Source organism: Mobula birostris, chromosome 4, assembly GCF_030028105.1.
Source record: "Mobula birostris isolate sMobBir1 chromosome 4, sMobBir1.hap1, whole genome shotgun sequence".
NCBI lineage: Eukaryota > Metazoa > Chordata > Chondrichthyes > Myliobatiformes > Myliobatidae > Mobula > Mobula birostris.
In genome coordinates, this window is record NC_092373.1 from 128558796 (window position 1) to 128702974 (window position 144179).

At 40.2% G+C, this 144179-nt stretch overlaps 1 protein-coding gene across 2 annotated transcripts; it reads right to left on the reverse strand.

Moving 5' to 3' along the window:
• Positions 1 to 2947: 2947 nt before the first annotated feature.
• smad1 (SMAD family member 1) lies at positions 2948 to 106166 on the reverse strand. Of its 2 annotated transcripts, none has more exons than XM_072256026.1 (7): positions 106060 to 106166; positions 62989 to 63614; positions 27888 to 28139; positions 24958 to 25080; positions 23051 to 23272; positions 19852 to 20108; positions 2948 to 3197 (listed from the first exon to the last, which is right to left on the reverse strand). In XM_072256026.1, the coding sequence occupies exons 2-7, from the start codon at positions 63389 to 63391 to the stop codon at positions 3054 to 3056; spliced, it is 1401 nt and encodes a 466-aa protein (XP_072112127.1). In that variant the 5' UTR covers positions 63392 to 63614; positions 106060 to 106166; the 3' UTR covers positions 2948 to 3053. The 2 variants fall into 2 exon arrangements, with proteins under 2 accessions (XP_072112127.1, XP_072112128.1); XM_072256027.1 differs by lacking the exon at positions 106060 to 106166 and adding an exon at positions 103984 to 104088.
• Positions 106167 to 144179: the final 38013 nt, after the last annotated feature.

Sequence of the window (144179 nt, forward strand, 5' to 3'; positions counted from 1 at the left end):
GAAATGAAGATAAATAAATCCATAAATAATGCAAGACTTGCCCTTTTACCATTAGAATCTTGATATATCTTAGACTACCATGAAACTTCAAGTTCTCAATTAGTTTCCAACCAGTTTCTACGTTGATCTAAATTGAAAGGCTAAACCACCTGAGCAAAATAATCAGTATATGACATTTTGTCAGTAAGAGGGTGAATAGACAGGGTGTAAGTGATGGAAAAATCCTAATGTACAGATGACAACACAACCATGTTTCAGCTGACAGTCACTTATTGAGCACCAGGCAGACACAATAAGCCTTGGCTCTCAAGCTGGCTGAAGACTGCATTAGCGCACACATCTTACTGATAAGCACCACAAGCAGGACACTGACCTATTTCATGCGGGCAATCTACTAATACCATTAGTTTCTAGAATGTCATTTTCGCTGACACTCATTAACCCTTCAACGACATACATTTGATGTTTCCTAATGGTACTAACAAGGCCTCAGCAAAAGCCGTAGATCACAGTATGCAAACAGCTTATGTGTGATGATCACAGGGCAAAAGAAACACAAAGTCATACTTATTTAGTGAAGTCTTAACAGGTTCAACCAGAGTTGTCCCTATAAAAGCTAGGGTAAGAAACTTACATCTCTTTAAGTTGGGCTGGCTTCCCATGATCAACGGTATGAAAATCTGAGTTCACAGAATAATCTCATGAACAGTGACCGAGGCACATGGGTATCAAAAAGCTATCCCTAGCTGGAGGAGACTTTTTGAAACCAGTACGTTTAGAAGGAATACTCTTTGTACTGGTTTGTTTACGAGGAAGCTCCAAAACACTAATCTATAGAGGAGTAAGACTTAGAAAAGCAAACTCCATCACAAACTATACAGCACCTATCTCAAATACTCAACAACATTGAGAAGACTACTGTGCTATAACAATGTTCTGGCAACCACCAGAACCTGCAACCCAACACTATTTGTCCCCTTAAGAAATGAAAACAGTTATACAGCCTGCTGAATAACATTCTAAGAAATATATCTAACAATGACAAAAATTCTGCAGTTGACTGACATCAAAGCATATGCAGAGATGACTCCATCCTTGAAACCACATGGGGAATGTAGATATGGATCTCCAAACACAAACAGAAAATTCCTAACAATCTGCAGAATTTGTGCCAATACCTTGTCCAAAATGTTGGAAAGTGGTTGTTTTATTGTGTAAGTACTCTACACATGGATGCTGATTCATTGCAGAGTTTTCAACTATCTTTTAGAATGCTTTCATTTTTTTGCAGCACGCTTGTATTATATCACTAAATAATGGTAAATTCAACCATTACAACATTTGTAGTGCAAAGTTATGTGGTTTATTGTAATATTTTGAGCATGTAATCATGGTGAAATTTCCTATTATGAACCACGCACCAAACATTCATCAAATATGCTTTTGTTTTAAAAACTTCAGACTATGGTCTCTCATTGCTCCTATGTCGTGTTAATTATTTTGCACAGGTCTGGGAACAAGGTGACAATCTATACAATCTTGCTTAGGAAAACCCAATTTTTCCCTTGTATAACTCCCTCAATCCCACCCAGCATGCACACAAAAAGTAGATAGTAAACTAAAGATAGTTAGATAAAATATTTAAACAAATAAGTCAAAGTAATTGCAAATCTGGGTTAGTTGATAAAAGTCAATGTCTTCAAAGATAGAATTTTAGAGATATGTTACCATATAGAATTTGTTGTGGTGCAATTCTCAAATTTGTTACAAAACGTCAAAGGTACTTTAAAAATAATGGCCAAAAAAATTACATGATTTCTAGTAAAGGACTTGTGATCCTCAAAACAAATGTTGATTCCCAATTCCACAGCACAACAGCAAAAGTCTGTGTAAAAGTGCATATACAAGAACTGAAAAGAATTGGGCATTATTTATAAAACAAGCTATTTGGAAAACCACAATGTATTGCAAACATCCAGCCAACTTTAACCAATAAAACTGGAAGATGTACAAGACTATCTTTATCATTGTATAAATAGCTAACTTGTTGGTATCCACTGATCAGCTACTCAGAGGATTTATAGAAATATCTCAATACTTCTCTTCAAAGAGAAATTAGCACATAAAAGGTGACAAAGCCAGAATTAAGGTATACACTACAAATCTTGCTTACCAAAATGGTGTTTTTTTTAAAAAAAAAGTTTAATTAACAACCTCAAAACTAATGCTTAGCTACTAGTAACTGAACAGTAGCTTTATAGACTTGATAAAGTACACATTATACAGTATGTAATCGTTAAAAATACTGAACTCACCAAACAGCACAGGTCACATTGCCCACTTACCTACTTCTTCGATTATCAAATTTGAAGTCCCAAAAAATTGAAATGAGGACAAATGTAACAATTTTAAATCTCAACGTATCTGTGCATCCATACACACCTTGGAAATCCACTGCAAATTAAATTGTAACTTGACACTATTCTGATTTAATTATTGTTTTAAAAAAGTTGACATCAGCACTTAAGACAGAGCTGCACACAAGGCTCCTTTTGTCCACTTCCACATTTGTACTTTAGATGTAAAGTGACCTAATGTATAGAAGATTTGCAAGTCATCCATGCAATATACCTTCAATTTTAACATACTAACTGTGCAGCAATTGTGCTACAATGAATGAAAAAAAGACGTTGCATCTCTTTTTTGTCCACAAACTAGCATTTAAAAACATCAGTTAACATTCAAGTGAATTATCTATGCTTGGTCACCTTTCATCATTTTAGCATTCTAAAATCATAATCTATACAAGCTCTTCAGATTAGGCAGAAGTGGAATACTACAGTGTAAACTGAACACTTTCACAAGAACAGCAGTATACTAAAAAGACTGATCATCTTTCTCCAACAATTGGTCACAAAAGGTCAAGTAACTTCCAGATTCCCATTCATTACAGTCCAGAATGTACCCATTTTATTAGTCCTTCAAGATATTACAAACTCCAGAAAATCAACACAAAAATTTATCAGCACTATGAGGCAGCATAACAAGCACTGTTATGACACAGAGGAGATAGGATTATGTGGGGAACCCATCTGGGTGAGAACTTTATCCAGCCACTGCAGAGGACCATGCAAATGAATCTCAATCCAGCAAGGGGTACTTGTTACATCCTGTCGATGATACTCAGCTCCCCAACCCTAAAAGTGCAACAAAAGCAAAATTCATTTTACTACTAAAATATTCAAATACACATGAAATATTTGTTTAACCAAGAAAGCAAACAATTGTTAGGTTAGATATGTGATAAGATTCATTATCAATATGCTAACACAGTTAAACATTGCAAAAAGCGGTCTGTCGGCCTACTGAGCCTGCCCCAGCTATGGAGCACCCACCTACACTAATCCCGTAACAACCCATTTTCTCCTCACATCTCCATCACCTTCTCTCTCTGTTTTCCTACTACCCAGCTACACCAAGAGCAATTTTGGTAGCCAATTAACTTACACCTTGGTATGTACAAGAAAACCAAAATACTCAGTAAAATGTAGTCACATGGAGAACATGCATAGCACTCAAGGCTAGGTTCAAACCTGGCAATCTAAAGCTGAACAGCAACAGCACTAACTGCTGCTCCACCCAGTTTATCCCAATTTCAGATTAGGTGCCTCAGGTTCTGCATGTCTTCTTGGTCAAACATAACCTCTCAGTATGTAGAGCCTGGAGTAGCTACTGATCTTGATGTCATTTTAACAAGCCAAGTTCTAGTCTACGTTGCAGAGGACAGAAGTGACATTTATGTAGCTACTCAAACACGAGGAAATCTGCAGATGCTGGAATTTCAAGCACCATACATCAAAGTTGCTGGTGAACGCAGCAGGCCAGGCAGCATCTCTAGGAAGAGGTACAGTCGATGCTTCGGGCCAAGACCCTTCGTCAGGACTAACTGAAGGAAGAGCTAATAAGAGATTTGGAAGTGGGAGGGGGAGGGGGAGATCCAAAATGATAGGAGAAGACAGGAGGGGGAGGGAAGAGCTGGACAAGTGATTGGTAAAAAGGATATGAGAGGATCATGGGACAAGAGGCCCAAGGAGAAGGAAAAGGGGGATGGGGGAAAAACCCAGAGGATGGGCAAGGGGTATAGTGAGAGGGACAGAGGGAGAAAAAGGAGAGAGAGAAAAAGAATGTGTGTATATAAATAAATAACAGATGGGGTATATTTATTTATATACACACATTCTTTTTCTCTCTCTCCTTTTTCTCTTGCCCATCCTCTGGGTTCTTCCCTCCCCTCCCCCTTTTCCTTCTCCCTGGGCCTCCTGTCCCATGATCCTCTCATATCCCTTTTGCCAGTCACCTGTCCAGCTCTTGGCTCCATCCTCCCCCTCCTGTCTTCTATCATTTTGGATCTCCCCCTCCCCCTCCCACTTTCAAATCTCTTACTAGCTCTTCCTTCAGTTAGTCCTGACGAAGGGTCTCGGCCCGAAACGTCGACTGTACCTCTTCCTAGAGATGCTGCCTGGCATGCTGCGTTCACCAGCAACTTTGCTTTATGTAGCTACTGCTAGGACTGAGAATTCCCAACATTGCAAAATAAATTGGATAAGCTTGGTTTCTTGTCTTTTTAGCATAGGATGCTTCAGAATTATTTAATACAATCATTCCTACAGTTCTGATTGAAAAGCTCCAGAACCTGGGCCTCTGTAACTGGGTCCTCGACTTCCTAACTGGTAGACCACAATCTGTGCGGATCAGAGACTACATCTACACCTCACTGACAATCAACACTGTTGCATCTCAAAGACGTGTGCTTAGCCCACTGCTCTACTCTCTCTACACACACGACTGTGTGGCTAGGCACAGTTCAAGTACCATCTATAAATCTGCTGATGATACAACCACTGTTGACAGAATTTCAGATAGTGATAAGAGGGTGTAAAAGAATGCGATATATCAGTTGAGTGGTGTCATAGCAACAACCTTGCACTCAACGTCAGTAAACCACAGAACTGATTGTGGACTTCAGAAAGGGTAAGATGAGAGAACGCACACGGGCCCCCATAGAGGGATCAGAAGTAGAAAGAGTGACCAATTTCAAATACTTGGGTGTCAATATCTATGAAGATCTAACCTGGATCCAACATATTGATGCAGCTACAAAGAAGATATGACAGCAGCTATATTTTATTAGGAGTTTAAGGAGATTTGGGTATGTGACCCAAAAACACTCCAAAATTTCTACAGATATACGGTGGAGAGCATTCTAGCTAGCAGCATCATGGTCTGGTATGGGGAGGGCTACTGCAAAGGATTGAGGTAAGCTGCAGAGAGTTGAAAACTTAAGTCAGCTCCATCATGAGAACTAGCCTCTGTAGGGTCCAGGACATCTTCAAGGAGCGATGTCACAAAAAGGTGGCATCCATCATTAAGGACCCTCATCACCCAGGTCATGCCTTGTTCTCACTGCTACCATCAGGAAGGAGGTACAGAAGTGTGAAGGCATACACTGAATGATTCAGGAACAGCTTCTTCCCCTCTGCTGATTTCTGAATGGACATTGAACCAATGAACAAAACCTCACTTTTTAAATTATTTCTGTTTTGCACCATTTTCAATTTAACTAAACATATATTTACTGTAATTCAGTTTTTCCCTCTATTATTATGTATGCATTGCGCTGTCGCTGCAAAGTCAACAAATTTCACGACATATGCCAGTGACAGTAAACCTGATTCTGGCCTTAAATGCCTTCCTTCTATTTCAGTTTGAAGGGGATATAGACAGAGAAATGATAGATGGAATTTAATCCCATCAAGTGTGAGGTGTATACTTTGGAAAGCTTAAGGGGAAAGTATACAGTAAATGATAGGACTCCCAATAACACTGATGTATAGTGGGATCTTGGGGGCCAAGTCCGTAGATCACTGAAAGTATAAGAGTCAGGAAATTATGTTGCAGTTATATAAAACTTTAGTTAGGCTGTACTTGAAGGACTGTTCTGCAATTCTCGTCTCCCCATGACAGGAAAGATGTGGAAGCTTTGGAAAGGGTGCAGGAGAGGTTTACCAGAATGCTGCCTTGTACTGGAGGATATAACTGTAAAGAGAGGTTGGACAAACTTGAGTTTTCTCTGGAGAGCAGGCCAAGGGGAGACTGGATAGAAGTTTATAAGATAAGCAATAATAGGAAAGGTAATCAGAAATATCCCCCACCACCCAGAGTAGAAATGTTAAGGTTTTAATACATGCATTTAAGGTGAGAGGGGGAAATTTTAATGAAGATGTGCGGGCCAAGTTTTTTTTTATACTCGGAGTGGTCAGTGTTTGGAGCAGTTTGCTGAGGGGGGTGGTGGAAGGAGACACAATAGTGGTGTTAAGTTGTTAGACAGACACATGAATACAGACTCAGGGCAAAATGGTACAGATACAGGCCCTTCACTCCAACCATCCACGCTGAGCGCATTCACCATCCAGGTGGTCCCTATTTCCTGTATTTGGCCCATATCTTGCTAAGCCCCACCCTCCATAGAACATACAGCACAGGAACAGGCTATTCAGCCCACAATGTTGTCCCAAACCAGCTAAAAAGCACATTAAAAACACCCAAATACTAATTCCTCCTACCTACACCACATCCATATCCCTTCATCTTCCTTATATCCATGTGCCTATGCAAACGTCTCTTAAAACATAACAGTGCAGGCATCCATGACTTACCCTGCACATCTCCCTTGAGCCTACCCCACTCTCACCGTCAATGTATGCCCTCTGGTATTAGACATTTCAACCCTAGGAAACAGATACTCTCTGTCCACTCTATTTACACCTCTCATAATCTTGTAAACCTCTATCAGATCTCCCCTCAGCCTCCGACGTTCCAGAGAAGAAAACCCAAGTTTACCCAGCCTCTCATGATAGCGCATGGCCTCTAAACCAGGCAGCATCCTGGTAAACCTCTTACCAGGATGCACCCTCTCTAAAGCTTCAATATCCTTCCTATAGTGGGGTGACTAGAAATGTATGCAATACTCCAGATATGGCCCAACCAGAGTTTTTTTTATATAAATGTTGCAACATAACCTCCTGACTTTTGAAGCCAATGCCTTGACTAATAAAAGCAAGCATTCCATAAGGCTTCTCAACTCCCTCAATGACCTCTGTAGTCACTTTCAAGGAGCTATGAGCTTGGATCCCAAGATCTCTCTGCTCAGCAACACTGTTAAACATCTTGCCCTTAACAGTCATCAAAGTTGCTGGTGAACGCAGCAGGCCAGGCAGCATCTCTAGGAAGAGGTGCAGTCGACGTTTCAGGCCGAGACCCTTTGTCAGGACTAACTGAAGGAAGGGTGAGTAAGGGATTTGAAAGTTGGAGGGGGAGGGGGAGATCCAAAATGATAGGAGAAGACAGGAGGGGGAAGGATGGAGCCAAGAGCTGGACAGGTGATTGGCAAAAGGGGATACGAGAGGATCATGGGACAGGAGGTCCGGGAAGAAAGACGGGGGGGGGGGGGGGGGGGAGACCCAGAGGATGGGCAAGAGGTATATTCAGAGGGACAGAGGGAGAAAAAGGAGAGTGAGAGAAAGAATGTGTGCATAAAAATAAGTAACAGATGGGGTACGAGGGGGAGGTGAGGCCTAGCGGAAGTTAGAGAAGTCGATGTTCATGCCATCAGGTTGGAGGCTACCCAGACGAAATATAAGGTGTTGTTCCTCCAACCTGAGTGTGGTTTCATCTTTACAGTAGAGGAGGCCGTGGATAGACATGTCAGAATGGGAATGGTATGTGGAATTAAAATGTGTGGCCACTGGGAGATCCTGCTTTCTCTGGTGGACAGAGCATAGATGTTCAGCAAAGCAGTCTCCCAGTCTGCGTTGGGTCTCGCCAATATATAAAAGACCACATCGGGAGCACCGGACGCAGTATATCACCCCAGTCGACTTACGGGTGAAGTGTTGCCTCACCTGGAAGGACTGTTTGGGGCCCTGAATGGTGGTAAGGGAGGAAGTGTAAGGGCATGTGTAGCACTTGTTCTGCTTACACGGATAAGTGCCAGGAGGGAGATCAGTGGGGAGGGTTGGGGGGGACGAATGGACAAGGGAGTTGTGTAGGGAGCGATCCCTGCGGAATGCAGAGAGAAGGGGGGAGGGAAAGATGTGCTTAGTGGTGGGATCTCGTTGGAGGTGGCGGAAGTTACGGAGAATAATATGTTGGACCCGGAGGCTGGTGGGGTGGTAGGTGAGGACCAGGGGAACCCTATTCCCAGTGGGGTGGCGGGAGGATGGAGTGAGAGCAGATGTACGTGAAATGGGGGAGATGCGTTTAAGAGCAGAGTTGATAGTGGAGGAAGGGAAGCCCCTTTCTTTAAAAAATGAAGACATCTCCCTCGTCCTAGAATGAAAAGCCTCATCCTGAGAGCAGTGTGCTCCCGATGTGGCCTTCTATATATTGGCGAGACCCAACGCAGACTGGGAGTCCTTCCAGGTGAGGCAACACTTCACCTGTGAGTCGACTGAGGTGAACTGTGTCCGGTGCTCCCGATGTGGCCTTCTATATATTGGCGAGACCGACGCAGACTGGGAGACTGCTTTGCTGAACATCTACGCTCTGTCCGCCAGAGAAAGCAGGATCTCCCAGTGGCCACACATTTTAATTCCACATCCCATTCCCATTCTGACATGTCTATCCACGGCCTCCTCTACTGTAAAGATGAAACCACACTCAGGTTGGAGGAACAACACCTTATATTTCGTCTGGGTAGCCTCCAACCCGATGGCATGAACATCGACTTCTCTAACTTCCGCTAGGCCCCACCTCCCCCTCGTACCCCATCTGTTACTTATTTTTATGCACACATTCTTTCTCTCACTCTCCTTTTTCTCCCTCTGTCCCTCTGAATATACCTCTTGCCCATCCTCTGGGTCCCCCCCCCCCCCCACCCCCCGTCTTTCTTTCTTCCCGGACCTCTTGTCCCATGATCCTCTCGTATCCCCTTTTGCCAATCACCTGTCCAGCTCTTGGCTCCATCCCTCCCCCTCCTGTCTTCTCCTATCATTTTGGATCTCCCCCTCCAACTTTCAAATCCCTTACTCACTCTTCCTTCAGTTAGTCCTGACGAAGGGTCTTGGCCTGAAATGTCGACTGCACCTCTTCCTAGAGACGCTGCCTGGCCTGCTGCGTTCACCAGCAACTTTGATGTGTGTTGCTTGAATTTCCAGCATCTGCAGAATTCCTGTTGTTTGCCCTTAACAGTGTACTGTATCTTTGCAATTGCCCTACTGAGGTGCAATATCTCACATTTATTTGGGTTAAACTCCATCTGCCATTTCTACAAATGATTCTCTTATCTTTCTATCCCCGTCCTTCCTCCTAACAGGAATGTACTTTTTCTATACCTCTCCACGTACCTATCCAAGTACTTCTTAAATAACACTATTTTACCAGTCTCAAGCACTTTCTCTGGCAGCTCATCTCATAGACTTGCCACCCTGAGTGGAAAAATTGTCCCTTGGGTCCCTTTTAAATCTTTCCCTTCTCACTCTAAACCTTTGCCCTCTAGTCCTGGACTCTCCTACCCTGGGGAAAAAGCTGTTATTATCCACGTTATCTATGCCTCTCAATTTTAAACACTTCTATAAGGTCACTCTTCATTCTTTAATGTTCCAAAGAATAAAAACCTAGCCAGGCCAACCCCTCTCTATAATTCAGGCTTTCTAGTCCTGACAACATCCTTGGATATACAGTACAGGAATGGAGTGATATGGATCATGCACAGGCAGAAAAGATTAGTTTAATTCAGTATTGTATCTGGGGCAAACAATGCAGCCAAAGAGCCTGTTCGTGTGCTGAACTATTCTGCGTTCCATCTGCTGATTCTAAAATCAAAACAAATAACCCATTGGGCACATACAACCAATAATAGGATAAGGAATGTAAATGAGAATACGAACATTAGTTCCTCCTGCATATAAAATAATGTATAAGATACCAATACTTTAGTTTACCCCAGTGTTCCTTTGGGGTAAAACAGCACTTTATAGAATGCCAAGAACGTAACCAAGATGTTGGAGGGAGATGAGAAGAGAAAGAGAAAGAGATTGGAGAAAAAAGAACGAACCTTGCCTCAAATGAAACACGTTCTGAATGTTAAATTATTCAAGTGCTAAAAAGGTACCTAACAGCTAATTTTATGTAAGGAATAAAACCAAGTGATCAATCTAGCATGTGCAGCCTTCTGCAGTCTTAGCAAGATTACACATCATTTTGGGTATTTTGTTATATATTGACTTACAGAAGACATTCAAAAGATGGAAGAGAATTGTATTCTCTGCTGTCTTAAATTAAAGCTAAAAATGTAAGGCAAATTGTTAAGCTAGAGGATTGGTTAGGAAGCCGAGACAGAAAGTTGAAAGTTGATCAGAAGGAGTAATATCCAACAAGGATAATATATTATTACCATTAATTACTGTAATTAATGAATTAGCTAGCATAACAAAGCCCTTTGTCTGGGTTTGCTAAATGATACAGAAGAGTATAGATAAGAACTTAGCATTAAAATGAGATATTGATATATAAATGAGTAGAGAAAAAATTGGTAGACAACCATTAATAGGTATGAAATTATCAATCTTGGACTGAAAAGATAGATATTTTAAATAGTGAAAAGCTAGAGATAGAGTGAATCCAGAAATTTGCCATAGAAAGGTCACTAAAATGGGAAAATGGCACAAATTTTTAGAAAACTAATGAACTACAGGTTGCAATTCAAAAATCTGGAAACCTCTGAAACCTGAAGCTTTTCGAGCACCTGCATGACATCACAAATGGAAAATTGCACAAGGTGCTGGGAAGGTTCCCAAGGTGCAGATCTCTGTGCACTACAGACACTCCTGAGAAGTGACTTCTCATATGTAATGAACAGAAGTTAAATGAAAAATAGAAAATAACTGCATAAAGCGAGAAATGAAGATCTCGATCGTGCGTTGAAAGAGTGAATTCATCAGCATCAGAGTGAACATATGCCTCTTAAGAGTATGCTGAGAAACAAGCAAAAATCTACCATGACAAACTGAAAATTGAAGGTAACTGTGAATATACAATGTAGCAGACTGGTTGTAGAAAATTAAGAAAAGGTAAGGCATTAATTTTTATAGATTTAAAAATTTTTAAAGATAAAGCATCTGCTGATCACGAAGCAGCAGAGAAATTCATTGATGAATTGGTGAAGATTGTTGTGGATGAAAATCTATCAGAACAAGTCTACAATGCTGATTGTTTTTATAGCTTACATAAAACCTAAAAAAAAACATATACAATGAATTGTAACCTTTTTAATCAAAACATGGCATTGTAGGTGGAGACTGAAAGCCTGCTGTTGTTTGTTGTTTCTCACAGCTCATTCAGGTATTCTCTCAATGCTGCCATGCTGCTTTTGTTACCCTGCAAGCATTATATTTTCATTATGTTGATGGTATGTAATAATTTTTACTGTTAAGTTAATGTGTGCAAGTCAAAATACAGCTTACTGGAAATGATGGTGATCCCATGCTATTTCATTATATTATACCAAAATCCGAAACACTTCTGGCCCAAAGCATTTCAGATAAGGGATACTCAACCCGTATTAACTTCTACAAGTTTGCTACAGTTGTATAAAGCTCTAAGAGGCAAACCCAGAAGGGAAGAAGTGCAGCACAGATTCATGAGGTTACAACAGCATTCATTTTGCAGACTTGGGGAGACAAATATCTTACTAATGCTGAAATGGCTGAATGAATTTTATAACTTCCGTGCTATAACCCATAGAATTCAAAAATACAAAGTGTAATCAGGATAGCCAGAGTCGCAGTAAAGGCAGGAAAAGGAATAATCAGTTAAAGTGTATTTTATTTCAATGCTTAAAGTTTAACAGGTAAGGTGGACAAACTCAGAACATGGATTGATTCTCAGGACTGGGATGTTATAGCCATAACAGAAACATGGCTGAGAGAAAGGCAGTACTGGCAACTCAATATTCTAGGATACAGATGCTACAGGCTTGTGAAATACAGGTAAGATGGGATTACTACCTTTTTGATAAGAGATGACCTATGATTAGTACTTAGAAATGGCATTGTTGAGAGAACATCCAGTGAAATCATATGAGTAGAACTTAGAAACAACAAAGGGAGGGTCACCCTAGTGGGGCTGAATTATAGACACCCCAATAGTCAGCAAAATGAGGTTTGTAGAGAAATTGCTCATAATTGTAAAAATGATAGGGTTATATTAGTGGGATATTTTCATTTCCCCAGTTTTAACTGGACTATCTAAAGTGTTAAGGGCATGTATGAGGTGGAATTTACGATACATGTCCCGGAGTGTTTCCTGAGCCAACAATATTTAGGGCCCTACTCTGGAGGGTACAATACCAGACCTCTTGGGCAGGGCAGATAACTGAAGTGATAGTCAGGGAGCACTTCGACTCTGATGACCATAATTCTATCAGTGATGGAAAAGGTTAGGGTCTAAAACTGAAGCAGGGCTAATTTTAGGGAAATCAGATAAGACCTAACAGGTTGATTGGGTGAACCTTTTCCAAATGAATGGAACAAATGGCTTTTAGAGTGTGATATCAAGTGTCCAGGAGCAGCTGTTTCTGTAAGGGTGACAAACTTAGGGAACTTTGGTTGACAGGGGATATTGAAGCTCTGGTGAAAAAAATGGGAGAAAACATACATCGGGTTTAGGTGGTTGGGGACGAGTGAATCTCTTGATTACTATAAAAGGATTAACGATCTTAAAGATGAATCTCTCAGGTAAGACTACAAAAAGATCGCTCTGACATGTAAGGTTAAGGACAAACCCCAGAGATTCTATAGCTACATTGAGTAAAAGGGTGGCTTGGGAGAGACCAAGTCCCCGTATAGATCAGTAAAGAGGAGAAGGGTGGGATTTTTAATATATCCCTTCTGCTTACTGAGGAGAGTAACAATAGGTAAAAGGAAAAGTGGGGATGTTTTGGAGGACATTTGTATTACCAGGAAGGAGGTATTTGCAGTTTTACAGCACATTAAGTTGGAAAAATCTTCAGAATCTAACCAAATGTGTTACTGGATTTTGTGGGAGACCACGGAGAAACTGCAGAGGCTGTTAGGAGGTACTTGCTTCATCATTAGTCACTGTCTAAGTTCCTGAAGGCTGGAAGGTAGCTACTGTTGCTGTATGGGTAGCAGGAGCTAGCCATAGAACTACAATTGCTGAGTTTGACATCAGCGATGGGGAAGTTACTGGAGGGAATTCTGAGGAACAGGATCTGCTAGCATTTGCAAAAATTAAGGAGTTAGTATGACTATGTGCATGGGAAGCTGTGCTTGATGAATCTTTGAGTTATTTGAAGAGGTAACCAAAAAGTAGAACAGAATAAGGCAGTGGATGTCATTTATTTGGACTTTAGCCCTTGGCAAGGCCCTGTATGGTATAGGCTGTTCTGGAATGTTAAGTCCCATGGAATCTAAGGAGAGGTAGAAAGCACAGGGTACCGGTTGTGGTTATTTCTCAGAATGGAGGCTAGTGACTAGTAGTGTGCCACAGTTATCAGCATTGGAATCTTTGTTAACTATCTAAATTATATTTCGGTGTAGTAAAGGAAATTACAATGGCATGAGACGGGAACTGGCTAAAGTTGACTGGAAAGGGACATTAGCAGGAAGGACAGCAGAGCAACAATGGCTGGTGCTTCTGCAAAAAATGAGGGAACTGCAAGACAGATACATTCCAAATAAGAAGAAATTTTTGAATGGAAAAAGGACACTACCATGGCTGACAAGTGAAGTCAGAGCCAAAGTAAAAGCGAGGGCACACAAGGAAGCCAGAACTAGTGGGAAGATAAAGGATTGGGAAGCTTTTCAAAACTTGCAGAAGGAAACTAAGAAGGGCATTAGGAAGGAAAAGATGAATTATGATAGGAAGCTGGTGACTAATATTAAAGAAGATACTAAAAGCTTTTGTAACTATACGAAGGGTAAAAGGGAGTCAAGGGTAGATATAGGACCAATAGAAAATGATTCTGGAGATATGGCAATGAGAGATACAGAGATGGCAGAGGAACTGAATGCGTATTTTGCATCAGTCTTCACAGTGGAAGACATCTGCACTATACCGGACATTCAAGAGTGTCAGGGAAGTGAAGTTTATGCAGTGAAAATTACGACTGAGAAGGTGCTCAGGAAGCTTAATGGTCTGAAGGTGGATAAATCTCCTGGACCTGATGGAATGCACCCTCGGGTTCTGAAGGAAGTAGCTGGAGAGACTGCGGAGGCATTAACAACTACCTTTCAGGAATCGATAAATTCTGGCATCGTAGCAGATGATTGGAAAATTGCAAATGTTACTCCACTATTTGAGAAGGGTGCGAGGCAGCAGAAAGGAAACTACAGACCTGTTAGCCTGACAAGAGTGGTTGGGAAGTTGTTGGAATCAATGGTTAAGGATGAGATTACAGAGTACCTGGAGACACATGACAAGATAGGCCAAAGCCAGCATGGTTTCCCGAAAGGAAAATCCTTCCTGACAAACCTACTGCAATTTTTTGAGGAAATTACAAGCAAGGTAGACAAAGGAGATGTAGTAGATGTGGTGTATTTGGATTTTCAGAAGGCCTTTGACAAGGTGCTGCACATGAGGCTGCTTAGCAAGATAAGAGCCCATGGAATTACAGGGAAGCTACTAGCATGGGTGGAGCATTGGCTGATTGGTAGAAAACAAGAGAGTGGGAATAAAGGGATCCTATTCTGACTGGCTGCCAGTTACTACAGGGGTTCCACAGGGGTCGGTGTTGGGACTGCTGCTTTTTACAATGTATGTCAATGATTTGGACTATGGGTTTAATGGATTTGTGGCTAAATTTGCTGATGATACAAAGATAGGTGGAGGAGCAGGTAGTGTTGAGGAAACAGAGAGCCTGCACAGAGACTCAGATAATTTAGGGGAATGGGCAAAGAAGTGGCAAATGAAATACAATGTTGGAAAGTGTATGGTCATGCATTTTGGTGGAGGAAATAAATGGGCAGACTATTATTTAGATGGGGAGAGAATTCAATATGCAGAGATGCAAAGGGACTTGGGAGTCCTTGTGCAGGATACCCTAAAGGTTAGCCTCCAGGTTGAGTTGGTGGTGAAGAAGGTGAATGCAATGTTAGCATTCATTTCTAGAGGTACAGAATATAAGAGCAGGGATGTGATGTTGAGGCTCTATAAGGCACTTGTGAGACCACACGGAGTATTGTGTGCAGTTTTGGGATCCTTATTTTAGAAAGGATATACTGACATTGGAGAGGGTTCAGAGAAGATTCACGAGAATCATTCCAGGAATGAAAGGGTTACCACATGAGGAATGTCTGGCAGCTCCTGGGTTGTATTCTCTGGAGTTCAGGAGAATGAGAGAGGATCTCATAGAAACATTCCGAATGTTAAAAGGCCTAAACAGATCAGATATGGCAAAGTTATTTCCCATGATAGGGGAGTCTGCGACAAGAGGGCACAACTTCAGGATTGAAAGACGTCCATTTAGAACAGAGATGCGGAGAAATTAGTTTAGTCAGAGAGTGGTAAATCTGTGGAATTTGTTGCTACGAGAGGCTATGGAGGCCAATTCATCAAAGGGTATGGGGAGAAGGCAGGGGACTGGGGATGACTGGAAAAATTGGATCAGCCTTTGATTGAATGACGGAGCAGACTCGATGGGCTGAATGGCCTACTTCTGCTCCTATATCTTATGGTCTTACATGGATGGCAAATACAAAGGTTTAATCAGTAAACTTGCAGATTACAAAATTAGGAGGAGTTGTTGATAGTGAAGAAAGTTATTGTAGATTACTTCAGTTAGGGAAGTGGGTGGTGGAGTGGCAAATGGATTCCAATACAAACAAGTGTGAGGTGATGCATTTTGGAAAGTCAAACCAGCATAAAACTATACTATAGTAGGCACTAGGGAATGTAATAGAAGATAAGGAACTAGGAGTATAAGCACATAGCTTGTTGAAAGCAACGTTAGAAGTAAACAGCGTGGTGAAAAAGGTGTTTAGGATGCTGGCCTTCATTCATCAGGGCAATGACGAGAGGAAGTGAATTGGGACATAATGTTGCAGATGTACAAGTTGCTGGTGAATGCCACATTTGAAAACTATGTACAGCTTTGGACACCCTGTTGTAGAAAAGATGTTGTATGTTTAAACTGGAAAGAGTGCAGAAAATATTTATGAGATAAGTTGGCAAGTATAGAAAGCCTGAGTAATAGGAAGAGGCTGGCCAGACTAGTTCTTTATTCCTTGGAATGTAGGAGAATGGGTGGTGATCTTATAGAGGTTTATAAGATCATAGGGGGTATATTTAAGGTGGATGACAACAGTCTTTTCCCCAGGGTAGTGGAAAGCAAAACAAGGGTTAAGGAGTCAGTATGCGAGAAGAAAGATTTAAAAAGGTCGAGGAGACTTCCGGTAGAGCTCATGGAGTGAAGTCGTGCTCTCCACGAGATTCTAAGCATATGTGTGACTTTTTAGATAACCTAGATTTCCCTAAGATTTCACACACTATATCTTCTATGTTAGACACTTCCTTTACCACTGATGAGATTAAGAATGTCATTTTTTCTATGAACCAGGGGAAAGCTCCTGGTCCTGATGGGTTTACCGTGGAATTTTATACATTTTTTGCATCCTCATTAATCCCTTGGCTATTCAGGATTCTGGAGGCCTCATTAAAACTTGGTAAACTACCCGAATCCTTTTATAGAGTATCGATCTCTTTAATATTAAAGAAGGATAAAGACTCCGCTCAATGTGCATCTTATAGACCAATATCCTTGTTAAATGTTGACTCTAAAATTTTTCCTAAATTATTAGCAAACAGATTAGAAAAAGCATTTCCTTATGTTATCTCGGAAGACCAAACGGGTTTTATTAAAAATCGTTATTCTTTTTACAATATTCGTACACTTTTAAACATTGTCTATACCCCGTCACAAAATGATCCTGAATGCGTCATTTCCCTAGACGCTGAAAAAGCCTTTGACAGGGTCGAATGGCTTTACTTATTTAAGGTGCTTGAAATGTTTAATTTCAGCCCGAAATTTATATCCTGGATCAAATTGTTATATCATTCTCCTATGGCCTCAGTTCATGCTAACTCTTTAAATTCACCTTTTTTTCCCTCTTTTTCGAGGTACCAGACAAGGTTGTCCTCTCAATCCTTTATTATTTGATATTGCATAGAACCTCTTGCAATTGCTATTCGAGAATCTCCAAACTATTGGTATAACTCGTGGTTTAACGTCTCATAAAGTGTCACTTTATGCTGATGACTTACTTTTATATATTTCTAATCCTCCAAAATCTATTCCTGCAGCTTTAGATTTATTATCACAATTACTAAATTAAAGCTATAAGTTAAAATAGGTTATAAGTTAAATCTCAATAAGAGTGAACTTTTCCCGATTAATAAGCAAGTTCCCTTATATCAGAACCTCCCATTTAAATTGGTTAATAATCATTTTTCATATCTTGGGATTAAAATTACCTGTAAACATAAGGATTTATTTAAGGCTAATTTCCTACCCTTAACTGACCACATTACACAACTTTCATTTAAATGGTCTCCACTTTATTTAACTTTGATTGGTCGTATTAATGCTGTTAAGATGTTTATTCTGCCAAAACTTTTATATATATATTTCAGGCATTACCGATTTTTGTTCTAAAATCCTTTTTTGACAAAGTTGACTCTAAAATTTCTTCATTTACTTGGCAAAATAAAAACCCAAGACTGGGTAGAATACATCTACAGAAACCTAAGAGAGATGGAGGTTTGGCATTACCTAATTTTAGATTCTATTATTGGGCAATTAATATTCACACATGAAATTTTGGTTACTTGACCAAGATACACTAGCCATTCCTAAATGGGTAGTATTGGAATTACAGTCTGCTCAAGGTTATGCACTTGGCTCCATTTTAGGTTCTTCCCTTCCCTTTGATATGAAACACCATAAACAGGTTTGTAACCCGATAGTTAAACATACCTTACGCATTTGGTTTCAATTCCGAATATTTTTTGATCTTAATCAATTTGGGCTAGCGATTCCTATTTTTGGCAACATGTTCTTTCCCCCCTCTTCCACGGACCGTGCCCTTCAAACTTGGAAGACCAATGGTATATCACGGTTTTTGGATTTATTTTTAGATGGCTCCCTTATGAGTTTTGAACAATTATCTAACAAATATAACTTACCAAGAATACATTTTTTTTTAGATATCTCTAAGTTAGAAATTTCCTAAGTACCATACTTTCTTCCTTTCCGGCTTTACCCCCTACATATATTTTAGATACTATAATTAACCTCAACCCATGTCAGAAAGGTGTAACGGCTATTATTTATAATATTATCATGAAACTTAGGAAAGCTCCATTCGACAAGATTAGGTCAGATTGGGAAAAGGAATTGGGTTTCACTATTTTGGTGGATGACTGGGCGCATAAACTAGTCAATATTTCCTCTATCTGTTCCAAACATTCCCTAATTCAATTTAAAGTTGTTCATAGAGCACATATGTCTAAAGATAAATTAGCTTGTTTTTATTCTCATTTTAACCCTCTTTGTGATAGATGTCATGGGGAGATAGCTTCCTTAACTCATATGTTTTGGTCCTGTCCTACTTTGGAAACTTTTTGGAAAGACATTTTTAATATTATCTCAAAGGTATTGAATACAGATATTTCTCCCCATCCTATTATTGCTATCTTTGGATTACCTAAAACTTCCAGTAATCTTTCCCCTTCAGCCCGTAGAATGATTGCATTTCTAACTTTAATGGCGAAAAGATATATTTTACAACATTGGAAGGAGATTAATGCCCCAACTACATTTTTTCGGTTTTCTCAGACAATACTATGTTTAAATTTGGAAAAAATCAGAAGTAATCTTTATGATACTTCAGTTAAATTTGAACAGACCTGGAGATCTTTTATTCAACATTTTCATTTAATCTAACGTTTTTTTCTCTTTGACCATATTTACATTCCCTTCTTGGTTTTTAACTGTTTTTAATGGAGGTCGGGTTTGAGGACGTGATTGTTTAAGTTGGTTAAGTCTACTTGATACCTAGTTAGCCCATTGCTTTGCTTTGCTTTTTAGGTTAGTTGCACGGTGGGTTTTTTTTGGTGGTCTTTTTCTGGTTTTTTTCTTCTCTTTATTGATATATATGGAAAATTAGTATACTATTATATTACCTCGTTATTTTATAACTAAACTGCACTGTTTGTACTACTTTTTTTTATGTATTAATATCTCTTGTAAATTTATATCGCAACAGTGTATTAGTTTCTATATGTTTTACCTTTTGTGTACTAATTCAGTAAAAAGATTTAAAAATAAAAAGGTCCTGGAAGGGCAACATTTTAAAAGTAGAGGATGGTGAGTATAAGAAACAAAGTGCCAGAAGCAGTTGAGGCAGGTACAATAATAGCATATAAACAGCATTTTGGACAGGTCAACGCAGGGGCACAGCTTGAAGGGATATGGGCTGAACTGAGGAAACAGAGACTAGATGGGTGGTATGGATTTGTTAGGCCAAAGGGCCTGCACTCATGCTGTATTATTCTACAAACAGTTCATTCAGTCTAGAGCACGACTCAATGAGCTGAGCCCAATGACCCAAAACGTCCTGGGCCAAGAAGTTTCACTTCAGCATCATGAACTATCCACTACAATGCAAAGATACCAGTGTGAACACAGCCTTGTCTCATTCTATTTATTTAATTTTCCCCATTACTTATAAAACTAGCAATGTATGTTCCTTTTATATTGAATTATTTTATTACCTTTACAAAACTCATTCGTATGGTGCACATCTTAGTTAGTTCATAAACCGCTTCAAAACCATGGTTTACTGACTGGGCCAAAAGCTGGGCAAACTCTTGATTGTTGAAGATCTTCAAACTGCATCCACTGGGGATCTTGCAGACAGTTGTTGGATGGAATCCATGATGATAATTGCAGTTTCGACTTTGTACAAAAATACTACTGTCGCTTAAGCATTCAGCATAGACTTCTCCACCAACATAATAAAGATGAACACCTGAAAGCCAATAGACACAAGTTTGCTTTCTATAAAATACTGCCAATTATGTCTGATAAAAAATATTTCAGTGATTGCAAAATGCTTTGATACATGTTCAATAAAATTTATGATACATTCATACTCCTCTAAGCTATGGCAATATGCAGAAACACATCTTCCAAAATACAAATGTTCGTATATTCAAAAATATTACATGGGCAAAATATGGCACAGAACATACAAGCATTAATAAAAGTACATTATCCAGTTCAATGCTTGGAGACAATCAGTATAATTTTAAGGAAATGCTATTATCTCAGAAGCCATGTGTTGCAAATAATATGGTGGAAGTAAAGATCCTATGGTACCATTTAGAAAGGAGCAGATGATCACCATTTTATTCCTCTTAGTTTTAACATATTTTAGCCCTACTAGCTTGCTAGTAGGAACAATGCTTGCTTTAAGGTCTTTGCCCAAAGTGCTTAATGTAGGCACATGCACTAGGCTTAAAAGTTGACTAAATAAACTAAAAAAAACCCTTAACGTTCTCTGCCAATAATTGAAAATTCATTATATGGCAGTTACCTATATCCCAATTCCCTCTTATGTATTTCCAAAAGGCAACACTAAAAGGTTCTACAATAAAGGCTTATTCTGGCTTATGTGCTCTTTTCTGGCCAATAATTCCCATTTAAATCAAGTGTAGAGATAAAAAATTTCATGGCAGTTTTAGTTCCCTGGCCAACATTATCCTCAGATAACAGTAAATCTTGTCATTGTGTGAACATTTTGTGTAACCTGCCTGCATTACAACACACAGATGTGGCTGCTTTTCAGGTAGGAACATCAGCCACTTGCTATTAGTACACATAATTATTTCAATTACAAATTAAGGCGACAATATTTTAAACATTAATGGCAAATAAAGATATAAAAGTGAAACACTACCCTCACAAGGGCCATTTTCAGCCTGCCACTCTAATTTAAACTCTTCCACCATTCCTGCATGTTGTTACTGCAAGCCATGTAATAGGAAGGCTGAGGGCTAACAAGGGGCAGGTGGGATTGATAGTCAAGAGTGGAGATTAGAATGGGAAGGAACTGGTAAGAGACTGAGCTGGCAGAAGTATACAAAATGTTACCAACGTCCATCTTCACTGTGGCACAGACACCTGCACTTGGTTCTTGTGATTGAAATGGCAGTACTCAGTGAGATCTGATGTCAGCTCTTCAGCTAATGGCTCAAGAATTCACCAGGTTTAAGGCAATCAGCAACCACTGGGACTGAAGAAAATCAGTTTTACTTTAGGTTGCAACTTGGATCCTCAACAATTTGAGTTTGATTTGCATCCTTTATTTCATCCAAAAATGGAAGTTTGCCCTCATTTTAGTCCATTACTAACAAATAATGGTTATTGAGTTCGGTCTCGGCCTGAAACGTCGACTGCACCTCTTCCTACAGATGCTGCCTGGCCTGCTGCGTTCACCAGCAACTTTGATGTGTGTTTATTGAGTTCAGTCAAACTTTTACCAGACTCGGACTGATTTACTTAGGCTCTACATCTTCTTTCCCTGGCAGCGCCTCATCCAGAAAAAAACAACTTTTATAAATGCACAACCAACCAAAGTGATAAAGGACCACAAGGTCACCCAATAGGCAAGGCAAAGGGAATAAGTATGTAAGAGGCTTGTATTGAGGAACACCAAGATCCATGGAATGTAGTACTAGGAAAGGATATACATGATGGAAAGCCCAGAAAAATCTAACAATGAGAACTTCAAAGTATACTGAAAGCTTATATGTTAAAGTGTTTTTCATTAGAGCATTCAAAAATTATAGAGAATCATTACGCTTTTTATATAACTGCCATCAGATCATCTGCAATTCAACATCTTCAACTTGCACCACTGTTTACTATTAGAGCACATCTGACCTTCTCCTCTGCAGCTTGTTTTATGTCTGCCTTTGCTATCATCAAATAGCTCCAGGACGTACTGAACTGATGTGCCAAATGCAACTCATTTCTGAATCCGCAGCTTCTAGTCAGCTTATATGAAGAAGTTAGATGTAGTCTTAAACTTTACTTATTTCACTGCATGGTAATTTTAAAAAATTAATCCTTTCTATAGGGACACTTAAGAAAGAATTCCTTTGATAGCAAATGACTCAACTGCAGGTACAGATGATGGGTCAGATTGAGCACTATTCTTATTTAATATTGCAATTAATTTTTTTTTAAACAGTAATTAACATTTATACAGTGAAAAAACTTTTGATGAGCACAGGCCTTGAAAGTGATATAGAAATCTTTTTTTTAAAAAACAGAATGCTTACTGAACGAAACCAGCTTCTCCTTTCGTTTAAGATACAATTTTACTCAAGGCTTTTGGAAGCTTATGTATGGGCTGCTCCAGGAAGGAACCCCATACTGTTTAGATTTTCACATTGCTTAAAACAAAATTTGAAGCCAAAAGCCTGAACAGAGAATGAAATAAATAGTTACATCCTCAAATCTTGATGGCAACCATGATTTTGTTTTTGGAAAAAAAGTTCAGTGGTTGCCCCAACCTCAATTTGGAAATCAAATGGTCACACTTATTTTGGATTTGAAGATTATGAAGTACATCTACGAATGGGCTTTAGATAACTGTAAAAGGTGTTATACATCAGTCTCTATCTGGGATCAGAATACACTTTCAAACATTTTGAACCTTAATGTGCTCCAGAACTTTTAATCATTAAGAATAACTGAAAAATGCTTTAGCAGTGATCTTTATCAGCAGAATACCTTCAAAGCATTATTTGCTTTTCTTTTTAAAAGTATAGCATCTTCAACAATTCCAACTTTATCTTTACAGTGCAGCATTCAATCCAAAGAAGGGACGTAAAATTGATCTGATGCATCAAATTCAGAGTCAAGTTGCCAAACTTTGCCATAAAATGGGGAGTGTATGATTACCTTTGCCAATGTGTCTCCTGGTGTTCTCAATAGTTGAGTTACGATTCACATTGGAAAGAAGACCGAGACAAAATCTATTCTTGTTATTCGAGGGATCAGTAAAACCATCAACTAAGACACTGGTAGAGGAGGCTTGGAAAGCTTCTCCCACACGATTATTTAGCTCATAATAGACAATGGAGCACCAGTGTTTTGGTTCCTCATATGCAACTGGTTGAACATCTGTAAGGAGGAAAATCTGCATTAATGTTTTTATGTATGGCCTCACGTGCAATGCCCAATTCCCACAAATTAAAGAATTTAACATCAATACTATACCAGCCAACTCGACCTATTGCATCAACAGAACCACTGTCGTCCCTACCATCCCGCTAACTTCTTGAAAGTTACTAAGGTCTACAAATTTTAACTAGACCAGCTATTTTAAAGCTATTAGGACATTCACGGAACTTTGAAATCCTCTCTGCCATCTACAAGATTCCAATCAAGCGGAATGTTTAATATTAGCGAATGGCACTTTAGTTGTGCCCATCCATGAGGCACAACATCTAAGCATACTTCACTTAGCTGTACTCACTCTTATAATTTATCCCAGTGTCCACGAGATGCGTGAACTACTGAATGGCTGTAAAGGACAAAACTTAATTCAATGGTACCCCTACCAGTGCTCTCTACCTGCCAGAAAACCTGGCAGAAAATGACCACTAAAACATCTCAAAATTGCCTATCATACTTACATTGCCATATATGCCTCGACTTCATTGGATCAATTTTGGAATTCCACATATAACCTCCTTATAACATTACTGTCACAACAGGGAATACAATTCAAGGGGTAGGCATTCCATTTCCTTAAACAACAGTAGGTGACACCACATATGGAATATTGTCTTCAATTTTGGGTCACACTTCTACAGGAAGGGTGCTAATAAGCTGGAAAGAGTGTGGAGGAGATTTACGAGGATATTGCCAGGACTTGAGGGACTGGGTTATGGAGAGAAGTTGAGCAGGTAGGGACTTTTTTTTTTCCATTGGAGCATAGGAGAATGAGAAGTAATGTTATAAAGATGTACAAATTGATGGGCATAGACATTAGGAATGTGCACAATACTTTTCTCAAGGTTGGGGAATCAAGAACTTCAAGGCTTAGGTTTAAGGTGAGAGGGGGGAGATTTAATACGAACCTGAAGGGCAACTTTTTCACCTATAGTGATCAGTAAATTGAATAAGCTGCTCGAGAAGTGACTGGAGGAGGTATATTAGCAACATTTAAAAGGTATGTCAGATAGGTACATGAATAGAAAGGCTACAGGGATATGGGCTAAATGAACTAGCTTAGATGGGAATCTTGGTTGGCATGAACTGGTTGGGCTGAAGAGCCTGACTTTCCAAGGTGGCTTCATCCCAAAGAAAACAACGTAAACTTACATGGGACGGAGTAACCAAATCAATGAATTTTCTAGCTCAGTACAAATAAAGAATTTATAATTGACCATACATTTTTTAAAACTTCATTTAAATATTAGTTACCATAAAGCTCAACTGGAATTCATTTCTTGTTCCTGCCCACTATCGTTGAATCAACAGTAGAACCCTAGCTGATATAATCCCTCAGTCTAGCTTAATTAGAGTGCCCTCATGCTTTATCAATTGAGATAAATAGTAGCAATCTGGAATTCTTTTACCTCAGCTCTACACTGAAAAAGGTCTTTATCCCTAATATCAGAATGAAATTAAGATATAGAAAGTATTTAGTGAAAAATATCATTTTAAACCAACTGGCATATACCTACAAACACAAATAGATAGCCCCTATGTGGCTCAAATTTTCCAGTTTACAATTTTAATATACATAAGAAACAAAAGCTGTATTTTTTTTTCATTTCTTTACAATTCACATATTTTACCTGCTCTGTTGGATATATTTGGCGGAACTGTAGATACAAGAACATTTGATGTATCCATGGGTTGTGAGCCATCTTGTGTCATCTGATCATCTGGAGGCATATATGCAGGAGGTGGTGTATCAGCTGTAAACAGGCAAAACAGTAAGAACCAGGTAGTTACAAATCATTATATCAGCATAAACGGGATGTGTGATGTAGATGCACAAGTAGGAGAATTATGAAGACGCTAATTCCTTAAACACTACAGGTACTTAACATCATGACACTCCTTATGAACCTGGGGAAGGAAGCAGTTAACACTTGTTAAGAGATATATCAAATGGGGAAAGAGCCACAAGTGAAGCATTATAGAGTTTAGGGCCAGTACATGAAGTGCCTTAGAGCTCAGCCATGTGACTTCAGTGCATCCTAAGTACAGTTAGATTAGTTTCACTACTAGCCAGTCAGATTTGCATAGGGTGCCTTTCAGATGCCAGATACCTGAACGTGTTAAATTAGATTCTGCCGTAAATGAAATAGTAGGCTGGAGGATAGATTTTAACAACTGTATTACAAAAGTGATTGAAAGAATTATAAAATTATTATAAATCACTAAATCAGCAGCTCTAGCAAAATGAATGAAGGCTAAGGTCAACAGAATACAAACAATTAAATAGATTTCATTTAATTCACTGGAAGAACAGAAACCACACATCACAGAGAAGAGGTCTTCAACCAGCACAATAACTTTATTTCCCCTTCGGTTGGTGTTGCCTGACCTGCTACGTCCAGAATATCTGTTATTTCAAGATTTCCAACATCTGCAGTTTCTGTTATTTTCAATACCATTATATGTTCACTTAAAATTGTGGTCAAGATAACCTTTTCACTTTTAAGGATGTTAAAGGATGATAAAGAGATAATTAACAAAAAATAAATAATGTTTTTTACACACGCATTGTAATAATGTAGATTTTGTTGAGATTAACAAAGCATAGATAAAGCAATGGGTGGAAAGAGGCCCATCAAGTTGGAGAAAATCTATGCACTTAATCACCGATATGACACGGAGGCTTTACAAGACATTGGTCAGACTACACTTTAAGTATTGTGAGCAGTTTTGGGCCCCTTGTGTAAGAAAGGATGTGCTGGCAGAGGTTGTTCACGAGAATGATACAAGGAATGAAAGGGTTAATGTATGAGGACTATTTGATGGCTATGGGCCTGTATTCACTGGAGTTTAGAAGAATGATGGGGATATCTCATTTGAATATTGAAAGCCCTAGGTAGAGAGGAAGTGAAGAGGACGTTTCCTATAGTGGGAGAGTCTAGGACCAGAGGGCACAGTTTCAGAATACAAGGACATCCCTTTAGAACAGAGATGAGGAGGAACTTCTTTAGCCAGAGGGTGGTGAATCTATGGAATTCACTGTCACAGACAGCTTTATTGGCTGATCATCGGGTACATTTAAAGCAGAGGCCGATAGGTTCTTGACTAGGTAAGGGCATCAAAATTTACAAGGCGGCAGGAGAATGGGGTTGAGAGGATAATAAACTAGCCATGATTCTAATAGAACATTGATTTTAAAAAAGGAATACCTTGAATTGAGCATCTTTGCTCTGTCCACTGTAATCCTGGAATTTTTTTTTGTGCTGCACCTTGAAATTTTCATCTTGGAAAAGCGGCGACTGATAGGGCCCAAAGGGCACAAAACACCATATGGAATAAAGTAATTTCTAACACTCTAAGTTAATTTAAGATGGTGGAATGGAATTGAGGAAGTGATCAAGCGATACAAAGGAGGAAATCTATAACTGCTATCTAGAACTTCTTCAAACAAAATTAAGTAACATCTTAGTCAGATAGTGGAGAAAAACAACGGGAAAATAGCTCATGCTGGAAATTGGTTAAGTTCTGTGGGGTTTATACAATCTAAGATGGACATATGGGTATTGTGTATATCCATTTAAGATAATTAATAAATGGATAAAGATTATAGAAATAATAATGATATTTAACTTTAGCCTGTCAAGACTGTGCTTTAATCTACCACAACCTCTATGTATTCAAAGGTGTATTTAACTTTTTAAACAGGTCCATGACAAATGCATAAAATAAACTTTAAGTAAATCCATGATATAAAATAATTGCAAATGTAAAATTAAATAATGGGCTGCACATTAAACACAGACAAGTGTAACATCTTAAGTATTATGATGTTTCTTATGTACTATACTGTCTTAGTGTTCCATGACTGACAGCACAGCATTAGTTTCTTCAGTGAAATGAGAGGCTTGTAACATTGTAGTAATTCAAAATTCTACATTCATTAGTCTGAGTCTGTACTAAATGATCATGGATACTATTTTTACCCTACACATATCCAAATTTTGACTTGGAATATAGTATTTTACCTCTGCAACACATACAAAATGTTGGAGGAACTCAGCAGGCCAGGCAGCATCTAGAAATCCAGCTTGGATTTCCAGCATCTGCAGATTTTCTCTTGTTAGTATTTTACTTGTTTTGTTCTTCCCAAAATCAATTTCAACGATGGAACTAATATGACTGCAACCTTCATCAAATCAGTTTATTTTCATTACAATAGAAAAGTATTCAATTAATTGTACCTGATAAATCTGGTGTAACAATGAAATACCATGTCACATTTACAGAGAACAGACTAGTTTACAACAATGAATTTTAAGCATCCATTTACTGTTCTAAAAATGTTACTATTTGTGTGCTCAGAATCAATCACCATCTTCTTTCCTCTGCATCTTCTAAAAAGGAGAGGAGCTTCAAGACCACTTTTTTAAAATATCATAGTCTGTTTCGGGAGAATTACTCCTAAATCAAAATGTACTGGCTTGGATAAGGTCTAGTTGATTGTTAACACAAATATGAAGGGTAATAACACCGTATTGTAGTTGAATGTTATTGCTCTTACCTGGCATCTGAAATGGGCTGCTTGGCCCAGAACTTGCCGGAGAATGAGGATATGTACTACTTCCAGGGGAGCTTGGATAGCTTCTATTGGGAGAGTTAGGGAATAGGTGGTTGTTTGGTTGCTGAAAGGAAACTGGAAAGGCAGCATTTTGTGGCATAGGAGGATCACTATGTCCCAAATTACGAAACTGTGCAAGTAGGCTATGCTGTGGGTTAAATTCACTGTGCCTCGGAACCAACACTGGAGGAAGAACTAGAAAGAAAATACAAATATTAAATATTTTACAAGAAAATGAAGCAAATACAGATTGAAAGATTGTAAAATACTCAAATAGCTTCTCTAAAACTAAATCAGTTTTAAAACAAGCATGTAGCCAACGCAATAAACTTTATTCCCAGTACCCAAAGTCGAGCAGTTCCATTAAACCAGGAGATCCCAACCATTTTTATGCAACGAACCAATACCCTTAAGCAAGGGCTCTATGGACTCCAGGTTGTGATTTCCTGCATTAAACTGAATTGAACAATGACACCAAGAGCACATTTGTAGGAAGATTAAAATGCCCTCAAGCTCATATAATATTTCTGCTACAGCACAGTTTAAACTCCTACTGTACTATCCCTATCTGTATATCCTCACCACATACAACATTGAATGACCTTGAATTAATTTATTGTGTGGATCAGAGACTGAAGAATCTAGCAAAAAAAACAGTATGAGACAATTGAATTAACCTTTAAAACAAAATTTTGGAACAATGTATCAACATTTCCTGTCACAACATTAAGAGATATCAGCCAACCTAGAAGACCAAGCATGGGCTAATATTCTACTGATAAATGAGGCAGGATATGCCAGTAACACACACCAGTCTTCATCAACGGATCAGCAGTGGAAAGGGTGAGCAGTTTCAAGTTCCCGGGTGTCAACATCACTGAAAAACTATCCCAGGCCCAATATATTGATGCAATTACAAAGAAGGTATGGCAGCTACTATAGTTCATTAGGAGTTTGAGGAGATCTGGTACGTCACCAAAGACTCTTGCAAATTTCTGCAGGTGTACCATGGAGAGCATTCTAGCAGGTTGCATCACCGTCTGCTATGGAAGGGTTTACTGCATAGGATCAGAAAAAGTTGCAGAAAGTTGCAAATTCAGCCAGCTCCACTACGGGCACTAGCCTCCCTAGCATTGCGGGCATCTTCAAAAGGTGATATCCGTTATTAAGGACCCTCATCACTCAGGGTCCTGACGAAGGGTCTCGGCCCGAAACGTTGACTGTACCTCTTCCTATAGATGTTGCCTGGCCTGCTGCGTTCACCAGCAACTTTTGTGTGTTGCTCACTCAGAACATGCTCTCTTAGCATTGCTACCATCAAAGTGGTGGTACAGGAGCCTGAAGACACACACACATTCTAGGAACAGCTTCTTCACCTCTGCCCATTCAGAAATCTGATGGTGATGAACACTAACTCACTATTGTTTGTATTTTTTGCTCTCTTTTTGTACTACTTATTTAATTTATATAGATATATATTTCTTAATGTAACCTAGATTTTTATTATGTATTGCCATGTACTGCTACCACAGAACAACAAATTTCATGACATATGCCAGAGACGTTAAACCTGCTTCTGATTCTGACCTTTTAACTTAAAAATCTGCCAAGGGAAGAGCAATTAGGAAGATGAAAGTAACAGCGTAATCGTATTTCAGATGCTACAGTCTTGGTATTTGGGTGAAGAATGAATTAATCTCAAAGGAAGCTCCTAGTTGATCTCAAAACGTATATTCTGAACACATGACGACAATTAAAATTTGACCATACTCCCAGACAACTTGGCTCCCTAAAAAGTCCCATTTCCTTTTCTTTATTGGGAAATCAAAATTAAAACACATGCAGGTAAGCTACACTAATCTTTGCTTGCAAATTCTCCAGAGGTTATCTTGTGAAGATTTATTTTTAAAAATTACTGTGGCTCATTTGCTGTATGGACTTTATATCATAACATACAAAATATTCCAAAAACAGCATGTCATTCATATGCCATACAACTTGAAAATTATGTTCTCCTCAAGGTTCCATTTCCTAAAGGCCCTCAATGCCATGCCCCTACAGGTTTCAGAAGTGGGCATCTCATTGACAAGTAACTTCCAATAAACATATCCAAAATTCAGGCAAATAGGAGCCTGAAAGATTGCTGTGTCCCGTCCTTCTTTAAACTCTAATATTAAGGATCATATGGATTAAATTTCAGTGTTTAATGACAGATTTTTTTCAACCATTACTTTACAGAATGTACATATTTACAAAATGCCATAATCATTTGAGGAAGGTGCATGTTGCTTTAGAGAAACAGGATGCATTTAATCTTTGACTGCATGAAATTAGCTGTCTACTCACAATTAAAAAAGCCTTTTATCCACTGTTCAACAAGATAAGATCCTTATTACTTACTGTTGATTGCATTACTCAGTGAAACCATGCCACCCTTTGCCTATGAGTTTGTACAGAACGATATTAGCGAACAAAGCTATCTGATGATCATCTCACCTACTGCAATCAATTGGCCATTTCTCTGCCATAGTAAAAGAAATCAATATGGAGTCTGTGTACAAAAAGCAGTTAAAGTAATAAAGCATCAAGAGTAAGTCAGCAATACTGATTAATCACAAACAAGAAAAAATCTGCAGTTGCTGGAAATCCAAGCAACATGCACAAAATGCTGGAGGAACTCAGCAGGCCAGGCAGCATCTGGAAGAAGTACAATCGACATTTTGGCCCAAAATCCTTCAGCAGGATTGGTTAATGATACTACTTTTCACATCCTTCAGAAATAGACCCCCAAATACATTCAATCCCACCGCGACCACATTTCAAATTGCCATAGAAACCACACCATATATCGAGTCTATGTTTCGCATTTTCAAGGGCAAGATAAATTGCTCATTAATTCATCTGGAGTTAATATACATATTCCACTTTTAAAAAGATTACATCTCATGCGACCTTCACTCTTGCAATTCCACTCATGAACATAACTCTTTTGTTTATTTCTGAATTATTGTCTAGATAATACATCATACATGCAGACCTTCAAGTTTCTCACCACTGAAATCATAACATCAATATAAAATTCACTACTGGCAAGAAGAGCTGGGAAAAGTTAATCATTTAGGGTACATTACACAATTTATTCACTATGTTATACCTACAGAAATATTAATTACACATGATTTTAAGAAAATTAAAACTAGCACCAACTACAAGTATTATCAATTGTATAGTTCAACGATAATTTTTTTTAAAACAAGATGCTCTTTATGTGTGACATTCATTTTCTGAATAGCGAAACTTAGGAAATATATATTGGCTTAGATGAGGTTATATCTTAAGAACAAGGGGACATGCCCTGAAATGCTATTACTCATGACTCAAAGTTGATACAAAGATTGCAACCAGCAGCATGCTGGAAGAATACCATTCATTTGCCACTACCACAAAATCAGGTCAGCTATTCTACACGTCTTTTGTTAAACTCTTCCTTCATTTTAATAATACCTCTCCAATTTGGCTGCCTCAATGAAATTATACACTGAACTGATTGAATAATCCAAACCACGTAAAGTAAACAGCAGTGATTCCCATGGAAAATAATTTCTCAGCTCCTGTCAACCTGAGCAAATACTTCTGACTCCTCCTGAATTGTTGTCAGTTTGCTATCCAGTTTGTTTTTGCAAATTCAGATGCTCCAATTTTATGAATCCAATATACCTCAGAAATATGCATTTTAGTCATCTACGTGTAATGCCCTAGTTAAGATTTCTACTGCTATGCTGAGAGATATTTTATTTGAGCAGTCTTCTGTAAAAGCAGTGTGTCCTGCTGGTGAGAGTGTTTTGGCATCGGCTAAAGATAAAGAGCCATGTTGTCCAACTTAGGAATGCTGTATCAGGCAATCAGGAGTGGGATGGGATGGGATGGCATGGAACATTCTCGAGAGCTCAGTGGGAAGAGTTTTCTGAAGGACAGTAGTCTGACTGGGTCTATTGGTGGAAGGTGTGGAGAGAAGAGCACCAGGGAAAATGCCTGGAGGATCCTATCCAAACGGGAGACACAATTGCAAGGAGTGCTTCACAAGGTGGAGGATTCTAAGAAGGGATGTTCTACCTGTGGTTGGCGAGGAGAATTCAGTGCCATGAGTAAAGCTACACCCAGCTTTTACAGAAATGAGCTCCAATGCTTATGTGCACATTTACATTGGTTTAACTGTCTTGAGCTCTTACAGCTTCCTTTTTCTTTCCCTGTTAACTGTTTGATAACGGTGAAAATTGGTAAATATACTTTCTTTATAATTCTATGCTGGTGTATGGTCTCTCATTTCTGGGCTACCATAACTATGTATGAGCAGTATTTAGACAGCATTCACTCAAATGTGGGTCCTGCTGGTAAGAGGTTCCTTTATTCGGAACATCCCAACGATCCTGTGTGGTTGAACCCCACATCATACTGACCCTAGACGTATCTTGCTTAAGAAGGAGAGCCTTCTCACAACCTAGTCATGTAGCTTTTAGCAGAGTCAGCTAATGAGCCAAGTTGGTGTACAGGCCCCAGAGAGAGGACTGTATACAGTTGTAGAAAAAAGTTTGTGGATCCTTTGCAATTACCTGCTTTTCTGCATTAATTACTCACAAAATGTGGTCTGATCTTCAACTAAGGCTATGTTCACGCTACGCCGGATAATTTTGAAAACCAAGCCTTTTCTCTTCGTCCACATTGGAACGGCGCTTTCACTCCCCGAAAACGGAGCTTTTCTAAAACACTCTCCAGAGTGTAAATTTGAAAACGATTGTTGCGCATTGTAAACTGAGGTATTTAAAAATGCTGTCATGACAACACCACAACAACGGTGTTTGTCTCTGCTTCTGCTTGGTACTGCGTAAACACTGCCGGACGGCTGTTATAACGCACAGTCGGTGTGAACGGTGTGAGAGTTAAATTGTAAAGTGAGCTTTTTTGACTATTTAAAAACACTGTCATGAGGTGCCGGAACAGACGGCCGCAGCGCGGCATTTCGTTGTTTTCTTGAATGCAACCCCCCCACACAATCTAATAATTTCAGAACAGACGGCAACGAGACTGCAGCCAGAAGAGTTAGAAATGTACTCACCAAATACTTTGACCCATGGCTTACTGAATAAATAAGTACACTGTACTCACTTTGCCGTATTTTCTGTCCTTGCTTGTATGAAGGTGGTTTACCTATTTATGCAAGTACTTCTCTGACAATAGATTTATAACAGCCTAATGTAACATTGTATGGAAATACAAGATAACGCTGATGCAGATGTTTTATACATTTAATAAGGTGCTTTATTAATGCCACAGAGTTAGTCAGTTTTCCAATGTTCGTTGTCAGCTGGGTCATACTGTCTGTGAACTCCCTCAGTTGTCTCCAATACGCTGCAGTATTTGTTGTCTTTTTTTAGTTTTAAGCCCTCCTGCGCGAGAGCCAACAGCAATTCTTTTGAAGTTTTTCTAGTCTGTAACTGGACAAACATGCACCGTTTCCTCTTTGCTTGTTTTCTGTGTCCTGCGCATGCCCAGTAGAAGGAGATTCGCCCAAATATCTGTTCTAATGTGGACGGAGATATTTTGAAAAACACTTGGTGTGGACGCCTGTCGTTTTTACTTGAAACCGGCGTTTTCCCAAAATTATCTGGTCTAGTGTGGACGTAGCCTAAGTCACAATATTAGACAAACACAATCTGCCTAAACTAATTACACACAAACAATTGTACTTTTTCCCGTCAATACTGAGAGCACCATTCAAACAATCACAGTTTATGTTCAAAAAAATGTGAACCTCCTGGGTAATGCCTTCTACAAAAGGTACTTGGAGTCAGGTGTTCCAATCAATGAGATGAGAATGGAGGTGAGAGTTGTAGAGGTGTCCTGCCCTATAAAAAAAAGACAATGTCAGGTTACTGACAGAGCCTTCTCTTCTCCAGAAAGATCTGTTTATGTGCACCATGCCCCGATCAAAACAACTGTCAGAGGACCTTTAGAAGAATTGTAGAGCTGCACGCTTGTAGAGATGCATGAAACTGGAAACGGCTACAAAAGCATCTCTAAAGACCTGAGTGTTCATCAGTCCATAGTAAAAGAAATTGTCTACAATTGGAGGATATTTAGTACTGTTGCTACTCTCCCTAGGACTGGCAGTCTTGCAAAGATCACACCAAGAGCACAACGTGCAATGCTGAAGGAGGTGAAAAATAACCCAAGGGTAACAGCAAAAGACCTGCATAAATCTCTAGAACTTGCTAAAGTCTCTGTTCATGTGTCCACTATAAGAAAAAACACTGAACAAGGAGGGACATCATGGAGAAAACCACTGTTCTCCAAAATAAAAAAAACATTTTTGCACATCTCAAGATTGCAAAAGACCACCTGGATGTTCTACAATGCTTCTGGGACAATGTTCTATGGACAGATGAGACAAAAGTTGAACTTTTTGGCAGAAATGCACACTGCTATGTTTAGAAGAAAAAGGACACTGCACGCTAGCACCAGAACCTCATCCCAACTGTGAAGGATGATGGAAAGATCATCATGGTTTGGGGCTGCTTTGCTGCCTCAGGGCCTGCACAGCTTGTAATCGTTAAGAGAACAATGAATTCAAAATTACACTTTACAGGAGAACGTCAGAGTAGCGGTCCATCGCCTGAAGCATAATAGAAGTTGGATGATGCAACAAGACAATGATCTGAAACACAAGGGTAAATCAGCAACAGAATGGTGTAACAAAAAAAGAAAATTTGTGTTTTGGAATGGCCAAGTCAAGAGTCTAGACTTTAACCCAATTGAGATGCTGTGGCATGACCTGAAGGCTGTTCATGCAAGGTATCCCAGAAATATTGATGAACTGAAGCAGATTGTGTATGGAGGAATGGTCTAAAATTCCTTCTCATCATTGTGCAAGACTGATCAGTAGCTGCTAGAAACTTTTGGTGGAGGTTATTACTGCTAAAGGACTTTCTACCAGTTATTAAATACTAGGGTTCATGTACTTTCTCCAGCCTGGACTGTGAATGATTAAACAATGTATTCAATAAAGACATGAAAAGGACAATTGTTTGTGTGTTATTAGTTTAGACAGATTGTATTTGCCTATTAGTGCAACTTAGATGAAGATCAGACCACATTTTATGAGTAACTAATGTAGAAAACTAGGTAATTGCAAAGGATTCCAAACTTTTTCTTGCAACTGTATGTCAATGGTTTCTTCCTCAAAAAACCAAAAACAACAGACAAGACTCTCTTTTTGAAATATGTGCTCACTACCAACAGCAATGTTTGATTTTTGGGTAATTATTACATCTTTCTTGGAAAAGATTCCAGTTCTTCCTACCACCAATATTGGGTGGTGGGCTGGAGATACATCTCTACCAAAGAAGGAGTAAAGTGCTTCTTCCCTCCGTTAGCCTGCAGCTCACCCTTGGGCAAGGGGGCACCTGCTTAGCCACCCAATCAAGATCAAATGAAGACATGGGAGCAGGTAGTGGATGGTCGTATGAGGAGCTGGTGCACATCCCAAGTCCTAGTTATGTGAACACTGATGCCAGACAGGAAAACTCTGAAGACTACTGAGAGTGGCTGGGGTCACCCGTCTAGTAAAGACACCGCCCAGAAGGCGGCAATGGCAAGCCACATAGGTAGAAAAATCTGCCCAGTACAATCATGGTCATGGAAAGACCACGATCGCCCACATCATATGACATGGCACTCCACAAATGAACCAATATTAAAATAACTAATAATTAAAATAATCTACACACATAAAAGTTGCTGGTGAACGCAGCAGGCCAGGCAGCATCTCTAATTAAAATAATCTGCCTAATTTACTCCAATCAAACATAAATGGTAGTGTACAGTGGTCATATTGATTCACAAAACAAAGACAGCTGTGAGAACAGATGGTGGAAAGATCATCAAATAGGGCTACATGAGCTAAACTAAAAGACAAAAAAGGGGAAACCACAATGTTGTGAGTATACTATAGACCTTCAGTCTGAGAGAGATTGAAGGCAAGCTCTTCACAAGTGCAACATTATTTGGGTTATAAAAGTGGAAAAATTTTCATCATCAAAATATTGTCAGAAGGTATAGAGGGCACAGAATGACTCATCTGCATTTTAGCCAGTAAGCAGGGAGTTAAACAAGAGGCGGGGGGGGTGGGGTGTGGAGAGACTGCATGTAGGGAGTGCAAGGTGGAATGAATACATCAGTGAAGTAAACACTTGTGGTAGAGATCATGATTTGGTTATATTTAGCACAGTTACGCCAATGGACAAAAATAAAGAAAGAGTAAAGAGTCTAAATTGGGATATGGTCAATTTTGCTTGGCAGATAAGTGATTTAGCAAAAATGGAGTGGAACCACTAACTTGAACAGTCAGAAAGCAGCATCAATGCTACAAACACAAGAGATTCTGCAGATGCTGGAAATCCAGAGTAACACACACAAAATGCTGCAAGTGCTGGAGGAACTCAGCAGGAAGGGCAACATCTATGCAAAGAAATAAAGAGTTGATGTTTCGGCCTGAAACCCTTCATCACAGCTATCTATATTGTCCTGCTTCAAGTGGATCTTCAGGCTGTGTAGCATCATGTTTTTTTTTAAATCTTGCATTCATCATCAATCTTTCTATAGTGTTTACTATCAACATTACTTTGAACAAGGCACTAAATGGTAGGCAGCAGTGTTGGCTCAGTGGCTCCTGCAAACCCCAAATATATGCCAGTACCTTAAATATTACTGGCACAGCAGCAAATGCTTAACAACTAGAGACAATGTAATTGACCGATTTATAAAAATTCATACAGAACTATTATGATTCACAAAAGTGTCATTTTACATGAGAATATTCCACAAATTGAAGCTATGCATTGACCTTGTATTACAGAAAACAAACAGTCTAGAGGTAAAGAATTATCCTCCAGTCTGTCCTCTGGCATTAAGGATGTTTGTCCGTTGCCTACTTGTTTCCTTGTATTCTAGCTAATAAGTCTCACTTTTTACCACTCACCATATTCACACTGATGACATAAATTAATATCCAGACATGAATCTGTTTTTAGAACCTGTAAGGCCCATAGTTTCCTTCAAGACGAAGGGTTGGTAGTTTTGCTCCCATTGTGCAGACCCTTTGTCAAGCCCTCGTTTGAGTAATTACAATTTCTTGTATTCATGTCTTCATTAGATAATACAGCTGTAGATAAGTCATTGACCTCATGGCCTCCTTCAGGCTTGAGAGATTGTGAATTCACTCCCTATATAGTGCACTCAATCAGCTGTGGTGCAGCATCTGTTATGACTATTGAGGCCCCCACCAGAGCAGAAATTCATGTTACAGCTGTTGCATTTGAAGATGAGTTTAATTACATCCTGTGCAGATTTTTTTGTGGGTTCGCCTTCCCTGTGCACAGAAGTTTGTTTCTCTGCTACTTTGGAGGTCTTTGCAGAGCTTGCAGTTCCACTGAATGAAATTCTGTGCAGCTGTCTTCCAGTTGTCTTTGTTAACATCTATGGTGCTTTTTAGAGATGTCTTTGAAGCTCCTAAGAACACTTAAGTTATTCTACCACACCCTCTTCATTAGCCTGAGAAGAGTTATGGCATGTTTTTCCCCCAATGTTCAGCTAGAGAAAATAATATCAATACAAGACTCAATAATCATCAAATCAACCAACAGCCAAGGCATTCTAGTAGGCAAGTAGGGACGAACAACTGTAAGCTAGAATGCTTATAAACACTGTCCTGATATTCCAAAGGATCTTGGCATGAAACATCAAATGGTTATGTCTCTGCATAGATGCTGCCTTACATTCTGAATTTCTCCAGCATCTTGTGTGTGTTACAGCCAGAAAATTTATGTAGTAGTAAAAAGCCGAATGTCATGTTAATGTCATGAAACTAATCCAACTAGGTATCTGCATATCACAAAAATGCCAAAGATCCAAGAATCCTTTTGAGTCTCCTCAGGTGATAGTGGTCAGGCAGATTTTTTTCAAATCAAATATGAAACCAAGTGAAGGGAGGCACAAGCAAAGCACAGGAATGGAACTTTTTATAGATCCAGGCTGACTTATGCTGGTTATAACTTAAATGCTATGTTTGCACAAATTACACGTGACATTGTATATCTAAGTCTGTTTTTTTTTTAAGAGACATGTGTAATGCCCTGGTTAAGATTTTTACTGCCATGCTATAGGTATTTCATTTTAGCACTTACGTAGGAGCAATCTGTTCTGCTTTTAGCATGTTGGGTTTGAGCTGAGATACGGGGCTTTGTTGTTCAGCTTAGGAATATTGTGTCACCAATCAGGATGGTGGAATTGGAAGAAAGTTCTGGAGAACGCTGGGCGGAGACGTTTTTACGACGGACACTGGTGTGGGTCGAAGTCTATTTGGCAGGAGCTGGGAGAAGACAGGAGGGAAGATGGCTGAGGATGCCGCCCCTGTTGCACAAGGGGCTTTCTGCAGGCAAATGGCTTCAAGGACCAATACTCCCGTGGAGGAGTCCATACTCTTGAGATGGATTTTGAGTGACATTCTGAAGGTGGTGTGTGCTTTCAAGCAGACCAAGGGTCCGGCGTGTGAGCTAAAGACAACCTCAAGATGAGCTTCAACTTATGTGCACATTTGACTGTTTAATTACGTTGGGCACTTCTGTTTTTTTGCTTTCTTTAATAACTGTTTGGATAAGCTAACATTTATAAATATACTTTCTTCATAATTGTATGCAGTGTACGGACTGTTACTTTTTGCCGATGGGCAATTGCACGGTATTCATGTAGATCAGGGTTCGGGTGGGTGAGACACCACAACCTCATGGGTTTGGCAGGACCCAAGCCATATCGACCCTAGACACGGAGTCTGAGAAAGGTGGTTTTCTCACCGCAGAGCCCGGTGGCTGCAAGGGGCTAATGAGCCTCATCTCTAGAGACGCTCAGAAAAAAGGAGCTCCATATAGAAATGCAGATTTTCAAATTTATCTTACAGGTTTCTAGATTCTCAGTAAAAGTGAATTACATCACCTCTAAAAGCTGGAACTTGTATATAATCATGTATATTAGAACATTATGGCACAGTGCAGACTCTTCACCCCCAATAGTGTGATGACCTTTTAACTTACTCTAAGATTAACCTAACCCTTCCCTCTTACACAGGCACATGGATTATATGGAGGGCTATCTAAGAATTTCTTAAATGAACATCAGGCCTGGCAGGTGCTCCATGCACTCACTACTCTGTGCAAAAATCCTACCTCTGACAATCACCCCCCGCCCCCATATTTTCTTCCAATCATCTTAAAAATATGCCCCCTCATTAGCCATTTCCACACTGTTAAGAACTATATGACTATCCACTCCATCTATGTCTCAACATCTTGTACACTTCTGTCAAGTCACCTTTCATTCTCCTTCACTCTTATGCTCATAAGGCATGCTCTCTAATCCAGGCAGCATCCTGGTAAATCTCCTCTATACTTTCTCTCAAGCTTCCACATTCTTCCTATAACAAAGCAACCAGAACTAAACACAATGTTCCAAATGTGGCCTAACCAGGGTTTAACAGAGTTGCAACATTACCTTGCAACTCTTGAACCCATTCCCCTGACTAATGAAGGCCAACGCACCCTACATCTTCTTAATAACCCTACCAACTTGTGTAGCAACTTTGAGGGATCTACGGACATGGGCCCCAAGATCCCTCTGTTCCTCCATAATGCTAAGAATCCTTCTGTGAACCTTGTATAACACACACAAAATGCTGGAGAAACTCAACAGGTCAGGCATTGTGACAAAGGATATCCGTCAAAGCATCGGCTCTTTATTCTTCTCCATAGATGCTGCCTGACCTGCTGACTTCCTCCAGATATGTATGTGTTAGTCTGGATTTCCAACATCTCCATAATCACTTGTGTTTATGATTAACCTTACATCCTGCCTTCAAATTCAACCTTCAAAAGTAAATCCTGTCTCTAAGAATCTTAACTGATCTTGCCCAACACTGAAGTAAAACTCACTGGTTTATAACTCCCAGGGTTATCCCAACTCCCTTTCTTGAACAAAGGAACAACATTTGTCACCCTCCACTCCAATCATTTGGCAGCAGCCCAGTGGCAAGTGAGAATGCAAAGATCATCCCCAAAACGCAGCAATCTTTTCCCTCATTTCCCATAGTAGCCTGGAGTATATCCTGTCTGGCCCAGGGGATTTATTAATCCTAATGTTTTTCAAAAGTTCCAGCATATCCCCTTTCTTAATTTCAATACGTTCTGGGATGTCAGCCTAACTTACACTGCCCTCATAAATGTCAAGATCCTTCTCACCGGTGAACACTGAAGCAAAGTATTTATTAAGGACCTCCCCTACTTCCTCCAACTCTAGGCATGATTCCTCTTCTATCCCTGATCATCCTAACTTCACTCTACTCATCCTCACGTTCTTCACATGTGTAGAATGCCCTGGAGTTTTCCTTAATCCTACCTGCAAAGGCCCCTTCATGCCTACTTCTATTGAACTGACCTTATAACTAACATCCTTCATACATGAGGAGTAAACATCTTTGCGTTACGTCTCCGTCTAAATGTGCAAAATATAACAATTTATAATAAATAGTATGTACAACAGGACAGTCAATATAACATAGAAATACAGTTATATCAGTATGAATTAATCAGTCTGATGGCCTGGTGGGAGAAGCTGTCCCAGAGCCTGTTGGTCCTGGTTTTTATGCTGCAGTACCATTTCCCGGATGGTAGCAGATGGAACAGTTTGTGGTTGGGGTGACTTGGGTCCCCAATGATCCTTCGGGCCCTTTTCACACACTTGTCTTTGTAAATGTCCTGAATAGTGGGAAGTTCACATCTACAGATGCGCTGGGCTGTCCACACCACTCTCTGCACAGTCCTGCGATTGAGGGAAGTACAATTCCCATACCAGGCAGTGATGTAGCCAGTCAGGATGCTCTCAACCGTGCCCCTGTAGAAAGTTCTTAGGATTTGGGGGCCTATACCGAACTTCTTCGACCGTCTGAGGTGTAAGAGGTGCTGTTGTCTTTTCCAGCACACAGTTGGTATGTACAGACTATGTGAGATCCTCGGTGATGTGTATGCCGAGGTACTTGAAGTTCTTCACCCTCTCAACCCCAGATCTATTGATGTCAATAGGGGATAGCCTGTCTCCATTCCTCCTGCAGTCCACAACCAGCTCCTTTGTTTTTGCAATATTGAGGGAAGAGGTTGTTTTCCTGACACCACTGTGTCAGGGTGATGACTTCTTCTCTGTAGGCTGCCTCATTATTGTTTGAGATCTAAGTTCTCCTAAGATCATTCTTCAGATTTATCCTGGCTACCTTGCAATTCTCTACAGCCCTGTCTGATCCCTGCTTCCTAAACCTTAATAAAGCTTCTTTCTTCCTCCTGACTAGATGTTCCACATCTCTTGATAAACATCTTCACCCTACCATTCCTTCCCTGCCTCAAGGGGACAAACCTATCCAGAACCCCATACAAATGTTCCCTACACAACCTCCATATTTCTGTTGGTCATTTCCCTGAATACAAATGTTCCCAGTTTACACTCCCAAGTTCCCCCTATTAGTGTCATAATTCCCCCTCCTCCTGATACCAGCTGTGTTAGATCTAACACCGGACCTGGTTCATTACTTAACACCAGATCCAGTCAACAAATTCTGTCCCATCAAACCATTTGCACTAAGGAGGTGCCAATCAATATTAGGGAAGCTGAAGTCATCCATAATAATAAGCCTGTTATTTTTACACCTTTCCAAAATCTGTCTCCCAATCTCAGTGCCTCTATTGCTGTTGCGTGGTCTATAGAATACTCCCTACAGAGTGATTGCTCCATTCATGTTGCTCTCTTCCACTCAACACTGACTCAGTAGATGATTCCTCCAGTGACCTCTCTTTCTGCAACTGTGATACTATCCCTGACTAGCAATGCCACTGACCACCTGTTTTATCTCCCTCCCTGTCCCTTTTGAAGCATCTAAACCCTTGAATGTCCAGCAGCAACTCCTGCCCCTGTGATAGCCCAGACTCTGTAATGGCAATTATCTTCATAGCTTCATGTACTGACCCATGCTACAAGTTCATCGCCCTTCTTCCTGATTCATTATTTGTGCAGAATCAAACAAACAGTTAAGATGACAAATGCCAATACCAAGAGACTTTGGTTGCATATTTTGAGTATATATAGCATTCTTGATGAATCAGATCTTGTGCCGCACACAAGCAAGAACCTACCAAAACGTGCACTTAAAACAAAGAATTTTTAAGTTGGCAAATCCTACCCATTCAATACTGGCCAACTGTCCCTGTCAAATCAGATAATCTTTTACTCACTACTAGTATTATTACTTTCTAAGAAAAATAACAACATCAAGACCAATGTTCATGTGTTCAATGTCACACAGGTCAACAGGTTGCTAAATAAAGTGAATATGAAATTCCATAGCAAATCATGCCAAAAGATAGAGTTCCATTACATAGAACTAAGTTTTATTTTTAAAAAACTGTTTGGATTAAAATTAGGTAGGACAAGATTACACCCATTTTATATAGAGGGGATAGAAAACATGTAGAAATAAAGCAAATGACCAGATTTCAAAAATTTGGCTTTTCAGCACATCTGAGCAAAGTCCAGGCTTGGGTTGATACATAACCCAGGAGTACAAACAAATAGGAGCAGGAGCAGGTCCTCAGACCCTTCAAACTTGTTGCATCATTTAATATGATCATGACTGATCTCAGCTGGCCTCAACTCCTATTCTATGTCAAAAATAGCAAAGAATAACATTTGCTTCAATGTTGTGGGTAGAGAAAAAAGTGGATAGATTCAAAGCCCGCGGTTTATCTTTAATCTCCTGGATAATCAGTTTAAGCAAAAAGTCAACAAAACCAAATGATGCTTAACACAATTCATCCAGAGGTGCTGTCATATGGCCAAACATATTGTAATATATTCTCACCCTGGAAAAGATTGATATGGATTTAGTATATGGTATAGTATTCAAATATTGCAAATGGAGGATGAAGATGGATAGTAGTTTACAAGCACTGAGGAGTCAAAGAGTTCCAAGAGAGCTCACTATATCAGTTCTCCAAGGGAGAGTGACAATGCGTGTAGAGTGAAAAACATTTACTTAGCAGCTAGAGAAAGCATTAGGAAGAATAGTCAGCCACTTATTCATCATAAGGGAGTTGCTGTAGACAAAACCAGCTTAGAAAAACTTAAAATAGGAAGTGTTGAGGCAAAGAAAGCCTCTAGTAGTTTGCTGTTGGAAGGAAAGCACTAAATGGATGATCACATCATTACCAAAGATGTTCATGAACTTCTCAAGTGTGAAGAAAATATTTTGGAGGTCATCTTTTTCTGCTGCCATTTCCAGGTGCAGAGGTTGAAAATTTGACATTACCCATCTACACTGTTGATGCACCATACATAGTTATTGAGGGGCCAACAATTTAGGTGACCTGACAGGAAATTTGGGGGTATAAACCACAAAGGGAGAGATGGAATAGTTAAGCAAATTGACAATTACTTAAGTTTACATAGCATGCCAATGTCTCAAACAAAGGAGAAAGGTTCATCCAGGAGTACATGTGGGAGAAAATGAAGTTGGAAGGAGATTGGGAGGCACAGGTTGCATACCCCTTATCCAAAATCATTTTGACCACTGACATATCGTTACACATGGAAAATTCCACAAGGTGCTGGGAAGCATCACAGGCGATACGCATCACAGACTATTCTGAGAAGTGACCCCACGCACGTACTGAATATAAGTAGATAAAAATTAGAAAACCACTGAATGAAGTGAAAAATAAAGATCTTAATTGTGTATTGAAGGAGTGGATTTATGAGCATGGGAGTGAATATATGCCACTTAATAGCATACTGATCATGAAACATGAATTGAAAATTGAAGGTAATTGTGAATATTCAGCAGGCTGGTTGTAGAGATTTAAGAAAAGGCACAGCATTAAATTTTTAAAGATTTGTGGTGATAAAGCATCTCCTGATCACAAAGCAGTTGAGGAATCCATTCAACACACACAAAAAATGCTGGTGAACGCAGCAGGCCAGGCAGCATCTATAGGAAGAGGTACAGTCGACGTTTCGGGCCCGGACCTTTTGCCAGGACTAACTGAAAGAAGAGATAGTAAGAGATTTGAAAGTGGGAGGGGGAGGGGGAGATCTGAAATGATAGGAAAAGATAGGAGGGGAGGAGTGGATCTAAGAGCTGGAGAAGGGAGAGGATCATGGGACAGGAAACCTGGGGAGAAAGAGAAGGGGGAAGGGGAGCCCGGAGGGTGGAGAGCAGGCAAGGAATTATAGTGAGAGGAACAGAGGGAGAAAAAAAGAGAAAAAAGGGGGGAATATTAAATCAGCACTGATGAAAATCTTACATGCTGAATGGTTGCATAGGTACATACGTGTGATGAAGTGTAAGACAGACTGCGTACTGGTAGCACATAAATTCAGAGTCGGAAATGATGGCAATCCCAAGTTATCTCATTATCCAAAATCAGATAAAATCCTAAATCCAAAATGTTTCCAGCCCCAAGGAACTGGGAGTTGAAAAGTGCAGCAAGGATGAAAGACTCCATCCTCATTTTTTTTTATTAAACCAGTGATACCGTATCACAAAAAAAACAAATAACTCATTGCCAGTTCCTCACAATCACCCCAACATTACACAAAGTACTTTAACCAAGTCCTTAATTGTAACAGAGGTTAACATCATACAATGTATTAGAATATAAACTAGATCACAGCCCACAGAATTTGTTCCACGATTCACTAAGGTCATAATTAAAATTGTAGAACTGCACTGTCGTGTGGCATGGAGTTGTACAATGTTAACTATGATTAGTGAATTCATTAATTGTTTCAATGGCCAAAATTACACATATTAAATCAATTTACTGATAAATACACCCCACTTCACTATGGAGTAGATAATACAAAGGATTCACAAATCTCAAGTAAGAAATTTGCACCTTAGTCCTAGGTGGACAGCCCCTTATCCAGAGTTCAATTTAATGATTTCCTCAATGGACTAAAGAAAGTTAGTGCAATTGGAACTTTCTCTTCTGAAGTCATACAAATTAACAATTCATTAGTTTACTAGGGAACAATTATTTCTAAGGTTTTCAATTGATAAGCAATCCAGTAACATTATATTAAATGAGCCTCTGGCTAGGATCTTTATGTCCTCGTTGTCCATGGCAATGGTACTGGAGGATTGGAGGGAGGCAAATGTTGTTCCCTTGTTCAAAAAAGGTAGTAGGGATAGTCCGGGTAATTATAGACCAGTGAGCCTTACGTCTGTGGTGGGAAAGCTGTTGGAAAAGATTCTTAGAGATAGGATCTATAGGCATTTAGAGAATCATGGTCTGATCAGGGACAGCCAGCATGGCTTTGTGAAGGGCAGATCATGTCTAACAAGCCTGATAAGAGTTCTTTGAGGAGGTGACCAGGCATATAGATGAGGGTAGTGCAGTGGATGTGATCTATATGGATTTTAGTAAGGCATTTGACAAGGTTCCACATGGTAGGCTTATTCAGAAAGTTAGAAGGCATGGGATCCAGGGACGTTTGGCCAGGTGGATTCAGAATTGGCTTGTCTGCAGAAGGCAGAGGGTGGTGGTGGAGGGAGTACATTCAGATTGGAGGATTGTGACTAGTGGTGTCCCACAAGGATCAGTTCTGGGACCTCTACTTTTCGTGATTTTTATTAACGACCTGGATGTGGGGGTAGAAGGGTGGGTTGGCAAGTTTGCAGACGACACAAAGGTTGGTGGTGTTGTAGATAGTGTAGAGGATTGTCAAAGATTGCAGAAAGACATTGATAGGATGCAGAAGTGGGCTGAGAAGTGGCAGATGGAGTTCAACCCGGAGAAGTGTGAGGTGGTACACTTTGGAAGGACAAACTCCAAGGCAGAGTACACAGGAAATGGCAGGATACTTGGTGGTGTGGAGGAGCAGAGGGATCTCGGGGTACATGTCCACAGATCCCTGGAAGTTGCCTCACAGGTGGATAGGGTAGTTAAGCAAGCTTATGGGGTGTTAGCTTTCATAAGTCGAGGGATAGAGTTTAAGAGTCATGATGTAATGATGCAGCTCTATAAAACTCTGGTTAGGCCACACTTGGAGTATTGTGTCCAGTTCTGGTCACCTCACTATAGGAAGGATGTGGAAGCATTGGAAAGGGTACAGAGGAGACTTACCAGGATGCTGCCTGGTTTAGAAAGTATGCATTATGATCAGAGATTAAGGGAGCTAGGGCTTTACTCTTTGGAGAGAAGGAGGATGACAGGAGACATGATAGAGGTGTACAAGATAACAAGAGGAATAGTTAGGGTGGATAGCCAGCGCCTCTTCCCCAGGGCACCACTGCTCAATACAAGAGGACATGGCTTTAAGGTAAAGGGTGGGAAGTTCAAGGGGGATATTAGAGGAAGGTTTTTTCCTCAGAGAGTGGTTGGTGCGTGGAATGCACTGCCTGAGTTAGTGGTGGAAGCAGATACAGTAGTGAAGTTTAAGAGACTACTAGACAGGTATATGGAGGAATCTAAGGTGGGGGCTTATATGGGAGGCAGGGTTTGAGGGTTGGCACAACATTGTGGGCCTAAGGGCCTGTACTATGCTGTACTATTTTATGTTCTATGTAAACAGAATCAAGTTTAATGAGTTTGTAGTTGCAAGTTATTCTTTTTACACCTGTTTAAAAAATAATTACGTAGGTTTATTTCTGATCAACTTCTACCATCCTCCAGCTCCTCAGGCAATCCCTTGCTTTTAAGGATAACTTGCTTCCACTCTAGTTGGAAGGTCATGAGGTAAATGATGAGATCAATTTAGGAACCACAGAAGGCAGCCTGGGAATGTAGCTGCATTCATTACCTGACATTAAATTTCCCAACCTTCATTGATTCTCTTTGTATTAAAATTCCTATCCATTGGAGCTTGTTCTCTGTTGTTTTGTTCCTTGTTGTGTTCTCTTTTGTTTTGTTCTGTGTTGTTCTGCTGAGTATTGCAAGTATGCTATGTTGGTATATGGTGACACTTCTGGGCTGCCCTCTGCACATCCTTAGCTGTGTTGGTTGTTAATGCAAATGATGCACTTCACTGAATGTTTTGATGGCATGTGATAAATCTGAATTAACAACCAACCAGAATTTTAATTGAAGTCATTCAGCTTTGATTTTGGCTTGGAGTTTACAACAATAAAGCTATCTAATCCTCCCACCAAGTTCTCTGCAACTTAAAAATCTTTTTTTCTTCTTTGAATGAAATCTTTCCCAGTTAAAGGGTCTCTGACCTGAATCATGAGCTGTTTCACTTTCCTGTGGCTGACCTACTGAGTATTTCCAACTTTTTCCATTTTTATTATAGAAGCCATAGACTATTTTACAGATGAGCTACAAGGTACTTGATGGAACAGATATATGGGTAGCTTGTGCCCTCTTTCTGTCATTTATTCAGGGCCCATTTATTCCTATTATTAAATGAACCAGGGGTCTCAAGAGTTCCTTCCCCACTTTGAAGGGTCATGACCAGATTCCCATGGATCAATGAGATGTTCCATTTCTTTCTGGCCACAATCCTTAATACAAAGGAAAAGCAATGACAATCTCTTCCTATGATAGTGATGTCACTGCAAAGGCAGCACCTCAGCAGCTCTACTTTGTTAGGAGTTTGAGATTCAAAATGTCAAAGATACTTAACAAATTTCTATAGATGTACAGTGGAGAGCATTCTGGCACATGGATCAAAAGAGGCAGCAGGTGGTATGTAGACTCAGCCAGTTTTGTCAGAGGCACAAACCACCATATCATACAATCATAGAGAAGTACAGCACAGAAACAGGCCCTTCAGCCCATCTAGTCCATTTAAACAGTCTACTCCTATCAATCTGCACTGGGACCATAGCCTTCCATACCCCTACTATCCAAATGTCCTTAAACATTGAAATCCAGCTCGTATGCACTTGTGGTGGCTGCTCATTCCACACTCTCAATACCCTCTGAGTAAAGAAGTTTCCTATCATGTCCCCCAGATGACATCTTCAAGATATGGTGCCTCAAGAGAGCGGCATCCAACACCAAGGAGCCTCACCATCCAGGACATACTCCCTTCTTGCTATTAACACCAGGGAGAAGATACAGAAGCTTGAAGACCCACACTCAATGATTCAGATAAAGCTTCTTCCCCTCTGCCATCAGATTTCTGAATGGTCCAAGACCCCTTGAAATATCTTACTATTCCTTCTTTCAATATGTACTGTTTGGTAATTTATAGTAATTTTATGTCTTAGCAATGTATTACTAGCACAAAACAATAATTTTCACATCACCAAAGTCAGGGATAAATCTGACTCTGATCTCAGAGCAGATTTTCAGGATTATGGTATTTGGCATGCAAACAAAGTGGCCTGTCCTTTAGAACGAACTGTGTATACTTAGGGCTACAATACTGACGATGTTAGCCCGCCAGAAGACAATGGTATCGGCTCCTTTATTCTTCCACTGAATTTAGAGGATTTTGCACTGGCAAAGAGGTATTTTTTCAATGCCCCGAGGTCCTGATGCTCCAATTTCAAAGTAAGACAAAAGATCCTAATGTCAACTTATTCTGTAGGCCGAGACTTTGGACGGTCTAAGTCTTAACCTCCTAAAGTTCTAAACTTGGGATTTTTTTTTCCCAGTAGAGCTGAGGATAGCAATTGTGATTCTACTGTATACGGAAGGAGAAAGAGAAACATTAAACTACTGGCCTATTAGCTTAACAACACTGTCAGTTAAAATGTCTTGGAAAGAATAAAACAGAGTAAAGTTCATTTGAATATTTGAAGGGAGAATAGTGTTTGACTAATCTGCTGTTGTTGGTCGAATCTGCACATAAAAGAGAAATTGAAAATCTGGTTGAATGGTGCCACAATAATCTTATATTCGGAAAAACCAAGGGGTTGATTACAATGACAGCATGAAGAAACAGAGGTCCACGAGCCAGTCCTCAATAGGGATGAGAGATGGAGAGAGTCAGTATTTAAATTCCTTGGTGATACCATATGACAGGATTTGTCCTGGAACCAACACACAAGTGCCATCACAAAGAAGGCATGGCAGCACCTCTACTTTCTGAGAAGTCTGTGCAGATTTGCTTGTCATCTAAAACTCTGACAAACTTCTATAGATGCACAAAGGAGATTATCCTAACTGGCTGCATCACGCCTGGTATGCAAATACCAATGCCCAGGAACAGAAAAGTCTGCAGTGGTGTAACGCCATCTATACATATGCCAATGACACAACTATTGTTAGCAAAGTTTCAGGTGGTGATAGGAGGCGTACTTGAGTGAGATAGATCAGCTGGTTGAGTGGTGTCGCAACAACCACCTTGCACTTAATGTCAGTAAGACCAAGGAATTGACTGTGGACTTCAGGAAGAGGAAGTCAAGGAAACACACACCAGTAGTCATTCAGTGATCAGCAGTAGAAAGGGTGAGAAGCTTCAAGTTCCTAGGGGGTGAATATCTCTGAAGATCTATCCTGGTCCCAACATATTAATGCAATTACAAAGAAGGCATGACAATGGCTATATTTCATTAGGACTTAGAGAGACTTGATATCACCAAAGGCTCTTGCAGATTTCTACAGATGTACCATGTAGAGCATTCTAACCGGCTGCATCGCCATTTGGAGTGGAGAGGTCACTGCACAGGTTCAGAAAGAGCTGGAGAAGGTTACAAACTCAGCCAGCTCCATCATGAGTACCAGCTTCCACAGCACCGAGGACACTTTCAAAAGGCAATGCCTCAAAAAGGTGGCATCTATCATAAAGGACGCCATCACCCAGGACATGCTATCTTCTCATTGCTATCATCAAGGTTGGTACAAAGTCCTGAAGACACACACTCAATGTTTCACGAACAGCTCCTTCCCCTCCACTATCATATTTCTAAGTGGACAATTAACCCATGTACACTAACTTACTGTTTTTTTGTTGTTTTGCTTTTTTTTCACTACTTATTTCAATTTATATAGATATACAGTTCCTATAAGTAGTATTCACCCCCCTTGGAAGTTTTCATGGCTTATTATTTTAAAACATTGAATCACAGTGGATTTAATTTGGCTTTTTTGACAGTAATCGACAGAAAGACTCATGTCAAAGAAAACAAATTGGTCTAAATTTAATATAATCATTAAGCACAAAATAATTGATGGCATAATTACTCACCCCCTTCAAGTCAGTATTTAGTAGATATATCTTTAGCAGCATGCTCAGCCTTGAGTCTGTGTGCATAGGTCTCTATCAGCTTTGCACATCTGGCCACTGCAACTTTTCCCCTTTCTTCTTTACAAAACTGCTCAAGCTCTTTTAGATTGTATAGGGATGGTGAGTGAACAGCCCTTTTTCAAGTCCAGCCACAAATTCTCAATTGGATTGAGGACTTGGCCACACCAGAACATTAACTTTGTTGTTTTTAAGCTATTCCTGTGTAGCTTCGGCTTTAGGTTTGGGGTCGTTGTCTTGCTGGAAAACAAATCTTCTCCTAGTCACAGGTTCTCTTGCAGATTGCATCAGGTTTTCCTCCAGGATTTCCCTGTATTTTGCTGCATTCATTCACCAACCTTCCAGGGCCTGTTGCAGTGAAGCATTCTCACAGCATGATGCTGCAACCAACATTTCATGGTAGGGATGGTGTATTTTTAATGATGTGCGGTGTTTGGCTTATGCCAAACAGTATTAACTCTGACAGACAGAAAGCTCAATTTTGGTTTATCAGACCATAGAACCTTCTTCCAGCTGACTTCAGAGTCTCCCACATGCCTTCTGGCAAACTCTAGCTGAGATTTCATGTGAGTTTTTTTTTTCAAACAGTGGTATTCTCTTTGCCACTCTCCCATTAAGCTGTGACTAGTGAAGTACCCGGGCAAGAGCTGAACGTGCAGTCTCTCCCACCTCAGCCACCGAAGCCTGCTGCACCAGTGATGATTTGGTGTGTCATATTAAAGGGGGGGGGGGGGGCTGAATACTTATGCAATCAATTATTTTGTGTTTTACATTTGTAACTAATTTAGATCACTTTGTAGAGATCCGTTTTCACTTTGACATGAAAGAGTCCTCTTCTATTAATCAGTGTCAAAAAATCCAAATTAAATCCACTGCAATACAATGTTGTAAAACAATAAAACATGTAAACTTGCGGGGGGGGGTGGGTGGGAAAATACTTTCTATAAGCTCTGTATATTTCTTATTGTCACTTAAAGTTTATTATGTATTCCAATGTACTGCCACCAAAAAACAACAAATTTCACAATAAACGCCAGTGGTATCAATCTTGATTCTGGATACATCACAGGCAAAGCCCTCCCCACCATTGAGCACACTTACAGGGAGCTCTGCCAGAAGAAATCAGCATGCACAATCAAGAATCCTCACTATCCAAACAATGTTCTTTTCTTGCTACTACCATTGAGTAGGAGATATAGGAGCCTGAGGTCCCACACCACCAGGTTCAGGAAGTTGTTATCCTTTAATCATCAGACTCCTGAACCAGCATGGATAATTTCATTCACCTCAACTCTGAGCTGATTCCACAACCTACAAACTCATTTTCAAGGACTCCACAACTCACGTTCGGTATTATTTATGTATGCATGTTTTATGAAAGTATTTTCTTGCATGGTTTGTCTTCCTTTGTACATTGGTTGTTTATCAGTCTTTATGTTTAGTTTTTCCATACATTCAACAGTACTTTATTTTCCTGTAACTGCCTGAAAGAAAACGAATCTCAAGGTAGTATATGATGATGTACTTTGATAATAAATTTACTTTGTATTTCAAGTTCTTTGAGAATGTGATGAGATGAACAGGAAACCAGAGGATGTGGTGTATTTGGATTTCACCAGGGAGGTGGAAATTAACAGGATTAGAGCACTTAGGGGTGGGGGAGGGAAGAAGGAATGGGAGGTAACAATGGCATCGATTAAGAATTGTTCACTGGACAGAATGTGAAGAACAAGAAACAGATCATCCTCAGTCTGGCAGAATATGACTAACAGAGCACTACACAGATTGGTATTTGAATTCCAGCTTTTCCGCAATTAATGACTTGGCTGAGAAAATTAAACATTTTATTTCCAAGTTTGCTGATGATATTACACTAGCTAGGATTTAAGTACAGGAACAAAGAGAGACACTGAGGGTATATGGGCAAGCAGCTGTCTTCCAGATGGAATACAACATGTACACACAAAAGCAGAATACTTGTTAAATGATGAGAATTTGAGTAGTGCTGGCATTTAAATGGATCTAGGAGAGTGTGTACAAAAAGGGAATCTAGGCCACTATGCAGAAACAACAATCAAATGATGCATAGAGTGCAAGAGTAGACTGGAACTATATCCTAGAAGGAAGAGACAAGGCCTCACAAAGCTTATAAAGTTCTTGTCAGGATAGATGCAGGGAGATTTCTCTGGTTGAGGAGTCCATGACCAGGAAATACTGATTCAAAATAAAGCCACAAGGAGAAATTTCTTTCTGCACATTGAAGGCAATGGAAAATGTCACCATTGATATCTACCTTTACTGAGAGAGAGCTCCAAAAATAAAAGAGAGCTGATGTGTTTTTCCATAAATTATTTGAGGACAGGTCAATAGAGGATCTATTATGCTGATGTTAAATGAAAGGCTTTGAATTTAGGTTCTGGAATCTAGGTACCATAGCTTGAACATTATACCTTTAATTCTTAAGATTAGTTCCACTCCAAAATAAATGTCGAAGAACAGGTCTTCAACTTAAATAAGAATTTAACAAATATTCTGCTTTTGTGTGTACTAAGGTCGATCATCCCACTTAATTTCCATGTTGTATTCTATCTGGCATACAACCTGCTTGTCCATGTACCCTCAATGTCTCTCTTTATTCCTGTACTTAAATCCTACCTAGTGGATTCGCATGTAATGGTATAAAGGTAGATTTGCCTGGAGCATTGGTTCCCAAAGTGGGCGATATTGCCCCCAAGGGGGCGATAAAGGAAAAGAAGCCAGTCGGTGGGCACTCGGTAGCAAAGCAGGCAGCTGAGCAATTACAGGCTTAATTTAAAAATGACTTCTTATAAGAATTTGATTCTCAGTGGCTCAACGGATTAATGATCATATATTCACCTCATCTCTTGCTAATCCACCGTTCTCTTAAGACTTTGCTCAAAATACGTTATAGTTGTTGAAAAGCAATGCGACACTTCTGTAAACATGAAGAAATCTGCAAATGCTGGAAATTCAAGCAACACACACAAAAAATGCTGGTGAACGCAGCAGGCCAGGCGGCATCTATAGGAAGAGGCACATTGACTTTTCAGGCTGAGAGCCTTCGTCAGGATGAAGGGTCCCGGCCCGAAAGTACCTCTTCCTATAGATGCCGCCTGGCCTGCTGCATTCACCAGCATTTCTTGTGTGACACTTCTGTATTTGGCATACCATGAAAAATTTGGAATTGTGCTTTTCCGGGCCCATCCTGCGCATTATTGCCATTCATTACTGTAGTATAGTGTTAACTAGTACAATTCCCATACTCTAATTACCAAGTGACTCAATTCCTGTGTATTAGGGCATGGCATCCAATGGAGTAAAGTTCAGAATCTGGTCTTTTGAATGGTCTTGACCACATTTCCCTAGCCCATGGTTCAACTGAGATATTGCTGCCCTACTTATATACCTTGAAGTAGAGAGTCATGCTTTGCCTGAGCTATTATGATGACATGGCTTTCCCCCTTTATTGATTGTGGTGCTTGAGGTTGGACTTCTAATAGGTGGTTGACATAATGAAAATGGCAGAAGTAGACCAAACGAAAAAGTTTACACAGACAATTTGCAGTACAAGACTGCCTACGCTCAAGGGTTTTAAAGGAAATGACTGCAAAGACATACAACAATTAAATTTTACAAAACTCATTAAATTCCAAAAGAATCCCAGAGGATTGGAAAACAGCAAATTGTGTCTCTCTTATTCAACAGAAGAGGACAAAAGGCAGGGACCTATGCCAGTTCATTTAACATCCATTGTTGGCAATGATGAAGTTGATAAACAGAGGAAATACTTAATCATTCAGGAAAATTTAATATAATAGAAACAAGTAAATTGTTTGACAAATCTGATCAAGTTTTTTGAGGACTAACAGGAAGAATCAATAGAAGGGAACCTTCTAGCATAAAGCATTTAAATTTCTAAAAGGCATTTCATAGAAGGGCTAGTGCATAAATTTAGAACTCGTGGTATTGGAGAAAGTGTGCGAGCATGGATTGTAAACTGCCAACCATACAGAAAGAGTTGAAATAAATGGGTCATTTTCAGTTCTGATGTACCAAAGAGATCAGTTCCTGACTGTCAATTATTTGAACAAAGTAAAAGGATAAATGTGCAACATATCCATGTTTATGAATAATAAAAATACAAGCAAGTGCTTGATGAGAATATTGAGACTAACAATGAATTGGTCAAAAACTGGCAATGGAGTTTAAAGTAGGAAACTACACTTCTGTAGGAGGAAAAAGTGGGTTCTTGTCAAAATGTAGAGTTTGAAAATAGGCTTTCTAGTGCTTGGATCCCACAAAGCTACCATGCAGGTTTAATGAATGGGTAAGGCAGCAAATAGCATTTTGCCCTTTAATGCAAAGTTGGGAGTTTAAACAAAGCTTTGTTAGAATTGCAGAATGTTGGCAAGACTACACCTTAAGTACTGCAAACTTTGGTCTCATCTGTGGGAAAAAGTGCTGTAATAGAATCAGAGAGAGCCCAGAGGACTAATTCCTAAGATGAGAGAAAAGCTAATCAATTTGGGTCTGCATCACTGGAGTTTAGAATGTGACCTTAGAGATATACAACACCCGAAGGGACATGGCAGTATCGATGCCAAGATACTTTCACTTGAACAAAGCAAATCATATAAAGCATAGTTGCATAGAAAGTTTTGCAGAGTGCGTCAATTCTCTGGAATTCTGTCCCCTTATCACCCCTTTTCCTCATCTTCCTTTAAGTATTTAATGTGGTGATGGATCAGGGAATTAAGAACTATGGAGAACTGGCACTGAGGTATTCAATTCAGCATAAAACAGCCAAATCATACTGAATGTTGGGGCAAGCTTAAGGGGGTCAGATGCTTATTCTTACACCCATTGTGAAACTCCCACAAAATGCCAGAGAAATGTCAGGCAGCATCAATGGAGGGAAATGAACTGCTGATATTTCAGGCTGAAGCCTATTACCAGAACTGAAAAGGAAGCAGGCAGAAGGCATAATAAGAAGGTAAGGGAGGAGCACTAGCTGTCAGATAATAGGCAAGGCCAAGTGAGAACACAGAAGATAGGTGGGGGAGGGGAGGGAGAAGAGGGATGAAAGGAAATGATGCATGAAGCTAGGTGGTGAAAGGTGAAAGCGACACAGGGCTAAAGGTGGTCTCTGCTAAAAGAAGCTAGTAGACCATAGGATAAAGGGAAATAGAGCGAGGTGTTGGACAGGTCATGAGGGGTGAAGGAGAAGAGGTGTGTGGTGTGAGGAAGGAAGTCAGAGGGGAGTGGTTATTGGAAGCTAGAGAACTCAAATATTGATGCCATTAGATGGAGAGTACCAAGATGGATTATGTGGTATTGATCCTCCAACCTACATCTGGCCTCATTATGGCAGCAGAGGCGGTCTTGGACAGATGTGTCAGTGGAAATGAAATGGATTGTCACTGGGAGATCCTGGCGGTTGCAGAAGGAGAGAAAATGCTCAACCAAGTGGTTCCCCAATCTGTGTTGGAGCTCACTGATGTAGATGAGATGGATTCGCAGGTGAACACAATCTTACCTGGAAGGACAGTTTAGGGAGTTTTCATTTAGGGAACAGCTCTTTAGCCATTAAGACATGTTTAAGCAGGATTCAGGCAATGATTTTCTTGCAGGCATACTCAAATCCATAATAGAAACAATAAAAGTAAACAAATAACATTCAGAAATAAATCTCACCAGCAGCGAGCTGAACACTGGCCTGTCTCTCTCTTCCGGCCCTGACACGCTGACCTTTTCAATCTGGCCCAGCACTTAAGTTGGCTAAACAGCAGGTCATTTCACGCTCTCAGGACCAGGACCGAGACCGACCGACCGCCTCGATTTGCCTCATACCCGACCTTTCCAATTCAGCACTACACTTACACTGGTCAAACAAAGGTTTGTTTCTTTCTCTCAGGCCTGGTCTCTGCTGCCTTGTCTCTGCCTCGCCTCGGTCCTACTGCTTCAAATTGCCTCCAAATCCACTCCAGCAGCTAAACATTAGCTCACTCCCCACTCTCTGATCTGGGTCCCGCTGCCTTGATTCAGCTTGCACACACCATCTTCCACCTTCAGGACTTCAGTTTACACCACACAAATGCCAGGGTGTACAGGCAGTTCAAAAGCTCATATCCAAAAGGCATGTTACAGGCTACCGATTGCAGTGATCATTTCAAAACAAGTGTGAGTAATAAAGTGGTTAACGGTTGCGTTTGTTGTCAGCAAGTTGTCACTATGCTTCACCAGTGCCCTCTTAAACCGTATAATTCATCTTATAATTTGAAGTTAACATTTTAAATTAAGAATTGTTATTTTCTGAATGGGAGAATCACTGTGAGCTATTACAGCACCACTTAGGTGGAACCATGTTTAATCTACTCAGAACAACAGAGTCTGGCCCAAATAAACTATACAAACCAATGTCAATTGAAGGCACACCTTTGTATATAGAGTTTGATTTTAAAAAGTAATGGTAAATCTTTGGTTCAGGGTTTAGCGTAAATTCTATCTTTTGATATTTTACATATTGCTACCATTCTAAATCCACAAGTATTAGTAACTTTTGAAACACTGTTACAGTTGCTCAAAATTTGACGAATCTGCATCTTCCAAAGGTGAAAAGTGAACCAAAGTGATTTGAAAGTCTTAATTAGTTCCAATGTGAGAGATCATAAAAGCACGTGCTTCAGTTTCTAATTCTGGTGAGGAAGTAGGATGGGACAAAAATGCCAAATGCCACAGAATTAAACCTTACTCCTTTCTTCTCCCCTCCAATGGATATTCTGATTCAGTAAAATGAATTAAAAGAATGCCTTTCAGATTCTCAGGATATCCCAAGCCACTGACTTCACACACAGTTGTATTCACATGCACGAGTTCATAAGCTCAGAGCAAAATCTCACATAACAACACTGATATAAATGTCCAATTGCTGTGCCGGTGCAGTCAATGATGACTAGTAGATATAACTTTTCATCAGTTTTCCAAAACTCTCATTCAGTTTAGCATTTACTTCAGATCAGTATCATGTAACTTGCAACACCAAAAAGATACTTTCTCATCCAGCATTTCAAACATCTGGGAGGAAACCGGTATACTTGCCACTGATCTGAGAAATAACCATACTGTATGCAACCTTTAACAACTTTAATCTTGTATAGCTGTTAACATAGTGAATATCCCAAAGTACTTGACAGATGCATTACGAAAATGATAAAAACAGCTTTGGACAAACAATAAACCTTGGTCAAAGTAGGCATTAGGGAACATGGAGGAGGAAGGTGATGGAAATTATGAAGCTTGGAACTCTCAGCTTGCAGCAGTGGAGTAATTAAAATCATAGATGAAAAAGTAGAAGGAAATGAGGGGCTGAGGAACTAGAGAACAAGGATGAGAATTTTTCACAGGAATGACACTTGAAGTCAACGATACAAAAAAAAAAAGAGCTAATGTTAAGATGTGATAATAGCCAGTCCTAGTCAGAACAGAGATGAGTCAGAAGCTCAAGTTTAAATATACCATGTTTCATCTGACAATCTGATGGGGACACACACACACACACACACCATGAAGTGCTTCCTGAAGTACCATAATTTCTCCTATTAGCCAGCTAAAAGGTACATCACGTGGAATTGCTTTCAAGGATCTTTAGAGAATGATTTCTGTGCACAGGTGAGAACAAAAACACACCTTGCATCGTTGCCTCACAGCAATGATGATTTTCCAAGATTCGGCATTTAGAAGACTTATGGCAAGAAACAGCTTGCACCTGAAGGCTTGCTGACAATCACATGCAGTGTATCAGATGGGTGGAGGAAGAGCAGGGGGTGATCAAGCATTGTATTAAGGCAACCCTATAAGCAGTTAAAAACGAAGGTTGGACTAGAGTCCTCAAAGTTTCTTGTGGAAGCTTAACTGTCACTTTCTTGGTCTAGCTTCCAGAATTTACACAGGCATATTTCAGACTGCCACATAAAATACTGCAAGTGACACTGGTAACAAAGGGCATGTCACGTCTTCTCAGGAAGACAGCCTCCCAAATGATGCCAACTTTTCAAAAAACTTGAGACTGAATGTGTAATTTAGGTCATGTGCAACTCTATTATACCACTGGAAATTGAAAGATTGTTAATGCATGGAAAGAAGGGGGGCAATTTTACTAAAGTGCTTCCAGAGATAACAGTTGTCAAAAATGTTCTACAACTGACAAAGAGCATTGTCTTCCTTCTATTTTACTTTGTAGTTGTAGAAAGGAACTAATTGAAGAGAGAATTCTTAGGGATAGGATTTGAGCATTTGGAAAACCGTGTCCTAATTAGGGAAAACCAGCACAGCATTGTGCGGGGTGAGTCGTATCTTACCCATGTTTTTTGATGAGATGATGAAGGCAATTGATGGAAGTAGAACTGGGGATGTTGTCTACGTAGATTTCAATACGGCATCTGACAAGGTTGCTTATAGGAGGCACATCCAGAGATTTAGATGCATGGGGTCCATGGTGAATTGGCCATTTGGATTCAGAACTGGCTTGTCCATCGAAGACAGACTGTAGTGGTCAAAGGGACTTATTCTAGCTGGAGGTCTGTAATTAGTTCTGCAGTGATCTCTACTGGGACTTTCACTGTTTGTGATGTACACTGGTGAGCTGAATGAAAATGTAGATGCGTGCGTTGGTAAGCTTGCAGATGACACAAACATTGTTAGTGTTGTGAATAGCGTAGACCGGCAAAGAATACAGCGAGACATAAATCGGTTGTAGATATGGGCGGAGAAATGGCAGACGGTGTTTAACCCGGACAAACGTGCAATGCTGCACCTTAGTAGGTCAAAAGTAAGGAGATAATACACTTAAGAACAAGACTCTGAACAATACTGATGAGCAGAGGGATCTTGGAGCCTAAGTTCATAACTCCCTGCTATACAGGTTGATAGGGTGGTTAAGGTGGCATATGGTATGCTTACCTTTACCAGTTGGTGATACGAGTTCAAAAGTCAGGAAGTTATGTTGCAGCTTTACAAAACTCTAGCAGGCCGTATCTGAAGTATTCCATACAGTTATGGTCACCCTATTATCTTTATTGAGATAGTCCAGAATAGGCCCTTCTGGTTCTTCAAGCCGTGCCGTGCGGTGTCACACAGCAATCCTGATTTAACCCTAGCCTAATTACGGGACAAACAGTAATGATCAATTATCTTACCAACTGGTACAACTTCGACTGTGGGAGGAAACCAGAGCACTCAGAGGAAACCCACCCAGTCACAGGGAGAACGTAAAAACCCCTTATAAACAGTGGCAAGAATTGAACCCAGGTCACTGGAACTGTAAAGCGCTGTGCTAACCACCACATTACCGTGCTGCCCAACTCCCAAGTCCCTTTGCATCTCTGATTTTGAATTTTCTCCTGTTTTAGAAAATAAGCCATGCCTTTATTCCTTCTGCCAAGCTCCACCAACCTTTGTAGCATCTGTAAACTTGAACACAACGCCATCAATTCTGTCATCCAAGTCTTTGACATTCATGTCAAGGGAGTTAATGAACTTAGTTAAGAAGAATGTAAAGTATGTACTAGATTCTAGGAAGCTAAAATCAAACAGTGCCCTTGAGGATTATAAAGATGCTAGAAAAGAACTCAAGAAGCAAGGCCATGAAAAGTCCTTAGCAAGTAGGATTAAAGACTGCCGAGTCTCACGACAGTGTTATGAAAGTTAATGGAGAAAATTTTTAGGGATAGGATTAATGAGTATTTGGAAAACCATGGCCTAATTAGAGAGAGTCAGCACAGCTTTGTGCAGGGCCAGTTGTGTCTTACTAACTTGAGTTTTATTGAGTTGATGAAGCTGGGTTGTTGTCTGCATGCATTTTAGTAAAGGCTGATTTATACTGTGTACGGGCTACGCCGTAGGCCTAATTTATACCTTTGCATAGCCCTACGCCGTAGCAAGAATGCGTAGTTGTGTCTGCGTCGCTCCGCAATTCACTGCCAAAACGCTAGTTGGCAGGGGGGTTTCTATGCCACTGTGTTGAGTTTCTCCGTGAGAGACATGGACGAGGAAATGCATTTCAATATTTTCGGATGTCCGCAGGTAGATTTCATGATTTGGTTCATCGTTTCCAACCATTTATTTCGCATCAGTGTACAGACATGGCAGAGAAAAGCAACCGGAAATGCAATGCTACCAAGCGGACCAGTCACAGTTGCTGCGGCCTGCGTCACCGCGACGCGTGAATTACATTTTTGGGGAGGTGCACTTCACCCTACGGCGTAGGGTACGCGATACTTACGATGTACATTTGACGCACAAGTATAAATCAGCCTTAAGGCATTGACAAGGTCCCTCTAGGGAGTATCATCTAGAGGATTAAGATGCTTGGGATCTATGGGGAATTGGCCAGACAAATGTTAAGTGTTGCACCTTGGCAGGTCAAATGTAAAGAGACAGTACACTGATAAGGGCAAGACCCTTAACAGTATTGGTGAGCAGAAAGATCTTGGGATCCAAGTTCATAGCTCCCTGAAAGTGGCTGCACGGGTTAATATGGTGGTGAAGGTGGCATACTGCATGCTTGCCTTTATTAGTCAAGGCACTGAGTTTAATAGTCAGTAAGTTTTGTTGCAGCATTACAAAAGTCTAGATAGGCTGCATCTGGATTACTACAGAACATTTCTGGTTGCCTCATTATAAGAAGGATGTCGAGGCTTTGGAGAAGAGGTTTACCAGAATGCTACCTGGATTAGAGGGCATGTGCTATAATGAGAGGTTGGACAAACTTGGGTTGTTTTCACCGGAGTGACGAAGGCTGTGGGGACATCTGATAGAGGTTAATAAGATTATGACAGGCATAGATAGAAGAGACAGAGAGCATCTTCCTCCCAGGGTTGAAATGTTTAAATACCAATGCCATACATTTAGGGTGAAGGAAGAAGGGGTGGGGGATGCTCAAAGGAGATGAGGCAAATTATTTGTTTTAAAGAAGAAAACAGTGGTAGGTATCTGGAATGTACTGCTTGGGGTGGTGGCAGAAGATGATACATCAGTGACTTTTCAGAGGTGTTTAGATAAGCACATAGACGCAAGGAAATGGAAGGGTATAGACATGTATAGTCAAAAGGGATCAGTTTAGTTGGTCATTTACTAATTTAATTGGTTCAGCACAACATTGTGGGCTGAAGGGCCTGTTCCTGTGCTGTAGTGTTCTATACTCTATGTTCTATGCCTTCTGCTGGAGACAGTTACCTGTGTGATGCAGTGGCCTGTTGGTGTTCTATGCCTTCTGCTGGAGTCAGTTACCTGTGTGATGCAACCATACAGCTAGTGGCCTGTTGGTGTGGACAATACTTATTCCTTGGAACGTCCCAAAAAAACCCAATTCAGACTATAAAACTCTAGGCCATGACTAGGGACAACTTGCAATCAGGTACTGATTTGCCTCATGGGACTGTGGAACTTCTTTACATTGCTTTGCAATGAACTGCAAAGATAATTTATTGCCTGCACACTTTAGTTTTCACTTTGCAGCCATCTCCTGCCCTTCAGGTTCCTGGACTGGTGTTGTTGCTTCTCTGTGTAGTCGTCTGCCCACAGTGCTATCTTAATCCAATCTGTAATGCCAAATAGATGATTTCCAGAAGATCTCCATCGAAACCCAGAAAATCTTACACAACAACCAAATCAGCACAAATATTTAAATTCAGCCAACTAGTGTTGTACGCAGAACTTGAGGTTCCTTTGAACAAGGCTACTCTCATTCATTGCTTGTATTTTAAGATTACGTCCCAACTTAGTTGCTAAAAATAACACAAATCAAGTGGTCAGTGCAGAGATCTACTTGTAGCTAAAATGCATTCATTCAGTTTCCAGTAAACAGTGGTGAACGTATATTAGACCAAGATATCTCATTTCAAATACTCACAGTACACAGGTAACTACATATAAAAATAAATAACCACAAATAAAATATATGGTTAACTCGGACAATGCTAAGGATTTTCTAACAAGGCTGTTTGAGCCATTTATATAATTTTATTTTCAAGAAATTAAATAATGTCATTTCTTATAATGGAATTAATTGCAATTGGAAGGACCACTGCAACTTGTTTAACCTTGTATTACACCGCAAGTATCTAAACAGCTTTCAGGTGCTCTCCTGCACATCCTTCTAAACTTGGGGGAAATGTAAAAATAACTCATATCTTCAGTTGAAGGTTTCCAGGAGATTTTCATTGAAATTAATTTGGAAACTTTGCCTCATTATATAGAAAAAGGTCAGAGGTAAAATATCATGTAGCCCAAGTAAATTTAAGAATTGCCCAATTTAATCATAGAAGCAGTTTTACCCCCATGACACTTTTTATTCAGTGGAAGGATCTGGATATCACAAGGTCAGTATTCCCTTACTAACCCTGACAAAATGGTAGATGAGCTGTTTTTGAATCACAGCAGTGATTCTGCAATTGCTCCCATAGCACTGCAAGGCTTGACATATCTTTTAATAAACCATACAAAATGATAATTAAAAGTCTTGTGAAAAAAATAAATGTAACTGGCAAAGACTAGATCTGGTTCAGATAATCATTTCCAATAGAGAAGGGGAGAGGGAACACAATCTGGTAGTGCATTTTTCATCTTATTACATGCTTTCAAGGAGCTAACATTATCCAAGATACACATTTTCTTAGCCACCTACCAGGACTTTCTACTCGCTTATAGTGATATGGATTAATGCAGACTTCTTTCTGCTTTGAGCCAAATGGAAATTCACAACATTCTAATGGCTTCAGTTCATGATGACTTTGAAGGTCTGGCCAACGCCATACACGACAGTAAATAACATGTGGAAGGCCCTTTCGATGCGACACCTGAAGGCGACCATCTAGAGACCGAGGAATAGTGACACAGTTACTTGGTTGACCAGGACTGCTTAATGCCTTCTCTAGCTCTTCCATGGCTCCCTTCTTCTTTTTGAGTTTTTTCACCAATGCATCAACTGCTTTTTCAGCCCACTTTTCCTCCTCATCTCCTTGCTTCCAGCCCAGTAGGCGTTTCACAGCCGGGCTGGTGAATGAGAATAAACTTGCCATTGTAGTCATCTCAACCAGTTTTGAAACTAATAGCAGGGTTGCTATTGTGTTTTAAGAGATCAACAGTAGTTCTGAAGTATTTTAAAAAAGAATATTATTTTGGGCATCAAACCAATCCTAAGATATGAACTCTGTTTCAGCAGGATTGTCCCTAAAAGTCCAGTTTAAAATCCACAGGGTAAAAGAATCTTGAATCGGTTTTGGAATGTATTCAGGTAATTTTCTTCCGGATCTATGAAAAAATAAGAGCAAAAAGTTAGATTAAGAAATTAGTTCAAAATTAACTCTACATTCACTCCCACCCTGACTATTTTAAGCACAATTTCAAAGTCATTTTCCCTACTATTATATGGGCCTCACTTTTGGTTTATATTTTTGCTAACAAGGATGGAATGGTAGAATCAAAGATTCAATGAGACTCTACTTTCAATAATTAAATTTGAGTTGCATTTTGATTCCAGTAAACAAATTGTACTTGTCAAATTAACATTCTGGAAAAATATAATTGTACTCGTACAAACTTCATTTGTCCTAATGATTGTTTTTTGAAGCAGTATTTTTAAAAGTCAACACGACTACTCAAACACAAAATATATTAGTTTACATGTAGGTGCAAAAGGAGTACCTGCCTACCATCCCATCATCTTTGACTCCAAAAAAGCCCTAATAATTGAAATACTGCATAAAAATTTAAAATATTTCAAATAAATGCAAGGGCAGATTTCAGCAGTATTTTTCCTCTCTAATCAGAGGGGACCAGCAGTTAAGCAATGAGTGCACTTTCACCAAAAAAATGCAACATTGCCCATGGCTGAGAAACAATCACGAGGAATATTTTTTTTCTCTCCTTTCTGTTTTATATCTGCTTACCTTATAGTATTAAGCAAACCAAAGAATGCAAAACCAAATCAGTCAGTGCACATAGTTCTCAGGATTTATTCTGTATTATTTTACATTAGCATTCACTCTCAGTTTTTTTTATTTGATAGTTACTCAATTTTCTAACAACCCAAGCTTTACCCATTCAGTGTATCAACATCACCCTTTCAAAGTAAGATTCGAGGAGAGAAATAAAACATTTTTCCCCAAAAGGACAGCACTGCAATTCTTTTGTTAAATTTAGATGTGTCAATGAAGATAAGCAATCAGATTGACCAAAATAAAATACCAAATCACAGAATCTTCCAATAAAAAAGTGGACTGTCAAGCAAGCACAAAACTGCAGCTATACTCATCTAATAGTGCCAAAACACAGTAAAAGTAATGGGTTTTCTGAAAGCAAGAATATTGGCATTTATAATTACAAATCCCAGTTCAAATATACCAAGCAACTCCAAAGACTGAAAAGTTGATACAAGTCACAAGAAATCAAAAAATTAAAATCAAAACTCTAGCAGTAAAATATGTCTCTCATGTCAAATTGTACTTTTATTCAAGGCAGCAGGGGAACAGCAAAGAGGGCAGTGTTGTCTAGGGTGGCCCTGTCTAGATAACACTAATATTTCCTATAGACTGCTCCTGCATATTTGCCAATGCTTTGTTTTTGTCAGCTGTCTGAGCATGCCATGATAGTTCATTCTGCCATCAGGCAGCAAGTGAAGGTGTATCTACAAGTGAACCCACCCCCTTTATTTCAGGGGTCCAAGGTGGACAGAGGGGTCTCAGGCAACAGATTTTAAAGTTAGTTGACAGAAAACAGTGACCTGGAAGAGTCATCTTTCATAATTAAATGAAACACAAGAAGCCGCAGACCGTTTGAGTACAATATTTTGAAGAGGTTGTTCTTCAAGTTCGAGTTGCACTTCAGCCCCACAAACCTGACCGACTCCCACAAAAGATAAGTCAGACAACTGATATGTATATACTTTCTAATATGTAGAGCCATTAACTGACATCGTTGGTCATTGAAATATTTAGTAGAGTACTGCAGTAAGACTTGCAATTTAGAATAACTACATAGCAAGAACACTTGTGTGCATCTGGGAAATACGGTTAATCAAGTTTGGTAACCGCAATCGTGAGTGATGTTGATCTCCTGTTCATTGTTTTCATATTTTAAACTAGCCCAGCTTCGTTACTTGGCAGCATCTAGCTGGATATACCATAATCTGACTCAACTTGCTCTTGAAGCAGTCATCCTTCACCCCAAGAGACCATCTCCGAACACCTTCAAAATAATCAACTACTCTTCAATCTAAATGTTCCCCTTGCTGACTCAAGAAATATAAACCAGAACAAACTAAATTTATTCTCACAAAATTTAATTTACAAACTTTGCTTTAGAAGCAGACATTGCTGGATTTCTGGAATACTCCTAATCTGGAACAAAAGCTCAAATCAAAGAACGCTTGCACATTTAGCAGCTTCAGAATTGTGCAGCAAAACTAGATTTTCAATAATTTAAAATATCTGTTTTGATCTTCACACACGTCATGCCTTCAAGCCAAATTATAGCAAAGTATTGCCTCTCAATCAAAGGCAACTCGGTCACAAGGTTCTAAAGGACACCACTGTGGCAAAGCAGTTAGCGCGATGCTATTACTGCTCATGGTGCTTCAGTGTTTAATTCCAGCGCCGTCTGTAAAGAGTCTGTACCTCCTTCCCTGGGTGCTCCAGTTTCCTTCCATAGTCCAAACACGTACCAGTTAGTAAGGTAATTGGTCATTGTAAATTGTCCCGTGATTAGGTTAGGTTTAATTGGGTTTGTTGGAGGTTGCTGGGGCAGTGTGGCTCAAAGGGACAGAAGTGCCCACTCTGCAATAGACAGACAGATAAGAGAGAGGATTGTCCAGCAGAGGGAACCGTTTAAACCTTTTTAGATAACCTTTTTTAAATAAAAACAGGAAAACAGTAAAACTCCTGTCCAAAAATATGAGTAGTCATGCAACAAATGCTCCCACCCATCAATTTTGGCATTAGTTTATTTGCAGAAATGATACAAGATGCAGAATCCAGATACTACTCTTAAAATGTCTTGTGTCATGCAGTAAAAAAAAATCTGAGAAGGCTTAAGATCAGATCACTATTGGTCACTTGATGTACAGTGCTGTGCAAAAGTCTTAGGCACCCTAGTTTTTTTTATATACAAATTTTGTTTTAGATGTTTATTTTATTATAAAGTTAATAAACCACTTCTAGGTTATGAAGACACATAGTCCTCTTTTATTGTCATTTAGTAATGCATGCATTAAGAAATGATACATTATTTCCTCCTGTGTGATATCACAACACACAGGACAGACCAAGACTGAAAAAAACTGACAAAACCACATAATTATAACATATAGTTACAACAGTGCACAATACTATAACTTGATGAAGAAGTCCATGAGCACAGTAAAAGTTCAAAGTTTCTCAAATGTCCCACATCTCACGCAGACGGGAGAAGGAAGAAAAACTCTCCCTGCCATGCTGACCACAATCCGACTCCGAGTCATCCGAAAACTTCAAGCTCTGATCAGCTCTCCGCCACCAGGTACTGAGCGCCATCTCTGTCCGAATGATTCGACTTCCTTCTCGGTCGCCAAAAGCAGGCAAGACCGGGGAGTTTGAGGTCTACCCTTTGAAAGATTCCCGACCACACAGTAACAGCAGCAGCGAACAGGCGTTTCAGGAATTTCTCTAGATGTTCCTCTGTGCTTTCACGTCCATTCTCCATCAAATCAGAATTGTCAACAGCCCCTATTTAACAGATACGATATCACTTTTCACCGGAGGGCTGCGCACACGCAGGCGCACCACCATCTTCTCCTCCCGCCTTTTCAGATAATAGCTTGATGACTTTGTAGATATATAGCCCAGTGCTTGATTAAATAAAGATGACAAACGGGATGCTATGATCGATGACATAAAATGAACTAAACTAATTAACTGAAACAGAAACGGGTGTAGGATGAATCAAACTAGTGAAGGACAACCAAACTGAAAAGGTGAGAGTGTGGCAGACATGACCGTTTAACCTTCAAATCATCAATTCTTACACCACAGCAAGAGTGAGCATAGCAACAAGATACAAGGTGGTCATCCTGTACCAGCAAGGTCTCTCCTGAAATTTCAGGGCAGACTGGAGTTTCAGAACATGCTGTTCAAGCTCTTCTGAAGCATGAAGAAACGAGCATGGCTGAAAACCAGAAACGTGGTGGTCAGCCATGGAAACTGAGTGCAGCTGAGATACATCAAGCTGACGTACTTTCTAATCAGAAGAAATCCAGCACTACTATCAGGTCTGAACTCACTCACAGAAAGCACTGGAACCCAAGTACATCCCTCTACAGTCCAGAAAAGTCTTGTCAGAAGTGGTAACAAAGCCAAGAGATTCACCCAAGATCTGGAGTGTTGAACAATGGCAACAAGTGCTCTGGACTGACAAATCAAAATCTGAAATTTCCGGCTCAAACAGGAAGCAGTTTGTACGTAGAAGAGTTGATAAGTGCTACATGGATGAGTGTCTGCAGCCAACAGTGAAGCATGGAGGAGGTTCTCTGCAGGTATGGGGCAACATTTCTACAAGCGGGGTTGATGATCTGGTCAGAATTAATGGAATCCTCAATGGCCAGTATAAGCAGACTCTCATCCATCATGCAATATCATCAAGGAGGCATTTGATCCATCCCAAATTAACCTCTACAGCAGGAAAATGACCCCAAACACGTGGCCGAGGCCTTAAAGAACTATCTTCAGTAAAAACAACAAGGAGTTCCACAACAGATGGTATGGCCTCTACAGAGTCCTGATCTCAACATTGAGGCTGTCTGGGATTACCTGGAAAGACCAAAGTAGGCGAGACATACAAAAGTCTGCAGAAGAACTGTGGCAAGTTCTCTAAAATGCTTGGAACAACCTACCGGCTGATCTTCAAGCTCAAAGATTCAAGGTACATTTATTATCAAAGTATGTATACAGTATACAACCCTGAGATCTGTCCTCCCCACAGACAGCCACGGGACAAAGAAAACCATGGAACCCGTTCAAAGAAAATCAACCTCCCCAATGCACATGGAACAAATTGCGCAAACAACAAAAAAATGAGCAAAAAAAAGTATAAGACATCAAACTACAAAGTCATAAAAATAGTCCAGGAATGTTCAGTTCGCTCAGTCCAACCTAATGCTGTGTCATTCGTTAAACTACAGGCCACAGAGCCAGTTTGCCCCAATCAAAATCACAAACAGAAACCCAAAACATGGTGATTTTCTGGTTTGTATTGTGCAGTTTTCTGCTTACAGAAATGCACAACAGTGACCTAAAAGAATTGATACAGTTTTAAAGGCCAAGGGTGGTCACACCAAATATTGATTTTATTTAGATTTTTCCGTTTACTCTTCACAATAATTTTTGATATTTAGGTACTTTTCATTTTCTTACTTGAGAAAGCATCTTTTCTTATAGATTTTTTTAAATGTACCTGAGACTTCAACACAGTTCTGTAGATACAGTTGTGGGTTGTGCAGTTGCTCATGCCTACCAGCCCATTCAATGTTATGGCTGAACTTTTACCTCACCATCAATTTCCATTATCTTATCCAGAATACCTTGGTTACCTTAGAAAAATCTATTAACCTACTGAATTTGGTCAGCAACTATAGCCCCTCTGGATAGAAGACTCCAAAGATTCAGTGCTCAGTCAATTAATAAATTTCATTTCAACTGCCCCAAATGGCTGACCTTGCTTCCAGACACCTCAAACAAGAAGAAATACTAATTCTGCATCTATCCTGTTAAGTCCATAAAAATAAAGTCTTATATGAGATCATTTGTCATTCACCTATGTTCTAGAGAACATAGTTCCAGTTCACTTAATCTCATCTCAAACAAAACTCCCAAATCCCAGGGATCAATCCAGTGAATCTCAGCTACATTCCTTACTTCTACCACAAATATGTGCTTCCTTAGACAGGGAAAGCAGACGCAAAAGATTTTCCAGACCAAGTCTCACTTTTGTACAATGTCCATATACTCAAATCCTTTAGTAAACAACATACCATTTACCTTTCAAATTGCTGCTGAATCTGCATGTTAATTTTCAGTACTATGCATACACATAGAACCCTCAGAACACAACCTTTGATTATTTATCAAATGGAGAATGATCTCAGATTTCCCCCGTCCCACACTAAATTCCATATATTTGTCCATTCACTTCATCTACATTCCTCATCACATTTGATATCCTCATCCAAATCAATAATATAGATTGAGTACAGCTGGGCTATTGATTCCCTGGGACACAAAGTAATTATAGCCTGTGGATTCCTACTGTTTTTGGTCCATTTACAAATTCTCAAACGACACCAGTAAAACTGTACCCAAAAATCACTTGGTGTAATCTAACAGTGAAGTACCTTATGCTACTGCTTTTTAGCTCAAAAAAAATTTTTGCTAATACTGTGTTTCTTGACCCAGCTGGAGGCGTAGTGGCATCAGTGCCAGACTTCGGGACAAAAGGTGCCGAGTTCGAATCCGGCCGGCTCCCCTGCACGCTTTTCATCCGTGTTGGGTTACGAGCTGGTGATCTCTTTGGAAACTCACCCGGCAGAAGGCAATGGAAAACCACTGCTGTAACTTGCTTCGTATGCGGTTCCCCACTACGTCAGAGAGGCGTGGAGAGAAATCGTCCGCTGACCGGAGAAACTCCAGATGTGACGTACCTTTCCTTTTTACTGTGTTTCTTAGACCAGTGTAACAGATCCTATATATTTTTGTCAAAATAAGAATTCTTTACATTCACCTGTGCCAATTCTTGATCTACTTTCTCCAGTTTAGTAAAGCAAATCATTGTCTCCTCAGCAGCCGAAGGGATATTGTCAGCCAGTTGCTTCATAGGTCTGCTTCTTTTAAAGACTAGTCAATAAGGCTGCACACTTCATAGAAAACCTTTGCCCATCTTGGCCAGAGATTTAGGCATGCAAACATCACTGCCTTACAAGGATAATTCTACTTACTTCACAGACTATTCACTATGCCTTTGCAGAACACTCAGTCCAGAACACTTGCTGCTATTGTCCAGCACCCCAGTCCTTGTGTTCTTGTGCATAGGTGAGTCTCTTGGCTTTGTACCCACTTCTGGCAAGCCTTCTCTTGATTGTAGGTGGGTATACTTGGGTTCCAGAGGTTCTCGCGAGTTCACAGCTGATAGCAGAGCTGGACTTCTTCTGGAAAATCACTTGCAGCACGGGCAGTTTGGAAAAGGGCTCTCTCCTGCAGACCAAGTGTAAGGCTCTCATATGCTTGAGTGAAAATGTTATCAAAGGTTTCAGCTCAGCCTCTTGAGATACAAGGAACCATTATCTGCATACTGCTGTTCAACTACTGAAGTTTGGATTCTGAACTACAGTTGATTGAACAACTTCTGAAATTCTCATGATTAACTCTCTCAATTCTCTCTCAAGAAGTACATTGGAGACAAAATCAAGACATTTTGTGCAATGATGTAGCCTTGACTGACACCAGTCTTTGCCAAGACTGGTTCTGCTGTACATCTACCAGTTAGGGTGAAGTCTTGCATGCTGTTGTGGATTCATGGGCATCAAATTCCAAAAGCCTGAATACATGAATCAACATACTCAGGAATAGCTTCTATCCTGCTATTATGACACTACTGTTCGCTTCTCCTAATAAAACAACAGATACACGACCTCTCAATCTACCTTGTCCATCCTTGAAGATAGCCCTGATCATCCCTTCCCAGATGGGAGCGTTAAAGCTGTAGATTTGTAACATACTCTACACTAAGACTTAGGATCTCAGTAGTGCTACCATTTATTTGAAGCGTTGAGTAGAAATGTGGCCACTTTGACTTCTTGTTCGATAGGAGTGGTGGTTTGCTTACACAAATAGGTTTCTGTAGGATGGGTGCTCATATCAAAGGAGAGAATAACAGTTTAGAAGGCTTTTAAAGTGCCTTTCAGCAGACAATGATTGCCTCCTATCTGATGAGTTAACACCCTCAGCATTGGATGCTTGTGCCATGATGACTTTTACAGTGCTGAAGTTACAAATCCACCACATACATTGCTAAGATTTGTCAAAAGTTCTACTTTCTAGCACAGTTTAAAAAAAAATGTGATAGCTATTTACATAAACAGGCTGGGCAATCATCACTATAAAGTGAGGCTGCAATGAGCAATGTTAAAAGGAAAAATATGTTCCAGAGCTAATTAGCTAGCATGATATTGTGATCCATGTGAACTTTCTGGTATAATGGGATTTAATTTGCATTAAGAACAAAGGAAATATTTATGGAAGATATCCTTGAAATGACAGGTTGTGCCATTACATTTTTCCATTGTTGCATAATACTCAAGGGAACATTCCATGTGGAATTCTCCTTCTCATATAATTTCCTCCTCCTCAAAAACAATGGATTTTCACAGGTGTTTGACAGAATCTGCCAGCTGCACCAAGATTTGGTCTAATCTCAAATTAAAGCCACTTATTCTGCCCAAAAGAAGATCACAACCATACTTCAGTGATTAAAATAGTAGAAACAATAATTAATAAACCAAGGAGGCAAATGAGAAAAAGACAGAGCAAGAAATTCATCAACCCAAGAATATAGAACCATAGAACCATAGAAACTACAGCACAGAAACAGGCCTTTTGGCCCTTCTTGGCTGTGCCGAACCATTTTCTGCCTAGTCCCACTGACCTGCACACAGACCATATCCCTCCATACACCTCCCATCCATGTATCTGTCCAATTTATTCTTAAATGTTAAAAAAGAACCCGCATTTACCACCTCGTCTGGCAGCTCATTCCATACTCCCACCACTCTCTGTGTGAAGAAGCCCCCCCTAATGTTCCCTTTAAACTTTTCCCCCCTCACCCTTAACCCATGTCCTCTGGTTTTTCTCTCCCCTTGCCTCAGTGGAAAAAGCCTGCTTGCATTCACTCTATCTATACCCATCATAATTTTATATACCTCTATCAAATCTCCCCTCATTCTTCTACGCTCCAGGGAATAAAGTCCTAACCTATTCAACCTTTCTCTGTAACTGAGTTTCTCAAGTCCCGGCAACATCCTTGTAAACCTTCTCTGCACTCTTTCAACCTTATTTATATCCTTCCTGTAATTTGGTGACCAAAACTGAACACAATACTCCAGATTCGGCCTCACCAATGCCTCATAGAACCTCATCATAACATTCCAGCTCTTATACTCAATACTTTCATTAATAAAGGCCAATGTATCAAAAGCTCTCTTTACGACCCTATCTACCTGTGATGCCACTTTTAGGGAATTTTGTTTCTGCATTCCCAGATCCCTCTGTTCCACTGCACTCCTCAGTGCCTTACTATTAACCCTGTATGTTCTACCTTGGTTTGTCCTTCCAACATGCAATACCTCACACTCCATCTGCCATTTTTCAGCCCATTTTTCTAGCCGGTCCAAGTCCCTCTGCAGGCTCTGAAAACCTTCCTCACTGTCTACTACACCTCCAATCTTTGTATCATCAGCAAATTTGCTGATCCAAATTTACCACATTATCATCCAGATCATTGATATAGATGACAAATAACAATTGACCCAGCACTGATCCCTGTGGCACACCGCTACTCACAGGCCTCCACTCAGAGAAGCAATTCTCTACTATCACTCTTTGGCTTCTTCCATTGAGCCAATGTCTAATCCAATTTACCACCTCTCCATGTATACCTAGCGACTGAATTTTCCTAACTAACCTCCCATGCAGGACCTTGTCAAAGGCCTTACTGAAGTCCATGTAGACAATATCCACTGCCTTCCCTTCATCCACTTTCCTGGTAACCTCCTCAAAAAACTCCAATAGATTGGTCAAACATGACCTACCACGCACAAAGCCATGTTGACTCTTCCTAATAAGTCCCTGTCTATCCAAATGCTTGTAGATTCTGTCTCTTAGTACTCCCTCCAATAACTTACCTACTACTGACGTTAAACTTACTGGCCTATAATTTCCCGGATTACTTTTCAATCCTTTTTTAAACAACAGAACAACATGAGCCACTCTCCAATCCTCCGGCACCCCACCTGTAGACAGCGACATTTTAAATATTTCTGCCAGGGCCCCTGCAATTTCAACACTAGTCTCCTTCTAGGTCCGAGGGAACACCCTGTCAGGTCCCGGGGATTTATCCACTTTAATTTTCCTCAAGACAGCAAGGACCTCCTCCTTTTCGATCTGTACAGTTTCCATGATCTCACTACTTGTTTCCCTTAAATCCATAGACTTCATGCCAGTTTCCTTAGTAAATACAGATGCAAAAAACCTATTTAAGATCTCCCCCATTTCCTTTGGTTCTGCACATAGCCGACCACTCTGATCTTCAAGAGGACCAATTTTATCCCTTACAATCCTTTTGCTCTTATTATACCTGTAAAAGCTCTTTGGATTATCCTTCACTTTGACTGTCAAGGCAACCTCATGTCTTCTTTTAGCCCTTCTGATTTCTTTCTTAAGTATTTTCTTGCACTTCTTATACTCCTCAAGCACCTTATTTACTCCCTGCTTCCTATACATGTCATACAACTCCCTCTTCTTCTTTATCAGAGTTGCAATATCCCTTGAGAACCAAGGTTCCTTATTCCTATTCACTTTGCCTTTAATCCTGACAGGAACATACAAATTCTGCACTCTCAAAATTTCTCCTTTGAAGGCTTCCCACCTACCGATCACATTCTTGCCAGAGAACAACCTGTCTCAATCCACGCTTTTTAGATCCTTTCTCATTTCTTCAAATTTGGCCTTCTTCCAGTTAAGAACCTCAACCCTAGGGCCAGATCTATCCTTGTCCATGATCAACTTGAAACTAATGGTGTTATGATCACTGGAACCAAAGTGCTCCCCTACACAGACTTCTGTTGCTTGTCCTAACTCGTTTCCTAACAGGAGATCCAATATTGCATCCCCTCTAGTTGGTCCCTCTATATATTGATTTAGAAAACTTTCCTGAACACATTTTACAAACTCTAAACCATCTAGACCCCTAACAGTATGGGAGACCCAAACAATATATGGAAAATTAAAATCTCCTACCACCACAACTTTATGTTTCCTGCAGTTGCCTGCTATCTCTCTCTGCAGATTTGCTCTTCCAATTCTCGTTGACTATTGGGTGGTCTGTAATACAATCCCACTAATGTGGCCATAACTTTCCTGTTTCTCAGCTCCACCCATAAGGACTCAGTAGACAAGCCCTCTAATCTGTCCGGTCTCAGCACTGCTGTAATATTTTCCCTAACAAGCAATGCTACTCCTCCACCTTTCATTCCTCTACCTCGATCACATCTGAAACATCGGAACCCTGGAATATTAAGCTGCCAGTCCTGCCCCTCCTGTAGCCAAGTTTCACTAACTGCTATAACGTCATAATTCCACGTGTCAATCCACACCCTCAACTCATCCGCCTTCCCCGCAATACTCCTAGCATTGAAATATATACACCTCAGAAGATTTTTACCACCACTCACAACCTTTCTATTAGCGGATTTGCTTGAACTTTTAACATCATTTATTTTCACCCCAGCCACACTGTCAGCTCTGGCACTCTGGTTCCCATCCCCCTGCAAATCTAGTTTAAAGCCTCCCCAACAGCATTAACAAACCTCCCTGAAAGGATATTGGTCCCCCTGTAGTTCAAGTGTAACCCGTCTCTCTTGTACAGGTCCCACCTGCCCCAGAAGAGGTCCCAATTATCCTGAAATCTGAAACCCTGCTCCCTACACCAGTTCCTCAGCCACTTGTTCATCCTCCAGAGCATCCTATTCCTACCCTCACTGGCATGTAGCACAGGTAGCAATCCTGAGATTACCACCCTCGAGGTCCTGCTTTTCAACTTCCTACCAAGCTCTCTATACTCACTCTCCAGGACCTCCTCACTCTTCCTTGCTATGTCATTGGTTCCGATGTGCACCATGACATCTGGCTGTTCACTCTCCCACTTCAGAATGTCATGCAATCGATCAGAGACATCCTTGACCCTGGCACCCGGGAGGCAACAAACCATCCTGGATTCCTTGTCACGACCACAGAACCTCCTATCTGCACCTCTAACTATCGAGTCCCCTATCACTACTGCTCTCCTCTTTTCCCCCCTCCCTTCTGCACTGCAGAGCCAGGCTCAGTGCCATTATTCTTGACATTATCTCCTGGCCTCTACTGCTTGCAAAGTATCCCGTCTTCAAAGTTTTTGTAAGTTGTCTCTGAGCAAACTACAAGTCACTAAAGTAAAATTGTCATTACTAACAGTCATAATTAACAATTAATCACATTAGCATGGCTCCCAATTCAGCAGTGTACCAATTTGAAAGTTCCCATCTTTATTATCAAATTCTGCCAGTATAGCACCCTTCCTGACATGTAGTGTTCTTAGCCCATAACGTTCTGTACTCCTCCATTACACAGGACAACAAAGGTTTTGTTTCCTGAATACTTTGGGGTGTATCATGGATTATGGGCTGATGATCATGAAAAACACCATGAAATTTCCCTATCACGTTATTTTTTAAAATAATTTATACTTGTTACTTCAATTCATAATTCAAGTCAGAATAACTGATAAGGCATTTTCGTTGGTCCACACAAACAGTTCATCAATGGCAGGCAATTCAAAGAACTTCCAATGGTACTGGAGGAAAAACACATAGAAAGCATTCAAGGATGTTGCTGTAAATTTTCTTGGCAACTGTAGAGTCACCAAACTATGTGCAGGCGGTTGACAACATGCTTCACGCATGAATTGCAACATGTCACTATAGATTAATTTTCTGCATTCCTATTTAGACATCTTCCCTGCAAATCTTGGCACTGTCAGTGACGAGAATGGTGATAGGTTTCACCAGGTCATTGTGGTCATGGACCAACGGTATCAGGGCAACTGGAATCCGTCAATGCTGGCTGATTATTGCTGGACACTTAAGCAAGAAGCCTCAGATACTGAGTACAAACAAAAATCATTAACAAAACATTTTAGCTTAGTTGTACTATTGCAAAGCATCTGCACCGTTATGCAATTAAACGCAGTACTTCCAATAAAAGTTAATTTGTTGCTCCAAATTCCTACATGATACAAGTAGCCTGATATTGTATTTGTGTTCAACTTCAAGTCACAAACAAAACAAAATTCTGAGGAAACAACACTTTCAAAATAAATTGTTGTCCAGTGTTATCAGCAGGTCTTTCAGTTGCTTTATCTGAACTATAAATCTATTTCTGGATCTCTCCAAAAAGTTTCTTAAAACTTATGACTTGTTCCAAGATCATTTGCCTTAGAAGTTTAATTTCACTGGTTAATGTTGCTGGAAAGCAGCCTGGAATATTTTATTCTTTTAAGGTGCTAGATAGAGTTAAAATGGGTGTTAACAAAAACTGATGGTTTAACAATAAAATGTTTCAACTTACACAGGTGTTACTTGAATGACACTAAGCATATAGACTCACTTGTTTTTCCTTCTGTACATGTACACATTTATGATTAGTTTATTTTAAAATGAAAAACTCATTTTAACAGATAAATGACCCAACCCAACCTGTTAAGCTCACTGAAGGAAGGCACACTCAAATTCTATGAATAGACAGCATGCCATGTCAGCCAAAAGCAACAGAGGAAGATCAAAACTGGGGGAGGTTGCAATAAGTGGGAGAAATTTATATTGAATTTCATTGCCTGCTATGGGAAAGCAAGGACAAGGATAGCTGAGAAATAGGTAGTGAGAGTCAAGCGCCCTTCTCGAATTCCCTTCTCTCCTTTCTCTTAAACACGTGACAGCATCTTTAAGACCCAGTTAAAACACAGATGTGTTCAGCATCTACATTTCCACATTTGGCCTTTTGCCACAGCATTTATGAAGTAATGGAGACAGTTTTTTTTTCTTTGAATTCTTTGTTTAAATCATCTATCCAATTTAAAAGGCAAATCCAAATTCAACAATTAAAGTAAAATTACAAGGGCCTTGCTTTCCAGTGAGCATGGCATCAATGTACATAAGCAACGAGGTGCTTGACAGCAGTTATACCAAGCTAGAAGAGGATAGTTTAAAAATAGCACAATCAAGATGTATATTTTAAAGATCATGAGGTAGATGGAAATGCAGCATGGTTCAAGGTGAATTCCAGAGATTAGGAATTAGATAAATAAACACAAGCAGTTCATATGGCAGGAAGAGATTACAAATACATGTAAAAAGGTCAGAGTCAAGGATACATCCCTTGTGAACAAGGGAAGTGTCCTTGTAGGAACATTAAGATCTGCTACAAGTAGCCTGACTACAACTAATTTGTGAATAAGGAAATGCCCTTGCAGAAACAGAAGAATCGGCTACAAGTACCCTGACTACAACTAAAGGTCACACTTACTATGTTAGTCAACTATAAATACATCTGTTTACCAGTTAGGAACATATACCAAAGGAAGAATAGAGTTAACTGAAATCAGGACACTGACTTTGCTTACAAGTAAGTTTGCATATAAAAATGGCTTTAATTTGTATAATACATTTTGTAGACACCATAACATGCATACTCACATGCTCCAAAGGAATTACAAACCAGTGATTCTGAAACATGCAGTTGCTTTGAAATTAAAATGGACATACTAGATAGCAACTTAAAACTCAACTAAAAATGCAAGTACTAAAGTTGCCTTTCTCCAAAATATTTAGAACAATATTCTCATTGCAGATTTCACTTTTTATATGCAGACAAACGTTCTTTCAATGTCATCAGGATCAAATCAAATGTTCTATTCAGAGTTTGTTAAATTCTTTACAAGTCACAGCACATTTAGCATTTCTTGATAAATTAAACTGCTTACAGGTGAGACTACAGAAGACAGATGCAACCCAACCTCAAAAGTTTCACAATTACATTTGGCATACTTACTTGAAACATGTACTACTGTGCAAAAGTCTTAGATACATCCGTGCATGTACACGTATGTACACACACACACACTCACACCAAGGTTGCCTAAGATTTTTGCACTGTACTGTGCTTGTCAACATGGAGCGGAGAGCAAGTTTGTAAATTTGACAGGAGCAAAGGACGTTGAGAATGGCAAGGATGGAGTACAGCAGGAGGGGCGTGGCACACCCAGCCCTGAGACACCAGGCAAGGTAATCTGATTCCAAACAACTGGTTTATTGATCATTATAGAATATGCCTCTGGTGATTCCCACTCTCTCCCCTCTTTTCCACGATTCCCCTCTCCATGTCCCCCTTCTCACTCTCAGTCCACATTAGACCCATATCAGAATCAGGTTTATCATCCATGTGTCATGAATCTGGTTTCTTTTTGTGGCAGCAGTACAGTGCTATACATTAAATTACTACAATGCTGTGCAAGTCTTAAGCACCCTAGCTATACATTTGTACCCAAGACTTTTGCACAGAACTGTAAATGCAAATATATCACTGCCTTTGAATAGGTATCTAGAGGCAATAGAATTTAGCCAACTCACAGAGCAGATGGATCCATAGATGGATTATGGAGTGTGTGGATGAAGAAATTACGATAAGACTGTATATTTAGCTAATTGGTTATACCAGAAAAAAAGATGAACAAACATTACAGGTAAGCAGATAGTGCAGGAGTTGCTTGTGGTCATTCCTCTGGTGTAATACAGCAGGGAAGATAAAACTAGAGGTAAGCTGTAGTTTTTTCTGGGTATGTGGTTCACTGCACCAAAGCCCCTTTCAACAAGGTAGGAGGATAGAAATGCAATGAAGAGCAGTTTGATTCTTCTCTTAAGACCAGGAAACTTTATATGACAGCATAGCCATCATCATCATCAGGTGCCATGCCCAGTTTGAGCTTTGACTGCCATGGCCCACACACTCCTGTTTCGGGTCAAGTGGATCAATTCATTGGTATTCATTTCCAGTTCTCTGGCTGCTGTCTCCATCATCATTTGTCTTTGTCTTCCTCTTGCTTTCTTCCCTTCAATCTTTCCCATAATTACCGTGCATTCTAACTCCTCTTTCCTAATCACATGTCCAATGAAGTTACTTTGCCTTTTCATGATCTCATACATTATTTCTGTGTTTGCTCTGTTCATGACATCCTCGTTAAGATATTCATTTCGTCCATGATATTCTTTGCATCCTCCTCAAAAACCACATCTCTGCTGCTACAATTTGTTTCATGTTCCTAGATATTTTAATATTTATATGTTACTACAGTGTAGCCACATACCACAAAAGCCAACATTTTTGAAAAGCAGTTTTGCTTCATCATCATTCTGAATTTCGATACTTTCCTCTTGCAAGCTCTCTTCTTGTTCTTCCACCTTGCAAAGAAATGGGTTAATTACCCAGGCCAGAACTTCCAGATCGTTCAGTCCCGCTGAAGGGTCTTGGCCTGAATGTCGACTGTACTCTTTTCCATAGATGCTGCCTGGCCTGCTGAGATCCTCCAGCATTTTGTGTGTTGCTTGGATTTCCGGCATCTGCAGATTTTCCCCTTAGTGAAAGTTTTAAGCAGCAGCCATCACGCTTCAGTGTGCAGCAGCAACCATTCACACTCTTTGTCTTGGCATAACTGTCAACATATTCTGCTCCTTAATGGATGAGCTTTAATTTTGTTGATAAGATATTACAAGAGTCATGCTTGAAAAAAAAGGTGAGCTTTTTGATGCGCAATGTTAATGATGAGCTACACAATGGTTTGCAAACAGACCAGGAATTTATTTTTTCATAAATGCCACTAAACCAGCATGGTGATTTGTCATATATGGTGCTCCATCTGTTGCACAAGAAATCACGTCCCTAATCAGAATAATTTCATCCTCAATATATATTTTGAGCTCGTCACAGATTGATTCTTTGTTGATATTTGTTTTTAAACTGTTTTACAAAAGAGCCTCTCTTCATAAACTTTTCCATTTTTGATAAATTGTACACATGCCATTAGCAATGCCTCATTGCCTTCCACAGTTAACTCACCCAGTTGATTCCCAAAACCTGTTTTTTGTAGCTCTGTGCATAGTTGATACTCAATGTCTTCATTCATTTTGTCAATATGAATTACAGAGTTATTACTCAGAACAATTGATTTTAAAATACTGGTATCCATTTTGAGATCAGTGGTGAGCACTTCTGATACAGCAGGCATTATTAATCTTCCACCAATTGCAGGGATTTTCCACACATTGCTATCGTTTTGGAAATGTTATAAGAAGGAATGAGACCACCATCAAGGTCATTTTCAGCTTTCTCAGCAAATGACTCGAGTGTGCAACACTTTTCAAATGGTTCTTTCATCTTCTGTAACTGAATAATATCATAAGTAGCATTTTCAGTGTGTCTTTGCAACCTTGATAATTTCATGGCTTCATTAGACAGTACAGTATTACAAATAAGACACATGGGGCGTCGCTGATCTAACAAGAATACACCATACACTAGGTATGTAACATTGTACTGACAAACTTTCTGTAGCTTCTGTTTCTTAGCAAGATTAGAATTCAAGGTTTCACTGCCTTCAGACTCATCGAGATCGCACTGTACGTATTTATCCATCATTACTGGGGCTAAATTAAAATTTAAAAATTATCACAAACTAGGAATGTCTATTGTACGATGATGATGGCTGTGAGCTAATATGGTCAGCCAGGTCTCTTGCCTCAAGTTAAGGTGCCGCTTACTGTCCTCTCACCATCAAGAATCTTGAATGCCCCCCAACGACATTTACTTCCCCTTGTAACCGCTGCCGTTGTGAATCACTGGTATAAAGGATTGTCCTAGAGGGATTTTACAACAAAATCATATGTCTAAAACCTTCCTGATTGAATTGCCTTAGCACAAGAAGCTTAAATGAGCAGAGCTTGAGGATTTCTAGATTATCATCATTATTTTTTTTTAAAAACACAAAATAAAGATAGTCCTGCCAAAGGAGGAGCTGTACATAACCTTAGGAAATTCGACCAAGCATGTAACAGAAAAGTTGTTTGGGGAACTCCATGGAAACGCTGACTATAATTCTAATCACAAGAGATTCTGCAGATGGTGCCACTCTTGAGCAACACACACAAAATGCTGGAGGAACTCAGCATCTATGGAGGGGAATAGAACAGTCAATACTTCAGGCAAAGACCCTTCATTAAGACTGATAAGGAAGGGGGCAGAAGCCAGAGAAGGGCGGGAGAGGAGAAAGAGGAATGATCATAATTCTAAGTTTCAAGGTGGTTATTAAAAGGGATAAAGTTGGTCTTCAACTAAACATCTAAAGCATATGAGAACTGAAAGGAACTAGAGAGACATTTTGATAGCAGAAGAATAGAGCATCTGATGAAAGCAGACTGGGAACACACTTGTACAGTTTAAACAACAGTGGAAATGTAAGGATTTTTAAAATAATTAGTAGGGGTTAGCATCTTCTGCTGAGGATGAAAAGCAAATATGGCAAAATTAGGGAATTTTGGATGGCAAGGGTTATTTAGATTTGATCATAAAAGCATATAACACGTCTAAGCATAGACAGTCAAGCCAGTCGCTTGAAGAATAGAGGGTGCAAGGGGAAAGTTAATAAATTAAGAGGGTAAAAAGAGCCCATGAAATAAGATGAAGGACCAGCCTAATTATTCTCTGAATATATTAAAAAACAAACACCAAAGGGGTATTCTGTGTGTGGAGCCAGAGGATACAGGTGAGGTCCTAAATCAATTCTTCTGTCATCACAGAGGAGGAGGACTTGGAGAGAAGGAAGGATGTACTGATAATCTGAAGCATGTAGTATTAAAGTAGTAGAGGTGTTATAGATGACTGGGAACACACAAGGCTAGATAAATTTCCAGGAATGGGATGAGATCTAACCCAGAATGGTATGGGAAACAAAGAAGGTTGCTGGGGCAAGAGATTTCTCCTGAGATTTCTGCGCTAAAGGATAGCTAATGTGTTTCTTAAGTGCAGCAGGGATACGCCGATGAACCTTCACCATCGATGAAGGCCCATCAGTGCTAGGCAATTTATTGGAGAAAATTCTAAGGGACAAGATACTTGGAAAGGCATGAACTAATTCGGAATAGTTAGCATGTCTTTATGGAGGGGAAAATCCTATCTCACTAATTTAAATGCAAGTAAATGGGATTAATGGTGAGGGACAAAATAGTGGACATGGGCCTGCCAGGACAAAAAGGTACATTTCTCTGCTGTATACTGTCCAACGTACAGTACTTAAATAAAGAATTGACTTAACCCTGTGTTACAGTACAATGCAAACACAGAGGTAAGCAGTAAACAGTTTATTCCATGTATTTTTAAAGTGTTAATGATTGTTTCCATTTACTTTAATGGTCTGACTGCTATGCAATTTTTTTGGTCCTGAGAGGCGGGATTTATGAACATTTGGAGAGGTATAATATGATTAGGAATAGTCAGCATGGCTTAGTCAAGGGCAGGTCATGCATTACGAGCCTGACTGAATTTTTTGAGGATGTGACTAAACACATTGATGAAGGAAGAGCAATAGATGTAGTGTATATGGATTTCAGCAAGGCATTTGATAAGGTACCCCACGCCAGGCTTATTGAGAAAATAAGGAGGTCTGGGATCCAAGGGAACATTGCTTTGTGGATCCAGAACCGGCTTGCCCACAGAAGGCAAAGAGTGGTTGTAGATGGGTCATTTTCTGCATGGAGGTCAGTGATCTGTGGTGTGCCTCAGGGATCTGTTCTGAAACGCTTATTCTTCGTGATTTTTTATAAATGACCTGCATGAGGAAGTGGAGCGATGGGTTAGTAAGTTTGCTGATGACACAAAGGTTGGAGGTGCTGTGGACAGAGTGGATGGCTATCAGAGGTTACAGCGGGCCATTGATAGAATGCAAAACTGGGCTGAGAAGTGGCAGATGGAGTTCAACCCAGATAAGTGTGAAGTGGTTCATTCTGGTAGGTCAAATATGATGGCAGAATATAGTATTAATGTTAAGACTCTTGGCAGTGTGGAGGATCAGAGGGATCTTGGGGTCCGAGTCCATAGGACGCTCAAAGCAGCTGCGCAGCTTGACTCTGTAGTTAAGAAGGCATACGGTGTATTGGCCTTCATCAATCATGGAATTGAATTTAGGAGCCGAGAGGTAATGTTGCAGCTATATAGGACCCTGGTCAGACCCCACTTGGAGTAGTGCTCAGTTCTGGTCATCTCACTACAGGAAGGATGTGGAAGCCATAGAAAGGGTGCAGAGGAGATTTACAAGGATGTTGCCTGGATTGGGGAGCATGCCTTATGAAAACAGGACTGAAATGGCTGCCACAAGAGGACACAGGTTTAAGCTGCTGGGGAGTAGGTACAGACGAGATGTCAGGGTTAAGTTTTTTTTCACTCAGAGAGTGGTGAGTGCGTGGAATGGGCTGCCAGCAATGGTGGCGGAGGCAGATACAATAGGGTCTTTTAAGAGACCTTTGGATAGGTACATGGAGCTTAGAAAAATAGACGGCTATGGGTAAGTCTAGTAATTTCTAAGGTAGGAACACGTTTGGCACAACTTTGTGGGCCGAAGGGCCTGTATTGTGCTGTAGGTTTTCTATGTTTCTATAAGAATGTTTCTACCCCAGTAATACAAGATTAGTACATTTGAAGTGAACAAAATGTGGGAGAGGCACCATTAGTCTCAACCATTGTACATCTAGAATGTATCCAAAAATGTAAAATGGCTCCTTAGTTAGTATGATGTTTTAAACCGAAGGGCCTGTTTTGGTGTTGTATAATTCTTATAACTGAGAACAACCCTGATTTACAGCACAAGAATCTACATTTTCTCTAATTTCCTCAATAGTTTTTCCACCTTCAAACAATCTAAGTATAGATTGCTTAATTGACAAAAGATTCTACTTTTTATTCAACACTCTTAAGTAATTTCAATCTTAAAACAGCCCTTCTTCTAATCAACCCACATGTAAACTGAATTACTACTAGCGACAGGTGACACATTTAGCACTGCTGCCCAATAGCCAAAAGTCAAAGTCAAAGTAAATTTACCAAAGTGTATGTTAACTAATTCTACCTTGATTAATTTTCCTGCTGGCATCCACAAAATAAAGAAATACAACAGAATTTGAAAAGAAAACCATACAAAGACTGACAAACAATCAATGTGTGACAAATTACGCAAAAAAAACCTGAGAACATGAGCTGTAGAGTCATTGAAAGTGAGTCTGTAGTTGTGAAAACAGCTCCGGGGCTCCCAAGTTCAAACATGAACTTGGATGCTTTGTGCAGAATTGGTATGTTCTCACTCTGATTTTTCCTACACATCCCAAACATACAAGTTAATTGGTTACAGCAAAGCAACATGTGGGTAAGTGGCAACAGAATTAAAAGTGAATGAAATGGCACAGGGGAGCAAGTTGCACAGTTACAAGAAAATGAGGAAAACTGAACGGTTCTGGGATTCTGCAGCTATAAGCTGGCCTGGACCCAGCAGACTAAAATGATTCCATGCTCTAATAAATAGTCACAAGAGTCCAATATGGTAGAATTCCCAATACTTTGGAACCAATCCCATTTAGATGAGTCACAAGTAGCAAATAATTGCACACGATCTTAGGAGCAACTGCATAGGTACAGCTGATCACATGAATACAAAAATTAAAATCAGTTGAACTAAATTACCCTGCTTTATTGAAAATCATCTTGAATGGTAGCTTATGGTATAACAAATAGATTACATGTATGATATTACAGTATTTACTGTTCTAACCTCTATTTTAAATTATCAACACTTGATCATAAACAAATGGAATAGGAAATTTGAATCGCATGAAGTTTGAACTGAACCATTGCTCTGGATTTCCTTAAGTTTCCATTGATTAAAATATTTTAAAACTAAGCTTCTACACAGTATGAACATTTAGCTTTTAAAGCATACTTTGTTATTAAGATCACGGCTGATCTCATCTTTGACCTCAACTCTATTTCCTGTCGAATCCCCATAACGCTTAATTCTCTTGTATGCCAAAAATGCTCAGATTGTATACAACTAATAATTTAGCATCCATAAACTCTCAGGTAAATTATAAAGGTGTGGAATTGCAGAATACTTTCTCACCAGTCTTAAATAATCAAACCCATTATCTTAATACTATCTTACCCCAGTTAAGCTCCAGATTCCCCACCAAAATAAAGATTTTCCCAACACTATCTACTACAAATCCTTAAGTGGCAACTCAGTTATCTGAAATCCAAATATCTATTAAGGCCAATTCTTCCACATAAAGCAAACCATTAAATCCAGGAAATTAATCTAGTTCATTTTCACCACAACACGGAGGCACTTTCCCAAACAGAACAACTGTACACAAAAGTTTGGGTGTTGTATTACCAGAGCCCTGTGAATAGCATCTAGATTTTCATACAACTACCACGAATACTCAACAGATACTACACAGCCTTGGTCTAATGTATTACATGTAGTTTATAAATATCATCCAAAAATTTATGAAGCCACGTACATGCAACTTGCACAATCTTACACATTTTAACAAGTATTGTGAGCAAATAAATGCAGTTGCAAGAAAAAGTTTGTGAACCCTTTGCAATTACCTAGTTTCCTGCATTAATTGCTCATAAAATGTGGTCTGATCTTCAACTGTCACAATAATAGACAAACGCAACCTGCCTAAACTAATAACACAAACAACTGTACTTTCTCTCGTCAATACTGCGTACACAATTTAAACAATCACCGTCTACGTTCAAAAAAGTGTGAACCCCTGGGGTAATGCCCTCTACAAAATGTATTTGGAGTCAGATGTTCCAATCAATGAGATGAGATTGGAGGTGTGGGTTGTAGAGGTGCCCTGCCCTAGAAAAACAAACACAGTCAGGTTACTGACAGAGCTTGCTCTTCTCAAATCAGATGTCTTTATGTGCACCATGTCTCAATCAAAACAACTTTCGGAGGACCTTAGAAGAATTGTAGCAATGCACTAAGCTGGAAAAGGCTACTAAAACATCTCTAAGGACCGGAGTGCTCATCAGTCCGTAGTAAGATAAAACTCTTTACAAATGGAGGAAATTCAGTACTGGTACTAATCTTCCTAACAGGGGGTATCCTAAAAAGATCACAGCAGGAGCACAACATACAGTACTGAAGATAAGGTGAAAAAGAACCCAAAGGTAACAGCAAAGGACCTGCAGAAATCTCTAAAACTTGCTAAAGTCACTGTTCGTGTGTCCATTACTATATAAGGAAACACCAAACAAGAAAGGTGTTCATGGAAGGACACCACGAAGGAAGCCACTGCTCTCCAAAATAAAAAAAAAATGCTGCATGTCTCAAGTTTGCAAAAGACCACCCGGATGTTCCACAATGCCTCTGGGACAATATTCTGTGAACACGAGACAAAAGTTGAACTTTCTGGCAGAAATGCACAACACTACGTTTGGAGGAAAAAGGGCACTGAATGCCAACACCAAAACCTCATCCCAAATGTGTAACATGGTGATAGGAGCATTATGGTTTGGGGCTGCTTTACTGGCTCAGGGTCTGGACAGTTTGCAATCATTGAGCGAACAATGAATTCAAAATTGTATCAAGGCACTTTACAGGAGAATGACAGGGTAGCAGTCCATCAGCTGGAGCTTAATAGAAGTTGGATGATGCACCAAGTCAATAATCCAAAACACGAGTAAATCAACGGCAGAAAAGTTTAAAAAGAAGAAAATTTTGGAATGGCCAAGTCAGAGTCCAGACCTTAACCCAAGTGAGGCATGACCTGAAGGAGGCTGTTCATGCAAGGTATCCCAGAAAAATTGATGAACTGAAACAGTTTTGTATGGAGGAATGGTCTAAAATTCCTCCTTGCCGATGTGCAAGTTTGATCACCAGCTGTTCGAAATGTTCGGAGGTTATTGCTGCTAAAGGAAATTCTAGCAGTTATTAAAGACAAGGGTTCACATACTTCCTCCAGCCTGGACTGTGAATGATTAAACAATGTGTTCAATAAAGACATGCAAAGTACAATTGTTTGCGCTATTAGCGTAGACAGATTGTGTTTGTCTATTATTGTGGCTTCGATGAAGATCAGAACGCATTTTATGAGTAATTAATGCAGAAAACCAGGCAATTGCAAAGGAGATCAAAGTTCTTATTGACAGTTATTTTATTTCTTTTAAACAATGAACAAACTGGACTTGGTAGATTATTTTAAAAATGCAAACAACAGGAATTCTGCAGATGCTGGAAATTCATGCAACACTCAAAGTTGCTGGTGAACTGTACCACTTCCTAGAGATGCTGCCTGGCCTGCTGCGTTCACCAGCAACTTTGATGTGTGTTGCTTGGTAGATTATACTTAGAATAGCTTCAGGTTTCCTTCCACTTAAAAATCAGTGTGTGTATGTTGTTGTCACTACGCAAAAAATTGCACAGCACTAAATTTTTGCGTAAACTGGTCATTACAAATTAGACAGAATACTGGTAGTGGTGTCTAACAACAGATACTTTGTCTGAAACTACAAATATATCAAATGTAAATGCCACCAAAAATTAAGTCATGCAAAAATGAATTTTTTTCCATCAGTTTTTTATAGCCCTTCACAAATAGTAGGTGTGAACAGTACTCAAAATCCTAAAGGTAATTTACACAAAGCTTTGTGTTTAAGGGGGAATGGGGACAACATGAAAATGCTTTTGGTGGAGAATATACACAATCACCAACTTGGTTCGGAGGTTTACTGGGTCACCAGAATAAGTCACAATTATTACTAACATATTATGGATCTGAAGAATAGCAAACATCGAAGTTACAATTTCGAAGGCTTCTGTGCCAGCAAGGAAGTTCAAAACTCAGGTTGGTACTTCCAAGGAGTGGATAAAAAGATACAAAAGCTCTTTAAGAAACGAGGAAAAATTATTTCAAATATTTCTAGAAGATGTACAATGATTCCTTTCAACTGAGATAAATGAACACAGCTGGGATTTTAATGCACTTCAGTATCAACAGTATCTTGTATAGAATTTGGCTCATCTCACCTCTCAATACTTCAGTAAGAATAGGTCCTATCAGCCTAATATTTGCTCATATATCAGCCCCTTTATCCCAAGAATCAAGTAATGGAAGATTCTCTAGTTCAAGTAAACCCCTCCTTAATTAAGGTGGAGCAAAGCTACAGATGTGGCAAGATCTCACTCAGCAATAAAAACATTCATTTGTCTTCCAAATTACTTACCTCACCTCCATGAAAATGCTGCTTCTCATCTATCAGATCTCTATAAACATTCTGTAGACTTTCCCCAGTTAAATAATAACTGCTTTTTCTACAAAAGCAGGCAAGCTCTCATTTCCCATAATACAGTGCTTAAATTTTGCCCAGTCCCTTAAAACAATCCATTTCCCATTGCAGTTTTATGTCTTTTTCACAACTTGCTTTTCCCACACTCCCCCTTCTCTCTATACTGGCCACCTCACTCTGCACTCTCAGTCCTGGTACAGGGATTTGACAAGAAACACTTACTATCCCTTTCCTCCTAAATGCAGCTCAACCTGCTGAGTTCTTCCAGCAGATTGCTTGTCTTCAATGTTTTCCTACCTTTGTACCATGGCACAATTTAACTAAGTACACTCAGTCTCCTTATTCAAGTCAAAGATAAACAGCAAACATTGATATGCCAACATCTATCCCTATGGGACAAAGCCAAAAGTAGTCTGGCAATCTGCAAATGACTGATTATCCTGCCTCTTGTTATTTAGCCAATTTCTATCTATTCTTATGTATTACCCCCAACTTACTAAGCTTTTATTTGGCAGCTATAAAATACCTTCAGGAAATTCAAATACAATATAGTTACCAGTTCCTCTTTATCCACAACACATGTAACATCCTTAAAGAGCTCCGATAAATTTGTCAAATAATTTCTCTTTTATTAAACCTTGTTCACCCAATAATGCCAAACAGAAGAGGGTAACACACTGACAATACAGCTGACCAGATTGATTCTGACTGAACCTGTTGTACTGTGTGGAACTGGGATGTCTCCCTGTGACTTCAAGTTTCTCCAGCACTTGTTTCATCCCACATTTCAAAGGTGTGGGATTTGGGTTACTGCTCTCAGTAGCTGCAAGGAAAACTAGGACAGTATAGCAGACTACTGATGGACATGAGGTGGTGAAGTTATAGGAGAATAGATGAAGAGAGATCAAAGGGATTGCTTCGATAGATGTCAAGAATCCAATGAAATAGCCACCACTGTAGGGAATTACAGAAAAATAGATGACCCTTACTAGCCACACTGGCAATTCTTACCATCCTATCAGCATACATGATAACAGGAGATTGGTGATGGCTGTGTGTTGGGTATGACAAATGACATGGAATTAGATATCTCAAACTAGTTCTGAAGTTCTAAAGTCAAAACCAAAAATCAAATTTGAATTTATTCTCATAAGCACAAGTACACATGCGCTCAACTGCAATAACTCCTTGCAACAGTCTAACAACCTGTGCTAAATAACCAAATAAATTTACAATACAGGCAGGTAGATGGAGCTGAGTTTACGGACAGATCAGCCATGATCTTAATGAATGGCAGGGCAGGCTCGATGGGCCGGATGGCCTACTCCCACTCCTATTTATGTTCTTATGTTCTACAATTCCAGGAATGTTTTGTATCTTACCTGATATTTTCCCATCTTCAATCCAAGTACTTGGTCCAGCAAGGAGCTACTACCTGTTTCTATTCTGACCATACAATATCTAGATCAATCATCTTTATTTTGTCAAAACCACCCATTTCTCTCAATGCATAAATAAACAATATGTACTTGAAGACAAAATCCAATTCTCTGAAAACTTTCTCTATATCAAAACTCCAGTCACCTCCTTAGGAGAAACTACTCTGCATGTAACCAGAGCAACCCATGTGCTCTCATTCCAGTCCAATAACTTTCCCCTCTCAGAGACGGCCTCCTTTCAGTTTCAGTATCTTCATTTAGTCACTATTTCAAGACTTGATAATCTAATGATAATCAACAAGATCTCCCTCCTCACCTCTGAAGATATACTTATCCTGCACTATCCAATTCACACAATGCTACATCGGCTCCCAATCTTCTAAAGCACCCAACCCTGTTTAAATATTGCCTTCCTCTATATCTGTAGCCTCCAAGTTTAAAAGCATAACCTCACCTCAAGAAACCATTTGGTTTCTTTTACAAGACCCATCAATAATGGCTTCACTACAGTCAAGAAGATCCACTCCCTAGAATTTCCTTGTGACACACACAGCTCCTTAAGTCACTTCTTTCCTCAAACTTCTGATATTCTAATCATCTTTCTACAATGACTTTTTATAAAAAGTGCATTTGTTTAGTAATAAATTACATTTATGTTTGTGCTATGCTTCTCATGAAAATTTCCCCAAGACTGATATCTACCTAATAGGGCTCAAAAATCAGGGTATTCACAAATTATCAAGCAAGAAACGATAAAAACCAAAATAAGAACAAAACACATTTTGAAGACTGTTATAAAGTACTCTCTCCAATACATTTAAATACTCAGTCTGCTGCAGCATATGAATGGACCAAGCACATGATCAGAATCTAATTTTGTTCAACCAAAACTATTAGAAACCAGATAAGGTCTCTTAGAAAATTGTGCTCAAGATTAGATGGAGGAAACACTGCTTTTGTGCCCACTTTATTTGAGCAATTTAGTTCAAAGTGTGTATGTATACTTTACAAATTCATGAAGTAGAACTAACATTGTACAATACTATATGTATAATAACTTTAATTTTCATTAATGAACATAACCCAATGAACTAATTCAATGACATATTTAAATGATAAACTGTCACAATTATGTCAACATTGGTGGAAATGTTCATCACAAATAAGTACCTATGTCTAGTCTAGCACCCGAGAGCAAACATCAAGATTATCGATATGGTTTATAAATATCTTAAACCACTTAATTCTTCTTTGATCTGCAAAAAATCAAAATGTAAATATATTTTACTATTTAAACACACTTATTGATGGTTTTGTGTCCATTTAAAGGGCCTTGAATCCTTACAAATGAGTGGATTTATCAGAAACTTTCCAGAATAGTTATTGAGAATTGGACAGGTGCTTTAGTTCTTATAAAACAATGAGTGCCTATAGCAAAATTAAAATCAATACTAATGATCAAAACCAAACTTAGATCACACAACCTGCGCTTTAGTCTAATATGATCTGCAGACTTAGCCAATTTCCAATAAATTAAAGTCAGTCTAATACTGAAATTAAATTAAATCTCATATGTTCTAGTATAAGGAAAAACGTACAAAAAATTTAGTAAATTATTCAATAGATCCAGAGAAAAAACATATACACTATATATTGCTCATAAGATTTCCAGGCGGGTGGATCAAGGATAAGCAAAGTAACAGAAAGATTACTATGCACAGATGGCAATACAGTTTACTATCAGGTAAACCATAGCCCTACTAGATGGGATGCCAGGCTCAATGGGCTGAGTGGCCTCCTGCTTCCAATTCATATTCGTGTGCACAGAATCAATCAACCCTGAAGCATTTGCTCTGAAAACTAAGTTTTGATTGTTCAAATAAATGCAAATAACTGAATTCACAAAAGTATGCACCTGTCTAAAAGAATTATAGTTTTAAATTTGCAATAAAATCTAAAGAGTAAGATAACCAATAATGAAATCTAAAACTTAATCCCATTATCAACTTCCCCGCAAAAGTGAGGAATTTATACCCATGTCAATTTTGGACATGATTTAATTGCCCGATTCTTTAAGAACTCTATAGTAGTGGAAACTGATGCACCTGCCAAGACGGAAAATAAAAAAAATCAATGAAGTCAATGACAAAAAAGGTGCATTTACTGATGTATACAACACTCCAGACCTTTTTCCCTTCTCTGGTTACACAAAACTAGTAGTGAAGACAATAGAGCTATTCACACTGACAAAAGGAGCAAGCACATGAAGTACCAATTTAATTATTGGATATCCACTTGACATTCATACTCCTCACTAGTTTGTGTAACACCATATAAACAATGTATTAATACATTGATCAACTAAAATGTTATTTCCCTTGGTATAAACTCTTGAAGGAAAAGATAGATACATAATGACTATAAGAGATCACTAGCACCTTGCTTAGCATTAAACATCCACTCCTAGGAATAAGAAAGTTAAACAAATTAGCTCCACTTATTAGCACCATGAATTTGCATCACTGGTGTACACTGACAGTACTGCTGTACTGAAAACATGACGAACTTCTTCCCTCACCACCACCTCCCCATACACTGTTGTGCCAGGAACCTGGTGTTCCAGTAGCAAATATTCACGCCTGATCAAGCAATTGTTTATGAGGCCTGTGACTAGGTGTACCATAGTGAGCAATAACAAAGTGAGAGCTACACAAGTATATTATTGCACTGAAGCAATGAGAAACGTACTGCAGCACAAGCACACTGTACAGCACCATTCACAAAAACAAATGAAATACACATTGTACCCAAAAAACAAAAAAAGTCCATTTTAATGCAAAATGATAGCCTAATACCAAGATACATGGCTCAGGGCTACACCGGACCAGCAAAGTGAGTGCAGATTACTGCTAGGCATGGATCTTAAAGTCTCTCTCAACAACGTTCAGCACAAAGTAATGGAACTGTTCTTGCCCTCTTTGCCCAACTAAATGGCCATAAATATACATTTAGGCATATTTCCAATTTAACAGGACACCTTTGATATTGATCCAGACTTTGCCTGCAGTTCTAAATCGAACTGCCAACATTCACCATACTATGTGCTCACAAGTTCAAATGTCCCTTGTAATCACATTCATGTTGATGGTTGATCTCCACCAGCAATCGAACACCAATGCAATCCACAGGAACCAAGCATCTAAACAATAAAAGAGTCCCAGGATTTACATCAGCTAATTTGTTCCACAATTTTATTTAAGGTGGGACATGGTGCAAGATCCATAAACCTTTTCAGTAATTCTTTGATGCTTTTGAATACTGGAAATTGGAAACACAAGAACTACAGAATAATGCTGATAATTTTCAAAAAGGCAAACACAAGTAGATCTTTAGCAAAATTTATACAGGCTTATTCCCATATGATGTAACAATATTGGTCAAAGGTCTCAATTTAAGATATCCATGTAGTCTATGAATGTATTCCATGTTATTGGAAGTGCTAATGAAGAACAGCAACAGAAGTATAACACTAAAAATATGTATAAAAGAATGACTGGAAAGTCTCTGGAATATGAATAAGTCATTGCTGACTTTGCAAGTCATTCAGTATGTTCATATGTTGTAACTTACATGCTTAAACAAAACCCCAAACATGCAAGACTCCAAGTTAAAATGATCAGAAAAAATGTTTAAATTACAACTAGCTAATGTACCTATTTTATTCATTAGTGTCATTTCTCACTTCGTTTTTTTACTAAGCACAAGTCCTACCACTCAATGCAATCACTGTAATATATTAGCAGATCAAACAAATTTACACTACTCCATATTTTTCTGATAAAAACCAGCCACAATCATATAGATTTCCAGAATCTGCAGTTTTTCATTGACTGGTCAATAAATATATCCAGAAATTAAAAGCAAACACCATCACCAATTGTATAATACACATTTCCTTTCCCAAAGAACGTTATGCAAGAATTGTATATATATATATTTTTTAAAAATTTTATTTTGCTGGACTTGGAAGTCCCATTAAACCAAAAGGTTTCAAAATAAAACTCTACCATTAAGTTATCACAAGACCAGTTGGCAATAACCAGGAAGTGGAGATGCAAAGTTCAGAGTAAATTTATTATCAAATTACTTACATCACCATACAAGACGATAAGACATAGGAGCAGAATTAGGCCACTTGGCCCATCGAACCTGCTCTACCATTTGATCATGGCTGATACATTTTCCCTCTCAAGCTCATTCACCCGCCTTCTCCCCGTAATCTTTCACACCCTAACTAATCAAGAACCCATCAACCTCCACCTCAAGTAAATACACAATGACCTGGACTCCACAGCCACCTGAAGTCCACAGATTGTGGTTAAAGAAATTCCTCATCTCCATTCTAAAGCAAAGTCCCTCTATTGAGGCTGTGCCCTCTGGTCCTAGACTCCTCCACCATAGGAAACATTTTCTTCACAGCCACTTTTTCAAGGGCTTTCAGTGAGATCCCCCACACCCCATTCTTCTAAATTCCAGCAAGTAAAGGACCACAGCCATCAATTGTTCATGTGATAAGCCTTTCACCTTTCTTGTGAACCTCCTCTGAAACCTCAGGATATCATCCTTTCTTAAATAAGGGACCCAAAACTACTCACAATACTCCAGTATTTTATCTCTTGTATTTGCAGAGTTTATAAGGCACACTAGTGCCTAACAAAATATGCAAACACAAGAGATAAAGTAACAATAAATAGAGAACACAAGATGAAGACTCCTTGAAAGTGAGTCCATACACAGGTTGTGGAAACAGGTCAATGATTGGGCAAGTTGAATAAAGTTATGCCCAGAAGGATGAGAGGTAATAAATGTTCCTGAACCTGGCAGTATGAGTCTTGAAGCTCCTGTAACTTCTTCCTGATGGCAGCAATGAGAAGCATAACCTGGGCAGTGGTGGATCCTGATGATGGATACTGCTTTCCTGCCACAATGTTCAGTCTACATGTGCTCAATAGTGGGGACAGCTTTCCACATGATGGACTAGGACATATCCACTACTCTTTGTAGGTTTTTCTGTTCAGGACATTGGTGTTTCCATACCAGGCTGTGATGCAGCCAGTCAATATACTTTCCACCACACATCCTCAGACATTTGTCAGAGTTTTAGATGCCATGCTGAATCTTTGCAAACTTCTAAGTAGAGGTAATGCTATACTGTCTTTGTAATTGCACTTATGTGCTGAGCCCAGGTCAGGTCCTCTGAAATGAGAACACTAAGGAATTTAAAGTTGCTGATGAGGGCTGGCTCATGGACCCCTGGATTCCTCCTTCTGGTCAATAATCAGCTACCTGATCTTGCTGACATTGAATAATAGGTTGTTGTTGTGGCACCACTGAGCCAGGTTTTCAAACTCCCCCCCCCCAAAATACTGATTCTTCACGACCTTTGATTCAACCAATGACAGCGGTGTCATCAAACTTAAATATGGCATTAGAGCTGTGTTTCGCCACACAGTCATAAGTGTAAAGCAAATACAGCAGAGGGCTAAGCACACAGCCTTGTGGTGCACCTGTGCTGATGGAGATTGTGGTAGAAATGTCGCAAGGTACGAAAGCCTACTAAAGGGAGTCACATAATACCAGTGAAAGGGAAAGGAAATTGAAAATAGAATGCATGAACCTGCTCTCAGTGACATGGTATGGGACGTATCCTGAGAACTATTTCCACAGTAAATGGCACGATGAGGACAACAGATGTAACAGGCAAATTTAAAGCCCAAGTATTTCTTCACATAAAATGGAATTTCAAAAACAATGAAAACTTTATGGATTCATGAATGATTGCAAAGCACTTGATAAAAAGTTAAGCTGGACTACAATAAAGTTTGCATTAGTGATCCCACCCAATTTCAATCCCAATAATCTCTCCCCACCAGCACACTAAAGTATTAGCAACCAGAATTCAATAACTGGTTGCATCACCATCCTGCTTTTTGTAGGATTTTCTGTTCAAGGGCACTGGTGTTTCCATACCAGACCTGCATAGGATCAGAAAAAGGCCTCAGAGGGTTGCAAACTCAGACAGTTCCATCATGGGCACTAGCCTTCCCAGCATCAACAATATATTCAAAAGGCGATGTCTCAAAGGCAGCACCCAAAATTTGAGAACCCCATCACCCATAACATACCGTCTGTTCACTGCTACCATGAGTGAGATGGTACATAAGCCTGAAAACACACACCCAACATTTTTGGAATAGCTTCTTCCCCTCTGCCATTCAGATTTCTGAATGAACAATGAACCAGCCCATGAACACTGTCTACTTTGCTCTCATTTTGAACTACATATATCATACAGACACATACAGTACTGAGCAAAAGTCTTAGGCACATGTAAAAAAAATTCTTCTAAGTGAAGCTGCTTGCAAAAGTGAAGTTTCTAAATATTAAAAAGTACTATAAAGAGCAACAAACAGTAAAAAAACTAAATCACAGCAATATTTGATTTATAGAACATAGAATAGTTTAGCACAGTACAGGCCCCTCAGCCCACAATGTTGTGCCGACCCTTAAACCCTGCCTCCCATATAACCCCCCACCTTAAATTCCTCCATATACCTGTCTAGTAGTCTCTTAAACTTCACTAGTGTATCTGCCTCCACCACTGACTCAGGCAGTGCATTCCATACACCAACCACTCTCTGAGTAAAAAACCTTCCTCTAATATACCCCTTGAACTTCCCACCCCTTACCTTAAAGCCATGTCCTCTTGTATTGAGCAGTGGTGCCCTGGGGAAGAGGCACTGGCTGTCCACTCTATCTATTCCTCTTAGTATCTTGTATACCTCTATCATGTCTCCTCTCATCCTCCTTCTCTCCAAAGAGTAAAGCCCTGGCTCCCTTAATCTCGGATCATAATCCATACTCTCTAAACCAGGCAGCATCCTGGTAAATCTCCTCTGTACTCTTTCCAATGCTTCCACATCCTTCCTATAGTGAGGCGACCAGAACGGGACACAGTATTCCAAGTGTGGCCTAACCAGAGCTTTATAGAGCTGCATCATTACCTTGCGACTCTTAAACTCTATCCCTCGACTTATGAAAGCTAACACCCCATAAGCTTTCTTAACTACCCTATCTACCTGTGAGGCAACTTTCAGGGATCTGTGGACATGTACCCCCCAGATCCCTCTGCTCCTCCACACCACCAAGTATCCTGCCATTTACTTTGTACTCTACTTTGGAGTTTGTCCTTCCAAAGTGTACCACCTCACACTTCTCCGAGCTGAACTCCATCTGCCACTTCTGCATCCTATCGATGTCTCTCTGCAATCTTCAACAATCCTCTACACTGTCCACAACACCACCAACCTTTGTGTCATCTGCAAACTTGCCAACCCACCCCTCTACCCCCACATCCAGGTTGTTAATAAAAATCACGAAAAGTAGAGGTTAATAAAAATCACGAAAAGTAGAGGTCCCAGAACTGATCCTTGTGGGACACCACTAGTCACAACCCTCCAATCTGAATGTACTCGATCCACCACGACCCTCTGCCTTCTGCAGGCAAGCCAATTCTGAATCCACCTGGCCAAACTTCCCTGGATCCCATGCCTTCTAACTTTCTGAATAAGCCTACCATGTGGAACCTTGTCAAATGCCTTACTAAAATCCATGTAGATCACATCCACTGCATTACCCTCATCTATATGCCTGGTCACCTCCTCAAAGAACTCTATCAGGCTTGTTAGACACGATCTGCCCTTCACAAAGCCATGCTGACTGTCCCTGATCAGACCATGATTCTCTAAATGCCCGTAGATCCTATCTCTAAGAATCTTTTCCAACAGCTTTCCCACCACAGACATAAGGCTCACTGGTCTATAATTACCCGGACTATCCTTACTACCTTTTTTGAAGAAGAGGACAACATTCGCCTCCCTCCAATCCTCCGGTACCATTCCTGTGGACAACGAGGGCATAAAGAGCCTAGCCAGAGGCTCAGCAATCTCTTCCCTCACCTCCTGGAGCAGCCTGGGGAATATTCCGTCAGGCCCCGGGGACTTATCCGTCACAATGTATTTTAACAACTCCAACACCCCTTCTCCCTTAGTATCAATATGCTCCAGAACATCAACCTCACTCATATTGTCCTCACCGTCATCAAGTTCCCTCTCATTGGTGAAATCCGAAGAGAAGTATTCATTGACTTCGCTCACTTCCACAGCCTCCAAGCACATCTTCCCACCTTTATCTCTAATCGGTCCTCCTTCACCCCTGTCATCCTTTCGTTCTTCACATAACTGAAGAATGCCCTGGGGTTTTCCTTTACCCTACCCACCAAGGGCTTCTCATGCCCCCTTCTTGCTCTCCTCAGCTCCTTTCTTGCTACCCTATATTCCTCAATAGACCCATCTGATCCTTGCTTCCTAAACCTCATGTATGCTGCCTTCTTCCACCTCACTTTTCACCCATGGTTCCTTCACCCTACCATTCTTTCGTCACTGGGACAAATTTATCCCTAACATCCTGCAAGAGATCCCTAAACATCAACCACATGTCCTTAGTACATTTCCCTGCAAAAACGTCATCCCAATTCACACTTGCAAGTTCTAGCCTTATAGCCTCAACCTCATAATTTGCTCTTCCCCAATTAAACATTTTCCTGTCCTCTCTGATTCTATCCTTTTCCATGGTAATGCGAAAGGCCAAGGAACGGTGGTCACTGTCCCCCAGATGCTCACCCACTGAGAGATCTGTGACCTGACCCGGTTCGTTACCTAATACTAGATCTAGTATGGCATTCCCCCTCGTCGGCCTGTCCACATACTGTGACAGGAATCCGTCCTGGACACACTTAACAAACTCTGCCCCGTCTAAACCATTGGAACTAATCAGGTGCCAATCAATATTAGGGAAGTTAAAGATAACAACCCTTTTATTTTTGCACCTTTCCAAAATCTGCCTCCTAATCTGCTCCTCGGTATCTCTGCTGCTACCAGGGGGCCTATAGAATACCCCCAATAGAGTAACTGCTCCCTTCCTGTTCCTGACTTCCACCCATACTGACTCAAGAGAGGATCTTGCTGTACTACCCATCCTTTCTGTAGCTGTAATAGTATCCCTGACCAGTAATGCCACCCCCACCTCCTCTCCCCCCATCCCTTTTAAAACACTGAAATACAGGATTTTACTGTTTTTTATTGTTTACAGTTTTATTATTATATTGTTTTATTATTTTACAGTTTCTTTACTGATCAGTAATTGTTTTGATACTTAAAACTTTGATTACTTTTGAAATCATCTTCGTTTTACAGAATTTTTTTACATTTGCCTAAGACTTCTGCACAGTACTGTACACACAGTGCCTTGAAATATTTAGCCCCCAAACTATTACACATTTACTGTCTTATTTTCTAAATTTAAAATATATTGATAAAGGATTTTTGTGCAAATCAAAACATTGTGCATCATGACCAAAAGAAAATTTCGAAAACTTGTCAACAGTTTACTTAAAATTAAAAATCAAAATTGTGAGGCTGCAAAAGTATTCATTCCCCTGTAATTACCATGTTAACTTTCCTCAAGTGCAGTACTATATATTGCCTTACCAACTGACCAATAAAAATTCTCAGTTAAATTGATCAAAATCCCTGGCTATAATACTCACTTGTGTGAGCAAAGGGGGCTGAACACTCTTAATAATATAATATATACACTGTATACTTTACTGCAGTTTTTAGTTTTTATATATTATACTTTACTGCTGCCACAAAACGAATTTCATGACACATGTCAGTGATATTAAACCTGATTCTGAAACTTCTAAGCTACTTCATCTATTATAGTTGTGAAATATGAAGAACTAAAATTTGAAGACTAAAAGTGATCAAAGCATAATTTTAAAATATGCTTGTAAAGAAAACTACTGTAGAAAGCATTCAAGCTGCACTTACACCACGGACTTAACCAAAAAGTGTTAACTTTGCACAAATGTCAAGCTGTTTGTAGATCCAGAATCAGAAACCAACATGACACCAGGCAAAAGAGCAAAGCTTCTCTCTCCAGTTTATACTGTTGCTAGAGCCATACAGCTCACTAATAAGCCTGGCAAAGAGTAATTCAATCTTTCAGATCTGATGTTCACCAACCACCCACACTGTACAGCATTAGTAAAGCACAACTGAACTAAAGCCCTGTAACTCACTCCCAGACATTTGTTACTTTGCGTAGAATATAGATACCACAGTGCAGAGAATGACGCAATGGTGTATTGCTCATGACAGTTTTCACCACTTTAAAGGTGGGAGTGGATGAGAGTATGGGACCAAGCCTGTAGAAGCAAAACCCCCTTGGACAGCAATTTTTCAGCTACAATGCTTCATAGCATGAGCAAACATTAAAAACAAAGCTATCCTGACCTTCTATCAGTCTGCTATTCCAAATGTTAATTTACACAGGTCAAAGACTTTTTTAAAAATTGTATCGGATCTACTGAACTGGTTTAAACTAGCACTTTTTTAAAAAAAAATCTCAGTAATAATCAAATCTATTGGCCACCCACTGCTCAGAACACTAAGGCCACACCAAACACTTTGATTTCCTGTCCAATCAAATGGTTTAATTACTACATCTGGGATAATGGGCTCACTTCTTGACTTTCACTGACTGACCTGATGTAGACGAGAGTATCATTTTGCACCATTTCTGAGCTGTAAATCAATTGAGGATTTCAAAGAAGGTTGAAGAGCCTGGTAATGATGCTCTCTCTGCAGTCTCTTGGGATTCCACATTACAAGGAATGTACATTATTTATAAAGAGTAGCTGGTGTGTCCATTAAAGCTTTCAGGCTCAGAATAAACAAGAGTGTTTGCATTTCAACCCTCACAATCTATGCTGCACTCTTAAATTTTCTCTTTACATAGCTCCTGTCAATTATAAATTATCAGCTGCAGGCAACCACCCTGTTACACTAGTTCAGGTAATGGAAATTCACAAATCACAACCAAAAATACGAGATCAGGGTTGAATATTTGCTCTCACAGAACTTGTGTCAATTTTAATTGTCCCTGAACTTGTATTTCTTGATGTACTTGCAGATGATGTGGCTTCCCATTACACAAAATGGCATTATAAAAATGTTTCCAGAAAAATGTTTAATTGTAGCATAGATATTGTTAGGATCACCAGTATTTTTCCTGGAGTTTGCTCAGCATTTTCACTCTACTGAATATCACAGAAATTTTAACCCGAACCATCAGGTAAGACCTCGTCTTTACCCAAACAAGGTGACAAACTGACAGCCAACAGGCTGAAGCTAGTAAATATCAACAAAATTAAAACAAAACCCACTAGGTTGTAGAACTAGAATGAGCAATCAGTTACGAACAAAACTTCCACATCAATGTCCCAAAGCTAATGACAGCCAATAAGTAGTAATTGGTTACTATTGCAATGTCACTAGAATATGGAGACGAACACTGGATCTTCAAATTAGTATCACAGAGGAGCCAGGGTTAAGTGTCTCATTCAAAACCACAGTAGCATAGTAGTTAGCGCAACACACTTACAGCTCGGGGTGGCATTGTTCAGAGTTCAATTCTGACACCATCTGTAAGTTGTGTAAGGAGTCTCTGCCCATCTTCCTTGTGCAATGCATGTTTCCAACCTCTCCACCCCCCCACCACCCCAAAAACACACCGGTTTCCTCACACAATCCACAGACATACCAGTTAGTAGACTAATTGGTCACTGTAAATTGCCCCATGATAAGGCTAGGGTTAAATCAGTGGTTGCTGGGTCTGGAAGGGCCTACTCCATGCTGCATCTCAATATATAAAAAGCAGCATATCTAAAATGATACCATATCCACAATAGTGCATTATAAAATCAATTCAGATGCAAATATTCAGACACAAGAGACTGCACATATTGGAATCTGGAGCGATAATCTGCTGGAAGAACTCAGCATGTTGAGCATCATCTGTGAGAGGGAAGAAATTGTTGACATTTTGGGCTTTCTGAAAGAAACCTGACTACTCAGCCTCAAACTCAAAGGACACCAAATCTATCAATTAAACCAGATATGTGGGCATTTCAGCTTCTGGGAGGCTTTGACACGAACTCATTTTAGTGGTAATTGTAGAAAACTGACCCAATAGGATAAAAAAACAAGAGAAAATAAAAATAAGTTTGGTCGACGTTTTGGGTCTCCAGTGGGTCTCACCCTGAAACGTTGACTGTACTTTTTTTCCATTGATGCAGCCTGACCAGCTGAGTTCCTCCAGCATTTTGTGTGCGTTCCAATAGGAGAAGAGTTTAGTACATCTTCCTTACTGATTAAGAGCTTACAGAACACCTTTCACTGTCTGGTCTCACACTAGACAGCTTCAGTGAACAAGACATGTACATCCATAAAGAGAAAGTTATCTTTTCTTAAAATTGTCTTCCTAGAAAAAAAAACATTTTAAATAGTGTTGAATACTCTTAACATAATTTTATTCCTAAAACAATTCCACAACAATATTAAAGTGAGTACAAGATTTTACCCTGTCTACTGGTCTTTACAAAACGGATTTGATGTTTAATTTTATCTCCTAAACATACTCAGTCATTGGGACTAGTTCAAAAAAGGATAAAAATGTCTAAGATACAAACTGGTCTGAGATAGTCTTGTCTTTCATACCGAAAATACAGTTACAACACTTCAACCAACATCAACTGATAATGAACGGAGTCTGGCTGATTTTTCTCAATAAACATTACCATAAATTTCATTTTACAGGAGGAAGAGGGCAGATGACCTAAAAGAAAACTTAAAATTATCCTGGTTTGTTTTGCTCAGAGCAATATCTACAATTCTACTTTCTCAACGTACAGACTAAAATTTGATGCTTCATACACCCAATATATTGTCAACCATGAACCAATTGATGTCATGGTCTCCTGAGATAAAGCCACAAGTTTAAAGTCCCACTTAATTGACCCAAGCACAAATTCGAGGCTGAGACCTTATTGAAGTAACAAGAAAGTTCCATTTCCAAGGCAGAATTTAGAAAAGAACATACTGGCCAACATTTAAGATGCAACAAACATCACTAAAAACTGATTATCTGGTCATTATCACATTACCATTTCAGAACACTTACTGCCTAGTTATTTAGCAGACTTTTCCAGCACATTTCCAAAAATACTTCAATAGCAAGAGAGTTTTCAAACCCTGAAAGGCTTGATGTAAAACATATCTATTTGCTGCAAAAGCTCTTCTTCTACAATCTCACTTGCACCCAATAAAAGAACAAGTCTTCATAAAAGATCAAACCTTCTGTCATTAGGTTTGCCCCATGGTGTAATTTTTAAAGATGTAAAATGACATTTCCTGTTTTTCTATAAACTATGGTGTTAAAACTCAGTCTTTTTTCCCTTTTCACTCAGTACTACCCAATGAAAGGAGGAAGGTGACAATGTGAGCAAACTGAGGAAAAGTGACATAGGCACTATACAATAGCAGTTTACAAACTAAAGGGAAATACATCACAATTCCACATTCAGTAATAAAATAATTATCTGCTGCCCACTGAAATCTATTTATGTTTTCATTTACACCAAAATCCTGAGATAAATCATCTCCTAAGACCCAATATTATTAGCAAAACTTCTGAGTTTTTTTTTACAGCACTGTATCTAATTTTACAAGACCAAAGATGATGTAATTCCAGAAAGATGGTTCAGCTTTAAAAAAATATTCTGGGGGGGGGGGACTTTTTTTTAAAAAAAATTCAGATCATAAATCAGAATTTGACAAAAAAGTTCCCCAACAGTAATATCTGTAATACCTACCAACTGAAATGCATTTGCTCGCATTCAGTTGAGCAGTAATAAGACTACACCTTCAAGGACCTCAATACCAAATTCAATTATAATTTTAGTTAATAACAAGTAAATGAATTACTCACCATTGTAGTAAAGAACCAATGATGCCACTCCATCAGCATTTTCTAGCCAAGTCAGAATCTTTGTACAAAATCCAATTATCCATATTCATTTGAGAATTTTATCAGCCAGCCTGAGATGATGCTTTCAAACTTGGCACAGCCATGCAGATAGAAAGATTAAACAACCAACATCTGGCTTACTATACTTAACCAAAACTGCTTTTCTACTGCCCATTCAACAAGCAACTTATCTGCTTGCAAAACCTATACAAACCCAGTAGAGGAGAAGAGAATGTATAAGCACAATTACTACAATGTACACTTTACACTGGAATCTTGTTAAATGCCCAAAATTAATCTAGGTTTCAAAAGTTACTGAAGACAAAGTTTGCTATTAAGAAAATACAGCACTACAATAAATACAAGATTAATTACCTAAATCAAAAAAATCAGAAGATATACAGATTTATCAATTAGAGGGTGAAATTGATGCCAATGTGCATATGAACTGTAGATCAGCTTAATAACTTGGTCAGAGATTACCTAATTAAACATAAACCAACATTCATGAGTTAAAATTTTTAAAAATTAACAGGGTCCTGGATCAGCTACAGCGATGACCTGGCTTTGTGGCTGTGGACTAACTTTCATGAACTTTAGTTCTGAGTAAGTGTTATTTGTTTACTTTTTTTTATTGTTTGCACAATTTGTTCTTTTTTCACACACTGGGTGTTTGAAGGTCTTTTATTATAATGGGTTCTATTGGGTTTCTTTGGTTTTGTGGTTGCCCCTAAAAAGACAAATTTCGAGGTTGATATAGTATACATTGATAATAAATGTACTTTGAAATTTAAGGATGTAACATTGATAAAACAATTGAAAAAATATTTTACAATAAATAGTTGAACTCACTGTGCGCAGGAAGAACATAAATGAGGGTGAAAGGTACTAATAGTGAGAGGATACAATGAAAAAAAACAACACAAGGACAAATTTCCTGTCCTTTTGGTAACTGAATCTCTGCCTTGAACCGATTCCTGTCAAAATGCCAAAAAGGATGCTTGGCAGATCATGCACTACCACATGCAAAAAAAAGTCCTCAATACAGATAAAGGAAATCTACTGAATACATTACATCGTAACGCATATGTTAATTCACACTGGACATTTCAGTCATTGCACTGATTTGCAGTTGAGATAGACACAAAAAAAATCAAAACCTCTAAGTTATTTTCAGACGTAAGATTATTTTAATTCAAATTCAAAAGACTTCGACAAGAACGTAAAACCATATTCTATCATGTTCAGATAATATTCAAATATTCATCATTTAAATTGTCTCTTTACAACACAGGCATTCTTTAAGGAATATTTACTTGAAATATTCTTCATCGTAGTATTAGACTAAATGCTTTAATTACAAATATAAATGTGGCGCATCTTTGATACTTTGCGTTTTACCGAATGACCCGTGAAATGGAAATTGAATCAAGATGATTTCACAAGATTTATATCAAAGCTGGATATAAACGAATCACATTCAAAACCTGTTTCATTTAATAAAGTACATAAATGAAATATGATCAAAAAGATAGGATTCTTAAAGCTGCAAAGCAGTACTTGCCGCACAACCAGAGATTGTTAAATGCAAATACAATCATTCAATGCATTAGCTTACATCGTTGGAGACTGGAGTGAGTGGTTGTAACAACTCCATTCCAAAAATGTAAAAAAAATCATTCTTTCTTTTAACTTTCAGGGGGGAAAAACTTTCACAGCAGCATTCACGATACTGGAGGTAAAAATATAGTTACACAAAAGGACCAGCAAGCAAATTCAGCAGCTGGAAAGCGGGGAGTGTTGAAACTAAAACGAAGTTTCCCCGGAGATCAGCTACATTTTTTCCCTCTGGATCTGACTACTTTTTGCCCCTTTCCCCGGTGACGCCATGTTGGTCGAAAAGTACTTTTGGAAAAAGAAGGCAAAGAACGCGACAACTTTCCTCGTTTAACACCCCCACGGAAAGAAAGCAGACGGGAGCCAAAAGCGCGATGAGGAACCAGCCATTCTGGGGACGATCGGTATCGGGTGAGTTACCTGGGCCGCCGAGGCTGCCTGCCCTGTGCCACCTCCACTCCATATGCGGCTCAATCAACAAGCTGCAAAGCGCCGAGCCCGGCGTCAGCCAGCCTGCGCCTGTTCACCGCGCTCGCCGTGTAGCAGCCCGCTGGAGCGGCGCACTACTTTCCCGGGAGGAGCGACAAACGCCCGTTCGATCACCCACCCATCCTAAACCTTGCAATGTTACACAGCTTTCCCAGAACGTCCCCTCGCTGTTTTGTCTTGCAGTTGATTCATTAGTTACTTATATGTTCCTTATTGCTAATTTTCCAAAGGACACTCATTTACCGGTACAGTTAGAGTTCTTTTTAATTAAACACCATTATATATAGAAATTACGCCGGGGGCTTTAACAGGCTGAAGTTTAAAATCAAATCTGTGTTAATTCATCAAAGTTCCTGATATTTTTGACAAATGAAAAAAAGATATTTAATCAAATCGTCATTGATCTAATTTGTAATATTAAATCAGCATTTGTATAGATTCTGCTATTGTGATTGCCATAGTTTCTTGCTTTGTAAAATATCTTTAACCCCGATCTCCTATAGAGTATTTCCAGTTTTTTTTAACTCCTTATAATTTTTTTTAACTACACAAGAATATTTGATGACTTTTTAGAGTTATAATTGATTTTTTACTGACGCCTTCAGGTGCTGGGAAAATAACTGCGATATTGAATGAAATAATTTTGGCAAGGATTAAAAGAACAAGAGACTGGGAGAGAGACAAAACAACCAAGTCTGTTCTTTCCTGAAGACGCCATTAAGACAATTACACCTCTCCCCAATTATGCTATAATGGAAGAATCTCAGAAAGGCTCACTCCACCAAGTTTGCGATGAAAAAAAAATCAACATCAGACTAGATTAACTCCACAAGAACAAGATTCTGGTCTTTCATTAGCTTTGAGGCCAATTTCATTGCCCCCCCCCCCCACATGACTAAACGAAGCATCACCTTCAAAATCCTGCAATAATTTAAGACTGACAGATTTCAGCCTGAAGTATTAACTCTATTTTTCTTTCCTGAGATGATGCCTGACCTGTTGCGTGTTTCCAGCTCTTTTTCTGTGTGTTCATTACTTTTGATTTATAGATTTCGGCGTGACCCATCAGCTTTCTTTTATCCTTCCAGCCTTTTGGGGCCATAGTTTCATCACATTATTATTCTGACCTTTTTCTTGTTGGTTGTGTGTGGTTTTCATTGTTTCTATTGTGTTTCTTTGTAGTCACCGTAAATGCCCGCAAGAAAATGAACCTCAGGGTAAGATATGGTGACATGTATGTACCTTGATAATAAATATACTTTGAACTTTGGACTTTGACTTGGCTGATCAAGAACCAAATGAAACACTTAGATTCCAGGGGACATAACATTACCCGACAGCCAATGGTGCAGGAAATGGAGTCAATACATTAGAATCACTAATTTCAAAATGCAGAAATATTAATATAGAATCACAGGTTTTGTTCCTCTTCACCAGAAAATTATTGCAGGAGATATCACCTCCCCCCACAAAAAAAACTTTATGTACTTAAGATCTTGAGGAATATAAATGTTTCCATATATCAAGAGGACCTAATTTAACACTTGTTGGGGGTTGCCTATTCCACAATATGCAGAATAGTTTAACTTTCTTTAGTAGCTGCAAAGTAATAATTCTTCTTTTCTAACAATGGTGGCACATCCTACCAAAATATATCTGTGGTACAACCTTAAGTACTTGATTTCTTTCGAGACCTGGGAAACAACAGATCACCTAACAACCTACTTTGGTCAACCTGCTCCCACGAAACGCTCCAGCAGCTCTTGAATCCAGGAAGGTATATTCCCAAATGTAAATGATCAGAACCTGATCTTATCTGATGCTTCATCCATGGCTAACTTAGAACTCAAGGCAAAACAAGCTGCCTCAAATGATTCTAAGTAATAAAGAAATTCAGAAATGCTAACTCAAAAACATCCGACCACCCAACCCACTCGTCTCTGGTAGTGGAGGCTCTATGAAGAGGAATAAAAGAGACAACCAGAAGACCCTCCGAGAGGTGGGATGAAAGAGGGACCCAAAAGGATGGATTACATAGCAACCACCGGAATGAAGATAGACCGTGAGATAAAGACCCTTCAGAAGGGCAGGTGTGGATGGGAGACTGTGTCGACACATAGGGGACCACAAATCCATCGGGGGAGAGTGAGGCGCAGCAAGAACGGTCGACAGTGACCTTGTACTGCAGCGGCAGATTGACAAGAGGGGCCCAAAGCCCGAGAGAAAGCCACCGATCTGAAGATCCCAACATTAAGGTGACCTACACGTTGTGTGGCTGGATCTTGCGAATGCCTGTGGATCTGTGCCTCACCAGCTCACCAGCTCTGCGATGGAGTTCTTTTACATTTGTTGGTAGGGGAAGAAGGCCCAACAATGGAGGGTAACCCCCCTCCCCCGTGTGGTCACACAGACACATCTGACATCCCCACCATCTTTGGAGCAACACCACAAAGCTAAGAGGAAGAGACCGGGGAGGAGGCACAAGTTCAAATGGACCGAATGGAAATGAACTGGCCGAGTGGCAGAGGCTCGTCATGGACCTCAGTGCGATCCTGGGGGGGGGGGGGGGAAGAGAGAGAGAGAGAGAGAGATATGATAGCTTTGTTTTAGGATTCCCTGCTTTTTCACGAAGCCTGACAGCTGGTAGCGGATAAAAAGGGAGGGAAGCTGGAAGCCACCAAAGAGGAACTGGAGCCATAGATCAGGGGCAGTATGGTGATCTAGTAAGGAGACTTCCCTTGGATCACCAAGGTATGTTCCACTTCCTGCTCCTCCAACCATCCAATTTGACAATCCCCCCCCCACCCCAAGTTAAGCGAAGTCTGAGAAATCATCAAAAGGCAAAGTCAGTGTCAGTGCCAGATCCAAATGGAATTCCTTAAAGCTCTAAAGATCCTGTGGAACCTAATGAGAAGGCTGGAAAAACCAGCACATCCCAGCAGAGTGGCAAAGAGCTGTGGTGCTGTCCGTCTCCAAAGAGCACAACTCGAGTTCCGTTAACCAGTTCAGGAGCGTTGCTCTGCTGAGCGTCGAGGGGAAAATCATCTTCTCTGTTGTGGCTAAGAAGATGACCTGCTACCTCATGAGCAATGGATACATTGACCCCAGCTGCCAGAAGGCAGGAGTTCCAGGCTTCCCGGGATGTGTGGAGCATGCATCATTGGTATGGGACCAGATCCAGTGAGCCAAGCGTAAGGTGACCTACACGTTGTGTGGCTGGATCTTGCGAATGCCTGTGGATCTGTGCCTCACCAGCTCATCAACTTTGCGACGGAGTTCTTTTACATTCCCCACTGCATTAGAAGCCTGGTTTCCAATTACTTCAGTGACCTCCCGATGGGCTTCTCTTTTTGAGACTTTACAAGGGGGTGGTAGCAGTTCGAAGTAGGCATAGCAATGGGGTGTTCCATCTCTCCCACCCTGTTTGTGGCAATCTTTGAGATTATTCTTATTGGAGCAAGGCTGATGATTGGAGGATAAAGCTGCAGTCAGAACAGAGGCTTCTTCCACTGAGGAGCTACATGGCTGACGTCACAAGCACTCTTCAGCAGGCTGCATGCACAAGAAGGCCGCTGAAGAGGCTGGATGAGCTGGTGACATGGGCAAAGATGAAGATCAAGCCCTGCTAGCTGTGAAGCCTATCCCTCCAAAAAGGGGTAGGAAGTGACAACATCACCTTTGTTGTAGGGGGCCGGGGAAATCACACTGTTGGCCAGGCAGCCCATCCAAAGCCTTGGGAGGCAGTACACTGCACAGCTCTCCAACAGGCAGATGGGAAAAGTAACACAGAAACAGCTCACAGAGGGCCTGGCCAGAATCGACCAGAGCTAACTACCCAGAAAGTATTAAGTGTGGTACTACCAGTCCGCACTGTACTAAAGGGTGATGTGACCCCTGAAAATGTGTAAAATTCCCTTATCAGCAGCCAGTTATATGGATGGGACAGCCAACTTTTACATCCAGAAATAGTTGGTGATCTTTGGACATTGGCCTCTTCAGGACAACGTGTTGCAGCTGAGATCCATCAGCCTGGGGTACGAGCAGGAGAAAACCCGACTGGTCGTTGAGCTGAGGGAGTCCACTGACCTGCTGGTGAGGAGTGCCAAAGCCCCAATCCATACTGGCCGTAAATAGAGAGCTCAAGATGAGTTAGATCCCTTTGGGTGAAAATCTCTTGTTAGTGAGCGAGGTCAGAGGAGGATGGCCAGACTAGTTCAATCTAAGACAAAGGCGACAATAGCTTAAGTAATCATATGTTGCAACAATGGTGTGCAGAAGAGCATCTCTGAACACACATGTCAAAGCTTGAAGTGAATGGGCTACAGCAGCAGAAGACCATGAACATGCACTCAGTGGCCACTTCATTTGGTACAGGAGGTATCAAATAAAGTGACCACTGAGTGTATGTATTTGTATAAGTAATTAAGGAAATATTCTCTATCGCTAACATTTACCAAGACTTTGTTAATGGAATATCTGTCATAAGGAGGCATTGGGAGTGGACCCAACTGCAAGACACAGACACTGAAGTACTAGGAACAGGACAAGGTTTATCAAGAAAGCAAGGGGAGTCAGGAAGAAACGACGCTGGACATGGACACAGGCCCTGGATGAGACAAGGCCTGGGCTAGGACTAAGTCTAGGAAAGCGAGGCCAGGTCAAGGAACTTGTAGCAAGGAGACTGGGCTAGGACTCCGAGCTAGAGACTGGACAGGGACCCAGAATCTGGGTCTTGACTCGGGCTCGGACCCCGGATCTAGGCGAGGACAAGACATGGCTACAGGACTGGACGTAGAACTCCTGCACAGGACGAGGCACATGGACAGGATGAGAACACAAAGCCTTGAATTGGAGGGGATGAGGTTCTTGGACATGGCTTGGACTGGACGAGGTTCTTGGACGTGGCTTGGACAAGAGACTCCTGGACAGAATGAGGGAATTCCCACACAGGATGAGGGAACTCCCGCACCGGGCTGGGTGAGGTACTCCTGGGCTAGGTGAGGAACTCCAGCACAGGACATGGCTCTTGGACCAGGTTTGGCTCGGTTTTTGGACTCGTCTTGATTAGGCTCTTGGATACGGAGCTGGAACTCCTTCTTGGAGCGTAGGGCCGGGGCCCTCCTAGGACGCAGGGCCGGGACCCATTCTAGGAGGCAGGGCTGGGATGCTTTTGCAGGGCCGGGACCCTTTCTTGGACGCAGGGCCAGGACCCTTTCTAGGACGCAGGGCCGGGATGAGGATACTTGCCGAGGTTCACTGCTGAGGTAAACTGCCAGGGATTCAGATGGGCAGGGGAAGGGAACAGTCCAGCAGGGAACCCTTGGTTTGCAGAGGTATTTATGTGCCATCCCAAAATGAGAATCAGGTGCCTCAATTAAGGCACCCAATGGAACAGGGAAAAACAAGAAAACCCGGAATAAGGATCGATGAACCGGACTGTGAACTGGAGTGTGGATTTCATGGACAATATCATTATGAGTTGAGTCCTACAGAGATCAGTCATAGGATTTCTGGTAATTTATTAGAACTCATTGTCCTCCACTGTTAGATAAAATATCGATTGAAGTCAGTGTTGTTGATAAGGCCATTTACATTTGTTGAGAATACAACATTATGAATAAAACTCATCAGAAAATTGAATAATTATTCAAATTGATTTGAAAAAGTGATTAAGGTCACTGAATTTAACACAGGTGTGTAAAAAAATCACTTCAGCAATATAGAGTGCCAAAATAGTTTGTGACACACTGATAAACTCATGGGGCATATTGTACTGGATTTCATATTGTTAAAACTATTATAATGTGCACAGTGAATGCACACTGGACATATGCAGTGCAGACAGGTAGCAACATCAAGCAATATATGAGGCACATTTTATTCTGTATGTGCATCAAAGTTCCAGCCGGCATCTCCCCTTAACCTTTTATGACTAAGTGCACATTCTGCAGCAAGAATAAGACCCCAGCAATGCAATTGCTGTAGATTGTCTTCCCTTCACCATTTCATTCCTATTGATCTACCCTGACTGCTGCTGCAATTCATCAGTTTGTTGCTTTCTGTAACTGTTTCAAGTTAGGGAGGTCTGTAGTATATGGTGTGATGGGTGCTGAAGTCCTCTACTCAAATTCATGGATATGAGTGCTTTGGTTAAGTATTACCCTTGGAACATTGAATAATTGAACAAAAACTATGCAGAACATGATGTGTGCTGGAAGTGAGGGCTGGGATTTATGGCAGGGATTCAGCTGGAGACCATGCCAACCCAAGGCAGTCAGGGAGTAATTTTTTTAATGTTGGTGAGGACAATATGTGAGATGTCCTCAGTCCATAAGGCGAATCTCATTGAAATCTATCAGTCACAATAGTGCCCTCACAGCAGGGTATAGACCATATTGCCAGTCAGGTGAGTTCATTTTGGCTCCTTTCTGTTTGGAACTCGCCCTTTCTGCAGCATCTCACAGGTTACTCTCCTTGTTTTTCTTTAACAGAAGATCAAGTCCAGTCTCCATTCATTAACCGTTGTAGAGAGAAAAACATTAGGCGTGAACGTGTGGTTTCAGTAGTCCAAGGGTTTCCCCATGGAGCAGAGTGTTATTTGCTACACACACATAGCTTAGCAGAGAACACTTGTTAACCCCGTTGTATACCAAGAGTAGGTACATTCACTCAGCCTCCGGTTAGAGAGACACTTTATGCAGCAAAGCACCCTGTCAGAGCCAGGTTTGATAGCAGTAGCTATGATACTTTTACATCTGTACTTTAACTAGCAAGTGGTAGCCACATGGTCACTTAGGTTTTTCCACTGGTAACAAGGCTATTGACTCTAATGTACAATTACTATTCTTACATGCAATCAGACAGTCTGTACAACAGTAAGATATCCAAAGATATGAACTTCAATTCTATCACAGAAGCTGGAGAAGTTATGTACAATTGCATTAAGAACTCTGGAATTGTAAAATATGGCATTGGTAATTATTCTAACATTATAACAAGTAATCTCATTCACCATTGCCCTGCCCTGTGTGTGATTTCAGATCCATATTAACGCTGAATTGATTGGTGGTTAACCACCCATCAGTTCTGGGGCAATGAAGAATGGATAACATTGTTGGCATTGCCATCAAGCCCACATCCTGTGAATGAACAAGCACATTCCTAAAAAAGCACCCAAACATCATTTTATCCCAGGGTCTTAAAATAAATGGCAAGTTTTCCAGTCTGCACTAGATTTGCAGAAGGTCCTATTAGACTGAAAGATAGGAAATGTGACTCCTAGATTCAAAATGGGAAGGGGACAGGAGAAAGGAAACTTCAGGCTAGTTAGCTGACACGATGAAACATTAGAAACTATTTTTACAAATATTACAGAAAGGCACATGGATATCGTATTTGTTAAATAGGGGCCGTGCACAATCCTGATTTGATGGAGATAGACGTGAGAAGCACGGAGGAACATCTGGAGAAACATCTGAAATGCCCGGTTTGCTGCCGCTGCTACTGTGCGATCGAGAATCTCCGGAGGGGAAGGCCCCAAATCCTCGGCTTTGCCTGTTGCTGGTGGCCGGGGCTGGGGTCGAAGCGCTCGGCAGAGATGGTGCTTGGTGCTTGGTGCTTGGTGTCGGAGGGCTGGTCAGACTGTGGTCGAGTGCTTCCAGGATGCTGCATCGGCAAGTTTGCAGCACTGGAGGTTCATGGCAGGGAGAGTTTTCTTCCTTCTATCGTCTGCATGAGACGTTGGGACTTTCGAGAGACTCTGAGACTTTTTCTTACCATGCCAATGGTCTGTTCTTCTATCAAATTATGGTATTGCTTGCACTGTTGTAACTATATGTTATAATTATGTGTTTTTTGTCAGTTTTTCAGTCTTGGTCTGTCTTGTGTTTCTGTGATATCACACTGGAGGAATATTGTATCATTTCTTAGTGAATGCATTACTAAATGGCAATAAAAGAGGACTGTGTGTCCTCATAACCTAATCTAATCTAATCTAAGTTCAAGGTAATCAGTCAAAATCAATGTGGTTTAGTGAGTTTGACCTATTTATTGAAGTTCTTTAAAGTAATCTGTGCTATGGATAAGAGGGAACCAACAGATTATTAAGACTTCAAAAGGCATTTGATAAAATGCCACATCAATGATTATTGTGGAAAATAACAGCTAATGTTGGAGGAAGTGACATTGACATGGATAGGAAATGACTGGTTGACAGGAAGCGGACAGTAGGCTTAAATGGATTTTTTTTTCTGGCAGTTAAGGTGCAATGGGTGATGTGCTACAGGGAATATTGCTAGGGCCTCAACATTTTACAATTTTTGTAAATCACTTGGGCGAAAGTACCAAAGGTATAGTTGCTAAGTATGCTGATGACACAAGGATAGATAGGAAAACAAGTTGTGAAAAAGAACATAAATTACAAAGGGATATACAGAAGGTAGATTAATTCTTGGCAAGGATCTGACATTTGTCATATAACATGGGAAAATCTGAAAATGCACATTTTCAATATCCAAATTATAAAATTACTACATAAAAAGGGAGAGATTAAAGAATTCTGAAATGCTGAGAGTACGGTATACACAAAGAGCTAGAATGGAAGGACTGCAAATCATTTGGAATGTTATTATTTACAGTTGAGGAAATTAAATACAGAAGTAAGAGTCTGTAATAAAGGACATTGGTGAGACTACAGCTGGAGCATGGTACACAAAAATATTCTACTTATTTGTGAAATGGTGTTACTGCATAGGTAATAGTTCAGAGAAATTTTACCAGACTATCACTGGAATGGGCAAATCATCTTATGAGGAAATAGACTGACTAAGCGATAAAACAAACAACAAAAAGAAACAACTTGAACAATTTATGACTGCAAAATAATAGATTCTACTTTCCTGCATGAATCTTGCTTCAACAGTATTCAGGAAGCCCAAGACCATTCAGGACAAAACACGCATTTGAATAGACCTCCATCCACACCACACAACCCCAGTCCTACCCTTTCACCACCGGAGCATGACTACAATGCTTATATCTGCAAAATGCACTGAGCAAAGCAACAAATCCAAACCAACAGTTCCTTCTGAACCTTTCATATCTGTCACCAAAATCAACAAGTGTACCAGGAACATACATCATCACATGCATGTTCCTCTCCAAGATGTCTCCCATCCTAACTTAAGAACATATTGTTGGTCCTCCATTGTTGCTGGGTCTAAATTGAGGAACTCTGTGCCCAACAGCATTGTGAAAGCATCTTCACCAGGGGTTTAGGAACTTTATTCACCATTACCTTCTCAAAAAGAATTTAAGCATAGGCAATAAATAAGGTTTCTGTCAGTAAAACCAACATTCTGAAAGTTAATTATAATTCCTGATGAAGGGTCTAGTCATCCTCCTGTTCTTCATGTATGTGAAAAACAGCTTGGACTTTTCTTTAATCCTACTCACTAAAGCCTTCTCATATATGTCTCTAGCTCCCCTAAGTCCATTCTTAAGCTCCTTCCTAGCTACCTTGTAACTCGCTAGAGCCCTGTCTGTTTTTTTCCTTCCTAAACCTTAAATATATTTTGCTCTTCCTCTTGAATAGCTGTTCCACATCTCTTGTTAACTATAATTCCTTTAGCCTACCATCCTTTCCCTGCCTCAGTGGGACAAACCTATACAGAACTGCATGTAAGTGCTCTCTAAATAACCTTCACATTTCTGTTGTGCATTTCCATGAGTACATCCATTCCCAAATTAAGTTTGCAATTTCCTTCGCAGTAGTATTATAATTTTCCCTCCCCCAATTACTTTCCTATAGCATCAGCTCCTATCCCTGCTGAAGGCTGTGGTAAAAATCAGGGAGTTGTGGTCATTGTCTGCAAAGTGCTCACCCACTGAAAGATTTGTCACCTGACCTGGTTCATTGCCCAGTACCCGATCCAATTTGGCCTCTCCTCTAGTCGGCATGTCTACATAATGTGTCGGGAATCCTTCCTCGACATACCTAACAAATTTTGTCCCATCTAAGCCTGTTGCATTGAGGTGGTGCTAATCAATATTAGGGAAGTTGAAGTGACTATGACAATACCCTGTTGTTTTTGCAATTTCCAAAATCTGCCTCCCAATCTGTATTTCAGAGTCTCTGTGGCCATTGGTGGGTGGAGTCTATAGAATTTACCGAAGTGAGTGATTGCCCCCTTCCTGTTTCTTACTTCCACCTACACTGACTCTAGATGATACCTCCCTTTCTGAAGCTGTGATACTGTCCCTGATTATAAATGTCACCCACCCCATTTTACCCTCCTCCCTGAATTTGAAGCATCTAAATCTCAGAACATTCAACAGCCTTTCCTGACCTTGTGATAGCCAAGTCTCCGTAATGGCCACAATGTCATCATTCCATGTACTGGCCACGCTCTACCTTCATTGCCCTTGTTCCTGATACTTCTCACATTAAAGTGGACACATATCAATCCATCTTACTGACTATAATTATGCCCTTTCCACTGTTTATCCTTCCTCACATTCTCACTACCTGCTGCATCTACTTGAATACAAACTGTCCCATGCTCTGCCCTATCACTTTGGTTCCCATCCTCTTGCCAAATTTATTTAAACCCTCCCCAACAGCTCTAGCAAACCTGCCTGCAAGGATATTAGTCTACCTCGGGTTCAGATGTAACCCATTCTTTTTATACAGGTCATACCTTCCCTAGAACAGATCCCAATGATCCACAATTCTGAAATGCTTCCTCTGTATCAATTCCTCAGAGATGTATCAGAATGAAACCAGGTACACAAAGAAGAAATTAGATTAAGAGGAGGAAGAAAAGAAAGATAATAAGAAATGTATTTAAAATGAAGACTTTGGTTTTTAAAACATCTCTAACTGCAATTGATTACATAGAGGAATGAGAAAAAAAATAATTTAGATAGTATCATTCTGGGCCAGAGAGATACATTGGTATTGTAAAGTTGTACTTTTAGCAGTGAGGTCAAACATTCCACAGGATGCTTGTCATGGACAATTACTGTGCAAAAATCAAGTTTTAAAAAAGAAAGAAACTCATGGTGAATAATGTTTGTGTTTGTAATAAATGACAATGTAAATTGACCAGCAAGTCAAAGCTCATAGTATATTTCTTAATCCCTGAATCCCTTATTTTTCCATTGCTAATGAAGTGTATTAGAAATTCACACATTTTTTTCCCGAAGAGGTTTGGTTAACCATCTTTAGACAGCTAACAAGTTGTCTGCAATCCTTTGTGTAAAGTCCTCAATTTACACAGTGATGCTAAAATAATATTTAATTTGCAATTGTAAAATTGTTCAGATGTCATTAATGTTTTAGTTATGCTAATAACCTCTTAACTTATCACATTTACATATTTATTCAATTTAAGCTAGGATTGAAGGTATTAGATAGATAGATATTATTATCCCAAAGGAAATTAGAGTGTCACAATAGCATTACAAGTACACAAATATAAAAATATTAGAAGAGAAGTAAGAAAGAAGAAAAAAATAAGTTATCACAGTCTAACAGGAGGGGAGTCATCACTTCTCTGGCTGTAGGTTGACTCATTATAGAGCCCAATGGCCGAGGGTAAGAATGACCTCATATAGCACTCTTTGGAGTAGGACAGTTGTCTTAAAAGTGCTTCTCTATTCAGCCAAGGCAGCAAGACGGGAGGAGAAGATGGCGGCACGATGCAGTTCACAGCGGCCACTCCGGTGGTGATGTCTGTTATTTGTCAAGTAGGATGCCGTGCACAATCCTGATTTGATGGAGACGGACGTGAGAGCACGGAGGAACATTTGGTGAAACTTCTGAAATGCCTGCTTCGCTGCTGCTGCTACTGTGTGATCCAGAATCTCCGGAGGAGAAGGCCCTGAGTCCTCAGCTTTGCTTGTTGCTCGGCAGCTGGGGCGGGGTCAAAGCACTCGGCAGAGGATGGTGCTCGGAGAGGCTGTGTCGGAGGGGCTGGTCAGAGGCTCGAAGTTTTCAGACGGACTCGGAGTCCGCTGCGGTCGGGTGCTTCCAATGGTGCTGCATCGGCAAGTTTGCGGCGCTTGGAGGTTCATGGCAGGGAGAGTTTCTCCCTTCTGCCGCCTGCGTGACATGATGAGTCTATCGGGACTTTGAGACTTTTTTTTACCGTGCCCATGGTCTGCTCTTTATCAAATTACGGTATTGCTTTGCACTGTTGTAACTATATGTTATAATTATGTGGTTTTTGTCAGTTTTAGTCTTGGTTTGTCCTGTGTTTCTTGTATATCATTCTGGAAGAATGTTGTATCGTTTTTTAATACATGCATTTCTAAATGACAATAAACGAGGACTGAATGTCCTCATAATCTAATCTAATGCAGAGAGTGAGAAACACTGTCCAGAATTGCCAGGGTTTTCTGTCTGGTCCTTTGTTCTCCCACAGCCTCCAGTGTGTCCGGTTTGACTCCTGTAACAAAGCCAGCACTTCTAATCAATTTATTGAGCCTGTTGACATCATCCTTGTTGATGCCATTGCCCCAGCACACCACTGCATAGAAGATTGTACTGACAACAACAGACTTGTAGAACATGTCAAGGGGAGGTCTTCATACTCCAGAGGACCTCAGTCTCCTCAGGAAGTAGAGGTGACTCTGGCCCTTCTTGTACACAGCCTCCAGGTGGGGAAGCCCCACTCAGGATAGTGTTGAGAACCCAGAGTCCATGCATTGGGAGTACATAGAGGCCTTGCTTCTTAGAAGGAGGGTATTGCCCAGACCATTAAACACATCCTGCCTGATCTGTGAAGGGCTCTGCAGTTCCCACATTTAACTCATCACCCACCTCAGAATCCACAAAACCAGAGAGGCAGCATGGCATCCTCAGTGCCAATGGACTGCCTAAGGAGAACAATGGGAAGAGGAAAAATGAGGAATTGAAGAAGTTTCTGAGCAGAAATCAAGAATTTAACATTAGTGGTCAATGATTAGGTGAGAAAAAAGAATATTTTGGTTAAGAAGTAAAACATGTTTATCTTCCCATAGATAACTGACCAGGATTTTCTTCTTTTGTTTCAGATTTCCAATAATTTGATTGAGAGGAGATGGAAAATGTTGAGGATGCAGCAAGGCCATAGTTAGTGAAATTCAGAGTTGCAGTGCCAGAATGAATAGGGTAGTGATGGGTTAAAAGTGTTAAATCATCAAACAAAGGAGTGCTTGTTCAAATAAAATTGGCATGAGTTAATATATCAGTGACAGGGGTTTGCATGGTTAGTAGTAGTAGTAGGCAGCTGTCGATCCCAGGGGATCATGGGTTTGCATCTCTGGTGGACTGTCTTCTCTCCAGGGCACAAACCTGGGTGAGAAGATTTGAAGAACCAGCCATTGCCCATGCAGTGGGTTCTCCCTCTCCACATCACTGATGTCGTCCAAAGGAAGGGCAAGTGCTGATACAGCTTAGCACCACTGTCGTCACAGAGGTTGCCAGAGTGAAGTTATAAACAACATTAAACTGCCTTAATGACCCGAGCTCCGGATTTCTTCCTCGGGGTTTACTCCCGAAGCCTTTCCCATGGGTGGGTGTGGCTGCAAGGCAGCAGAGATTTAAAATCAGAGTTTTCCTTTTCCTAGGCAGGTTGCTGTCCAAGGCTGACGAGCCCCACCTGCCTGAAGCAACGGGTTTTGAGGTGCCAGTGGTCCACCCTTGCCCCTTCTCTTGTCAGTAGAAACAGTTCTGCTGGGCCTAGTAGCTAAGCCACACATGAAGGCCAAGAGTTGGACTTGGTTGTCAGAGGCTGTTAGAGACGCACGCCATTTGGAGCACTTTATAGGGATTGGGAGCTTATCTCCACTATCACCCCCAGCTAATGACAACCTTAGGAATGTGGGGTTAACATTATATATATTGGACATTGAAAAACTGAAATCTAGAGGGAACAAAATCCTACAGGATAGTTTTAGCAGCTGATGGGTTGACACGGAGGCAGAGGGTACTATTATACAGATAGAACTGGATGGTCTTCATACTGAAAGCAATAGCAGCTGGAACTTCAAAGCTGAAGCACTTTCCAACCAGTCTGCACATAAAAACATGCCTGCAAGAGAATGAGTCTTAAGGTAGTATTTGGTAACATATATGAACTTTGATAATAAAGTTTGCTTTGACTTGACTTTGAAGTTTTCTGTAAATTATCAGATAATTTGTTGGCCTACTTTCCAAACACTGGGGAACTGGAACAAATTGAAATATTCTCTTACTTTCAGATCTGGAGGCCATTCCCTCTGACCTCCAGATTTCAAGTCCATGGGCAACTTAAAGTGAAGCAAAATACATCAAGGGTACAACAACATGGTTACTGAACTAGTCGCCAAAGTTTTGGCTGATTGACACAAAAACAACTGTTTGAATCCTGTCAAGACAGCTGGGGAATTGATATCATAGCAATTAAATAAATCTGGGAGAAAAAGGTTGCTTTTGTAACAGTAACCCCCTAAACTACCAGATTGTTTTAAAAATCCCTCTAGTTCATCACCGTTCTTCAGGGAAGGATATCTCCCGTCCTTACCCAGGTTGGCCTCAGTGTATCTCCTGACACATCAAAGTTGATTCTTAACCATACAAACACACAGACACACACAATGCTGGAGGAACTCAACAGGTCAGGCAGTATCTATGAAGGGGAATAAGCAGTTGATGTCTCAGGTGGAGACTATTCATCGGAACTGGACAGGAAGGGGAAAGAAGACAGAATAAGATGGAGGAGACCGTCCTCCCTTGTTCTTATTCTGGCTTCTTCCCCCTCCCTTTCCCGTCCCAATGAAAGGTCTCGGCCAGAATCGTCGGCTGTTTATTCCCCTCCACTGATACAGCCCGACCTGCTGAGTTCCTCCAGCATTTTTATGTGTTGCCTTGGATTTCCAGCATCTGCAGAATCTCCTTGTGTTTTTCATTCTCTAGTAACAATGAACGTCACTTTTGCCATCAACATCCATGTTCCATGAAAAATTGGATAAAAGGCCCTTTCTCAAGCCAGCACAAGAGCCTCACACACAAAATGCTGGGGGAATTTAGCAGGCCAGGCAGCATCTATGGAAAAGGGGAACAGTCCACTTTTCCAGCTAAGACTCTAAGGGTCTCAGCCCAAAACATCGAAGGGTTTACTCTTTCTACCTGGCCTGCTGAGTTCCTCCAACATTTTGTGTGTGTTGCTTCAGATTTCCTCATGTTTGCAGTACTGGAGCCTGTTTAAATTCTCTCACTGACAACCCAGGTAGAGTCTAATTCCCTAGTGAACTACAACATCGCTAATATTTTGGGCTATTCTACAGGAGCAAGTAGTAGGTTTCCTCATTCAAAGGTCAACCATTGACAAGAATTTCTTCCTTGCATTGAGCTAAATGAGCTGAATTTCATTAATTAATATCCTCCTGTTGAGGAGGCTGTGGGATTGACGGTACATGCTCTTGAAGCAAAGTGGATGTCATTTATTACACACTGGATCTGGGGAAGCCAACAACTCCCTAAGATTGATTGGCCGTATTTCATCTTGCTGTGACATCCTGGAATGAATTCTCTGTAAAACGTCCTGTAAAGTACATCAGTCTCATGATAAATGCATGCTTGTTCTTCACTTTGAGTGATATTTTAGGGATCCCTTGCATGGTATCTTGAAAAGAACCACTGCTATTAAGGTTGAGTACAATTTTCACTTTCATGGCCATCGACTAATGCAAGCAGATCTACGTTGCTTCAGCTTTTTGTGAAATATGTGAAGTAATTATTTATTTGTGAAGTGCATTTGTCTAATGCACATCCTGCCATGTACTGCCTGCATATTTTATGGGGCGGGGTGGTAAGATCTGGTAGGATGAATGTCTCTCAAATGATTCCGCCTTCTCTTCACGATCTTGCCTGCTCTTCCTCTGACAATAGTATACAATGATAAAGTCATAATAATGCCATACAGTTCTCTGAGAAGCCCCCACGGTGACTGGATAAGTGACGGTGGGTGTGGTTGTGGAGGAAGACATCATAAATCTACATTGCAAAAACAGCTGGAAGTAAACTCAGAGTTGTACAGGAAGGATAAGCAAACATTTTCCAATCAGGTCACCTTTCCAGAAAAGGAAGAACTTGTACTTATATTAACCCCAAAATCTTAGGATTTAAAGTTCAATTTCAAAGTAAATTTATTATCAGAGTCACCACATACGAACCTGAGATTCATTTTCTTGTGGGCACTCAAATACAAGACAATGATAGGCTTTTGAAAGGTAATGTGGAAAACTATTTGCACACTGATTCCCTCTAGTTTTGTGATAATAGATGTATAATTTATTGTTGGTGATGTTATTTGTTGTGAGAGCAGGCCAGGACTTCTGCATTATTTACTATAGTTTATCAGGTTTAGCAGAGAAGGGGCCATTTTGTTTGGGAAAGCTGACAACAGACATTTTGGGAATTAAATCTACAAAATGGCTTCTCATCCAAGCAGGTGATCAGAAGAACTAGATAACATAATTTGCTGCTATAACTTACTGAAAATTGTATGGAATTCTATGGACAATTTTTCAAGTTAATAGAACTTAAAAGATTCACATTTAAAAAGTTATTTTTCTATGTTCCAGTGTAGAGAAGAACATTTTGACTGAGTTTACTTAGTAGCTATAGTACATAGAATGCAAGTGCCTTCAAGGAGTAAATTTATTTTCAGCTTTCACCATCTATATTGAAATAGATCTCCAACTAAACATGCATTTACTTTTGCATCAAACACAAAAAATGCATTTGGACGCTTATAGTAAACTGATCAATATCTGCAACATGGAAATATTTAATTAAAAATACATTTTTCAAGAACAACTTAAGTGCTAACAATTTTATTAATTTGAGTTTTACACTCAGTGGTCACTTTATTAGGTACACCTGCTTGTTAATGCAGATATCTAATCAGCCAGTTATGTGGTAGTAACTCAATGCATAAAAGTATGCAGACATGGTCAAGAGGTTCAGTTGTTGTTCAGACCAAACATCAGAATGGGGAAGAAATGTGATCTAAGTGGTTTTGACCATGGAATGATTGGTGGTGTCGGTCGGGTGGTTTGAGTATTTCAGAAGCGGCTGATCTCCTGGGATTTTCATGCACAACAGTCTCTAGAGTTTACAGAGAATGGTGCTGTATTGTAAAGGGTTAACCTTTGTGCTTGTCAAACATCTCAGCACCATGGCCTTGAACGTAATAGAACTAGCTGCTGGAGCTGTGATTGCCACTGTGAGAATACGACAGCACGAGAATGCGATATATTATGGGAGCACAGGTGAGGGAACATGAAAGTCAGGTGAACACAGGCAAGGATTCGTGAAGTGTGGTGACAAGAGATGATTGGTTTCTGGTTCGGGAGTTTGAGCTGGTGCTAACGTATTGGTGTAAAAGTAGACAATTCACGGAGCTTGAGGTAGTTCTTTGCAGCTTTACCAACGGCCTGGTTGTGAATGGTGCTGTGGATGTGCAGAGTGGGAGGTGTGCTGCAGTGAGTGTGGCCCACACATATCAAGTATTTTAATGCTTGCTGTGTTCAGTCCTAATAAACATAGTTTTAAGTAGATGATTGAAGATTGCATCTTTCTGGCTACCCAAGGTGGATCCAAGAGCCTTCCGTTGTAGAGTAACAGGTGCGACAAACAAAAAAAAACATCCAATGAGCAGCAGTTCTGTGGGCAAAGATGCGCTGTTAATGAGAGAGGTTAAATAAGAATGGGTAGATCGGTTCAAGCTTGCTGGAAGGCGACAGTAACTCAAATAACCATTTAACATAACATTGGTGTGCAGAAGAGCATCTCTGAATGTACGTCTCAAACCTTGAACATTAACATGATGGAGGCAGAGTTAAGATGGCGCTAAACGTTGAGTCCTTTGCTTGCATCTTTGGAAACAGCTCTACTTCCATCTGTAATATCTTCAATTTTCCCTTTCAGGATTCTTTTGAAGACCCTGACCTGGAGTTACACGCAGACTTTGGTTCTTTGCGGGAACAGGATCCGTTCTCGGGGTTTCAGGACTGGCTGTTGTTCGACACGCCAAGGGTTTGGCCTGGGAGTCCAGCTCGTATCTGGAAGCCTAAGATCTTGGGGCTCTGGAAACGGGCGGATCAAGGGTCGGTATTACGGCAGGAGACCGATGTGTCGTCGGAAAATCTACTGCTCTGGGCCCGAAGACCCGAGATCTTTGCAATCTTCAGGCACAGAGCTTGAAAAAAGCGACGTAGCAGACTTTTAGCATCGTAAACTAGCGAGTTGTTATTATGTCTCCCTGCTCAATGGGAAAATGGAAAATGGAGACACCTCCCTTTCCCTTATTAGGGAGAGAGAGAACCTGTGGTGTGTCGAATGCTGGATGAAACGCGAAGTCTTTGGGGTAACTGCAAGTCTGTGTCTTTGCTCATGCTTGATACTTGGTGACGAGTGCTGATCCTTTTTTTTTGCCGGTGGGGGGAGGGGGGATTGTTGCTCGCTGCTGTTTATGCACGGGAGGGGGGAGCTGCAGGGGGACTTTGGTGCTCTCATGTTTAACTGTCGTTCATTCTTTGGGGCACTTCTCTGTTTTCGTGGATGTTTGCGAAGAAACAGCATTTCAGGATGTATATTGTATACATTTCTCTGATGTTAATTTGGACCTTTCAACTTTGAACCTTTGAAGTGGATGAGCTATAGCTGCAGAAGCCCACTCTGGGTGCCACTCCCGCACCTAATAAAGTGGCCACTGAGTGTACATTCCAATTGCTAATCGAGTAAATGTAAAAAATTACTCTCCCAGGCTGTCAGGCTGATCAACACTTCCACCCATTGACCCATCACAACATCTCCACCACCACAATATACATATCACCTAGCGTCACCTTGCATACATACAATAACTCCATGTATGTGTACATTGTGTTTTATCGGATTGCTTTTATATTTCTATTTATTGTGTTTTTTTTGTTTCCTATTGTGTTCTTTATGCTCATTGTGTTTTTTATGCTGCATCGGATCTGAAGTAATAATCATTTTGTTATCCTTTACATTCATGTACTGAAGAATAACAACAAACAATCTTGAATCTTTAAAGTATCATAAGACCATAAGCCAATAAGGCATTGGAGCAAAATTAGGCTATTCAGCCCCTTTGAGTCTGCTCTGACATTCAATCATGGCTGATTTATTTTTGCACTCAATCCCATTCTCCTGCCTTCTCCCTATAGCCATTGATGTCCTTACTAATCAAGAACTTAACAATCTCTGCTTTAAATATACCTAATGACTGTTACAATGAATACCTTATATTCACCACATACTGGCAAGGAATTCCTCCTCAGTTCTACTTGAAAGGGGCATCCTTTTACTCTGAGGCTGTGTCCTCTGATTCTAGACTCTCCCACTGTTGAAAACATCCTCTCCATGTCCACTCTTTCCAGGCCCTTTTCAACATTCGGTTATGTTTCAATGAGATGCCCATCATTCTTCTGATCACTGACGAGTGCAGGCCAAGAGGCATCAAATGCTCCTCACACTCAGTCCTGGATCATTTTTGTAAACCTGCTCTGGGACCCAAAACTGCTCACAATACTCTAAATGTAGTCAGACCAACACCTTATGAACCTCAACATTACATCCTTGCTTTTCTGTTCCCCTCAAAGTGAATGCTAACTGTGTATTTGCATTCCTCACCACTGACTCAACCTTCAAATTAAACTTTTACTAGGGCTCCCAAGTCTATTTGCACCTCTAATTTCTGAATTCACTCACTTTAGATTATGAAGACACGCAGTCCTCTTTTATTTTCATTTAGTAATGCATGCATTAAGAAATGATACAATATTTCCTCCGGTGTGATATCACAAAACACAGGACGGACCAAGACTGAAAAAAACTAACAAAACCACATAATTATAACATATAGTTACAACAGTGCAACAATACCATAACTTGATGAAGAAGTCCATGAGCACAGTAAAAAGTTCAAAGTCTCTCAAATATCCCACATCTCACGCAGACAGGAGAAGGAAGAAAAACCCTCCCTGCCATGCCAACCACAATCCGACTCTGAGTCATCCGAAAACTTCGAGCCTCCGATTCAGCTCTCCGACACCGAGTTATGAGCGCCATCTCTGTCCAAACGATTCGACCTCAATCTTGGTCGCCAACAGTAGGCAAAGCCGGGGATTTTGAGGCCTTCCCTCTGGAAGATTCCAGACTGCGCAGTAACGACAGCAGCGAACGACCGTTTCAGAAATTTCTCCAGATGTTCCTCTGTGCTTTCACGTCTGTCTCCATCAAATCAGAATTGTCCACGGCCCTATTTAACGGAAACAATATCATTTTTCACCGGAGGGCTGCGTACGCGTGGCGCGCTGCTCTCTCTCCTCCCGCCAATTTAGGAATTAGTCCATGCCTTTATTCCTTCTACCAAAGTACATGACCATACAGTACACTTCCCTACGCTGTACTCCATCTACTACTTTTTAGTCTATTCTCCCAATCCGTCCAAATCCTTCTGCAGACTCCCTGCTTCCTTAACACTATCTGCCCCTCCATCTAATTTTGTATTATCCATAAAACTGGCTACAAAGCCACCAATTCTATTATTCAGATCTTATTTTGTTAAGCAGCCTTGTTGAAGGTCTTCAGAAAATCCAAGTAAACAGTATTCACTGATTCTCCTTGATCTATCCTGCACGTTACTTCCTTGCAGAACTCCAGCAATTTGTCCGGCACAACTTTTCCCTGCTGACTTTGCCCTGTTTTATCACGTGCCTCCAAGTGCCCTGAAACCTCATCCTTAATAATGGACTCTGACATCTTACCAATCACTGTAGTTGAGCTAACTGGCCTATAATTTCACATAAAAGTTGCTGGTGAACGCAGCAGGCCAGGCAGCATCTCTAGGAAGAGGTGCAGTCGACGTTCCAGGCCGAGACCCTTCATCAGGTTTCCAGCATCTGCAGAATTCCTGTTGTTGGCCTATAATTTCTTTTGTCTCCCTCCCTTTTTAAAGAGTGGGGTGACATTTGAGATTTTCTAGTCCTCTGGAACCATTCCAGAGTCTTGGTGATTCTTGAAACATCTCTTGGTACATGTTGGTACCAATGGCATAGTTAGGAAAAGGGATGATGTCCTGAAGAGCCAATATAGGTAGGAAGCTAAAAAAAAGCAGGACCTCAAGGGTCGTAATCTCTGGACTGGTGCCTGTACTGTGTGCCATTTGCCATGTGCCAATGGGGGTAAGAATAAGATGATTTGGCAGATGAATATATAGCTGAAGAATTGCTGCAGCGGGAAAAGTTCCAGATTTGTGTTCTTTACGACATCTTCTGGGGAAGGCATGACCTGTACAAAAAAGACGAGTTACACCTGGACTTGAGCAGGGAAAATGTCCTTGTTGCCAGGTTTGCTAGAGCTGTTGGTAAGGGTTTAAACTAGATTGGTAGAGGGATGGGTAACAGAGTGATAGGTCAGTGGATGGGGCAGTTGTTGTAATGGGATATGCAGGCTGTAGAGACACTGTGAGGAAGGATAGACAGTGGACAGGGCATAAATGCTGCCAGTTGGATGGGTTGAAATGGGTCTAAAGCGAGAAGTATCAGTGATGGGGTGATGGATTTAGAGCATGGGTCAGTACATGGAACTATGACATTGTGGCCATTACAGAGACTAGGCTGTCTCGGGGGCAGGAATGGAGGCGGGTTGTTACTGGGTTTAGATGTTTCGGAAGGGACATGGAGGGAGGTAAAAGAGGTTGGGTAGTGGCATTGCTAATCAGGGATAGTATCAGGGCTGCAGAAAGGGAGGACATTATGGAAGGATTGTCTACTGAGTCTGTGTGGGTAGAGCTTATAAACAGGGAGGGAACAATCACTCTGTTGCAAGTATCTATAGGCCTCCCAATAGCAAAGGAGACAATGAGGTGCAGGTTGGATGCAGATTTTGAAAAGAAGTGAAAATAATAGGGTTGCTTTCATAGCTGTAGCTGGCTGGTGACGTAGTGACATCAGCGCCGGACTTCGGAGCGAAGGCTCCCAATTTCGAATCCAGCTGGCTCCCTTGCATGCTTTCTATCTGTGCTGGGTTGTGCGTCAAGCTAGCAACTCGGCCTCGTAAAAATAAGAAAGTCTGCTAAAAAAAAATGCCATCATGACGGCGATGACTCCACTCGGAGTTAAGGACTTTCTTCTTCTTCTTTCATAGCTGACTTCAATTTCCCTAATACTGATTGGCACCTCCTTAGTGCAAAATGTTTAGATGGGGCTGAATTTGTTAGATGTGTCCAGCAAGGATTTCTGACAGGCTGAATAGAGGAAAGGCCATGCTGGATCTGGTTCTAGGCAATGAAGCTCGTCAGGTGACAGATCTGTCGGTGGGTGAGCGTTTTGGTGACAGTGACCACAACAGTGACAGTGAGGGTCAGTCAGGTGATGTCTCGTGAGTCTGAATAATATCTTTGAGAAGTGACAGAACAAAGTGAGGAAGGTAGACCAGTGGATGTTGTGCTATTAAAGACTTTTATCATTTTTAGCCTTGGACAAGGAGAGCAGCAGACTGTATGGTAAAGTATTGAATTGGGAATAGTGATGTATGATGCTATGGGGCAGGAACTTGGGAACATAAATTGGGAACGATGTGCTCACGGACATGCACAATAGAAATGTGGAGATTGTTCAGAGAGCACTTGCATGCAACTCTGTATAGGGTCAGGATGCTGAAGCAGGGACCCAATCACAGACCACGTACTGTGCGCCCTGTGTTATTTACTGAGTAGCAAATCCCGGTGGAGGGCGGTGGGGGGGGAACAAAGTCAGTGTCAAAGTTCAGCTGGAGATCAAAAATTCCAGAGAATTCCAAATACCAGAATCAGGAAACAGGCCAAGTCAATATTCAGAAGGACAGAGTTCAGATACAATTGCCGGAAAAGCTCAGGAAAACTCACTGGCAAAATCTGGCAACAACACAGGACTAAAATACACTGAGCAATAAACAGAGAGGCAGATGATAGGTGGAGCACAATGAGACACAGGTGGCAGCAAAACAGGTAAAAACGAGAAACAGGTAAGAGACGGAGTATTCAGTAATACAGGGGACGGAGTAGAGCAGGAGCGGGGACAGGAGCACATGGGGTATCAAAACAAACAAAAGAACACAGCAATACAAAACCACAGACTGACGGCTAGGGGGAAAACACACAAAAAGACAAAGTTCAGCTGGAGGTACTGACAACAGGTTTGTCACATTGAGACTGGAAAAGGATGGTAGGATGAAGGAACGGCAGCTGACAACAGATGTGGAACATTTAGTCGAGAGCAAGAAGGAAGCACATTTAAGTGTTAAGAAGCATGCACCAGACAGGACTCTTCAGTATTACAAGATAGCCAGGAAGAAACTTAGGAATGGACTTAGGAGAGCTAGAAGGGGACATGAGAAGACCTTGGTGAGTAGGATTAAGGAAACCCCCAAGCTGTTCTACATGTATGTGAAAAACAGGGGGATGACTAAAGTGAGGTTAGGGCTGATCAGAAAGTAAAGTGGAAACATGTGCCTGGAGACAGTGGCAGCAGGGGACATTCTGAATGAATACTTTGATCAGTGATAAGTAACCCTCAGGCTCACCCAGCTCATGTTCATCCAGGGAAACAGCCTTCGGCCCCACCAAACTGGGAAATCGCATTTGTGTGGATGCTTTGGGGAAAGTGGAGTTACCCCTTAGTCATTCATTGCTCCCAGGGCCGCTCTGACCCAAAATGGTAGCACCTGCAAGTGTTCCTGCTCAGGATACGAGCGAAGGCTAATGGCAGATCTGGCAGGATCAATAACTGAACTTATGATGGAGAAGGTGGATGAGCTAGGACCTCGAATGTCAACGGCTATAGTACAGGCAGATGAACATTTGGGAAGAGAAATAGCGATTTCTTTGGTTCGCCCAACAGTAGGCAATAGCAAACCACCGTTGCTATTTGCTAAAAAAACCATGGTCAAACTCACAAAATGTATCACACAACAGCGTCAGGAGGATCTTGAAGACAACTCCGAAGACGTTTCATTTGGTAGGGTTGATTCTGGCCAGCAGGGGATCCCCAACCGTCATCAAGCTACTGCTCATAAAAGAAAATTATTGCCACTTGGAATGTAAGAACCCTATATCAAGCAGGAAGATTGAACAATGTGATAAATGAAATGGAAAGACTGAAGATTAACATCATGGGAATTAGTGAAGTTCGTTGGACAGGTGCTGGAATATGTCAGATTAGAAATAAAACACTAATTTATTCTTGTGGAACATCCCATACTAATGCAGTAGGAATTCCAATGGATGAAAACATGGCAAAATGTGTTTTAGGACATTGGGCAATATCGGAAAGAGTGCTCCTTGTTAGATTCAGAGGACAACCATTTGATTTAGCAATTATACAGGTATATGCACCAACGACAGATGGAACAAATGAGGATATAGATAAATTCTATGAGGAGCTTGAACAAGCAAAGAATGGATGCAAATCTCAAGATATTGTTATTGTCATGGGCGATCTAAATGCTAAAGTAGAACAATGTGCTGATGGAAATACCATAGGAAAATTTGGACTAGGGGAAAGAAATGAAAAAGGTGAGAAATGGGTAGAATGGTGCAAGATGAATAATCAGGTCATTATGAATACCTACTTTAAAAGCCATCCAAGATGCTTGTGGATCTGGAAAAGTCCAGGTGATAACACTAGAAATCAAATTGACTTTATTACTATAAACCAAGGATTTAGAAACTCAGTGACTCAATGCAAAACATATCCAGGTGCAGACTGTAATAGTGACCACAACCCAGTAGTATGTCATTTAAAAGTAAAACTTAAAAAACTAAAGAAGCAAAAACCTGAGCAATCCCTTGATGACTTGCAATTAATTAAACAAGAAAACTTAAGACAACAATTTACAATTGAAGTAAGGAATGGATTTCAAAGTCTAGAAATAGAACCTGTTGAAGATGATAGTAATCATGTAGAAATGAAATTTAACTCTCTAAAGGATGCCTTGGACGAATCAGCAGTCAGTGATTCCTAAAAAAGAAAAAAGCACAAAGAATAAATGGATGACAGATGAAGTTAAAAATCTAATGGAAGAAAGGAGACAGAAGAAAGCAAATCCTATAGAATATAAGTCCTTAGATAAAAAAGTTAAAAGCTTATGTCAAAAAGCCAAAGGAGAATGGTTAAACCAGGAATGTGAGCAAATAGAAAGAATCCCTATTACTGATCCAAAAAGTTTACATCAACAAATCAAGAATATCACTGGTAAAAAGCTCTTTGTTCATCATCATGGAAAAAGATGAGATTATGAACAGATGGACTGAGTATATTCAGGAATTGTTTGAAGACGATTGAGGCGAAAAATCAGAAATTAAGAAAAACATTGAAGGTCCAAGTATTTTAAAATCTGAAGTTCGTAATGCAATAAATAAGATGAAGAAAGGAAAGGCAGCAGGTCCTGATGAATTAGTAATAGAACAAATTATTGCCCTTGAAGATTATGGAATTGAAAAACTTGCTGATTTAATCAATGACATTTATGAGACTGGAATAATACCAGAAGAGATGAAAAATCAGTATTTATCACGCTTCCTAAGAAAGCTGGAGCAATAGAATTTGAATTACATAGGCCCATAAGTTTAATGAGTCATATCACCAAGATACTTCTAAGAATTTTGATGACAAGAGCTAAAAGTGAGACACAAGCTGAAATAGGCAAAGAACGATGTGGTTTTGTGAAAGACAAAGGTACAAGAAACGCAATAATGATGTTAAGGATACTATCAGAACGAACTATTCGAGTGCAAAAAGATTTGTTTGTTTTATCGACTACACAAATGCATTTGAAACAGTGAAGCACAATAAGTTATTTGAAATAGTACAGAAAACTCTAGATCTAGATTCAAAAGACCTCCGCCTAATCAGAAACCTGTACTGGGAACAAAGTGCCACTGTAAGGATAGATGGAGAAGTGAGTCAGTTTACGAAAAGCAAGAGTGGCGTTAGACAAGGGTGTGTTTTCTCCCCTGATTTATTTAATGTGTACAATGAAACAATACACAAAAAATAAGAGACATCTTAGGAATCGAAGTTGGTGGTGAAAACTTCCATAATTTCAGATATGCAGATGACACCGTGTTAGTTGTAAGTACGGAGGAAGAACTACAAAACTTAATTGATATAATTGTTGAAGAAAGTGCAAAAATGGGTCTATTTATCAATTGAAAAAAGACAGAATGTATGGTGATATCCAAAAAGAAGGAGAATCTTATCTGCAGGCTGAGAATAAATGGGGAAGACATAAAGCAAGTAAAGAACTTCTGCTACTTAGGAAGCTGGGTGACATCAGATGGCAGGTGCGACTTGGACATCAAAAGGAGAATAGGGATGGCAAAAAACACCTTTACGAGAATGAAGAGTATACTGACCAACACTAAACTAGGCATGACAACCTGCCTCAGAGTACTGAAATGTTACGTTTATCCAGTTATGTTATATGGCTCAGAATGTTGGACACTATCTAGTAACATGAGGAAATGAATTGAAGCAGCAGAGATGTGGTTTTTGAGGAGGATGCAAAGAATACCATGGATGAAACGAATATCTGACGAAGATGTCATGAACAGAGCAAACACAAAGAGAAATAATGTATAAGATCATGAAACAGCAATGTAACTTCATTGGACATGTGATTAGGAAAGAGGAGTTAGAATGCACGGTAGTTATGGGAAAGATTGAAGGGAAGAAAGCAAGAGGAAGACAAAGACAAATCATGATGGAGACAGCAGCCAGAGAATTGCAAAAACATCCTTCCAGATACACAAGACAAAACACCAACCCTCGAATGGCTAACATGCATTCTACAGTCCTGTTATCTCCAGCCATAACCCAAACATTGCTGCTACAGAGAAACTGTTACCTCAGCAGTGAAACATTCAAAGAAGCCATTCCATAATGAATACTTATTAACCCGTGAGGGGGACCTTGACAATGTGAGGTCAACATAGAACAGACATATGTGCAATATGAGGTCAACATAGAACAGACATATGTGCTGAAGCATGTTGACGTCAAGAAAGAGAATGTGCTGGACCTTTTCTAAAAACTTTCGAATAAGCAGGTTTCCAGGTTCATGTTGGAGATACCCCAAGTTACTACAAGAAGCAAGCGAACAGATTACTGTGCTTTTGCTTTTGCTGATGATTTTTGCATCTTCATTAGCTACACGAGTCGAACCAGAAAGACTGGAGGGTGAAAAATGTTACTCTTTTGTTCAAAAAGGGTAATGGAGGTAATCCTGGGAATTAGCTCAGTGAGTCTTACATCAGTGGTGGGAAAACCATTGGAGAGGATTCTTGTAGACAGGATATAAGAGCTTTTGGAGAAATGTATTCTGGTCAAGGATGGTCAACATGGTTTCTGAGGGTCAGGTGATGTCTTGTGAGCCCGATTGACACCTTTGAGAAGTGACAGAACAAACTGATGAAGGTAGAGCAGTGGATGTTGTGTTTATGGATTTTATTAAGGTGTTCGACAGGGTTCCCCATGGTAGACTTATTCAGAAAGTCAGGAGGCATGAAGACCAGGGAAACTTGACTGCATGGATTCAGTATTTTCTTGTTCACGGAAGGCGGAGTGTCAGTGTAGACAGAGCATGTTCTACCTGGATGTCGGTGACAGCTGGTATTATGCCGGGATTAATTCTGGGCTCCCTGATCTTTGTGATTTTGATAAATGATTTAGATGAAGAAGCATAAAGGCGGGTTAGTAAGTTTGCAAATGACATGAATGTTGGTTGTGGATAGTATAGAACATTGTTGTAAGTTACAACGGGACATTGATAAGATGCAGAGCTGGGCTGAGAAGCAGGAGATGGAATTCAGTCCAGAGAAATGTGAAGTGATTCACTTTGGAAGGCCAAACTTGAAGGCAAAGTACAGGGTAATAACCAGATTCTTAGCAGTTTTGGAGAGCAGAGGGATCTTTGGGTCCATAACCAGAGAACCCTCAAAGTTGCCACACAAGTTGAGAGGGTGGTTAAGAGGGTATATGGTGTGTTGGCCTTATTAATCAGGGGATTAAGTTCAAGGAACACAAGTTGCAGCTGTATGAAGCTCTGGTTAGACCACACGGAGTATTTTCAGTTCTGGTTGCCTCATTACAGGAAGGATGTGGAAGCTTTAGAGAGGGTTCAGAGGAGATTTACTCCTTTGTTGCGAGGGAGGATGAGACCTGATTTGATAGATGAGAGGATGCTTGAAAGAGATGACTTGATCACAGTCTTAGGTCTGTGAAAACTAATTTGCTTAGTGTTGCAAGAGCCAAGCATATAAGAACTGGTGATGTGGCCTTTTGCTCTTAAGGACCAAAAATCTGCAATACTCTGCAAACTGAAATACACCAGGCTGTGTTCTGTGGAGCATTTCAAAACACTTCTAAAAATCTATTTTTTAAAAATTTGGACTACTTATAGGATCACTTAATGCCTAATGATGTTGATTATATTCATATAATTTGGTATATTCAAATACAGTTTATTCCATATAATGTTTGTCTTTACTTATGTTTTTGAATTTTGTCTTTCATGACTATATTGATATCTTCACAATCTATGTAAAACACTTTGATTCTACATCTTAATGTTTGAAAGGTGTTAAATGAATAGTTATTATTATTAATGATAGAGGTATATAAGATGATAATAGGCATAGATAGGGTGGACTGCCAGTGCCTTTTTCCCAGGGCAGCAATGGGTAATATGAGAGGGAATAATTTTAAGGTGATTGGAGGAAAGTATAGATGGATGCAGAGGTAGTTTTTTTATATACAGAGAGTGGTGAGTGAGTTGAATGCACTGCTGAGGAGGATAAACTAGGAATATTTAAGAGCCTCTTTGATTGGCGCATGGATGAAAGAAAAATGGAGGGCTATGTGGCAGGGAAGGGTTAGATTGATCTTGGAGTAAATTGAAAGGTTGGTACAATGCTGTGGGTTCAACGGCCTGTAGTGTACTGTACTATGTTCTATCACCACTAATGCCTCCATGATCAGCTACCTCTTTCAGAACCCTGGGGTGTAGACAATCTAGTCCATGTGACTTATCTACCTCAGATGTCTCAGCCTCCCATGCACGTTTTTCATACTAACAGTAACTACGCACATTTTTGCCCCGAGACTCTCCAGCTTCTGTCGTGTTGTCGGTGTCTTCCACAGTGAAAACTCATGCAAAATACTTTTCCAGCACATCCACCATTTCTTTGTTCCCCATTACTACCCCTCCAGTGACAATTTCCAGCAATACGATGTCCACTCTCACCTCTCTTTTACTCTTAATATACCTGAAAAAATATTTGGTATCCCTTTTTATATTATTGGCAAGCTTGCCTTCAGATTTCGTCTTTTCTCTCCTTATTGGTTTTTTTTTTGGTTGCTTTATGTTGGTTTTTTAAAAGCTTTCCAGTCCACTAATTTTGCTTTAATGTTGTCTTTGACTTTCCCTTGTCAAGTTTAAGTGCACGTTTAGTTGTCATTCAACTATGCATAAATACCCAGAATAGAGTTCTTCCAGGGCAAGGTATAAAACACAGTACAGACAGTCTCACACAGCACATGGCACATATAGCACATATAAGATAGCAGCATACATACAGTCATATAATATCGCTCAAGTCACTGAGTGTCATGTCCCGTAGATTGATGATGCATGGATGTTGTCAGCTAGAGCATCTGCTGGAGTCTGCAGATAAACGCAGCCAGGTTTGTCTTCCACCAGGCGATCTGTGGAAGACAGCACTAATGAGAAAGGCCTGCCCCCAGCCCAAAATGGATGCCATGCCACACACCCCAGTATCTCCTCTCCTGGGCGACTGCAGCAGCTGGCCCCACGTCATGAGGCCTGGTCCGTGCTACAGCTGAGGCCATGCAACTCTCCTGTTGTCGGTCTCACCAATCAACCATGAACTGGGCTTGCAGTATTCTACATTACCAATGTCCACCAGGGTCCTGTGATCACAAGAAAAATGTCCAACACAATCATTTGTTGTTAGACCACACACCACCTTCATGCACCAACTCCAACGCCTTTCTAATCGGCAGCAACATGGGGCTGACCTGCAATACTTGAAGTTCTTAATATCCAACAGTGTCTTGCGATCGTAAAAACAGCACTTAAAAAAGACAATAGCACCTTTAGTTGGACCTGGAGAAGCTGCTGCGTCCAAGCACGCCATTATCTTATTGAACTTACAGCTACGGTTGCCTCATCCTCCCTTAAGAATACTTTGTCGTCTCTAGCATGAACTGATCTCATGTCTTCCAGATTACTCCTAGAAACTCAAGCTATTGCTGCTCTACCATTATCCCCGCTCATATCCCCTTCCAATCAACTTTGGCCATTCGCTCCCTCATGCCTCCGTAGTTATGTTTACTCAGCTGTGATAGCGATACAAGCAATTTTAGCTCTCCCTCTCAATATGCCAGGAGTATTTTATCGAATTATGATTACCATTCCTAAGGGTTCCTTTACCTTAAGCTCCCTATTCAAATCTGGTTTCATTGCACACCAAATCCAGAAATGCCTCTTCTCTAGTTGGCCCGACCATTAGCTGCTTTAAAAGGCAAACTCGCAGGCATTCTACAAATTCCGTCTCTTGGGATCCAGGACAAACCTAATTTTCCCAAACTACCTGCATATTGAAATCCCCCAAGCCCATCAAAACATCACAGTTTTTACATGCCTTTTCTATCTTTTGATGTAATTTGTACCTTAGATGCTGGCTACTGGTCAGAGGCCTATACATAACCCTCATTAGGATCTTCTTGCCCTTGCTGTTTCCTAACTCTACCCACATGGATTCTTTTGATGCTGTGACATTTCTTTGCAAGAATATCAGTTATTTTTTTTTACCAAAAGAGCCACTGTAGCCCCTCTGCCCCCCCAATGGTCTCTTCTATAGGATATGTATCATATAGTGAATGGACTGAAATGCTGCACTTTTCATATAACCTGTTTTCTTCATCTAGATTTTAAAATTACATTTAAGTAGCATCCATAAGCTATGTCATTTTTCATAAAAATTATCCGTGATGTTGTGCCTCATGTTTAGTTGCAATCTATAATTGTTAATGGACTTTAAAAAATGGTTTGTTTATTGATTAATGTTGGCATCTTCTTAAAGATTTGATTTAACTGCAAGGTAATGGGGCTGTTGGGATATGTAAAAGGAGGAGTATTACAAGTTGAGATTGTAATCATTCATTTATTTCATCTGCATACAATTTGTCTTAATAAGCATATATTATTGCACATACAAACTAATTTTACAAGGTGACTTAATCAAATAGATTGGAGACAGTAAGCTTGGCCCTCAACCAAATGTCTTTTCTGTTCATTTTTGCTTAAGTTCATCAATTCAGATTTAACCAATCAATTCTTTCCCTTCCAGCAGTTTATTTTTACCCATTTGATCAGTAAACAGATTACAAAAGTAAAAACTAAACAATTAAAAGCATGATGGCATGAATATCGATTTATCCTTCCGGTAAACAAATATGCCCTCCCCCCTTTCTATTCTGCACTTTGACTGTTTACCTTTTCTCACCTGCCTATCAGTTACCTCTGGGTCCCTTCCTCCTCTTTCTCCCATGGTCTACTCTCCTCTCCTATCAGATCCCTTCTTCTCCAGCCTTTGACCTTTCCCACCCACCTGGCTTCACCTATCACCTTCCAGTTTAGCCTCTTTCCCCCCCCCCCACTATTTTATTCTGGCATCCTCCCCCTTCCTTCTCAGTCCAAAACATCAACTGTACTCTTTTCCATGGATGCTGCCTGACTTGATGAGTTCCTCCAGCATTTTGTGTGTGTTGCTTTGGATTTCCAGCACCTGCATAATCTCTTTTGTTTATAATTAAAAAGATGTTCCTGTTGATTACATTCTTGGAATCTTGGAGAAACAGTGTGTGGCTCAGGGTCAAACTGAATGTTGAAGTGGTGAATGATGTGGCGGCGCAGAAGAATATTCAAGGAAGCGAATGGAGTCCTGGTAAGCAGGCTTTTGGCCTACTGAGTCCATGCCAACCACCAATGATCCACTTGCAATAATCCTACATTAATCCAATTCGTTATTCTCACTTTACACTGCCTGTACTCCAGGGAGCGCGAAGCGCGGAGTCAAATATCGCTGTGATGATTGTACGCTCTAGTATCAATTGTTTGGCGACAATAAAGTATAAAGTATACTCATTTATTCCCCTGAATTTCTATCACTTAACTTACAGACTAAGGGTAAATTACAATGACCAAGTAATCTACTGACTGGTGTGACTTTGGCATATGGGAGGAAACTGGAACACTTAGAGGAGACCCACACAATTGCAGGGAGAATGTTCACATGCAAACTCCGCACAGTTATCACCAGAGGTTAGGATTGAAGCAGTGAGGTCACAGTTCTACTTATTTCACCACCACACTGCCCAGATACCATCTTTGAGCCAGCGGCAAATGCCCTAAGGTTGTGTAGGATTAATGAAAAAAAAGGAAATTAATAAATGTACTCTCTGATGGCTTCAGTACGTCCCAAAAAGCTTTAGAACCATTGGCATAATTTAAAATCAATTTTTGCACAGAACTGTCCAAAATGGTAATGTGATAATGACAAGATATTTTATTTTTAGAATGTTAGTTGAAGGATAAGTATTGGTCAATAAATTCATATCCTCCTCTTTGATGTAGTCCTGCGTCATATCTTATTCACCATCTGAGAGGGGCGTTAGGCTCTTGGTTCAACCAAGTGCAATGCCCCTTGGTAGTGCACTGGACTGACTGAGTAGATTTTTGGAACAGTACAACTCACTACAGGCTCTTCGGCCCACAATGATTTTTTTTTCTTTGTTGCCCCAACAAAAGAAATAATGTGGTTAAGTCTCTAACGCCGAGATCACAACTGTTTGATAAAGGGTAAAGTGTGATAACTGAACTGTGATTGAGGTGGAAGATGATAACTTTCAATGTAATTTTCAAAATATAAAGTAAATTTTATTATCAAGGTACATATATGTCACCATATACAAATTTGAAAAACAGAATCAATGAATAACTGCCCAGCTAGAGCAGATAAATACATGGCTGAGGATTTGCTGCAGGGGGCAGGGTTGCAGATATCTGGATCATTGAGATTTCTTCTGGGGAAGGTATGACCTGTACAAAAAAGACAGGTTACACTTGAACCTGAGGGAGACCAATACCCTTGCAGGCTGGTTTGCTAGAGCTGCTGAGGATGTTAAAAATTGTTTTGGCAGGGGATGGGAACTGGAGTGATAGGGCTGAGGATGGGGTAGTTGGTATACAAGTAGATGCAGTGAGACTGCGAGGAAGCACAGGCAAATGACAGGTCAAAAATTGCTGTCAGTGGGATGAGTTGAAGTGTAATATGGGGGCAAAATCAAAAAAGTGATGAATACAGGACTGAAGGTGTTATATGTGAATGCATGCAGTATGCAGAATAAGGCAGATGATCTTGTATTACCAGTTGGAGCATTGTGGGCATCATTGAGTCGTTGCTGAAAGAAGATCGCAGTTGGGAGCTTAAATGCACAGATACACAATGTATTGAAAGGACAGGCAGGTAGGCAGAGGGAGTGGAGTGGCTCTGTTAGTAAAAAATGAAATCAAATCCTCAGAAGGAGGTGATATAGGAGCAGAAGATGTAGAATATTTGCTGGTAGAGTTAAGAAACTGCAAGGTAAAAAGACCCTGATAGGAGTTATATACAGGCCTGCGAACAGTGGCCAGGAAGTGGGATACAAATTACAATGGGAGACAGAAAAGGCATGTAAAAAGTGGAATGTTATGATAGTCATGGGGGACTTCAATGTGCAGGTAAATTGGAAAAATCAGGTTGGTGCTTGATCCTAGGAGAGGGAATTTGTAGAATGCCTATGAGATGTCTTTTTAGAGCAGCTTGTGGTTGAGCCTAGTTCTGGATTGGGTTTCATTAATGAACCAGATTTGATTAGGGAGCTTAAAGTAGAGGAACCCTTAGGAAGCAGTGATCATAATAGGATAGAATTCACCCTGCAGTTTGAGAGAGAGAAGATAAAGTTTCAGACAAGAGCACAGCCTCAGACTAGAAGGATGTCCATTTAGAACAGAGATGAAGAGGAATTTCTTTAGCCAGAGGGTAGTGAATCTGTGGAATTCATTACCACAGGTGGCTGTGGAAGCCAAGTCATTAAGTATATTTAAAGTGGAGGTTGATAGTTTCTTGATTAGCCAGAGCATCAATGGTGACAGGGAGAAGGCAGGAGAATGGTGTTGTGGAGAATAATAAATCAGTCATGATGGAATGACAGAACCAAATGGCTTAATTCTGCTCCTATGTCTTATGGTCTATATTAGAATGTTCACAAGAGGAAAGGAAGGTTAGAGTTAACCAGTGGTTTATAAAAATACAGACTGAGGTTGTTTCAAGGGAAGAGTTGGTGGCAAAATGTCCACTTTGTAACCAATACAAAAGTGCCCGAGTATATTGAACTATTAATGATCTTGGTTAGTTGGAAGCCAGCCACGGTGGTTCGATGGTCAGAGATTTAGCAGAATTTAGGCTCAAGGGAAGAGTTGGTAGCTTTCATGGAAAAAATCAGATCAGAGTAGAGAGATAAGGGAGAAACTAGAGGCGCGTGTGGGCTCATTGACAGAACATTGGGAGGAAGGTTTGGCTCGATTGGCAGGAGGAATAGCAGAAACAGCTATGGATGGTCTGGCTGTAATGAGGAAATGTCTTGGGGCTTCTTGTACTTGTGAGCAGGGCAGGTAGCACCATAAGCACTACAGTATTCAGGGAGAGTATTACCAATCTTCCTGTATTCACTGTCCACCATTACCTCCTCAGGGTACCTAGTGATGAGCAATGATAGCTTTGTAATTCCACATAAATAAAGGAAAACATTTTTTAACTGTTGGTTGGCATCTGTCTGTCTCGGAGAACTATGGGTAATGATGATTATCATCACAAGCCTGGGTGGAAGGTATGGAGATCCTGAGATGCCCAGTTATCGAGATCCCCCTCTCAGCCTCACCAGTGTAGTCCAAAGGAAAGCTTATGAAGCAATACGTTTGGCACCAGCTTGGCTGCAGGAGCTGCTGGAAGGATTTTCAGTGACGCCCAGCTGCCTTAGGGACTCCACTCTGGATTTGCTGTCTGGGTTTACTCCCGTAGCCTTCATCTCTCCTGAGGCTGCCCACAGGGCAATGGGGCTATTTACCCATAGCTGAGGATCTGGTTCACGAGCACCAGGGTGTGTCCACACACTGGTGGGCCTGCATGCTATGTGTGCAGGGGCCAGACCTCCTCCCTGTACTCTGTAGTTCAGCCTGAGTCCGAAAGGAGTTCAGTTTCCGTGTGTCACCAGCGAGGAGGCACTACATGAGACTTGCTGTTGGAGACGTTATGTACTGGCAGGGAGAGTCTTGCACATTCAGCTCTCCTTTTTGCAAGACTGCTAGCCAGCAGTGGAAGCTGAAAGTGAGAGTGACAAGCACTACCCACTACACTAACACACTAGGCGCGTCACAACAACCACTTTGACACCACTTTTTAACTGTATAACTAGACTTTGAAATTAAATATCTTTATTGTCATGAACCAATACAGCAAAAATGAGTTTGCAACTCTCATACTCAATGCTATAAAACAACAAATAAAATAAATAAACAATAAATAAATCAAGTAACCAGCCAGTACAAGCAACGTCCAGCAGTACAAAAGCACAACTCAGATGCATGACAGCCCTAAAACGAGTAGCGAAGTAGCAATATAACAAATTTATGGATGATGCTTGATCGATTGGTTCAGAACAATTATAGCCCTGGGGAAAAAGCTATTTTTCAGTCTGGAAGTGCGGGCAAAGAAAATCTTATAACATCTGGCAGATGGAAGAAGTTCAAACAGATGATTGCATAGGTGTGTATTGTCCTTACAGATGCTTGTAGCTTTCCCTAGGCAGTGAGAGCTGTAGATGTCCTCCAGGGCAGGGAGCTGTGTCCCGATGATCTTCTGTGTGCTAGATATGGCCCACTGAAGTGCTTTCCTATCAGCTGCTGTACAACTGAGATACCACACAGAGATGCAGTATGTTAGGATGCTCTCTATCGTGCAGCGATAAAAGGTCACCGGCATCTGTTCAGGTAGACCAGTTTTCTTCAGTGTCTTGAGGAAAAACAAGCGTTGCTGTGCTTTCTTAACTATTGTTGTGGTGTTAGTGGACCATGTAAGGTCTTCTGAGATGTGTATTCCCAGAAACCTGAAACTGGACACTCTCTCTACTATGTCTCTGTTAATGTAGACTGAAGCGTACTGGTAATCCCGTGACTTTCCAAAGTTGATAATTAGCTCCTTGGTCTTTGCTGTATTAAGAGACAGGTTGTTCTCTGAGCACCAGCTTACTAGGTTCTGTACCTCCGCTCTGTACGCTGATTTGTCTCTGTTGGAGATCAACCCAATCACTGTTGTGTCGTCTGCGAATTTGACGATGGTATTGGTGTTAAATGCAGGTACACAGTTGTAAATGAAGAGGGAGTAGAGTATGGGACTCAATACACAACCTGGTGGTGTACCAGTGTTCAGACTTATCCTACACTTTGAATGGTGACAACCCTGTCACATTTAGTGTGTTATCAATCAATATAAACCAGAAGCAAACAAAAAAAATGCCGATGTCAGAATTCTTATATTAAACAAAAAAAAATGATGAGGCAACATTGCGCAGAAAAAGTTAGTTTTCTGATTCACTCCAAAGTGATGGCCCATAGATGAGAAACTTTGGTTTAACTTTGCTCCATTCTCCACAGATCCTACCTTGTCCTCCCAAAGATTTCAGTTTAATTCCCAGACAAGTTCTGAATGAGTTGACCTTGCAGACAGCTGTTAGTACAAAATACAAGATCTCAAAATTAGTCAAAAATGCTGAAAAATAACCATGATTCCTGGTTTTGACTCATGCACTGGAAGTGCATGTCTCAACACTGGATGAGATCCAGCTTGGTCGTAACACTCTTCAAGTAGTCAGCCATCTGGTCTCATAAGGCCATTGAGATAAAGTTTTGGAGAGTCATGATTTGGCATGTGTTTCCACCTTAACAAAGCATCTACACTTACAGAAGATGATTCATAAAACGCAATGTACCATTTGGCTCAATTGTCCACACTGGTGCTTTCTGTCCCTGTGAAACAATAATTCCAATCCCATTGACCCTCTCTTCAGAATCAGGATCAGTTTTGTTATCACTGAAGTATGTCATGGTATTTGTTGTTTTGTGGCAGCAGTGCAGAGCAAGACATGAACAGTTACAATAAAAATAAAATAAGTAAATAACACAAAAAAGGAATAGTGATCACGGGTCCGTGGATCGTTTGGTAATCTGATGAAAGATGGAAGGAACCTGTCCCTAAAACGTTAAATGTGGGTTTTCAGGCTCCTGTACTGAATGCAGTATTGAAAACCAGGCATGTCCCAGATGGTGAGGGTCCGTAATGATTGATGCCAGCTTCGAGAGGCACTGCCTTCTGAAGATGTCCTACTTGTGGGCAGACTAGAACCCATGATGCAGCTGACTGATTCTCTTTCCAAATAAGGAAGAAAATACAAAAAATGTTCAGAAAATGAAGATGGGCTTACTATGAAGATTGAATATCTGTTTGTTACTGGATGGTATTTATTTTATAAAGAATTTAATGGGATTTAGGTAGAATTATCCATTTGAGTACAAAATAAATTTAATTGAATTATGAAGTCCTTCAGCCCAGAACTTCTACACCAAGCATCAAGCACCAATTTACACTCATCATACATTAATTTTATTTATTCTCACCACACTCCTGTCGACTTCCCTCAATTCTATTATTCGCCTACACATTAGGGACAATTTTTTTTACAAGGACCAATTAACCTATGAAGCAGCACACACCCATGGAAAACCCAGGCAGTCAGAGTGCAAATGTGTACAATCCACACTGACAGCGCCAGGCGTC

Coding starts and splice junctions, on each gene's coding strand:
- smad1 (XM_072256026.1), bottom strand. CDS start 63,391: ATGACTACAATGGCAAGTTTATTCTCATTCACCAGCCCGGCTGTGAAA. Junction 28,140..62,988: donor TAAGCGAGTAGAAAGTCCTG/GTAGGTGGCTAA, acceptor TTTTCTTTCTAG/TTCTTCCTCCAGTGTTGGTT. Junction 3,198..19,851: donor TACGAATGAGTTTTGTAAAG/GTAATAAAATAA, acceptor TTGCACTTTTAG/GGTTGGGGAGCTGAGTATCA.